At 39.9% G+C, this 144179-nt stretch overlaps 2 protein-coding genes across 3 annotated transcripts; both read right to left on the bottom strand.

The window, feature by feature from the left end:
• Positions 1–35149: 35149 nt before the first annotated feature.
• On the bottom strand, positions 35150–99266 carry MOXD1 (monooxygenase DBH like 1). Of its 2 annotated transcripts, none has more exons than XM_050972441.1 (12): positions 99143–99266; positions 71427–71573; positions 69813–69980; positions 69374–69457; positions 52334–52513; positions 49965–50067; positions 47094–47260; positions 45537–45728; positions 42848–42907; positions 40982–41124; positions 38396–38564; positions 35150–35639 (listed from the first exon to the last, which is right to left on the bottom strand). In XM_050972441.1, the coding sequence occupies exons 2-12, from the start codon at positions 71502–71504 to the stop codon at positions 35475–35477; spliced, it is 1509 nt and encodes a 502-aa protein (XP_050828398.1). In that variant the 5' UTR covers positions 71505–71573; positions 99143–99266; the 3' UTR covers positions 35150–35474. The 2 variants fall into 2 exon arrangements, with proteins under 2 accessions (XP_050828398.1, XP_009093472.3); XM_009095224.4 differs by lacking the exon at positions 99143–99266 and adding an exon at positions 84196–84599.
• Positions 99267–103061: 3795 nt separating this feature from the next.
• STX7 (syntaxin 7) lies at positions 103062–134560 on the bottom strand. The gene is made up of 10 exons (XM_030236087.2): positions 134475–134560; positions 127890–128026; positions 113606–113675; positions 111975–112065; positions 110197–110334; positions 109495–109547; positions 108742–108832; positions 108011–108083; positions 106927–107009; positions 103062–104479 (listed from the first exon to the last, which is right to left on the bottom strand). The coding sequence occupies exons 2-10, from the start codon at positions 127969–127971 to the stop codon at positions 104387–104389; spliced, it is 774 nt and encodes a 257-aa protein (XP_030091947.1). The 5' UTR covers positions 127972–128026; positions 134475–134560; the 3' UTR covers positions 103062–104386.
• Positions 134561–144179: the final 9619 nt, after the last annotated feature.

Genomic DNA, 144179 nt, shown 5'->3' with positions numbered 1-144179 from the left:
TCACAGTAATAACATCAAAATTTGAGTACATCAAATGTAATTAAAAACTGTAAAATCTGGATGTTTATCCTATGTCTGTAACAAAACCATCTGAACTTCAATAATTTGCAAAGCTGATCTAGAAATACAAAGGAACCAATATTCACATAGAAGAAACAGATTGTGTTGTATTATAAATTGTTTACTCCAAAATATCTTTCTCTTACTTTTCCCTCTTTGAACTATGAAGTAATGTTAAACTAACCAGTCTTTAATCAATGTGTTCATTACTCCTAACTAGAGTCACATAAAAATTAAAAGCAATCAATAACAACAGCAGAACAAGTGGATTCCCTGAGCTATTACTCTTCTATTCAACATTCTTTTTCTGTATAAAATTATGGTATTTAAAATTAGTTCCTGTTTCCATGATCTTGGAAATATCCATGTATAAAGTTTTGTTCATATGTTTGTTTTGTAAGTTGCTTCTGAGCTCCTTTTTTTTCAGTTTGAAAGAACAGCTAACTTTATCTATACAAGAAGAAACATCACCATGTGATTTACAGGTGTACTGCAATTTTTTACATTGAGAACTGTCAGATCACATAATAACAGTAAATGTGATATTGTAAACATTACTGAATAACTTCATTCCCGCTACCAGATCACAACATTAATCAAAGAATCAATGTATTTTCTTTTTAAAAATTCTGAGGAAGTTTAATTATTTCAATGGAAGAGTTTTAGTATTTTGCCCAAATTTTGAGCCCTCTCTAAGTCCCCAGCTAACAAGGCAGCCTCTCCCCAGCATACTCCTTGCCCAGCCACACACCTCACCCACTCCCCAAGGACATTGATCAGCTTCCACTTTGCCAATCAGAACTGTCAGTTATTTGTTGCTGATCAAATACACATTTTCTTATGACAGCAGCTGTTCCAATGGATCTCAAAAAAGCTCAGGTTGTTCTCAGGCCACAGTTTGGATAGCCACTGATAGAAAATTCCCTGAGGGCTTTAATTTGCCAGGCAAACTGTTCATGTAGAGGTGGAATCAAGGGGCAATTGACAGAATGCATGTGCCTTGTATCTGCAAGTACCCCACAGCATGACCCAGACCCAGTCATGCTGCACCCAAACTACATGACCCAGACATCAGTTTCATTTAAAACCATGGCTCTTTCAGAGTGCTGCCTGTCTCTCAGTGTCATTATTTATCTGTTGGGAACTTGACTCTCTCCCTGCACAAACAGAGCAGCTGACAGTGATAGGGAGGATCACAGTCAAATTTACAGGTACCTGTTATTCTTAGTCAACCTCAACAACACTAGACCTTTTATAATAAAGCTGGGCACCAAGTTCAGATTGTGCCCTATAAAAGTTCCTGCAAGTGAAACAATCATGGTCTGGGGGAATCAGCCTTGTCAGTAAATTACTGTATGACAGATCTTTCTTGCAGAAACAATTTTCACAATAAAAATGGGGCCAAATTCTGGCCAGGTTTGGGCTGAAAGGTCTGCTGGTCATCATTTGGTCAGTAGGTCAGGAATGCTTTGAGACAGTCTGTTCTGCTTCTCCTTTGCAAAGCAGATTGTCTGCAGTAGGACACAAATGTTTATGGGTTTTCATACCATGAACTGAGTCTCCTATCAAATTACAGCCCTTAGTCCACAGAGTGAGTGTGCCACTCTCAGCGTGTTTTCCATGAAAAGTGTGGTATTTCAATTTGGGTCCACCCTGAGGATCCTAATGGGACATAATTAAAAGGGTTGTGTCTTGCCTGGGGTCCCACCACCATGGGCAGGATGCAGCCTTTCAGAGTAGTGTTTCCAGGAATCTCTTTGATGTGATTTGCATTCACAGAGGCACATAGTGTGAGTGCAGAGGTTCAGACCATCTGCAGTGTTTGTGCAAGTGGGCACAAGGATAAAAAGTCTCTTTGTTTCCTGCCCTCATCTGCTCCCACACTTGGCTTTCAAATGTGGGTGCTGGATTCTGATGGCACTTTTCAGCACCTACAATGACGTGACTGAGGCACTTTCAGATTAAACTGTGTAGCCTGTTTGCCAGACTGAGATATTTTGTGTAGAGCCTCATGTTAAAAAATTCATCAGATGTTAAAAGATCAAAGTGGTTTCAAATTATCTACATCTCGAGAAGGAGTCTGTAAGTGAGCACGTTAGAGTTTCATTTCTTCGTATGCCACCACCAATGGAAGCTTCTTGAAGTTTCCTTAGCCAGAAAAAGGCAACAACAATTAATCATTCTCTGTATCAAATGTGCTGCGCACTGCATCATGGTGTTGAGTAGTCTGAAGCCATTATTTTGTTATGATGCTATATTTCATTCCAGCATTTCTCTCTGCTGCCTCATGAACCAGGTTTCACCTGAAGAACAGAACTTTTTTTAATCTGAGTGTTAGTAGCCTGGAGTGAATGGTACGTTGTTGTCCTTTCACAGTAAGGTCAGGGAATGCATATCTGCCCCATCAGTTTAAGAATTAACTCCTAAGGCATCTGATGCTCACAGGAAACAATATATTAGTGGAAAAATCACAAAGATCATTGTCTTCACTCTCCAGCTTCCAAATATTTACTCTTAATAATCTCTTTGTCATCAAAATTTCAGAATTTATAACTTTCCCTGTGTCTAAAGGACACAACTTTAGAAAAGGCAAAAAGGCAACCTAAATTGTAGTAAAGCTCTTACTCAATGGGTCTTTCTCTAATTATCAAGTGTTAATTGATTTTAAATTAACTAAATAAGCTATAATTGTTGTCTCACCAGGAAGAAGGGAGGGAGAAGCTACATCTCTTTAGCTGTAGCTTTTTGTTTCATCACAAAACACACATCCTCCCAGTCTCTCAGTGCCAATAACTTTAGGTTCTGCTCTGCACTCAGAACCTCCCACAAAGGGAGTGCTGCACCATACCCAGCAATAAGAACGGGGACAAGGACAGATAGGAAAATTATGGTTCAAACTCTCCTGGGTATGAACAGCCTGGAGAAAAGGATGCAGGGGTGTGTCTGTTCCTGGGGAGTTCATGGATACTTGCCTTGAATGTATTTGGCTTGAAAATTGATTTTATGGGCCACAGCTGCCTAACCTTCACAAGGTTTGGGCTGTCATTCCTTAGGCAGACAAATTTTAAGACTTTAAATCAGTAACTTTGTCTTTCCATATGTTTCTCATTCAACCTAATATGCAATTTCCAATTAAAATAAACTTGGCTTTGGGATAACAGAGATAGATAATCAAGGCAGCTCACTATCCCACATCAAACTCCTCCCTTCCTCTGTGTTAACATTCTCTGGCTTGGGTCTGATGCCATTCTAAGTGTTCCTGAGTTCCTGCTGTTAAATACTGTTTTCTTTCACTGTCTCACACTCCTCTTTCCTTAATAATAAGGTTGTTCTACTTGTTCTCATGTAACCATAGTATTGTTCTGTCACTTCCACCCATCCAAAAAAAAAAAAAAAAAATCCCTTTACAATGGAAAGAGATGCTGTAGGGAGAAGGTAGAAAGGAGAAGACAGCAGAAGGGTCCTGAGAGCAAATTCATTAGCTGGCCCAAACACATAAATCCAGAGGAAGGGCAGACCACCCTTCATGAGTCCCTCACACGTAAAGGAGCGTATAGCACATTTCTTTTGGAGGAGGCTGACATGGAGGACTGAAGTGCAGAAGCTCTACACAGATTTGGGTCGTAGTAGCAAGCTCTAGAGCACAGACAGAGCCTTTGTATTGCCCAACCCTATGTTGCTGAGGCTACTGGTTTGCATGGTGGGGATGTCCTTCTCCCAGAAGTGAGTTTTGAAATTTTTTAAAAAAAACATTTAGCAGAAATCCTTTCACTGCAAAAAAAACTGATGTTGACCACAGCAAAACACTAATGAGTACTGAAGTACTGTCTGGCTGTAAAATAGTAATATTATTAATAATTATAATAATGATAATGGTTGTGGTGATTATGATGATGATGATAATAATAATAATAATATTGATGATTAATAATTTGCTAATTAAACACATTTGCAAGGTAAGAAAGGGTCATGAAATACTCATGAAAAGGCCAACTTGTAAGGTGGCCGAGAATGAGGAATTCTGACCTTTAAGACTGAATGTAGCCCTCTAAATAAGTCTTCTTTTTCTAACCCTGAATACAACATAGACTCCTGATAAATGGGCACTGGCTAAGGAAACAAAGAGATCCTGAGAATGAGACTGCTGCCTCTCTCCCAAAAAACCTCCTGTTATCAAGAGAAGTGAGTGGTCTGGAAGAAAATTTGTTGATGTCTGTCTTCCCCAAAGGTACTTCAAACACTAAACGAACACACAAGATCCCATGTTTATTTTCTTTTAAATATATTTTTGAAAATATTGTGTGATCCAAAATATGTGTTTTTCAATTTTTCATGGCCTGGCCGTGAGTGATGTATTTTATCCATATTCATAAGAGTGTACAAACTTTCTATTCATAGCTCTCTCCACAGCATAAATTTGAGTGGGTATGCTGGAATTTCCTTCTGTGGCATATGGTAATCCTTTACCTGAGGGCTTGCTCCAAATAAATGTTTACATTCCTCTGACAGCTCACTTGAAATGTAAAGGAACAAGGTATGTGAGTCTTCCATAAAATAACTGACTGCATTTACATGTTTGGGGGAGGAAGGCACATAGCGTTCCTACACTGGACTGGCTGCAGGAATGTCCAACCTTGTTTCCTCTCATAAATATTTCATAATAGAAAGGACCTTAAAAATATGCCAATCCAAACTGCGGATTGACCCTTCCAGCTCCAGGCACCATAGCTAGGAGGGACTGAAATAAACACCACAAGTAAGCAGTGCCTGCAGTGGGCAGTCATCCGTGGAAACCACAGCCTCCTCTTTGGTCCTGGGGACCATCGTTTCATTCGGAGGCTATTCCAGGGAGGGCTGGCTGAAAGGGAGGGTGGTGGCTAGCAAGGGTCACACATCAAAGGTGTAAAGAAAGGTGGAAATGATCTGGAGAAAAACTTCCTAGTCTGGGATAGGTTTTCATTTTATTTTACACAGTTCAAGCAAGTGATGTTTTTACTGATGTAGATGAAAGAATGGCCCAGCAGCTAGGGATAAGCACACTGAAGAAGTAAATAGGAAAAACCTCCACACATGGTGATTATATCCCATTACAGAAGTAAATGTGCCACTGTTTGCTTATTAGAGTACCAGGCCTGCTCGAGATCCTGTGATTCCAGCTAGTCATATGGGGTTTCTTTAACCTTTTAATCATTTTTCATACCACCAGGGCTATTCACTTGGCTGCCCTCCTTTAAGCTACAACCAGGCTGGGGCTGGAAGGCTACCAACACATCCCCAAGAGAAAGTGCAGCACAGGAAGTCAGGAGTTTGTTATTCCACAGGAATCCAAACCCACAGCTTTCTCTGGTCACTCCTGCCCACCTTCCTTGGCAATTGAGTTCTAATAAGATATCCTTCAGCTGCCTTTGATATCCTTTACTGAGGGGACATAATGTTTAGCCCTGGCAGGAAGGTAAAATACAGAGGCTCTTTCTCCTCTGTTACTCGCATTCCTGCCCAGTGAAAAATGTCACTTTTCCCAGTTGCAAGTCTTCTGTTTCCCTAAGTGCTCATTGAGAGGCCCACATATTTGCTATTTCTCTCAATTGCTATCAAGATCACTCTTATGCCTCTCTAAAAGGGCACAAGGAACTTGTGCAAACTGAGTAGAAATAAAATTAATATTGGTCTAGGCGGACAACACCCCTCAAAACCTGAGAAGTTCCTGAGTGGCATCTTGTCCAGGACACTTAGACAAGATTTTCTTCTTTAAATGAAGAAAGGCTTCATGGATGTTACATGATTGACACTGGCATAAAACTAGGGGAAGCAAATGGACCCTAGTAGCTGCAGTAAATTATAATTACCAGAATAATAAACCCCAGATTCTTCTCTGAGGAACGAAATTTTCTCTGTAACCTTTAATTAAGTTGGGATCTGAGCCTTTTGTGAGCTAATTTCCTGCACAGAGGCCAATTTACAGTGTGGATACCAACTCTAACATATGTAAAATAACTTGTCTGAATGTGACAGAAGAAGTCAAAGATACAGCCAGGGGTGGAAACAAACCAGACCATAATATGAACGTGCACAATTCCTGCTAGAATCTGATAGCACATTTATCCAATCCTGGATTTTACTCTTACTTCACAGTCCTACACTGATACACTCCCATAGTAGCTCAAGCATATCAGTCCAGCCTTTAGATCAAAGCCTCCCAGACTACCCTTACAGCATGTCCCTAAGGTTGGCAGTCTGAGATTAACTTTTTTTCCTAATGCTGGAGATACAAATACTGACATCTTAAGATTTCAGCTGAGTTTTTCAGTGGGATTTCCTTGTATTTGGAGAAGTTCCACTGTGTTCAGTTGGTGAGCTCTAAAACCCATCCACAGTCCTTTGCCAAACAGGTTCAGAAAATCATTGCAAAGGGAAAGAACAACCCTTAAAACTGGGCTGAAGTGTATCTCCATATTTGGTTTTGTAATCTTAATGAAGATGTTGAGACACGCCTCCTAAATAATCAGGGCATTTCAAGGCATGCTCCTGTAGGTCTCAGCACACTTCTCACCACATGGTCAGTTTCATGCAGTTGTCTCCACAAAAGTGGAATTTAGAGCCCTGCGGTTCTAAACCACTCCTCTAGTACATGGATAATCTTGTATATCTACAGCCTGCCTGCATCACCATTAAGTCCCATCAGAACTGCACACTGGCCTTCCATGTAACTCTTGTGTGGCAGAAGCTAAGGGGAGGGGCTGCTGGTTTCTGCTCTCAGGAAAAAAAATCCACTCTGGGGACTCTATGTTTCAGTGAAAAATTGTCACTGCACAGAAACGCAAACACCTTGTCACACAACCCCCATCCTTAAAAAAGAGCTGGGCCCACCCCCCAGACACACAAGGTAATGGCAAAACTGAATTACAGACTAAAAATTCAGAAGCAGCAATCAGATAATCTCAGAGAGATTAAAGATGGGAAAACAAGGATTTTAAACAATCCATGTAGGCTTTGAAATTATGTTTCTATTGTCACATTATGAAGGCAACAAAATCTGTTTGTAAAGTGCTTTGTTCCTCCCAAGCAGCAGTGGCAGCTGTTTGCATCCAAGTATTTAGTATGGGCTGGGAATAGACTGTTTAAAGTCTTTAAAAAAAAGGAATTTTATTTTCATTCTTCTTTACCAGAGTGGAAAGTTACTTCGCAACTTTTAAATATTTGCAAATTCATCCAGGTTTGAAAAAAAGAGCCCACCCAAAAGACTGTGTGAGATGTATAAAACCACAAATTCCTTGAGGCTTGTTTATTTTCAAGTTAAGAAAACAAAGCATTTTGATGGCTACCAGAAGGAGGGCAATGTGTTTTTGTGCTGATTACATCAAATACAGTTTCCCATTGTCTGGAGAACAATTTTCTGTCAAGAAATTGTTTTGACTGAGCTTTGGGTAGTAATGAGCTTTTACTATTCAATAAAGTTCTGCTTATCACTATCAACTCAGGTTCAGACTGTGAACCACTTCCTTTCAGTAATCTGTTGAGATTTATAGCTTTCTGTCAAGGTAGCAAAATACCTCACATACCTCTGTAGATATCTCACAAAAAAACCCACAACAACATCTGCAAATCAAAAAGCAATTATTAGAGTAAACATTCTAGAAACATAGCTGGTTAGGTATATTTCAGATTTTATTATATACATATACATACATACCAAATTTTGCCTGCATTCACGTACTTTGGAAATTATTGGAAGGAGCACATGACCACTTCGGTGTATAATTCCAAGTGTCTGTACTGGGAAAAGAAAGCAGTCCACAAAGGACTGAGTGCCTGCATGTCAGATTATTAGTTGTTTATAGGCTGACATCTGCGCAGCATCAGGTTTTCTGTATTAGTGGTGCTTGTCCTCATCAGGATCACTCTATTATCATTTGTGCTTTTTTCTAGACTCCCCAATCAGATGCTATTGGTAAATATAAGAGGAAAAAAAAAAGAACAAGCAAGATGTATTTTTATGCACTTTGATGTTTTAAAATCTGCCCTAGATACAGCTCATAAGCATAATTTTAAAACCATCCAGTTAAAAAAACTCTAACCCACATTTTTCATTATAAATGAGATTTTGAGTCGTGTTTTGGACCCTGAATGGGGGACACACCCACAGAGGTAAAGCTGTACATTATACAATCTCATAACATCTGAGATTTCAGTCAATGTGACCTCAAAACACTCAGTGCTTCAGAAGTGTGGAAGTTATGTGATATGTTCCTTTAAAGAAATCACATTAATATCAGAAGTCAGTGCATTGCAGAAACAACAAAAGAATAAGGTTAGTAATAATATCCAATTAACTATTGCTGCTGTACACTGTATTTTATAGAAAGAGTGTAAGGGAAATAAAATTTCAAACAACCCATGTGTTTGTGTAGTAAGTTACATCTTGAACTACATCTGTTGAAGCACTTGGTTTCTGGATAGATTACAGCTAGCCTTCACCAACCTCTTAAGTGTGGGTGGATGTAGAAGGGGGAAGGCCAAGTTCAGAAAACACCTTTTTTCTATGTCTTTCCAGGGCATTGTTCCAAAATACAGGGCACTGTATCAGTAACGCTGGTATCAGCTCCCAGAGCATCCCTCTATCTCCTCGGGGATGTCACAGCCTGTGTGCCAGCTGACCATGAAATAAAGAAGCACCTTAACAAAAACAGGAAGAGAAACTAATCCCTATTGCAGTCTGCTTCTAACAACTCCTTCAAACCTCTCCTTGTCTGTTGGATATGCACAGGATCAGGAAGGATCACTGCCAGGCAGCTTCCTTGCAGACATACTCAGCAGCAAAAGTCTTGTCAGTTATTCCTAAATGCATTCATCCTTCTTTGAGCTGAAGGTCTGAGGTCAGGGATAATTAAAATATCATAGTATGCCCTATAATGCACTCTTCTTTGTAGAGACCTGTTGTCTGTGACACTCTACTCTCTGACCTCAGCAAGTGAAAGAATAATTCATCCTAATGTCCTGCATTATTTTTTGCCTCACAAGGATGCAGAAGCTTTTTTCAAGGTTGTCTGGAGAGTCATGCCCACAGCCTCCAGTAGACCATCTCTAAGGAGAACATCCTCTTGAGATTCAGGCAGTTCTCTTGTTCCACAGTCTGAATTGCCCCTTTCAGATGCTCATGAGGAAAAGAGCTAAATATCAGCCCTGAATGCTTCTTTTCAAAAACAGCCTCGTCATTACTCCTTTTAAAGTAAACAACTCTTGCAATGCACAATAGAATGAGCTAGGTGTTTCTTGTGCTATCTATAAATTGGTGGTTTCTTCTGTGTTCTCTGGTTTATTTATTTTCATAAAGGTCAGTAAAATATGAAAAAATCCATTCATTGATGTACAGCTTTGTTGCAAAACCATTTTTCAACATTAAATCACATTAAATTATGTGTGTAAACCTTATCCCTCTCTTTTATTTGAACAATATTTGGACATAGTCAGGCCTCTGCTGAATACATGACGAGACGTATTCTGATCACAATTTTGTTTCACTGGATGATGCTTGAAGGTTTCCCATTTTCTTCCTCTTCCCTCAAATTTCTGTCTTATTTTCCCCACTTGTCTCAATTAAAAGTTCTGTTATTGCCTCCCTCTTGAATGATTTTTTTCAAAATTCTGCTTTCATGCATTTTTCCCCAACCAAGATAGCTCAGCAAAGTCATCTGTTCTTTCATCAGGAAGCCAAGAAATGGCAGTGACGGCAGAACTCTAATAGCCAATTTAAACAGTGAGCAGTTTCAATGGGTCGTAGATCCTTTTCATGGTTCATCCAGACCCATTCTATGGGCTGGCAAAAGAGAGGAGCTTCTGCAGGCATCATTACTGGAGGTATTAATGATCTCATCTCCTCTGATGTAGGAAACACAACAGCTAGTTGTCAAGGTGGCTGGGAGTAAAGAATGTACTGTATTTTTTATACAGAAGAAGACCAAATGACCACACAGCCACTGCTGCTAGTTTAGAAGGAAAAAAAGAAAAAACCCACACTTTTTCTTGAGTTTCCAGACTAGGAAAACTCCTATTACTATATGTGCTATATTTAGGAGAGCCAAAATATCCTTGTTCCTTGTGACACTTTTCATCATGAATTCAAAGTGGCAATGGTTCATGGCCTGAAGTATCTGCTTTATTCCCAGACAGCCATCTCTCTTTGAGGTGCTGTTATTCTGCAAAGTGTTAGAAGGACCACTAGAGCACATATCCTGTTTGCCTTCTTCATACAGGTCCATTCTTCTACCAAGACAAACCAATAGTATGTTTGATTCATGTCATGCAAAAGAGGGTGAGTGAGAACACGTTTAAACATTATATTACACTGAGTTACCATAATAATATCTCAAGTCTCTGAATTTTAAGAAGGCCCTTGTCAGATCTGTATCACGGGGAAAAAAAGAAGCTGATATAAGATGCAGGAAAAGCAATTCTTCAAGCCCTGTGTTTTCCAAGCAGAGATTCACTTCTTAGTGGCAAAGGAGCATTTGAGCCCATCAATTGACTGACTGTTGTAGTATTTGTCGTTGTGGCACTTACTTGTTTTGCTAAAGGAAATGCTTTCACAGGGAGAGCACACACAGCCTGGCACAAACCGGAGTGTGCCCACATTCCTGACAATGATGGTTTACTTAGCTGTGCAGAGGGAGGCTGTTTTCAGCTGGCTGGGTAGAGTGCCCATTTTTTCCTGAAAAAGGGGAAACAGAGTAACACCATGAAGAATTGTGGACTTGAGCTGCCTGATTTCACCACCAGATCTAAATTCTTCCAAAACAAAATACCTCAAATCTTCCAGTGGGCAACAAGGTGTGTGTTTGTACACTGCTGTGGCAGGCTGTGGAGTGTTTTTTTATGGTGACGTTCAGCTAGCTCAGTGTTGCAAACCAGACACAGTGGCCTTAGGTAACAATTGGTCTCCTGGATGTTAACGTAGCATAACATTTTTGCTCCAAAACCTCTGCTTTACACTACATAAGGGCTTTGTACTTCATGCATTTAACCCCTAAAGGATTGGAGGAGAATATTTGTAGGTCATTTTAAGGGGTGAGATGGCTATGAGGTGCAGCAGGCTGAGATGGCTCGCCTGGAGGGAGCAGTATGGGTAAGGTTTGTACAACAAGCTAGGAAGTGGAGAAGGTGAGGGCGAAGGTTTTCACCCAAATTCTCCATTACTAGAACAGGACTCAGTTTTAAATAGATAAAAGTCACTTTGCAGATAAAAGTCACTTTTTCAGCACCTCTGAATCATGCTGCCACTGGAGCCACACTGAAAAACCAGAGCAAACCTCTCATTCAAACAGGATTAGACAAAATTTAAAGCAAATTAGGTCCATAGACACCATAAGGAATGGGAAAAGAGGGATGTTTCCCTAAGGCACCACCAATCTTATAGATATGTTTGTGCATTTGTTAATCTAGGAAAGTTAATCTCCCCAAAATTGGTTCTGCAGAGCAATTCATGGGGAATTCTGTCTCTTCCTGGTCGCTCCTAGTGAGATCAAAGAGGCTTATCATTTAGTCTAAATTATCTTCAGTTTAAACCTCTCCCCAAATAAAGTAAATTTAACTTAATAAGTCCATGACAAAACTAAAAATGTCATATGGTAGAGAAAAAGAAACCAGCACTGTGAGCTATTTTTAGAGTGAAATAAATGTTCAAAACCCAAACCCTCAGTGTCAGATTTTTCTCCCACTATGTCAACCATCCACTGATATAAAAGCAGAATTCAGACACAGTGGCTAAGCTACATCTTTGTCCTGTTTTGGCAATGGGATTTGAGAAAATTGCACAATTTAGGCAAAAATTGTCAGTATCTTGAGCCAGGTGCTGTGTATTTTTGGCTGCTGGGAAACAGCACTGGTAGCCCTGCTTTAGCTGGTGAATGGGAACTAAGTGGATAATATTTTTTACATCAGTTTCAGGAATGAGATTATAGCTTTGGACCCAAAAATTACATCCAATATTCATTTTGTTACATTTCTTTAAATTTATCAAGACAGACTCCCTCAGCAGTCAGTCATTGTTTTCCCTGCTAAGCCCACACCATAAATTATTTCGGTATATTGCCTTTTGGTTTATCTTTGCTTACAGTAACCCCACATTCCTTGATGAATGGCAATCCATGCGTAAGCTGTCTGAAAGATAACTTCTTACTGGAAACTGTACCATACATAGTTATGACTCAGTCGGAACAACAACAAAGACTGCCTTGGTGTTTTGATTTGTCAGCTCCCCTCCATGTAACCCATTTGATAATCCAGGACAATAACCCAGACTGCCTGATTTCAAGTTCTCTTTGCACCATATTTTGCACCAGAACAAACCAAGTTGCCCCATTGAAGATTAAATTGGGTAGAAAAGAATGATAGAAAACAGCTGTACTCCTGGGACACCCTTCTGTCAGCTGAACCTATGAGAGATCAAATCTTCACCCTCTCCTTCTGTAGAACCCGGTGCTTTGGGCCTCACCTCCTTCTGGGAAAGATATTTCATTTGGAATGACGCCTTCTGTATTAATTTCAATTTTATTCTTCCCAAGCTGTAGTGTGCAAAGTAGCCTGTTGACTTTATGCTTCATGCCTTCCTCTGAATTCCAGATTAGCACAGCTTTCTTGCAAATGCTGGGATTTATTGGTACAATGCATTTCACCAAGTTTACATTTCCAAGAAGTCTGTCTCACATGCTAAGGGGGGGTGTAGGGAGAAACTGCACATGAAATTAAAAATGTTCTCTTGACAGCCATAGGTATGAATTGTGGTTTAATTGAAACTCACCACCAAAAAGTCATCCAGAAAGGATCCAGCAGTAAAATTAGTCATTGTTTTGGTATAACTGTCTGTACTAAGTCCTCTTTGTATTTCCCAACAATACACACAGTTCAAAAATAATAGTCACTGGAAACCAAGAGAAATATGACTGATGTTGACTTGGTTTAAGTATAAATGAAACAGCTCAAAAATTTAAAAATATACCTCAAAGATAAACACATCTGTTTGTCTGGTAGCCACCTCTCACATTACAGAAACACTTTTTATTTCTGTTCCTGTTCTGTTCAGCTTTACCATCCCAAATGGAATCCTGACTTGCTTTCATTTAATTTTATTTACTTTAATACAAACAATTTATTTAATGACTTCTCTTTATTTAATTTTTAGAAATCTAAATGAACCAGTAATAGCACATTCATCAGTCTGCATTAATATTGACTGCAGGAATTTATTGGGCCTTACGAACAACAATTTTGTTGCCAGGATATAGTGGTTCTTGACAGCAGTGGACTCAATTAGAAATTGCACAGGGTCTGTGGACATGCACCCTCATGGCTGTGGCTGCAGCAGCTGAACAGGTCACTGAAGCAACACCACCTCATGTGCTCAACATTTTCTCTCGCTGGCCCCTATCCAGCATCCATCCAAAAGAGAAGAGACAATCCTAAGAATTTAAAGGAGACCGCCAATGTTATTCTGACTGAAACAAGTTATGGGAAGTCACGTGCAGAGCCTGGCCAGCAGTTCTGAGGGGCTGGTAGCTTCCAGTAGCAGAGTGGGGAGGAGGCTGTGGCACTCATCTTTTTGTTGGCACAGCTGAAGCTGGAACAGGGCATGCATCCATAGCCTCGCGCAAACACCAGCTGCAAGGGAGGAGATGACAGAGCCAGAAGAAATGCCATATGGGCATGTCAACGTGCATGCAGCTTGAAGCAAAACATCTTGGGCTTGCAGTGAACTTATTCCACTCCAGACAGCAGGAGCTCTGCCATTTACGTCTGTGGCAGAAATAATTCTGAGTTCTGAGGATGACTTGAACTGCATTAAGTGAAAGAACTGTTTATCACACATCATAAGGTTAGTGTCAACTTACTAAACCACATAATTAGATCATGTATCTGAGCTCTGAATTCTTACTTATGCACCTAAAGAAATAGATTGAATTTCATAAGCACTGGGAATCCAGGCATCTCCTGTTGACTTAGTCATTCCAAGGGCAACTGTAAGGTTCCCAAATTTTGGGAAAATAAAACCATGTATATGGCCATAGAACCTACTTTTGAGTGTATTTATGTTAATCTTTTAGACTGCAAAACTGAATGCAAGGACATTAAGCCTTTTTGGGAAGGCAAATTTTAAATGATGCCTCACTTATTTCAAAATACAACAAAATCTTTAAGAATACTCACTTAGACTAGAGCAGCACAATTATAGTGCTTTGGATGACCATGGTAAGATCTTAGTTTAGTATCATCATGGTTAAATTTCTTGTAGGTACATAATTTCTTTTCTACAGAACAAAAACCACTTATTCCCACCAAATACAAATCAGTCTCTTATTTCCAAACCTAGAAAGTGTGTCAATCACTTCAGAAGCTGTTATCTTTCAGATGCATGTAAGTAGACCTTACAGCTTCTATGTTTATTCATAAAAGAAAATGCTTAAATAGCCAATAGCAATCTCTGAACAAAGCAATGACATTTTGCCTTTTCACTGATTTTACTGTATCTTTCACAGTGTATTTAGAGGTGAAACTGCCCTGCTGCCAGGGATGGAAAGATTTACAATGGTCTTGTGCTCTAGACTCAGAATTTTCATGAGAATGAGGCAAAGAAATTATTCTCACAACTTGGTGGTTTCTAGATTGGAATGTTCTCACTAACAGAGACCCAGCTGTATTTGGCCGTAGCAATCCCCTTACCCAAGCCCAGTGTGCAGTTGGTGAGGCAGCTGCCAAAGGCTGTGGAGCACCATGTAGTGACCATGGTGTGACCAGAGTGTGCTTCAGTGGAGAAGTGGCTCTTGACCTTGGAAGGGACAAAAAGGAAAAGAGACAGAGAATGGGGAGGATGAAGCTCTGAGTAATAGGAGATATAAAAAAGAATGCCAGGTAAAGTCTCTGTGCACACTGCATGTACTTAGTTTTCTTCATTACATCAAAACTATGTGCAATATGCCATAGCACACTCATTTTTACAAGCAAAGTTATAGATATTGCAGTATCTCACTTTCCAACCCTCCTTTCATAATCACTTTCCCATATTTTATGGGTGTCACAGTAAAGAAGCAGATCTGCTGTACACAAAATGTTAATATATCAGGCATCTGAGTATAATAGGCGGGAAAAGGCAGCTCTGAACTGCTTTTATCATTCCCCAGACCAAGACCAGCCAGTGTCTCAAAGTGTCTGGAGAGATGAGGGAGGACTTGTCTTTCCTCCCTTATGCTGCCTGCAGAAGCCTTCTAGGGGAATCTGTGTTGGCTGAAAGCTGGAAGGAATTACGATCTTGTGTGCATTGCCCAGACAGTGTCCTGACATGGACCAGGTCCTCCTGGTTCCCATGCCCAAAGCTTTTATTCTCTCTCCACTTGCCATATGATGTCATCAGGGAGTCAAGCTCCACCTTGAAATCGTGTTCAACCCAAAATACCTTTATTCAATCCATAATTTAACCTTAACACACATATAAATGTAACAATCAGTTGCTGACTTTATAGATCAAGCAAAGGGATGTCTATTACTTGGGACATGTCATCTCAGGGACTGCTTACTACGGGAAATGTACAAGAGCAGCATGAGGTTCTTTCCACCCTTCCCCCTCATCTCTTTTTCATACCTTGACTGACCACTGCTATCCCCTGTTTCAGCACATTTATGGGGTGCTGGGATACTGCTCAGGTCCATGCAGACCGTGTTTTAAAGTGGACACTTTTGGAGCAGCATTAGGCAAGCTCTTCCAAGCTGAGGAGTCTGACCATGTATTTGGTAGTGTTTTCCCATGCTAGGAAAGCTGGTGTTCTGACATGAACAGGAGCATGGTGGCCTTTCTACAAGCCGTTGTCTGTGTTTGAAAATCAAGCACCCAGTCTCCTCTGAATCCTGGAAGTTCAGATGGAGATTTGGGAATGAAAAGCCTTCCCACTTTGAAGCGTTTTCCTTTTCAGTACAAATGTTCAAATTAACCTGGCATTAGTGAATCAGAAAATTAAGGTCCTGAACAGAATGCCAGTTATGGATAAATTTAACCCAAAATGTATTATGGTTTGACTCTATGCTGAAAATATTTATATACTTGTTTGAACTGATTCAAGAACTACTGTGTTTAGCATGAAATAAGTTAAATACAGATACTAAGACTTGCTAGGCTGAAGTCTAAGTGATCTCCTCAGATGAGACACAATCATTGGGCATGATAGGTCCCAACTTAATGTGTCAAAAAGCTGCTATCTGAAGGGTCAGACAAAACATCTAATTTTGCTTCATATTTGCATGAACTAGGTATGTATATCTGGCTAGTGACTATATCTCAGCTGACTCTTGACATCAGCTTATGTTATCATTCAATTTCTCACTCTGTGAGCATTAAGCTGGGTTCACAGGTGCAGCAGGTCAGAGGTCACAGCAAATAACTCCAGCCTAATTGCTTTAAAAGTGTCTAATTTCCAAACCCCCTTGGCATTTATTCATCTGCTTTCAGCCATTTCAAGCACTTCCATTCTGTCAGATTTTAAATCTTTATGCAACACATCTCAGGCTCGTACTGGTCTGCTTTGCTCATCTGATCTGGTAGGTGTTCTTACTTCTACTAATGAAGTATCACCACAGTAAAAGTGCTTCCACCTTTTTCCTCAGATAATATTCAGCTCTATCGTCCTCTTCCCACTGAACTGCATGAAAAGCTCTGAACTACAGTGTGAGAGGTTCAGTCTCAATTCCATCCTCTTCTGAAGGCCTTTTCATGTCCCAAGCATTTAGAGATGAACACCATAAATTCCAGGCCATAGACTGCTCTGAGATCCTCCTTTATGATTTGAGTAATAAACTACAGTGAATAACCACATGTTCATTAGATCAGAGAAAGAGAATGAACAATTTTACAGATTCTTGGGTCTGATATTCCCATGGCCAGTAAAGCATCTCACCTGCCGTCATTTTTGACAGGTTGACTATTGTCCTAGGGTGACATTAGGATGCTGGTATCCCCATTCCTGAGTGCTATTTATGCTGGATATTATGTTCTGTGCCTTCAAGACTGGCTCTGAAGAGGGAAAGCTCTGTTTTGGCTTCTTATCAGCCACTCCCTCCCAGCCGGCGGGACATACAGACATACATAGGGCTGTATGTCACAGCCGGCGGGACATACAGACATACATAGGGCTGGTTTTGCTTTTTGTTCTGCTTTTTCACTCTGTTCTTGCTTCTGCTCTGCTTCTGCTTTGCTTCTGCTTGCTCTTGCTTTTTTCCTCTTCTCATTAGTTAATTTAGCTAAACAGTCTAAATTCCTTCCTGGACTGTTTCCCCTTTCCTGTTTGGACCCTATCCTGCTGCGTTCTGGGACCTGGGAAACACTGAGAGTTTGCACCCCCTGGCTGCAGCAGCTGCCCCAGCACTGGAGGGACTGATAACAGAGCGACCACCCCCAAGAGAGACTTTCTTAATTTCTCATCTTTTTCAGAATAGTGAAAGAGCGGTGTCACCTGGTATTGTTCATTTTGTGTGCTGGGGGGTGCTGTGCTTGTCAAATAAACAGGTTCTTTCCACTTCTCTCCAAGGAATTCTTCCTAAACTGGTTGCGGGGAGGGGCCATGTGGGTTTGCTTTCTGGAGGGGCCTCCTTTTTGGGGATTCTCTCCAAATTTTGCCCTAAACCAGGACAACTCTGTTGCTGAAGGCTTTACCTCTGGGAGAGGAGCCCCTCTTCCTTGGTTCACAGCTCTTCAAGGCTCTGCCCTGTAAAATGCTGCTTTTTGCCCTAGATTGTCTTGGAACATCTAATACTCACAGTGGTTTAATGGTTATCCAGGAATACTGCATTCGATTTTTAAAGGCAAGGGAAAGGAATTAAATGTCACATTCTTCTCTCCTCTGGTCCTGTTTCTGCTAGCCCTCATATTATTAAAGAAAGCTCAAAATGGCCATAATCTCTATGAATTTAGCATAGCACAGGCAGCTAGGGATTGAAGAGAGCTGAGGATAATGAATTCTGATGAAAAACCTCCTCCAGTTTCCTGCAGTTTGAAGATTGTCAAGAAGTAGAATTTCAGATAACATTAAAATATTCCCTCTGGTTTATTTATAACCACACTGGCTTTGTTTTGATCTAGGTGATGAGGGTTTAGAGCTCTCTACATATTGCGAAAGGAGGGCAGGATTCTTACCTTTCACACCGTGGAGTTAAGACATCTAAAAGACTAAAGCTGCATTACAAATTGAAAATTCCATCCTGAGCAGCAGATTCTTCATTTAATTCCCACTGATCCACATCAGTCTGGGTGCTTTTTCAAAGTTTATCTCTACAGCCTTAGGTCACAGGCTCTTCAGGGCAGGGACCAGCCATTTCATGTGTCTGCAGAGCAATAGCTATTTATAGGGTTAACACTAAAAGCAAATGCAGTGGCAACCAGCAACTTACTATCAATTTAGATATATGAAGTATACCATCTGGCCTGGAAGCATTTGTTTCTCCTGCCTTTCCCCTCTGCATGTACTGTTACACTTAGAGAGCAAAAGATTCATCACTATCTCCCTCCAATGGTAAAGTTTGGTAATTTCTTTTGCAGAATGAAAAAAAAATATTAAAAGATATTACAGTACCCATTATTTAGAGGTTTTTTTGTAGTCTGATAAATAGAAAGAAAGACTGATGACTTTAAAAGTTAAATACCCTTTACAGCATGCAGTTGCTTCTGAAGAATAATTCCCATTTATTAGGTATTTATTATTATAGAATCACAGGGTTGAGCCAGAGGCTGAGCAGGAATTTCTGTTCCAAACACCTGCCCACAGCAGGGCCAGCAGTATCCTCAGACCATTATGCTCAGAACTGTGTCCACTCAGGTGTGGCAAATGCCCCTTGTCCTCAGCATGAGAAAGCTTTTCCTTACACCCATGCTGGAACCTCTCATTTCACCTCAGGCTCCTTGTCCCTTGGCCTCTCCTCATGCAGCACAGTGGACCCCCTGGCTGCCTCTTCTCAACCACCTGCTCACGGGTGCAGATCCCTTCCCCAGGCTAAACCAGCCCTGTTTCTCCACCTATCTGCACAGGAAGAATGTTTTTTTCCCAATGCTTCAGAGGCCTCCACTGAGCTTGCTCCAGTTTGTCCATGTCATTTCCACAGAGGTCCCAGCTGAAGGCAGCACCTACACCTGAAATCCCGTGTAATCCAATGTCTGTGCTCCTGTCAATATAACAAAAATATCAAGCCTGAGAAAGCTCTCATTGTCTTCCATGCTCATGAGTGGCTGGATGTCTCTTTCTAACATTTGGATGAAGGGAATTGTCATCATTTCAGTGATGGCCACTGGGCAATTTCCTCTCCCGGGCTCTGCCCTCTGGGAGAAGAACTCATATGTCAGTCCTGGCCCCTTACAGGACCTTGCTTTTCAGGGTGTGAAGAGTGTATGGGCCAAGGCAGAAACATTCACTCAAAGCATGTGTCTTTTACTGAGAACACGGAAAATATGAATGTAGCTCAGCTGAGAACAGATCTCACAAGTCAAGGTCAGGTCTCACTGTGGTTTCACTGTTTCCCGGTAGAAGTTGCAAGAATTTCCATGCTTTTCTGATCTGAATTTCATTTGGAAAGTATGTAAATGGTTCTTTTCATTGCTTTTACTGGCTTAGTCAGAAACTCACGCTGAGGAAGACAGGCATTTTCCAGAATTTTCACAAATAATAAAGCCATCATAGCTCACTCAAGAGATGCTAAAAGAGAGGTTTGACAGCATATCTGTGGAACAGCTCAGTGTGGCAGAGCTACTGGTTGTCACAGCTCAGAATGCAGCACTGGCAGGCCTTATGAGGAAGAAAAAGCTGAGCTATTGACTACAAAACATCCTTGTTGATAGCTGTGAGTTTTCTTGCATCCTCTATTTTGATACCTTATTCTGTTCCTGGCTTGCAGTGATTTAGTCAGCAACATGGTAAAAGAAATATTAAGTGTTCAAGTGTATGCAGTTTATACAAATAAATTCAAAGACTGTGCTCACAGAATTTGCAACTAATTTCAGGGATTAATATTATGTGTTCAGCATATGAGTATATATGCATAAATAAAGACATGGAATAATATTTGAGATGTAATTTATTCACAAAATCTAATTTAGCAAGATAAATTTTCAGAAGCAGCTCTGAGAACTGCAAGCCTTGGTCATTGTCACTTTCAATGAGATGAGGTGTTACTCCAGCTAGTTAGTCCAGCAGAGACTTGTCATCCATGAGAGACTTGTCATCCATGAGATACTTGAACATTGTCCCATCTTAAAAGGTTAATGTTCAAAAGCAGAGAGAGAAAAGAAAAAAACACCACAAGCAGGGCCAAAGAAAGTAATTTTGGTGCCCATGGTTGAATATAAATTAGTTTTTCCTTCTTCCCTAACCCTCAGCAAGCAGCACACTCAAGGCAGCATCAATACAACTGAAGAATGAGGCAATCTTGGAGATGGGATCTGGGAATGAAATTTTTCAGCTTCTGTTTGCCAGAAGATGGCTGAAAATTTCATTCCCTGTTCCTTAGTACTTGTAACTCATGGAGGCTAGCATCCTGGTGAAGGCTGCCAGCGAGCCAGCCATGCCTGCTGAGAGGCATTTGAAATGGAGCAGTGTTTAGGCTTTCCCTTTTTTACTCAACACAAGGGCCACCCTACTGTAGCATGCAAGCCTGGGAGATGGTTCCTCTTCCCTTACCCTCCTAGAATATTTATTTCCTGTTGGCAAAGGAGCAGATCTGTCTTCTAGTTGATCCATACTGTGATTCTTTGTCAGATGATCCAAGGTAATGCCTCTGTGGAAACCAATCAGGCCTTCTTACAAGCCCATCACTCTGAGCTGAATTTTAAGCATGCAGTGAACTAGATGCTGGATTTCTTACTATCTGTTTTCTAATGTCTTTAATCTGATGATGCTATTGCCTGTCCCATTTCCCCTTGCTTCTTTCTATGGTAGGTCAAAGTCCTAGGATGCCATATTTAAACTTTTTATCTGAAGAATAATTCTTGTCTCAATCTGAAGATCTATCTCCTAGTCTTTCACTGTACAGTCATACCATTCAAAAGGCTCAACATACCAAACTTACATTATTTTACAGATACATAGGCTGGATTCAGGAACAAGCCAGTCTGTTAAAATGAAAAAAACAAAAGGATGAAACATTAGTTAGTCATCAAACCATCATATATTGCTCACCCCTAAGAAAGGATTAATAGTAGGAAACCCTAGATTTATGTCAACAGTCTGAACAATAGTATGATAAAATACTTATGGTACGTAAAAAAATTCTACTTGAGTAATTTCATACATTGAAGAAAGAAAAGGCAAACCTGGCTAGAGGTCAAGACAAAGCGGGCATTGATGAAGCGTCGATGAAGCAACGACGACAACGAGAGCGTAGATTAAGCGTTGATGATGAAGCATCGATGATGAAATGACGTCGAAGTGAGAAGCGACAGGCAACACGTCGATAACGAAACTACCTCGAAGCAAGAAGCAACCATGAAACGTCGATGACGAAGCGACAATGAAGAAGTGAGCGTCGAAGAAGCGTCGACATCAAAGTGACGACGTCGAAGGGAACGTTGATGACACAACAACGACGACGCGACGTCGACGATGCAAACATCAACGAAGCAACGACATCGAATTGAAAATGTCAAAGCGACGACGACAAAGCGACGACGTCGAAGCGACAATGATGAAGCAAACGTGTATGACGCGATGACGTCGAAGTGAACATCGACAAAGCGACAACATCGAAGCGGATGATGACGAAGCAACGACGACGAGGCAAACGTAGAAGAAGCGACGATGTCAAAGCAACGACATCAAAGCGAACGTTGACGACGCGACAACATCGAAGCGACGATGTTGCGATGAGGACAATGTGAACATCGATGAAACAATGACGACGACGCGACGACGACGACGCAACAACGTCGAAGCGAAGATGAGGACGAAGCGAACGTAGAAGACGCAACGACGACGACGTAGAAACGAACGTTGAAGACACGACAACGTCGAAGCGACGACGACAACACAAACATCGATGAAGCGATGACGTCGAAGTGACGACAATGACGCGCATGTCGATGAAGCAACGACGTCGAAGCGACAGTGTCGAAGCGGATGTCATCGACGCGACGACGACGACACGTCGACGTCAAAACGAACGTTGACGACCCGACGATGATGAAGCGACAAAACGATGACGACGAAGCGATGTCGACAAAGTGAACGTCAATGAAGGGATGACGACGAGGCAAACGTAGAAGACGCGACGACCTCAAAGCGACGATGATGACGCAACGAAGTCAAAGCGACGACGAGGACGACGTGAGCGTCAATAATGCGAACATTGACGATGCAATGACATAGAAGCGACGACAATGACGCAACGATGATGAAGCGACGACGTCGAAGCGAATGTCGATGACGCAATGACGTCGAAGCGACGATGACGATGCGACCATCGATGAAGCGACGACGACGACGCCGTGAATGTCGACAACGTGACAACGTCAAAGCGATGACGAAGCGACAACTTCGACATCAAAGCGACGTTGAAGCGACGATGACGACGAATCGACGACGACGCGACGACAACGACACGATGACTATGATGCAAACGTAGATGAAGCAGCGACGTCGAAGCAACGACCTCAAAGCGAACGTTGACGAAGTGATGACGATGACGCGAACGTCGACGAAGCAACGACGTTGAAGCGAAGACATCAAAGCGAACGTCGATGAAGCAACAACGACATCGAAACGTCGACGAAGCGACGACGTCGAAGTGACGACGTCGAAACAAATGTCGACGACACAACGACGATGAAGCGAACGTCGACGACACAACGACGACGACGCATTTGCCATTGTTTAATATTTGCTATGAGAATGGCCTCTCTACAGAGAAAATATTTTCCCCATCAAACTGCTTTGGTTTTTTTTCCCAAACTGTAGCCTGAAGAAAACAGGAAGAAAGAAACTGAAAATTTTTCCAGATATCATACCAGGATGCCAGCCTTTTCCTAGGTTATCATATCAACCTTGCTGATTGTTTAGCCCACTGGGATCTACGTAAGTTGCTTTAACAGCTGTGCATCAACAGCAAACATTTGCCTGTTGCCTTCCTGTGCCACTGAGCTCCTCTCTTTCACAGGAACTCCTGGCCAGCTGCCCCAGACAGTAGACTCACCATCTTGACTTGGTCATATTTGTTAACTCACTCTAGATAAACACAGCTGATCAGCAGCAGCCAGCATCCTTTACTCAGCTACTTTTCCTGACAGCTCCATACTCATGAGGTGCATTGTGTGATTGATTTGCAGGGTGGCTATCTTCACAGGGCTCTGAAGAAGGATGCAGTCAGAAAGTGTGAAGAGTTAAAACACAAGGCTCCAAAACAAGCCCTGTGAGCCTCTACAACTCCTAGGAAACAACCTTTTCCAGGTTGACTAATGAAAGCAAGAATTAATAGACACAAGCTTAATTAACTCACTGCTTCCAATGGAAAATGACATTTCTTGGCTTGCCCAAAGAAAGGAAAGAATGTGAGTTTAAAGAAGGGAAAATATTACAGCTAAAAGGGCATAGTTATCTTCAGGGATGGTGATTAATTGCCTGGGAAATACATGGTCTGAGAGCTCATTTTTAAATGTTTAGTAAGCACCCAAAACCAGTTCATAACAATTTCCCTTGAACATAACTTTTGCCACACTTGTCAGTTTTGCTATTATCTTAAAGATGCAAGGATGTCTTGCATTGAAGCCACAGCCACAGAAAGAAGGAGTGTCAGTGACTGATATGGGTACCTGGCAGAGTTGTTGCAGGGAATAGAAGGAATAGATCATTCTGGCAGCCCCTTCCTGCCCTGATGATGCTTTTCATCTGCAGTGGCTCTGGGTCACTCACATTTACAAAAAGAACATCTAGAGAATCAGAAAGCCAAAGAGTGAGCAAAGTGATTGCCTGCTGGGGTTTGGTCTGTCTGCTTTCTAATCCTCTGCCACTACACCAAATGACTCATCTTGCATATTCTGGCTTGAATTTTTCTTCTAATGCGCTGAGCAGGACTATTAAATCTCCACTAGAAAAGTCCTGCAAGAGGAGAGTTAGTTTGATAGGTGCTGATTGGTGATCAACAGATACTACCAGATGTCTGTTGTGGGAAGGAGAAAGGAGTATTTTTACCATTGAGAGCTGTAGTATAAATCTCTATTAGTTTTATTGTATTTGGTTACAAGAGTTCTCAGCTGGGCCTCTGTGAGGAAGTCAAGGCTACACATTGCCCCTGTTTTTCGCCCTGAATAGGGATTTTGTTCCTCAGATCCTCTGATGTCATGAGCTCAATTTTACTCTTGATGCAATGCCCCCTTGCTTTTTCTCTGACTGCCAGCAGCACAGAAATAGGCACACAAGGACGAGGGAGCCCACGTGTCCAGTCACCTACCCACCAGGGCACAGGGCTGAAAACAGAAAAGGAAGATGAATAGAAAACAGCCCAAAACCCAGTCCAAAAGAGCTGAATAAAGCTACAGAACTGGACAAAATGGTCCCTCTTACCTTCAGACCTGCTGTCTCAGCGCTGGAGGCAATAACAAGCTGGCTTTGTTTTTGTGATCCAGCTGCTGGTTTGTGGGAGAAGGCTGGCAGCCAGAGGCCCTTGCCCCATGCTGGCAGGGGAGGTGGGGAACGCTCACTTCAGGACAGTCAGTGGGAAGATGGATTTAGGCACATTGTGCAAATCTCAGTAAGTCTTCTTTTCTGCTTTTTTTTTTTGTTGTTGTTGTTGTTGTTATTTGGGCAAATATGAACCTTTCCAAGGAAGGGGTGATACAGTAGAAACAATATGCAATATTTTCCAAGTAACTGTTCCCTAACCTACTATTTTAGAAAAGAAATTGATAATCCATTGTTGGCATATGGCCTGGTCTACTGAAAAGTCACTTGAGAATAGAGCAGAAGAGGAAGGGAGGCAAACTAAGTGATTTTGATATGTCATTTTCCAGGTGATTTATATTTAATTACAAAAGCATAGAATTTGTTAAAATTCACAATTGAATTAAGACTGAACAGTTGTGGGAGAGTCTGGATAAACCTTTAGGAAACTCAACAAAAATACTGAATTTCAAGTTTTTTATAGCTCTCACTTCTAATAATCACAGTTCAGAAAAATCTTGCTAATTCTTCTCCAGGTAATCAAGATGTTTAAGTGATGATAACAGTGAGTGGTAATATTTTATAGTTCCTTCTGAAAAGTTCATTAATTTGTCTCAGCTACTGCTTTATATGTCCACAGAAGATGAGTTAGAAGAGAGGTAAATATCAGCATTGACGAAAAAAGGTGCAAAGAATGAAAACATTTTTGTTGAATTATTCATCATTCCAGTGGGATTGCTCTAAAACTGCTGAACAGAATCAGTTACTACTAAGGTTTCCCCACAATTTCCAATTTGCAGGTCCTATTTTCAGTAGCGTATAATGTTTCTGAATGCTTCATTTGGACAAAATTTTCCATGTCTAGTGTCTGCTTTAGGCTGCTTTGTTTGTGGAAAAAATCAGCCAAAATGATTCATTGGTTTCCAAGAGGTTAGTTAAAAATACATTGTTTTTCACACAGTAAAAATGTTCTGATCTCTTTTCCCTGAAGGCACTGAAGTATCCCTCTCATTTGAAACCTGGGATTGGGCTTGACACAAAGGCTGAAAGGAGAGGGGTACTCAGCTAGTACAGGTGGACCTAGGGCACACTCTAATGTATAGGAACTAAATCAGCAAGACCTGTAATTTCTCTTCACTGGGGTCCTTCCAGCAGATGTCTGACAAATCTGTTTTTGGCTCATTCTTCTTCTGCCTATCACTCCTGGGCAAGTGCTGTGCAGCTGTCTGCAAGAACCAGGGAACTTTGGATTGTATGCTTGGAATGCTCCCCGGCTGACCAAAAATTGCAGATCCTTCTCTATCCTTGTCCAGGAGAAACTGAATTGTGGGCATTTGGCTGCTGTATTGTCAACACCTGGGAAAAGCAGCTGGCATTTCCACTGGCAACACCTAGCAGCTTCTGATTTTCTTTTCTTGCTATTTTTAAGGATGAAATTGCAGGGAAAAAAAAAAAATAACATGTTCCGTGTTCTTTTCATCTGTGGTTTGTATTTTGCCTTATCAGTTGTAGAGAATAAATACAGGGAAATATGAATAATTCTAAGAACTGGCTGGCAGGTTTTAAGCAATGTTCTAGCTGCTTATTCAGCATAGGAAAAAGTACATTGTTATGTGTCTCATCTCTGCACAGAGGGAATACAGATGTGTGGTGCTGGTAGGGAATCCTAATAATCCATCATGGAAGTTGGGCACTTCTGGGAGACTGCTGGTCTGTGTGCTTGTATGGCCATGCCTGGCACTGCATCAGCACATCCTGTCCTGGCTTCCCACTCAGCTCCATTTCGAATTATTTCCTTCTGTCTGTGTGTAGGTAAGGGGGTACAGTGTCAGGAGCTGGAGCAGGGTCCCATGTCCAGGTACCAGCACCCAGAGTGGGAGAAGGTCTGTGTGACAGGGGGCAACTATCAGACAGTACCACACTGGTTTAACTGCAGAGCAGGACAGGGGGCTTTCCTGAGAGTTGAGGGGGGTTGTCTCTGTGTGGTTTTGAACACCAGCAAATGAAGCAGTGCGGTGGAACCTGGGAGATTGTCTGTCCAGGGGACAGCTATCAGAGGGATTCCCATTGCATATATGCAAATATTTCCCACCGATGGATCTTCATCATGAGCAGCTGGGGGAGGGAACAGGGTTAGGTTGTTTGTGCTGTCTGCGCATTTGTGTCACTGTTGGGGCTGCTTTTTGGGCTCAGTCTGTGTATTTGCATATAATGCATGCCTCATTTGTGCACGTGTACCTGTTGGGGATACATGCTCAGTCTTGACACTGGCTGGACCTGGGGACATGCAGCAGAAGCAGCTTCACCCCTCTTGGGATTCCAGATTCAGCAAACCCAAATAGTTATGGTCTTTCTAAATGCAGAGTAAGCACCCTGTGTGCCAATGGGAAGGTGAAATGGACAAATAAAATAGGCTGATAAAACCAACTAAAGCATTTTAATAGTTCCCGTTAGGTAACTGAAATATTGTATTTTAATAATGCTGTAACCCCTCCCTCTCACACAGCCTAACTTTTTTTTTTAAATAGTGATGGGTGTTTTAGGCACTGCTGGCTGCCAGAAAAGCAAGACCAGGACGGTTGCAGAAGTTGAGTAATTCTCCCTCGGTACCACAAGATGGCAGGACCTTAGTTTCCAATCTTTTCTACTTCTGCCTCATTGGTTCTGCTTTTTTTTCCCCTATCATTTTTTTTGGGTCGCCTGGCACTCTCAGATACTGCTATTTACATTGTTAAACTTAGAAAGTGAGTATAAATGATGTGTCTTTAGTGATGAGGCTTTGTCTGCATAGCAGCTTTGCTTTAGCTTTGGAGGGGATTGAACACTTACAAAATAATTCTGCTTTATAACTTGGCATAGGTAGGTGCTGCTTTCTGGTTCTGTTTTTGTACCAAGTTTTCCCTCTTCTTTCTGGGAGTAGGCCAGCCACTGCACATATCTTTATACTGATATAAATTACAGATATAACTGTTTACACATAAGATGTTTCAGCTTTTGTCCCTGGACAAAAACCCTAATAAAATTACTTATTTAAAGAAAGCAGATGCTTGGCTGTTGTTGGGGGTTTTCTACTTCTGTGAAGTGCACTGATAGTGCCTGATTCCAGCTCTTCCTCTCTGACCTCTGCACCTGCACCTGACACTACATCAGCAGGCACTCAACCAGATGGGGGCTGAGGATCGGGTTCTAATGGCTGAGTGTACTTTGGGCCTTCCCTCCTTTTCTTCACTGCCACTGAGCTCTCTCTCTTGCCTGGGAAGGCAAAGAGCAGGGTTTAGGGCCGGCACAAAAGACTGGTTAAGACCAGCTCTTTGTTTCTTCCAGGGTATGAAGTGTCCCTTTTATTGAAAAGCTTAGAGCTGATAGCATGTGCAGATCTCTCAGAGGGCAGCAGAGAGTGCTATTCAATAAGCAGTTATTTCTTCAGTCTGGTTCTCTCTTTTTCAGGTTTTAAAGCAAAATCGAAGTGGAAACCATGAAAGTGTGTGTGTTGGCGGGGGGGGGGGAAGAAATATTTTACTTCTTCTGCTTGTAGGAAAGAGCCCTCTGTCCTCTACAAATTAAGATGGATGTGGTAAGAAAAAAACATGAAGAGACTCTCAAGTTTGGCAAGCCATTTCTCCTGCCTGGGTATCTCAGCTTTCCATTGCTTCAAGGCTTGCAGGCGGGCAGGGGAGTAAGTCCATGGTATATTTTGGAGAAACTGGCAATTACCTGCTACCATACTAGAAAACAACACTTTAAAATTCCTGTTCTGCTGTTATCCCACTCTGTAGGCAGGAGCGAGCAGCAGAGAATACTTCAAGTACTCACCAGGGCCAAATAAACAAAATAACAATTTCTTTGTGCCAGACAGAGTAAAATCTGTGGCTTTAAAAAAAAATAGACAAAACAAAAATGGAAACCTAGTAGTAACACCATCATTGGCTGGGATATTGTGTTACCTGTTTTAAGGTGGCTGAGGAATAGAAAAATTCTAGCTAGGGTTAGAATAGGAAAAATGGGATGTAAGCCAGAGAAAGGAAATTATAGTGGTAAACCAGCTGGGAACTAAATCCAAAGAAATGAAGATAACCCTTGGTCCAACAACTACTAATGGAAAAAGAGCAGCAATGTTTGAAAATGGAGAGTTAAACTTTGAAGAGAATGCTATATAAATAGATCTATTTTACTCTCCCTGCTGGGGTCGAGGCTGACTAGAGAATATAATAGGTATGTTTTTCTAATACAAAATCTTTTCCTTACTTTGCAATTTCCAAAACTTTTATCCTATTGCAATATCATACAAATATTTTTTAGAGACAAATAGAGAAAAATTCTTAAAAACCCCAGTCTGGTTTAAAAAAACCCCAACCAAACAAATAAAAAACCCAGAAAAGAACAGTTTCTAAGAATCAACTTTGGCAGACAGATACTATCTAACACAGTTAGATAGTTACAGAAAAAAGAGGTCCTTGGAAAAGGGGTGTTTTATCTTTCTATTTACAAGAGAAAGATCTTGTCTGGTTACCAGGCTACCTTCTGCCAAGACAAGAATGTCCTTTAATGTGGAGAGCTTTTGCCAAATCTAAGATTACCTGTCCCAGATAAAAAAATTACTAGGACTTCAAATAGGAGAACAATAAGATGGACAGATTTCATAATCTGAAACTCTTGGCTACTTGTCTTTTCCAGCCTTCCATAATTTAGTTTTGCCTAATTCTCCTCCCAAAAAATCTCTTTAATAATTTCTTCAGTTCAGCACCAATACATTCTCTGTATATTTCTGGCAGTTCTCTGTCTTGAATGGTTTGGAGACATATTTCTGATAATGTCATGGATAGACTACTGAACCTAAGCTAAATTCAACACCTTAGCTATAAACTGAGTTGCTCTTTCCATCCATCATGCTTTTCAAAAATACCTACAAATTTCATATTCAGTGATCATCTATCTTCTCTGTAGCTCAGTTCTTCCACACCCTATCAAAAAGCACTAACCTTTGGAGGTATGTTCAGTTGGACACATCTATCTTTAATTTTTTCCCCATGGTCTGGTTCCTGAGATGCCTTTCTCAACTTTCTGACCTACTTTTCTCTGTCTTGCCAGCCTTAGAACACTAACTTCTCAACTGCTGAAGGAGGAGGTAGATCCAAATAGCTCTATAATGGATTTGTGTCACCTTACATCAGCAGCGAATCCAACCTGTCAAGTCTAAAAATGTGTCCAGGTTCAGTATTTCACTTAGACTCTTCCAGAGAGGCACAATCTGGGAATAGTTTCTCCCAGATTTATTGCATGATGCTACAAATAAGGGCCAACACTCGAGCAGCTTCTATGGTTTGCAGAATAGTGCAGATTTGTTACATAGAAGTTTATTGCATTTCCCAGAAATGCTTTGCAAGGCTTTGCACAGGTTATGAAGAAATTTTCAAACCTTATCCTCTTAAATACCTTAAGATATCTCCTAAAGGCAAACTAGTCATGCAATCTCAAGACTACCTGTGAAAAAGAAAAATATACTGTGCAACATCCTCTATTAGACCTAAGAGCACAAACTCTTCAGGAAACCAACAGGACATCCACAAAAATGCTATCTGTCTCAACAAAGTAGGCATTTTAATGTATTTTCTCATGTACTGAGAATGTGTGATCTTAGGCATTTGAGATTGTCACATTATTCTTATTTCTTCATAATGCAAAATGTTTCACAGTATTGTGTCAAACTTTAAGAACCTTTTATTCTCTAGTTCACAGGTTAGAGCAGGGGAAGGAATTAGCAGCTTGGATTTTGCCAAGTTTTCTCTCAAGAGATGAGAAATTTTTAGTGAAAAAACACAGTTTTGTTTCTTAAAAATCACTGCAAAGAGGGAAGTTAAAATCATGATTAAATAATGGCAATGTGCTCAGGAAACCCTTGCTCAAGCCTCTAAAACTAAAAGACAGGGCAATTTTTTTTTTTCCCCATAATTTTGTAACAGAGTTGTAAACTCTACGACTAGTCTGGTCTGGTGTCTCTAGTGACAGAGGCACATTCAGCTCCCAGCTGGTTTCTTGCTTGCTGGGATGCAAGAAACTCAGCATTTACAAGGTGATGTATATGCAACCCATGGGAGGCATCCACAGGAAAGGAGAAAGCAGCTTCACAAAAGGCAATTTAGCTTGCCAATAAGTCTCTGAGTCTCCAGGAGTATTTACTCAATCTGTTTGTGTTTCACAAGCAGAGCTTTCTGTCTCTCAGAGCTCACCTCCACACCACAGTGTTAGTTGCCATTGGTAGTGCAATTGCAATGTGTTGTCCTTAAGCAGATGTGAAGCCCCAGATTTCCTGTTACAGGAGTCTGTTGCATGCAGAGCAAAAAGACATTTGCTTGCAGTAAATATTTTTCTAGTATGCCCAGAAGCAGACTGTAAGTCACATTTTTAGTCATCTTAAATTTCCCAATGTTTGGCTGGTACCTTACTATTTTCCTGTAAACTGGAGACACCACAAAACTAAAATTCAATCTAGGTGAATAGCCTCCTTTACTTGATTTGATGTGCAAACATAAATTGTGTTTACATTTTTTTCCTAGGTGAGTACCCCAAGCACCAGGCCTTAGCTTTTGGTAGATGGGGCAACACCAGCACTTTGCAGGGGCTGAAATAGGGAAACTCTTTGGCACCCTGTGCCTGCCTCAGTGCACCTGCAGGACACTGGTGAGGGGATACAATTGCTTGTGAGGGCACCCATGACCTAGGGAGTCCTCTCTGGGGGTGGAGGAAGCGGGCCAGAGGAGATCTCTGTGTCACTGCTGTCATTTTCTTCTCCCAGCTTTACCCTCTGCTAAAAGGTTGAGGATGTTTGCTCTTTCACTCTCATCCTTATGGAAGACACAGATGTACCAAAAATCAGAAATAAGAGGCAAAGGGAAGAAGGAATGAAAATTCTTAAGCATTTCAGTAGTAATAATTGGTCTAAAAATAGTCATTTACTGCTTGATGGGAGGAAAGAGGAGAATAAGGCCAGTGTTTCTGCTGGATTTTGTTTATTAAATTTGTGCCCCTGTGGCATCTGGGATAATATGGCCCAACAGGCCTCTTTTAAACAAGCCAGACCTCCCCAGTGAAAGGAATTAAGCCCAATACAGTTGCACTCCCACCAGCTGGGATTCAGCCTCTCACCCTTGCACTGGTCCACACTTGCACCCAGCCTAGATGTCACATTATGCAGCCAAGGATGGGCTGGCATGGGGTTGTATAAATGGGCCTCCAGGATGGAAAATGAGATCAGAGAATGACATTCTCCTCTACAGGGACAAATATTATAGCTATGTAAACTCCAGTGTTCCTGTCTCAGATGTCCTGCATCCTGTTTTTACTACACACAGGCAAAACCCCAAATGGTTGTCAATTTAGATGAGAGGGATATTTGAGGAGAGCCACATGTTTAAATGGAAGATCTGTAATAGATAAATAATAGACCCAAAAGGGGTTAAATACTATACATAGTACATCTATAGTCTGCAGGTGACAGGTGACTGGACCATTTTGTGAGGAAAATTATTAAAACAGAATGAGATTTTCAGCAACTCTTGGAGAATGCAATCCACCAAATATTTCATCCCACTAAAATATTTATGTATCTGGCTTCTCACTAGAAACTTTAATACATTTTTCACACAAAGAAAAGCATGAATGACATAATTGCTAAAATCATGTAATATGCATAGTCATTTTTGGGCTCATCATCTACAAGTCATAGATTTTGCAATGTATACACATCTTCTCCACCACCATGGTTTGCTTGATAATAGTATTTACTGTATTTGCTTTTAACTATAACTACTATGAATGCTTTGGGTAGAAACACAAAGAACTTATGCTTTACTAGAGCTCAATAATGAGAGAAAACCACAGAGAGCTGTGTCTGAGAGCTTTTTCTTGTGCACTGTGACTAGGTGTGTGCTTGCTACATGTTTTTCTTCAGTGACATAGAGTTAGCTTGTGGCATTTCTCACTTTTATCATTGTTTGAATTTTTCAACAATTTCAGACTGGTTTTTATTTGTTTTCTGGTTTTAAGTTTCTGTAATAATATGCTCACATCTGTCTTGGATTCTTTTACTTGGAAATATCCCAGAACTCTATCACCGATTTCTCTTTTTATTTACCTGGGAAGTGAAATTTTCCTTTCCATTCCTCCAGAAATCATAAAACACTTGTGGGTTAAACAAAAAAAGAGTGTTTAGTGTATATGACAGGTCTGCCTGATATGCTGGCAGCTATCTCTCACAGACATCCTTTCTGAGCTGGCTTTGCTTTACATCATCTTGTGCCATACTGGATAGCAAAAACAAACACCCATCCGTTCACGTGTTCTTAGGATGGGTGCCCATGGAAAAGAAATCCCTGTAGATAAGAAACTGCATCGAATCAGAGAACAGACAGAATGGAAATTAACCCTAGATCTGATTTATATTTTTGCAAATCAAGTCAGCCTAGGATGGATGCCAGTTGTAGCAAATGAGACACAACACTGCATGTGAACGGGCTCCCCTGACCAACACAAAAGCTCTTTTCTCATTTCATTGCCTGTTATTTTTCCCCTTGCTCCCTGAAGAAAAGCTGTTAAAACATGCCCAAATTACGGATGGGTTTGAGCATAAGAAAGGCCAAGGTCTCTGCTGACTCCTGTTGGAATAGGATGCATCCTAGACTTCATGATATCTTAGATGAAGGATGCCCTCACTTTTTTTTACATTCAGAACAGACCTGTAAAAATGATCACTCAGAAGACTTTTCTGCCTATAATTCACCATGACTACTCTTTCCAACCAGTTCTATTTGGGAATAGAAAACAGAAGAACATAGTTCTTCTGGCAGGAAGAAGACACCTACATAGTTACATTTCTATATTGAAACTTCAGGAGCTTAATCCCAAAAAACCAATATGTTATTTGGAATACACTATTTCCTTACCTCGTCCAGGACCAAAGGGAAGAATGACAGAATATATCACAGTCCAGGTATATTTAGAGCAAAGAGCTGCCCAACAATGATAAAGAATTTTCCCATATAGGAGTTTTTCCTAGCCAAATACGGATACAGCATCAGGAGGATAAAGCTTGGCCCTGTGAACTTTTACCTTCATGGCTCATTTTAAATTCCCTTGTGCATAAGTTCTCTAATGAGAGTGTTATGGCTCCTAGAAAATTAATCTATCCTTGATTAAATCTTTCATCCCTACTTGAGACATCGACCTGCTTCAGTGCCTCTCTCCTGTCAGCTATCACATGCACTGTAATTTTGGCTACATGCAGAGGAGCTCTACCAGCTCTGTGATGCTCTCTATTTTACTTCTCAAATTCAGAGAAGACAGCTGCCAGATCCTCTCCTCATCCTCCTTCTTATGTGATATTTGCATAAAACAGCCTGCCCTGCTTAAGAAGAGGAGCTGCACAGGGAGCTGATATCTGTCGTTAACAGTTAATGAACAAAAATGGGCAGAAAACCATTTTATCTCAGCTCAGGTTCTTGATCTGCTCTGGACTCACCACTCTGCAGAGAAGTGCTCAATGCCATAAAATTTACATAACAAAGCCTGTGTGTAACTAAGCCTACAGAGGTTAGTTGTAGAGCAGGTGTTGCAGCGATCAGGGAAGCACGCTCAGCATCCAGACTTATTTTCACAACCACACTCCAAAAATGTTTATACAATACTGAAAAAATTATAGCTTACTGTAACTGCAGTGGGGCTACAAAAATGAATGGGTTTTTTTAAATGTTCAGTCCATTTCTACTGTGTGGCATAGTTTCACTGGGGAGCAATAAATTTTGTCTCTTTCAGGAATTTTCCCTACCCAACATCATCTGAGTTGAAAAGTTGCCAATTTCCGAATATAAATAAAACTTTGTACATATGAGACAGAAAAACAACCTCTTAATCAGCAGTTTGGCCTATTGCAATGCTCAGCATGTGCTAACAATAGGTCCTGGCAAGCTCAGTTCCCTGTGCATGGCAGAGCCTAAATGTGAGATAAATCTTTATTGCTCCTGCTGTCCAGATCAAATCTAAAAAAGGAGTGCCTATTTCTTGCCAAAGATTTATTCACTCTGCAAATATCTTAAGACACAAGGAACATCCTGATCTGCCTGGGATCGGGAAAAAGAAATGCCAACCAAGCCAAAGGATTTGTACAGGATTCACCATGAGGAGATTTGGAGTCCTGCCTGTGTCTTTCACGCCTTTAGCACCGTTAGTTCTCATATCTCAGGGACTGAGATGGTTTTGCAGTGTGCTGCTCCCAGAAATGCCCAGACTGAATGAATCTTTCCCATAGCTTTATGGCACGTCAGCCAGACATGCCAAAATTTATGTTAGCAAGGCCGGTCCATATAACAGTAATTTCATTACCTGCAGATATCAACAACCAAGGCAAAATAATACAACACAGACCAGGCTGATTGTGGTTAACTAAGTTGCTTTTAGTTTATTAATTTTACCCATATACATAGATGACTTTGAAAGCACCATGTGAAAGAGGCAGGACAAGAATAAGAAAATGGTACAGGAAAATATTTCAATATGCGATGTGTCAGTGTACCTACTGTATTTCATACATATTTTACATTGAAAACCAAAAACCCCACAGTTTCCAGAGGATGTACACATTTTGTTTTGATCCAGAAAATTTAGTTCATTAATAAGTAAAAAAATAAATCTACAATAGCAACAGTGCAAACACATCAGAACTTGCATGGCATACAGAACACAGATGAATAAAAATTATTATACAAAGGGCCCAGTGTTTCCTATGGTACTGGCTGTGATGTATAGAATACACAAGAGGGTAAGGAACAAACTGCAACTTAAACAAGAAGATGAATTGCATATTACTGGCTCTGTCTTGTATGGTCGCTCTATTTCAGGAGGTAAAGCTGTCATGCCTTGGATCTGAAATTCAAACAGAAAAAAATTATCAGAGTTTTGTCACTTAAGATTAGAAAACTCTTTTTGCTCTCAAGATAATTGGCAGCTTGCCTGATAGTCTATTGATAGTTTTGTACTTGGGCTGTGATTCTCACTGTGGAAACATCAAGCTCAGTAAAAATATGAATATGCTGCATGCCAAATGATCAGCCAGTGTGCATATCCAACATTCTCAGCTCGAGAGCAGCAGTACACACTGGCATCCTCTCCAGTAAAGCAAGGTTAGACTTTGGTTGGTTCGATTTGAGTAAACTTATTTTGCCTTGTGGGGTTGTTTGGCAGGTTTAGTTGTTGTTTTCATTTTCTGTCAAAAAAAAAAAAAAAAAAAAAAAAAAAAAAAAAAAAAAAGAAAGCTGGCAGTGTCAGTCTCCTGTGGGGATATAGGATGATATTTGAAGGTGTTCATTTCTGAATGCAAGGCGCACACTTGCACGTACAAAACAGCTAAAACTGTGTACACAGTTTTTGTTCCATGGAACCACAGAATGGTTGTGGTTGGAAGGGATCCCTGGAGGTCATTGGGTCCCACGTCCCTGCTCAAGCAGGGTCACATACAGCAGTATCATGTTGCTATATACTGAGCATTTTTCACTCTTCCCAAAGAACTCAGTGCAATTTTATGGGATTTGATGTAACTACGTGTTTGCTATAGTTTCGACATGAAATTGGAGACATTTGTGTACACTGCTCAGCTTGCTTTTCCTAAATTTACTCCCTACATTTTAAAGAAAATAAGCTCTGCAGAAAGTAAGCTCCTGGGCACATTTTTGAAAGTTTGAATGCCCACCTGTACAGCATATGCTTGCTTTGGGGATTTCATCTATGTTGCTATTATTCTATACTGTAGAAAGAAACCCCAACTGAATATTGACTTAATCTTAGCAAACACAACAGAAAACTAAAACTGAAATAGGGACCAACTCTATAGAAGGATGAAGGAATTTTCAACTCAGTTCCTCTGCTTCAATTTTTTCAGTCTTGTAACAACTCAGGGATTGTTTGGCCAGTCAGGTTAAATCTGTCCCTGATTTTGATGAGGATGGTCACTTAAGTTTAATATCACTAATAAGGGAAGGGAAAGGAAAGACTCCTAATCTTAGCTTTGAAGAATATGCCCATGTCATTTGAAAAAGGAAACTATGATTAAGGAAGAGCTAAGAACTCCCAGTCCCAGTGAGCTCATTCTTTGACTACATCCTTTAAGTTGTAAGTATTGTTCCTTCATCCTGTATGATAAAGAGCAACAGCATTTTCCAGAAAGCATACCATTAAAAAAACCTCAGCCCATCCCCTCTTGATAAAATTTCTGAGCTTTTCATCATCTTAATTCGTCCTCTGACAAATGATCAGTGGAAGGGTGGCTATGCAATTGCTACCAGCCAGCAGCTGTAAAGGTCAAGAAGTTTAACCAAAACTGGTGAAAAGTCACAGTAATGTCTACAACTGGTTTTTTTTTTCTGTCTACAACTACTTTTCACAGGAGGTCTACAATGGGACAAATAATACTAGAAAAAAACAGAACCTCTTTGGTTACTTATAGCACACAGTATTCCTTTGATATCCAATGGGCAGAACAGTCTGACCTATGTTGGAAAAACCCAAGAATGCTGATATAGAAGGGGCAATTTCTTCACCACCTGAAAGGACTGTGTGACACATGTGAAGAAGCATGGACCATCTTCTAGGGTGAGGAGGACGAGGCAGAAATCCTTCCCTAGGAATTACTTCATCAGTAGTATCTCAAAGCAGCTCTGCTACACTGGACTGAAATTGCAATAGGAAATAAGCTGGTACAATGAGACTGCCTCCCATTCTGAACAGAAAATCTTAAAAAAGTAAAAGCCTTGAATTTGGAGTCTGTAAAGGAGTTCAAAGAGGAATACATATTTTAAAGCACTCCTTTTAGGGATGACATGACATGCACTAGCCATTCTTTTTTAACACACATCAACATTAAAGATGACAACTTTTCTCAGCAGTGTTCTGGTAAAATACCAATAGATATTTAGAATAAATAATAATTTATTGGGGAATTTTTTTTTTCTTACAGGTTTTTTTCATCAAGACAATAGGGAAAGTAAAAACATGGAAGATAAAATCTTACTAAGTTGCACAAAGGGAACAGACTATCCAATTTTATTTTTCTGGCCCAATACTTTAGACAATCCTAGGACCATTAAAAAAGCAAGACTTTTTGCAAGAGTATTCATACAATTTTAGGTTGTCTATATGCCCAAGTTAAGAAGGTAGATTCTTGAGGCTTTGTTATGCGGTCAATAAGCTTCCCCCAGAAGGTGTCTCAGAGAGGAAACCTGATTTAGGGATTTTGAATCATCTGTTGCAAGACCCTAACATAAGTAAGTCCCTGACCAGGAAAGCAGCCAAGGTAGGACAGCTTCCTGGCATGGTCACTTCACCTGGACATACATGGTTGCTCTCTGATCAGGCCCAGCCTCACTGAAAAACTCCATCTTCCTATTACTGATCCCAAGTGCTGATAAAAACTCCCACTTTTCTGTTCTTTTTAAATGCTTCTGGAACTCAAGTTAGATGAAAGCACTGGTAAAACATTCTCATCATTTGTTACTGTATGTAAATAAAATATAGCTGTGTAAACATCCTGAACATGTATAATCAGATATTTAGTCACATGCATTGAAACACAGTAAATCAAATTAGTTTTCTGGCATTGTTGCCTCCCTTTCAGCACACAGACTTACCGACCATTCTGCATTATCTGTTTTTGAACATCTCACATTCACAGGTAGTTTAAGCACAAGTTGATTATAAGAGAGACCCTCTGATCTGGACCATTTGAATTTGTTCATTGCATCCATAAAAGACAGGTTTTTATATTGCTTAGGACTCTTGATAATGAAAGGCCAAGTCCTAAAGAAAAACAAACAATTAATTTTAAAAAATAGATAAAAACTATCAAGCTGAAATAAGAAAAACTTTTGTGAACCTATTCAGAAAAATAAAAGCACTACAACTATGTATATTATGCCAACTCACAAGTTCTCTTTTCAACTAAGTTCTCCTCTACTACAAACTGACGTAGTTTCATTGATTTTGACAGACTTATGAAAGGTTGTAAGCAGGTTAGTACTTGCTGCCAGATGCTTTTAGAAATTAAGGACTTCAAGAGTTACACTGCTCTTCTCTGATCCACAAACTCAATGCACAAGCAATACAAAGCAGATCTTCTGCTTTGTAACTTCTGAAGAAAACAAAAACAAAGGAGAGCCACACCCTCTCCTAGGTTTGGCAGGCCAGGTTGCCATTAGAAAGCTGCTTCCAGAGCGTTCTGCCAAGCTCAGGTCAGAGCTGAGCCTAGCACAGGAGTTGCTCTGTTATGCACTGGTTGGCAGCAGATAATAACCAGTGTTGTGGACATTCCCTTTTCCATAGTCCTATAAGCTGGCTGCAAGGGCACTTTTGGCCAGGGGTGGTTTAGAGACCTGATGCACTGCTCTGAAAGATCTATCTGGCCAAGTGTGGGAATCCTTTCCATGAAGAAATGGGGACAATCTCATTTCCCACCAGCCACGTGGAAAGGGAAGGAAAGAGATTTCATTTAGTAAAGAAAGCTAAAAAGTAACATAGGAAAATTAAAAAAAAAAACAAAAAAAACCAAACCCCACAACCATTTCAATGGCTTCTGCTTTCTCCTTGTTTGACTTTACTGAGATGAACTGAAAAAAAATCAAACTTTAACAAACACAAAATCAATGCAGCTAGAGGATGAACAGAGGTATCTAAACCTTTATCACGTAACCTAATTAATACTGTGATGGGTTATCTTTTCAGAATACTTTAAACAGATCTGTGTTATCTTGTAGTAGACTGTCTCCCACTTGCTTTGGAGAAATTTCCTATGCCAGAGTTCTGCTGTACAACATTTAGGCATAGAGACTGTGATTTTAACCAAGTATTTTGGTACTCGGGCCACTATTATGGCCCAATCACTTTTATCTCTGCTCCTCATGATTTAAGCTATTGTCTGTGCCACCAGACAGAGGAAAAACATTTTAAAGTGCGCCACAATGCCTTGATCCTACTCCCAGTTTGCATTTGTAAGTCGAGAGAGTCTTTGGAAGAGTCAGTAAAGCAATTCTAGCGTTAGGCTGACACAAGAGAGATGAGGATCAGGTCACATATCCTTAGGCTAACAGAGTTTAATGAAACAAGAATTGTGGATTAGGTCATAAATACTAGAGGCATTAATAATCTCCTCTTCTAATTACTATTCCATTTGTGGCAGACAGTCTGCATACTTACTCTATTCAGAACATCTTTATTTCCCCAGGCCAAATGTGCATTTTTTCCTTAAGTACAGTTATCATGAATGAACACTCAAGAGAGCATACATTTGTTAGAATATTTTCTTCCTAAGCTGAGAAAGACTCTTTTAGACAGGACTCATTTAGAAACTCTGTTCTCCCTGTATTAAAAGAGGTTGTAAATGGAAATTGTGTGGAAAATTATGTAGACATTGATTGCAATGTGACTTCCATCAAACCCTTCTTGAATATAAATGTCAGAACTAAGACCACTAAGTCTGTATGTCAAGTTATTTTGCAATAATAGCTTTATATGGTTTGTTAAGATAAACTGTATAAGCAAAGACAACTTTTAGAATTTGTGATGACGCACTCTTAGTCTATCCATTTGATTTTAAAATCTTCCTATTACCTTAGTTTAGTGCAACTAACAATACAAATGTAGTTCACCTTTCACCACAAAATGTACATTCAACATTTTATCGTTTGATTATTTTTCTGCATTTCATTCATTTGGAAACATTCCACTTTTGACTGTTCTCACTGTTTACAATCTCCTGTTGAGATGCTTTAATTTTAAGCACTATAAGGAACACATTTTTGTCCTCAGAATTCCTGTCAACGAAACTACCCAGGGAAATTCAATAACCATGCTCACAATCTCTTTTTCAAAATTACTTCTCTATATATGAAACACTGACATGTTTTAATAAATTAATAGATTTAAAATATTGATATATAGCCTCTTTACAGATATATGTAGTGGAAAAAAAAAAAAACAAACCCAAAACAATGTGAATAGTATTACTTCCTTAAAAGAAGAAACTGCTTTTCTATCAGAAGAAAAAAAGATGTAAAATAATTCGGCAGGAAAATTGGCAGCACAGCATATTGACCAAAAGAAGTGTCCCAAGCGACCATGTTTCTTTTCTTTCTACCAGAAAGAAAGTTGTATAAAAATGATCCAAGAATCCCACAGACAGAAACAGAGGTGCTGCATATATTGACAAAGATTTTACACACCTGACTGGTCGGTAGATTTCCTTAACACCGATGAACTGGAGCTGTTCCATGATGTCAGGAATACTCGCACAGCGGGTGAGGTTGATTCTCGGGTAATAGAGCAGGTATGACAGGCACATTTCACTCCTGGTGCTCAGACCACCCTGAAAATGGGATTTTTCTCTAATCAGGGTAGCACTGGAATCCCACAGATTAAAGCACTGATTAGCATTCATATGCTAATGGAAGGTGTATTAGGAGGCCCAAGTTTATCTTGTACATGAGGTTATCAAGTAGCAAGAGGTTATTACATAATTAATTACAAAATGCTTTGGAAGCTCAAGCAATAACTTCTAAGTTAAAAGACATCAGAAAGAACACCTGTGAATAAAATAAGGTTCATATTATATTGAACTGTACTATCTGAGAAGTTCAGGTTTGCTTTCTGCTGCCCCCGAGTTACTTCGATTTGCCACGTTTCAGAAAAGTGGAACAGATAAAGAAAAAAATCTTGTAGGACAATTAATCTGTTTAATAAGAAATTAAGTGAGCTTTGCCTACTAAAACAGAGGCTGGGATGGAATATGAATCTCTATGAACTTAGGTTGGAAGTACATATGCCAATAAAAACAAAGAAGGAAAATAATTATTTATATTAACAGATAATGTTGACTCAAGAAAAACTGAGCATGCATTATAAAATCAGTTATTAAAATAATATTTCTATCTAACAGAAGAAACAGACTCTTGAACAGTCTTCCATTGAGAACCACGTGGCAAACAACCAACTTAAAATTAATCTTGGTAAACATGAACAAGATTATAAACTGCATGTTCCTAAATCCTGGGTGGGAACAGTTCCACAAGGGTATTGGAACCACAGGAATAGGAATGGAGAAAACACATGAGCCAAGAGTTAAACAGGACAAAACAGGACACAGTAAAACAGGACAAAAACTCCAACGCCTTCATTCTTGCTCTTTTGCTTGTCATTAAATAACTACTGCATGTGCCTACATGCAATCCATTATTTAGGGAGAAGTATCCCTTTGCCCTCCTCATGCCATGAACAGTTCTTCCCTGCAAAACAGACAGCCCTCAGGTCTCACTTCCCAGAGGTCTGGATCCAGCCACTCCCCAGGAAGCAGCACCAGACCCTGGCAGGGCAGCTAGATCCCTCCCACAGACATAGTGGGTTTGGCATCATTCTGTGTGTTCCTAGACAACTGGCACAGTCCAGCCCATGTCCAAGCAACCAAATTTATGTCACCTCCAAAACCCAGTGACTGCATTGCAATGGCCAGTGCCTCTGTTAGCCTATCAAGTAGCTTCTGGGGGACTGTGCCAAACCAGAGCTGGACACCCTCAGGAGGGAGGAGTGGTTTCTCAACACCTCTTCCCAACCCAAAGGACCTTCATTCTACCTGGATTCTGTGTTAGGCACAAAACTAAATAGTTGAAAAACCTCCTGATCACAGCTTATCTAAAAATCAATACAAAAGAACTGGCAATTACAACTCCAGGGAAAAACGTGTAACAAGTTCATAAAAATAATTCATTACGCAGAATTTGCATGCTAATACACGTTGTGAAGAAAGCACTCCTTATACCTTAAAAGTTTGACTCCTAAGGATTTTTTAATGAGCTGATGAGCTTATTTCTACAAACTAGTCATATGAATGCCTTCAGCAAAAGATCAGACTAAGATCACAATAGCTCAGATGACTTTAAAACCTAAGAATCTATGAAAGGAAAGACAATATGCAGTTGTGTGCACACAGGCATTAGCAAATAAATTCACTTTTTTAAAACAGTGTTCTGTGAAAAAGCTTCTAGTCCCCAATATTATCCCCTATACTTATTTTGATCCACCAAAATATTGCTTACCCATGTCATGCGAATTCGGTCCACAGTACTGTAGTGGCATTCTGTGACTAAATTATCCCCCTGAAATACAAAATTTAGGAAGTTCACAGTTCTGAACTTTATCAACACTAGTTGCAGGTAACCACAGATGACAGCAAGCACTTAAGTAATAAATATCAGAGCAGTGGATATGACTTTTTGAAAGAGTGAAGGATTAGGTAATTGCCATATGTTAAGGCCTTGGCACTTAGCATTCATATTATCCAGACCCTCAGGGATCCCCCCATGGATTTAAACAGAGTCTTAATAAGAGTGTTGTCTGGATTTCTTTTAAAATAGCAACGAAGGTACCCAGTTGCCATCCAATTTTCTGGAAAATTATATAGTAGACAATGTAAACAAACAATTCTTGCTGCAAAACTCATCGAGTGCTACTTTACCCAGGCTAATTTACACTGCCAACTTCAATAGAAATATTTGGCAAATGAGGAAAAGAAGGCTTTCCACATCACAAAAACAACTATATCTCTGCCAAGCCTGGGAGTAGAGGAGTGGCAGGCAAAGACTTCACTGCATTGACAGATATGTATGGGAAAGGCTGAATACTTTCCTTCTCAAGCACTACAATTAACTTTTTGGTGTCTTGACAAACTGATCTACAATTCGGTAATAGTTTCACTCCCTATACCTAATCAAGTACAAATCTGAAAATCACCGTGATTATCAAGTGGATTTCTTTTGTATCATCATCTTGCCTTATCAACCATTATACTTCCCTAAAAAAAACCAGATCACCCTTCAAAGGCTGAGAATTTCTCCTTTCCTACAGGCTGTTTCTCCAGATCAAGGCTAGCACAATCTGTACTCCAGAGTGCTGGAAGAAGGTGCATCAGCCTCATGTCAGCCAAATGGAGACAGAGGTTTCTGAAGTAGCTTGAGCTGGCACAGCGTCCTGCTTCCAGTGGGAATATTCTGTTCCTGTCAATGAGGTCTCTGGCTCTCATATCTTACAGACTGGATAACATTCATTAAAGTTGTTCCTTCTGTGAGACTAGATCTGCTGCTTCCAAATGGAGAAGAGACTGCTACTATGTGAAGAAAAAAAATAACATGGGCTCCACAAGCTGAAAGAAGGCTACACTCTTGGGAGAGCTTATGACAAGAACTTACATGAAAAATCATACCATTAGTTAATTGATTAAACTGTTCTCTGAATTACACCAGATAATGTATGTAAAGCTGCACTGGTAGTTTTGCATAAGATGAAAATGAAAGGCATAGAAAATGGTTCTCTTCAGAGAAAGAATTACATCTTCTACTTGAGCTGGCTTTTTTTGTCAAGTTGTTGTTACTATCAAATACTCTTTATAGTTTTTCTGTTGCCTATTCCCTTATGTTCTTGAATTTTAAGAGTCTTTCTGCTATAATTTTCCTAAAAATAATACAGGCTCTCTCTGCAAACCTGTCATCTTCTGCCAGCCCTCTTCCTAAACCTTTCAACCTTCTTTCCTGAAGGAGGTAACTTTGTCTTTGAAGCCCCTAGACTACTAGCAATTTGACTTCAAAGAGTAAATTCTGCATTTGAACATCCAGGTTTTGCTGTAGAAATTAAACAATAAAGTTAGCATTTTAGCTTCTTGTCTTTAAAGTACAAATATCAAAGTTTCTCAGTGTGGGAGAAGAGACATAAGAGAGAAAGGGGCTTGAAGAGAAGCCCCTGAAGTTTAAATCATGGGGCTCCTGACCACACTTGAAGTTCAGTCATTTCAATGTTCTTTTCAGATTTGTTTCCCTTAGTGATTCCAATTGTAAAAAAAATTCAATTTTTTGACGTTCTGTGACTTGCAATTTAAAAACATTCTTGTTCACATGCACCAGGACAAGCTACTCTCCTGGCCAGATCTGGAGCACCCAGACTTTGTAGCACTAAAATTTCTGTCATCATGCCAAAACTTTAAAAAAGATACTGGGTGGAACAAAAGAAGAATGAATAATTTTTAAATGAAGAAATTTAAAAATACAGACTCTTTTCATGCAATACCTATGCATAGCTTCTGCTTTATAATATAATTGTAGTTGGAATATTTCTACAAGTTATCTTGCATTATTTTCAGGAATACAGTAGATAGAGTTGAATGATTTCTTCTTTCAAAGGGTTTTCTTTACTACTGAAACATCACGTGGAACATGAGCATGGAGTTTTACTCCCAACAAGAAAAAGTGTGAAACAAACAGAAGATTTGGCTGATGGTTAAACATGTTTGTAAGGCTGGATACTTGCTGTGTGCAAATATTGAAGATATGCTACTTGGTCCCACAGCTCTGTAAAGCCATACAGAGGCATTTCCATTATTCATCTTTCTGGATGCATGAAAATCGTACAGCCAGGCACACAAGGGATTTTCAGATCTCCTTTGTTCAAACATTTGTGATGGTAAAATTCAGGTTATTATGGATATCAAGTGTATACAAAGAATAGCTTGATTTGGTGAACCAAGCCAGTTCTGTGGTGACTCATGTGGACACTCCCAAGACACTGAAACTTTAATGCATTACTGACTCTGCGAAAAGTGGAAAAATTAACAGAACATCCAAGAATTCTATGATGCTAGGCTAAGAAATTCTTTGGCAAATTTAATCCTAAAGGTGAGAAAATGATAGGCACATGATCTCTTAAACACTTTCAGGAAAAGAATTAAGACTGCTGTACTGGCAAGATGGTTCTTTCTTCATTCAGGTACTGAAACTCCTGGAAGTTGAAGTCAAACTCGTCATCATAAGCAAGCAGCTTCTGCTCCTCGCCGTTGTGGAAGTGGCGCATCCTGATAGCTCTGCCAGCAAGGTGAGCGTGGAGAAGTACCGCAAACACTTGAATCCCAGCAGGTCTCTCAGCACCCAGAGCCTGGCCAAGAGAAACCAACACCATCAGTGTTCCCAAAGGCAAAGTAATGTAACGTAATGCTATCTACTAACAGAGTGAAAATATGTTCAATAATGCATTTTGAATTCACTCAGTTTACTGAAAAATGCAGTCTGGAGAAAAACCAAAACTTTAAGTGAAATTCAAGGTTTATGTACAAAAAAGGCTAGGATTTTTTCTGTGATTTTTTTTTTTATAACAAAACCATGTTTTTACTCCTAATGCACACATTTTTAAAAATTAAAATCAACTGGACAGACAATAATTCTCAATAGTTTTAAGACTTTCAAGGGAATCGTACTAAAACTTGCACATTTTTTTTGTGTTAATGGCTAACACTAATTAATGTAGATCTTTATTGTGAAAAGAAATTTCTATGCAGTTACTAATGATGCCAAGAGATGCACTTTAAATTGAGAGGCTGGAGTTGTAACATCCTCTACTTTCAAACTTTAAGTGAACTGGTAGGGAAATACCATAAGTATACATCTAAAAGTTTTTTTCCAGGTCAAAAACATTTGCAAATTAACTTTTCCAAATTGACACAAATCTGGCATCACTCCCATTCTAGCTGACATCAACTGATCTGAATTTCATGTTGAGTATGCTCAGCTTTAATTCTTGTTCAGAGCTCAAGGTAAAAATAATCTGTCACCACAATACCTTTCAAGAACAGCCCTAGGGTCAGAAGGCTCATGATAATGGATTACTCAAGAGTTTTAAGGCTGAAAATGCCAGTACAATACACAATATTTAACACCACCAAGAACAAATCTAAATTTTGTGTCTAATTTAGCTTTCATTGTAAACCATGTTATTAATTCAACTTTTCCCTATAGATGACAAAGTATATGAGAACCTCCCATTATACAGTCGCTACAGATTTTAGACAATGCTTCCATTGCCTGCAGAGATATTTAAGTTATCTTAATGAAACCAAGAACTTAATAAATGCAAAACCTGCTTAGGTTTTCAGTTTCTGTGGCTGGTGTAAGAATGCCTTTCAGGCTTTCATTTCATCATTAGAAGCCTTTTGCACATGCCCAGTTCTATTCCAAGTTATTAATAGCTTTGCCATGGAAAGCAGTGTATGCTTACATATTGAACACAAAATAAAAAATTTGCAAGCCCTGTGTCATCATTATTACTCAAATAAATAAAGCAGCCTGAGTAGTGAGCATGCCAAGTACCCAGTTCAAAAAGACAACATTTTGGAAGACAACATGTACCACCAGATGCCTTTGCTCACATCTTTTAACTGAAACTATAAATCTTTCCAAGAAGTTCAAGTATCTCTTCCAATTATTTCCATGAATGAAAACCAGTAGATTCAGGCAAGGAACATACCTCTTCCAGACATTCCAGTGTGCAGTGACCCTCTGACACAAATTCAGGCATGCCTGGTGGGATATTGTGGAAGAGGCTGACCCAAAGACCGGCTTCAATAACCCCAGCATCGTATTTCCTTAAAACTGGAGTATAAAATAGCCTCAAACCAGAGTTATCTATCAAGCCTGCAACAAAAGAACACAGTTAGCCATGGCTAAAAATCAGGTTTTTAAAGGAGAAAAAACCCCAAACCATACTGCTTCCTGTTTTTCATGCTGTGTCATAAGTTTTCTACATGAAAATCAAGGAATCAATCTCAATATTATGGAAATGTGTGAAACCATATGCAGGAAGTGTTTTTTTCTCTTTAAAATTTTCAAGCCACCTGTTCTCTTCTAGTTGACAATTTTATCTATTTCTTCAACTTGGGTCCTGCCATTAATTATATTTTCCCTTTGCTTTGGATTGCCTGTTACATTACAGATTACCTGAGATGAAAAAATATATCCCTTTTACAATCTCTCCAATTAAGAGAGCACTAATTAAACATGAAAATTGCCTTACTAAATCCCTGACTTGTGGACAATACCCCCACCTTGAGTGAAGTAGACAAGAGAATTACAGAGTACTTTAATGTTGCTCTGACTCAAGGACTTATCTTGATTTCAAAAATTGGTTTAAAGAACCAAAGCCTGCTGTTTGGAGGCTGTGTTTTTTAAGAGTCAAAATAATACAAATCTATTTTGTTCACTCACATATGTTTAGCCATATGTGTTTGTGCATCAATTAATAACTTATGTTGCCTTTGTAATCTAAATGCTTAGAATACTTGTCTTCTTTTAGTCATTTTTATTTGTAAAGATATAACAAAAGATTATTAATCTGTGTTTGCACAGGAACTACATTCTGTTAGTTCATCTATTAATCTCTTTGTATTTTTGAATAGTAACTGAAATAATTTCAACTTTGAAAATGAGCAATGCAAAAATCATATCAAATATCTCAGAGAAGGTAAGATGCTTCCTAGTGACCTATATCAGTCTTCTGAAAAACAAAGCAGACATAGCAATGCCTGAAGCCAAATTTTACATCAATATGATATCATCAGTCTATTTTAAGATAAGCAAATGGCAGAGGTAGAGAGCAGGGACTGTTACACAGTCACTAAAATACCTACAATGGACTAGTGCATATAAATATTGAGGAAAAAAGGATATGAACTGTGCATAGCCAATTAAGAATTGGTAATCAGCCATGAGACCTTCTGCAACATACAAATCACATTTAAGGAGATACATTGTGTCCCACAACACCCCAGCTTTAGCATTTGGGAACCCCTACTCACTCCTTTCCTGGAGAAATTTGTACAACCTTATCAACTTGACTTTTTTCATTTTCGGTATTTCTGCTTCAGAAATTGTTAGACATTGTTAATGTCTAAATGTCAGACACTCTTCTGCATGGCAAAACTCTGGTATGCCAGAGTTTCTGATAACCAATCTCAAAAGAGGCCACCTTCCAAATGAGAAGAGAGTGTTAAGGACTATGAAACCAGAAACAGTGAAACCCATCCACGTTAAACTAAAAAATGTTTCAACTGCTCCTAACTGGGAGCCAAAAGCCACTAGCAATCTGAGTCACGTAGGAAAACATTACTCCAAGTCACAATGTGAGGCAAACAGTGCAGCCTTTCACCAAACTGGGAAAATGCAGGTGCCAAACACACATGAAGGTGACCCAGTGGCAGGTTTGCTGTTGTGTCAGGAGAACCCATTTGTCCCCACCTGAAGCAGATGGAGCACTCAGGGCTGCCCTCTTGCACTCCTGGCACAATCTTACACTCTGTATTTTGCTAGGGAGGAGGAGAAGCATGATCTGGATTACAAATACCCTGCTCTGCCTATGCTGCCTGAATTTTCCCAGGTCTTTTGGGACTGTCCCAGAAAGGCGCAATTGTTCCTACTCCTTAAAAGGAAACAAAACATTACCAGTTTTCCAGCTTTTTGGAGGTATGCTCCACTTAGGCTAAACCAACACTATCATACAGCACAGTCAATTAAAATGATGGATTTAGGAACACACCCAAATCAAAGGGACAAAGCAAAGGGACACAGCTTTCAGCATGTGTTTTCTTGGGATTTCATGCAACATTTGATGAAAAAGCATACAATATCAAGGATGCAAATGAAGTTTATTCAATCCCACATGCTGAAAGCACAGTGTATCATTAAATTAAAAAAAAATTAAAAGATGAAGATGGGAAATGTCAGTTAGGCAGAATGCCATAGCCCACATAGCAAATTTTATTTTAACACATGGGGATGTAAATAAAGGCCAGTATACTATGCTGCATTGGATTTTACTCAGTTTATATGTAGCAACCACCACAATATTCTCAGGTACAGTAGGTTAATAAACTTCTGTTTCAGAACAAAAGAGTATCTTTCCCAGAGGCATCTTCAAAGTTCCCCTGATTTTCCTGGGATCCTTGGTTTCTTCCTTTTACTTCTTCTAAATATAAATTAAATTCAGGAAGAACAATTTTAAAACATTATTGTAAATTTAAAGCTTATCTTTTAAGATAAACTGATTTTACTCAGTGAATGGTCTAGACACCTGAGTCTATACTTCTACTTCAGAAACTGTCCACTGTTCAGCTAGATGTATATCTAAAAAAAATACAGAAAAAAAAAAAAAAAACAACCCAAAAAACCCCCAAAACATTTGAATGGCAGTGGGAAAAACAGTGGGAACCAGGAACTATTGATCAGGAGCAAAAATAACCCTCAGCTTTTTATTTGCTCTGTTTGCCATGCAGTGCAGGGATGAGCACTTGAGTGTAGTACATTTTCCAGCCTGGCAGGCTTTAAAGCCTGTGGGGCTACAAACCTTCTGTCTCTGATGGATTGTCATAATGCACCTCCATAAGGACGAACAGAGGGTCGGCTGCTGTGCCAATGGATAAGCCAACATGAGGAGGGTAGGTGAAGCCCTGGAAACCAATACACACAGAAATCAACACAGAGTTAAGGTATTTTTTGCCACAGTTAAGAGTTAATTTCTCCTTGTAAGTACATTGACTCCTTCTTCCATCATATTAATGATAAAATTTAAAAATATCACTTCTTTTCCAGCTTTCTGAACATGGCATTGTGATAAAATATACCTATTATGTACTCAATAAACTTAATAACTATGTCAATAAAAAAAAGTAGATCTAATGCTTCCCAGAGGACAAGGCGCTGGGCAAACTAGTCTAATTTCACCTCTGACCCTGCTTTGAGTAGGAGGCTGGATTAGAGATTTCCTGAGGTCCTTTCCAACCTGCATTATCCTGTGATCTTATGATTATTTATTCTGTATTTATTGTTTGAGCAGAAAAGGAATATTCCATTTTAAACTTATAAACATTGCATCATCAAGCACTTAGTCTGATAATAAAACCCTTATGAAGAAGTGAATCAACATTTTAAATATTCCCATCTTCTAAAAGCAGTAATTTCCAGGGAATACTGAGGTTGCATGTAATTAGCTTGCTTTTTGTGCACAAGCAACTGTATTCTAAGTAAAATTATTTGAACAATTAAGGTGATCTTTCTGGCTATGTTTCCACTAGCAAGCCAATAAATAAGTAGCTCTGCATGGCAAAACAGCTTGTGCTGGACCCACTAGACAAGCTCTGGTCACGTCCCATTTATTGCTAAAGGTGCTGGGCTCATCCCTGCACATTCATTTTAACTTCATCCCAGAGAGGCCTGTGCAAATTCTCAAACCACTCATGATGATAAACAAAGCTTTGTAAGTGGGGATAACTGGGAGATTTACTCCAAGAGCTCGTTCCCGATTCAAACCAAAATACCAGTATCTCCTAAGTGAACTCATTTACCAAATTCACTTTAATTGGAATCAATCTGCACCATTTTATAGTTTACAGCTAATATTTTAATTGCAATTTGACATTCTAACCTTCTGAAATGTGCAATTTGAGATTCCAGGTTTCTGATGCTTGATGGACATTAATGAATTAATTGTAGTATATAGTAAAAATTATTATCACCTTCATTCTACATAAGAGTAAGCTAAAGTTAGTGAAATGGGTACTTGGGCAAACCAGAACATAACCTAGATCTGTCAGATTCCTCTCTACAGATCTGTAACAACAGGATCATCCTTGCAAAAACCTCCATAGGGCTTGTCAAATGATAACTTATTTATATGAGTTTTTAATTTCACTTAAGATTAAGACAGTTAAAAGTACAAATACTAGGTCAGAGCATAGCTGATGGCAAAAATGCACAAAGAATACACCAGGGATAATGCTCCTTGTGGATTAAACTACTTTTGATGGGTCCATGTAACAACTCTGCAGCATTTGCAGATGGCTTTGGACTGCAGGTTGGCAAATGAAGGCTCCAGAAAGTATCATCACCTCAGTCCCTCTCAGTGCCCAAACCATCATTTGAGGGGGCACACAGTGAATCAAGGGTGTAAAGAGCTGGGATTCTTTTGTAGTCGTGCTGTGTTATGTCAGCTGAAAGCATTAACTTTAATGCAGCCTAAATTAACATGAAATAAATTGCAAACACAGCCTGGGGTGAGCGTGGCATCACAACCTGTATTTTCAGTAGATATGCCCCACTGCCATATGGAAAGTGGTTCTTATGCTGGCTCTGCAGTGACACAGGATCTTTCCAACACTGAAATGATGTTTCTTTGGACAGGTAAGAAACTTCAGAATGATATGCCTGAATGGGGCAACAGTGAAACCAGGTCCTGGTGAGGCACCAAATTGATTAAATTCATGTATAACTTCATCTGGAGAGTTGTGCTTCTGTGTCTTTTATGAAGCCACCTACAGACACTGCTTTTCTTTCTGTCATTACCCACAAGTAGCAGATATTGGTCATTGCTGGAGGCACTGTATTTCCATGTCAGATGAGACAAGCTGACACAGTAAGAGATTTCCATGCTCCAAAGCCATCTTTCTGCCCTAAGACATCAACTCCCTCTCGACTGTTTTCATTACTTTTGGGTTGTCACTCAGGATGACCACTGCACTACATACTTGAAAGGCCAAGAGGAGGTTGAGGACTCACTGCTGAGGCATTTAGGGACCCTGACCCCATACCCCTAAAAACAGACAGATTGAGTAATCACTAATATACTAGGGACAAATTTCATGATTATACACACCCTCAAAAATTTCATGATTATACACACCCCACTGATGAACCATGCTAGACAGACATTCATCCTACCTCTCCTCCAATGGCCCAAGCAAAAATGACTGTCTCACATGTAAGAAAAGAGTCTGGCATGTTGGGGTGGTAACACTCATGCCCATAGTCCAGAACACTGTCATTCAAATTGCTGCTGCACTGGTACAGGAGGATGTGGTGCACCATGTTCTCGTGGCCTTTCTGGATCAATGGCTTAACCTGTCAATGGCAAAAATAAAAGAAAAAAATAAAAGAAAACATATCTCAATGTGACTATTTCAATGCAGATATGAAGACAGGACTAAAAATTCTCTGGTACTTTCATTTTAAAAGAGGAGACTAGATTTTAGATTGTACTTAGCTTGAGATGTAACCCCAGCACTCTGCAAACTCAAGGAGTGAAGTTTCCAAAATTTTCATTTTGCCCAAGTGCATCTATGAGGGTCAGGAAAAGCATTCCGCATCTGGACAAAAACTCTGTTACAATCTTACTTGTTCTCTCTTCTCCCATCCTAGTCTTGCACTGTCACTTTTCTCTCTCCCTGCCCAATCTTGTTTAGCCACATTCCAGCAGAAGGGGGGATATAAACCAGCTGAAAATGTGTTCTGCTGAACCAGCTTGGTGTCTGAACTACTCAGAGGTTTTCATCCCTGTTTCTGCCTCTTTTGTACTATTTCAAATTACAGCTGCCCATAAATTCTGCATATCTAGGGTGAGCCTAGAGGTATACCCCACATTATTCAGCAGCTCAAAATGGACTTTGAAATTTTTTTGACATCTACAAGAAATTAGATTTTTTTTTTAATCTGCTCAGTTGTAAAGACTTTATTAACATGAAGTCATTTTTGAGAGGTTGGGTGCTCCAGCCTGTTTATGGCAGTGATGAGCTGGAGGGCTCTCAGTGGTGCTCCTGTGCCCCCAGTATAATCACACCACAGAATTTCTGTGTAGGCTAAAATCATTTAATTTCCATGTAAGTTTTCACTCCCTGTTTGGATGGGTGATGTTAAATCATCTCTGTCAGAGATGATGTCCCTGGGGCAAATATGAATACTTCTGAAAATAATTATTTTGCATTTCAGAATGATCATATTCCACAGTAGAGGACAGTATTAAAATGAAAGGAGTGTTTCCCTTGCTTTTCCTTTCAAAGATTTCATCCTATTCTATCATATCTACCTTCAAGTTCAACAAGATAAATATTAATATTTTCACAAGAAAAGTAAAGCTTTGACAATGCAACTCTTAAGAAGCAGGGTGCCATGCAGTATTGCATTTCAGTATTAGGAAAGAGAGGGTTACTTTAAATAGGAAAAGAATATATATGCATCCTAAATTTGCATCCATTTCATTCTGCAGGCACATCCATGTGCTACTAGAGGACAGGAACAGGGTAAGCAGGAGCAGTTTATCACATTATTAAAATATTGTCAACACAATTTCTCTCTCTGCATTTTGTTCAAACCACTAGATCAATTACAAAAGAGGAAGGGCAGGAGGAAGCATCCAGAGCCTATGTGCATCAAGGCCACCCTTGCTGACAAGAATCTGCAAAGTACATTGAAGTTGGGCTCTTGGAAAGATCAGATGCTGCTGAGTGCCTGCATGTCCACCCAAGAAGAGCACAACCCACTTCCCTGCACTTGGAAATCAGTGGAAGGATGCCAATTGATTCAGATGCACCAAAGTCTTATTCTGGAGGGAAGACTGAAATACTCCATAGGGGATCATCTGTACTGTTCTCAGTAATCCCTGTTTCAGTCAGCATTACCATCATGGTGAATTACTGCACTGTGGAAGTAAAAGGTATTTTTGAAGCAGATGAGTCAGTTTTTCCATGAAATAAGAATGTATTCCCCAATATATCATCTGAATGACAAAGATTCTGAAATACATTTCAGCTTGATGGTGCTTCTTCCCTCTTTCCATCACACACCTGCAAGTACTGCAGAGCCCAAACACAGTCATAACATGGCAGCTTCTACATTAAATACCAGAATGTACCTCTAGATTTTTAAAGCTCTGCATACTGTATATGTTAGTCAAGAAAATGGTTGTGGAAATATTATCCCTCTACCTACCAAGAAAAAAAGGGAACTTTTGTCCCAACATGTGATAGTTCTGCCTGCTGTTACAAGATCCCAGCACCTGCTGTGCTTACAATCACTACTTCAAAACCAGCTTCCCCTCAAAACAATGGGACATCACCAAAATTAGAAACTCACATCCTGTCATTGGTTTTTAGTGTCAGTTACCTAAACAATTACAGCACTTCAAAAGCAGTTTTGTTCAGCTTTCTTTCGTGAAGAAAAGAAAAACAAAAGCTAGAACAAATCCTTACACATCTTTCCAATGCATCTTGTAGGAAAACTCACATTTTTCAGATGCAGAAATAAATAATGAAGAACACCAGTGAAGTTATGCTTTTCACACATTTTTATTTCAACCTGGTTAAAGAGAAATTTCTTTTTCCCCTTTTAAATAGCATATAAATAAGAAAGAAAGAAAATGTTAGAGTGGTCAAAATTTTATTTCAAAAAATCTTGGGAAAATCTCATTAATCCTGCATTGTTCCAAAATGCATGGAAATCTTTTAATGGCTGGCTCCTTAAGGCTCACAGCAATACTGCTAAATGAAACAAGAGAAGAAGAGGACCAGAGCTCTTAGACACTTCTCTGATCTGAAGAATAACTAACTGTATTTACATACTAGGGTAACTTAAGCAGAAAAGAAAATTTAAACATACAATCTCATACTCCATTTTAGTGTTTAACTGGAGCAAGGGTTTCAATATGTCATTCTACATCCCAGCTGAGTGCTGCCCTATTTACTCAGCTATTGGTCATTTTAGCTGTAGAATAGATTGGTTATTTAGGCTGCCTCATAGTTCCTCTCTGACTTTCCACAACGTACCTCTGTACAGATAACTTTTTCTAAGCCAGAAAGAAATTCCCAAATCTCATTTTTTTTCCTCAAATAAACAAAATCTTGTTTTCTGGCAAGCCTTACAAATAATGATGAACAACAACTGAGTTTCTCAAATAAGGGGCCAAATACAGGAAATCTTTAATCCATTCAGAAGTGCACGTAAGCAGTCCTAGGTGTAAAATTAGTTGCTAGAGTAGGTATCTATAATTAAGTATCTAGAACAGGGTGGTCTGTTTACCAGAGTACTCAATGCCTCAATGAATAATAACATAATTTACAGAGCTTTACTTTTCCTGGTGTCCAAGAAAAGTAAAGGGGACCATCCCTGAAGTCACCAGGACCGTCTTGTTAATTTGTGCAACTTTTAGGATACTTATGGAAAGAAAATAATTCGAAGTGTCACACTAGGGCAACTTCAGGAGGGAAATGCACACCAAAAAAAGTGATAAAAACAGGCATGGTACATAATGTTCATTAAACTCTGCAGATTTAAGTCAACAGCTAATTTTTATTTGGATTCTTATTTATACACAGCCTTGCTTGCTCTCTTACTACAAGGGAACTCTAAAACAACACTTGGAGCAAAGCAATAAGATAAGCAATAATTGAGTAATTTAGATGGGATGGAGTGAAAAATGGTGAATCCACCTTTCATTTTCATTAATTATAAAGAAACATCTGACTTTGAAATGTATTTCCTTCCTCTGTCCTTGCCACTTTCTACCAGTCTCTTGTTAGCCAAAGAAGAAAGAAACTGAAAGGAGACTAAAATGTAATATTCATTTAACTACCTATCTTCCCCATTTTACCTCATTCTTTGAGGATCATCTGTGGAATTTTCACTGTTGCTGACATGCAAGGAAGACCCAGCTGTCAGGGTTCATCTCTTTGCTGTGTTGTGAATAAGCCTGCAGAGATACTGCCCCACCGGGCACCTCAGTGACTTCTTCCCCTGCAGGCAGAGTGCATTTTCTGCTTGACATTTCCTAACTGCCAGAGGCATGGAGAACAAAAGCCCTACATTCACTCTACATCAAAATGCCCAAAGTGTTTGGGATTGCAAAAACATAAGTGCATGCAGAAAGGCACAACCTCTCCTGTTTTTCATGAAACCTGCAGGAAGAAGATCTTGATTTATTATTCATGATCGTTTGCTTTCTTCTTCTTTCTCTCCACCCTTCTTGAAAGCTTGGCCAAAAAGTCTTTCAAACTGAGCAACTGACATACATGAACCACACTGCCACTAACAGAGGTAAAAAATACTAGATGTACTATAAACCCTCAGCACTTGAAATCAGGGCTCCCAAGGAAGGAGGTAATAAATATAACACATTCAAATGTAAGTGAAGGTACTGCCTTCTGCAACCAAAAGTATGGGTTACAGTCATGGGGATTGGTTTGCACTCATCAGGCATGCTGAGAGATTTTAGAGAGCACCCTTCATGAATCTCTTAGGGACTTGTGAAAATGCTGACTTCAAAAAATACAAAAGACAAAAAAATGTAGTTATTATAATGTTAAGCCAGATGATATGTGTGCTGTTCACCTCTCATTTCAACAGAAGCCCTATTTTAGTCAACAGGCTGATATCACATGAACAAAGAAAATGTTCGTATCTTCTCATCCTCAATTTTTCTTCCTCTCTTCTCTGTTTCCTATTATCACTTTATCTAATGCACAATCTGAAGATTGCCACATGTTTAGGGTTTTTTCCCTTATAAAAGAAAGCAAAATTTTAACATAACAGTGCTTTGCATCTCAAGCTGATGAGAAGCAGGGTCAAGATATTAATGTGTGATGTATTAAACAGGGGGAAAATGCAAACAGTTCAAGTGGTCCAAGAAGTTGAATTTCCTACAAGCCAAAAACATCTCCAGAAACCTGGAAGTCTTTCTTGCTTATTCCTGTTTTTCTACCTTTTTATTTGCTCTGATTTCTTTGATAGTAATAAACATGATTTGTTCTTTATGCCTGCTTGTGCAAATGATGAAAGTTATTCAAATATATCCATAGTCTCACCATAGTGTCCCTATTTAGAAAATACAGCCCACCAAATGTCAGAAAAAAAACCCAAACCTGACTTTAGTGTTTTGGTTTTTGTTTTTTTTTTTTTTGGAAAATAGCAACAGGTTTCTGATCTGCTTGCAGCAATGTTTCTACACTAAAATTTCAAAGAAAATAATGTTGTTTTTTTTTCCTGGCTCAAACAGCTAATTCCAAATTATTCTTACATCTTAAAAACATGATGGTATGATATATTGCCATGTAAATGATTGTGAATAAGGCCTTACACAACACCTCATGTAGGTAGACAGTGGTGACACAGGGAAAAAAATGCAATTCTTTAGTCTCAAAATGGAGAGTAAAAATTTGATTTTTATGCTAGCACTACTACAACTAGGAGAGTTTCTAGTCTGTGGTTGGTTAATTCATTTATATGAACTTGCCATGTCTCAGAGTAACTCAGTGCAAAAAGCGATGGCTGTGAAACTGAGTACTGGCTGAGTTCACTTGAAAATTTTCACAGAAGACCAAGTTTTAGGGTCTCTGCTTTCTGTACTCCTCATCAGGAAGAACTATTACAGGCTTACAGATTACTTTGGTCTTTGTAATTCTTTTGAAAATGTGTACCAAGCATATATATTAAAAAAATTATCTGACTTAGAAAACTTTTTCAAAGGGTGACATGATTTCTTCCCTTGAAGAAGTAGAATTCTTCAAGATTTTTTCTGAGTTTTTTAAAGTGTCATTGTGAAATGGACAAATATTTATCTAAAACATCACCCTTAGGGTTTTATATTTTTCTTGAGAAAAGCAAATTCTTAAAATATTTGGCTTTATAAAGTTAGGTCTTTTTCAGAAAAAAAAAAATCCATGTATTCTGGAAAAATACTCTCAGTTTTCTGGCTTTATTTTCCTATAAACATTCTGACAGAAAACCACCAGACATTTGTTCCCTAAGACTGCTTCTTGCACAAAACCCAGAGGTGTGCTGAGCTAAAACAAGAGCTGGAAACACGCCTCTGGGCTAGGGTAGATGTTGAAGTCCATGACTGCAGGGCGGAGCAGGATTTTAGCACCAACAGCCAAGCAGCTATCTCACTGTTACCAGGAGAGCCTGCCCACACCAGTGTCACATCTGGGACACAAATCTGCTGCCGACTTTCAGCCCAGAGTTAAGGCATTCTGGGGTCAGGAAGGGACCACCCTCCCCGTGCCTCCACCCTACTCTGTCTGTCAGAAAGCATTAAATTAATGCCACAGAATAGTTAGAGCTGAAAGAGACACTTCCAGTGCTCAGCTGGCTGCAGTCTAGTGTGGCGGACTAGCTGCTGTAATCTTTCCTGAGATCATCTGGATATACACAGCTTAGTGCTCATTCTGTTTTCCTCACTGTACAATCCAGATCCTAAATTCAGTCATCACCTCTAACAAATCCCTTTAAATCACTCTCTGTTCCGAGGGCTTCTGAGTTGATACTGTGCCACTGAGAAAGGTGTATATTTTGGTGAGTTAATTGCAGGAAATAGAGCAAAGCCACTGCTTCTGGTTCACTCATGGTCATCAGGGATAATTACTTCTGAGGTACAACAGGGAGCATTGCTGCTTAACTTGAATTGCCTTTCAAAGGTAAAGATGTTAAACCAAATTATTCTCATACACATTTTTCATACCTTCAAGCTGGAGAAAAATCTAACGTGAGCATTTAGTGACAGCTCTTGACTTTTGTATTTGAATAAAAAAAGAGATGTAGACAAGAAAAAGGCCCAGGCAACAGAAACCAGCCCTAATCTCATAATGTGATTAGGTAAGGTTTCCTTGGAGGATGGAAGTTTTCCAGACTGAAACTTCTATGCAATCTAAGGCATTGAAATTTGTGTGAAATTTTAATTTGAAATAACAATGTTATTTGATTGATTGATTGATTGATTGATTGATTGATTGATTGATTGATTGATTGAAGCTGTATTTGGCTTACCTGGTTTTGGGTAGTCTTTTAAATGTAAAATAAAAACTCTAACATAACTGAGGAGGAAAGTTCCTTACCACATGAATGGAAAATCTTATTCAGAGCACAAATATTTCCTGTTCTTGGTGTAAAAAAAGGATTTTTTTACTCTGTGACTGTGTTGTCTATGAAGGCTCTTATTTAGGTTTTATCTCTATACAGCATTAAGAAGTATTTACCATACCTCTGTTTTAAGCTCTAGAATTTTTATTGGAAAAAAATATGTACTTTCAGGTAAAATTTAAGGGTTGCTGTGCTTTTAGCTTGGAGAGAAGGCCAGATATCTAAATTTATATAAATCTTTCCATCCCCATATAGTCCTACTAATAATTACACCAGAATTTCTGCAGAAAAACTTAAATATTTTAATTAAGAAAGAGAAATCAAAAAACATAATAAACAAGAAGCCCAAACATTTAAAAATGAGTGTCAGAGATGGTTTCTTGTTCTCTCTGTTATCATGCCCATTCTTAAATTTTATTCCTAATTAATTACCGGGAACTCTGCCACTCATAAATAGTTTCAGCCTTTAAAGACTTGCAGTAATTTAGACTAAATCCAAAAGAAGTTTAGCTCAAAGAAATACCAATAAAACATTTTTTCTGCCTGATGCCCGAAGATTTATTACCAATAGTTAAGAAGTATAACCCTGAGGAGAAATCTCATAAAAATCTCAGGTCAAGCAAAAACATGTTTCTTTTGGTTAAGCATCCTGGCAGCACACTCATTGTACTCCTAAGCAGCAGAGCCACTGGCAGTGGTTGTGGTCTTCAGGATGACCATATTCTCTCAGCACAGTTGACACACTCCAAGCAGAATTAACTGGCAATTAATCATGAGCATCATTACTTCCTTATGAAAACAGTATCATAATAAAGTAATATGTAACCAAACGTGGTTCAGGTCAAAGGCCAAAGTGGGCAGCCAATAGTTTATAGTTATTTAAGAGGAAGGTACAATTTGAACAGTATAAATAATAAAGTCAGCGAAGGCACTCCCATTCGTTCATGGCATCACCATTCTTGCACAGCAATGTCTATTTCTTTGAGGGCAAAATGGCAGAGGTTTGATTCTATTGTAGAACTGCAAAACAATCCCCTCGATCATGCAGCTAAAATAACAGTACACTTTTCCTCCTCCTGCTTGTGAGTGAGCACGCAGCTTTGCCTGAAGACAAATGAGGTTCACATGAGAATTGACAGTGTGTCCCTTTCTTGCTTTGCACATGCAGAAGTACTCTACCAGGAAACACCTTCTCTGAAAATGACACACTGACTTCTGTGAGGGGCTACCAAAAAGGACCCTGGTATACCCTTTTGCAGGACTTAATCACCCATCAACACATGCAGGAAGTCACACAAGGGCTATTTTCAGATTACATGGTTCTTTTAAAGTCTGGATTAAAATTAAACCATAGTAATTCTCTAGAAACCAAAACTGTGATTGGCACTTCATAAAACAGACACAGTTTCAGACCCAGCAGTTTCAGTCACAGTAATGGAAAGGTCACAGCAGTGCAGGGAGAAGGGGAAAGGGTTACGGTCAGTTCATCACACCTTGTTTCTCCCACTTCTCAGGGAGAGGAGTCTTCCTCCTGCTCCAGTGGGGGGTTCCTGTCATGGGTGACCTCCATGAGCTTCTCCAATGCGAGTTCATCCCATGGGCAACAGTTCTCCACAAAGTGATCCAAGTGCATCACTCTTCCACAGGATGCAGTCCTCCAGGCACAGCCTGCTCCAGTATAGATCCTCCACAGAGCGACAAGTCCTACCAGGAAACCTGTTCCAGCATGGGCTCCTTTCTCCATGGGCCTGCAGCCCTCTGCCTGGAGCCTGCTCCTGCACATTTCCCACAGGGTCACAGTCTCCTCTCAGGCATCCACCTGCTCCAGCATGGGCTCCTCCACAGGCTGCAGGTGGATCTCTGCATCCCTGTGATCCTCCATGGGCTGCAGGGGCACAGCTGCATCACCGTGGTCTGCACCAGGGGCTGCAGCAGAATCTCAGCTCCAGTACCTGGAGCAGCTCCTGCCCCTCTTTCTTCAGTGACCTTGGGGTCTGGAGAGTTGTTCCTCTTCACACTCTGCTATTCACTAGCCACAATTACATCTGCACAAAAATTCTTCTTTTGCTTCTTCTTAGATCTGTTATAACAGAGGCATTCCCACCATTTCTGATGGGCTCAGCCTTGGCCAGAGGAAGATCCATCCTGGAGCCACCAGGGATTGGCTTTGCTGCACATGGGGCAAGCTTCTGGCAGCTTCTCACAGAAGCCACCCCTGTAGCCCCCCTGCCACCAAAACATAGTCATGCAAACCCACTACAGTCTGCTATGTGTGGACATGGTGGAGAGGCCTTTTCTGACCATTGTCTATTTTTCCACTGTCACTAATGTGGAGTTTATGCATCTATGCTTTGTTCATAGCTGTGACTACTGTGCACTGCAAGTGAAAGCAAAGAGGGAGAGAGTCATAATATCATTTTCTGAAACTACCACCAGTAGCTGGGGTTGCAGATTAAAAGATTGGTACTGAAGAGAAATTCTTCAATTAGATGGGAACAGATAGTTCTGTTCCATTGAAATACCCCTGGAACAATTTAATTTGCCTTATTTAAAATTTGTTTAAGATGCCGCTATGAAGTGATTTGTCTGAATTAGAAGGCTGATCTTCAGAAACAATGCCAAGATGCTAGCAGAACCAAGCTAGGTTTGTTTTGTGATCCATCCACACAAGCCCCATCAAGAGATTTTACTACTGTCGAGCCTGCTGTTCTGGTATTCCCACAAAAGATGCTTTGTAACTGGTCATCTAAGGACAAATGGTGCTCTGAAGTTTTTTGTTGCCTACTATGATAAGAAGTGCTGGATGTTTGGCTGCAGACAATTTTCTTATCTTTTCAGTGCATCACCTAGTCATAGGTTTACTTTAAAAGCAAAGGATAAGGCAAAAATGAAGACATGGCACAAGACAAAATGGGGTTAACCAATCACAATGAAGATCACCCCACAAATTCTCTCAGAACTGGGAGGTAAAAGTCAGAGATCTTCACAAAAATTGCACTTCCCCCTTTTCCATGCTTACTTTTGATCACCTTTTAAAATAAGGCTGCAGTCATCTGACTTTCATTTAACCAAAAAAATCACACAGCACACATATTTTCCTACCACCTGCTGGCACAGTCAATACGGTGCCATTATGGATGATGTTGTTTTTATTTAGAAAGCAAAAATCGAAGAAAATGGATAAAATTAACTAGACATTCAACTTTGCTGATGACAGAAGTAGGTTATTTTTGCATGTCAAGTATGGAATAAATAATGCAGCAATACCTGCATAATTTAGTAATTCTTTTAGTTAAGATACACAAGTGAAATGAAAGAAGACTACCACAAAATAAAAATATGTAAGAAATAGAAAGTTTGGTAGGACAGCAAAATCTGTGGTCATACATAATTTAATCTGTGGTCATAGAATGGAATAATACCTTAAACAATTTTGCATATGAACTAATTTAACAGAATATGAGAGAATAATGCATTTCTGTTATTTCCTCAGACAGTGCTTGGGAAACATTTAATTTTCAGCCTGTTCACTTGCATGAATCTTAGCACTGGAAAGCCTAATGGGCCAATTCAGGCTTGCACCAAAGAGCCAGCCCTGCAGATCAAAGGGCAGATAGCTTACAAGCTCTGCAGCGTAAGATGATTGTTTGGTTGCCAATCTAATTTACTTGAGCTGAAATTGCTTTGTAGGGGAATGCATGGGAAAATATGGAACATTTGTTTTTATCAGGCTGCATGATGCAATTTGCTAGAGTTATCACATTTAGCAAAATGTAAAAGTTCAGGCCAGAGAGTAACAAGCAGTTACTGTCTGCTATCACTCAAGTTAAAAATCAGTGCCCTCATTTAGGTACTGCAGGCTACAAGCTGCCCTTCTGGCTTCCAATCAATCAGTCTCTTAAACTGGAGTCCCTTTGTATTTTCACACTGGGGTCTTTGGTATTACTAAAGCATTCCACTGTCAAAAAGCACAGTTACCCATGGCAACAAGTTTTTTGGAGTTTTTACTTCCTTATCAGTTTGCCCCAAAGCAGAACATGAAGATTAACTGGCAGCTGCTGGCATGTTCTAATACAGGCCCTTCTTTAATTGAAAAGAGGCTCCTTCTTCTAAGGACATCGCAATGGAAAACTTTAGTGCTGATATAAAAATGTGCCTAATGTAACACTTCTCAGCTAATGCTAAATAATTACGGGTTTTCTCTGCTTTTATGATTAGCCTGTTTCACTAGTCACATCATAGGCGTAGTGCCAAAAATTTACACAGGGCTGTGGCTGAGAGAAGATAATTTTTCCCACAGGCAATTTTTTAAAAAGTATTATTTTGCAATTTTTGCTTTTATCAGAGTCTCTTCTCTCCCCTGACCTTTTTGGTTGAAATATATCTCCCCTGATTCATTCATCTGGGCATTACTTATCTAACACAGGCTGGTGGTCTGGGTTCTCTCATCCTTCAGTGGAGAGAGAGACTGAATCATACACAGGATGCTTGAGCTCATACATTTCTCACAACTCCTCTAGGATGATACCAACAGCGAGTTCTGCCACTGTAAGGTCAATTAAGCAGCTGGCTCAGGCCCATGGATGAGTCAGGTTAGATGAGAGGAAGCCCCTCTCTGTGGCTGAAAATTTACTGTCTTTAATATGTTGCCTGAGTATTCACAAGTTGTACTGAAGAGATACTGGACTTTGACCACACAGCTTAATCCCCAGTGTGGGGCTTCTTCCCCATTTCAGCAGAGCTAAACCTGCTCACATCATTCTCATAAGCAGGTTCAAATAATGCACGTGGAAGGACTGCTTTATACAAGAACCAAAACTCCTAAGAGCTTACAAAATGCAACTACTATCCTCCTTCCCAATGCCAAATGCCCTCTAATACTAGATCTCCCATTTAAAAAGTTCTCTTCCAGAATCAGAAATATTTTATGCTCTTGGGCACAGCCACATCACAGAATTTCTGCTGGCATTTCTCTGACTATGCTAGTTTTGAAACAACCTATAAAATTTAGAACTATGGAAAAATGAGTTATTCTTAGAGAAAAGACATGCAGATACAACTAAGTGACCGTAATACCCAATTTTGGGGGCTTATTTTACATAAAATGTTTTTCCTACTCTTGGAGTAAAATTCAATATTTGACATGTTTTTGACTAGGGGATTATTACTAATGAAGCCTGAGGAACTACATTTCCAGAGGAAAACACAGTGTTTTTAAAAGAAATTAAGAAAACATAGTGGGGAAATTTACAGTGTTGGAACTAGCACAGGCATGCTATGCTGAAAAGTTTCACACAAATAGATTATGGCACGTCTGGCATGTAGGATATCCATACCAGTCTTTCACCAGTAAATACCCTAAATTTGAAGTTTACACACAGCATTAAACACTTTGTCAGGTGGAGAGGGAGACCACAGGTCTAGAGGATTCACAGAACATCTAGGCAGTAGAAGAAACATTGCATCCTAAGGTCTTTTAATTGCAGCAGAAAAAACAATCAAGCACATGGAAGACCTGATGCAAATGTGAGGACAGAGTCATGAATCCTTAGCAGATGCAGTTATTTGAATAAGCAACACAGTTAAATTGAAGTGACAGAAGACATGGAGTATTGAAATCTAAACTAAAGATAGTAATAAAAAAGAGCTCCATCTGTAGAACAACAGGTAGAAAAAAAAGTTAAGAACAAGCTTTGAATATAAAGCAGGAGCTGTGTTTATTGAAACACTGCGAAGTATTTCTCATGAATGTGAAACAAATTTTCACTTTCTTGCTGCTGGTAAATACCTTCATGATGCCTGCTCATAGCAAGGAAAAAATAAAATCAGGAAATAGGCCAAAAAATCTATCAGCAAATAGTCATAAAACATGTTAAAACAGATGTGTGTCAGCAAAACATATATCCACACACAGTGACAATCATGAAAACAGGACATCTCAACAGTACAAAAATGACAAGACTTCAAAAGATCCTGCTGACTGTCACTGAATAACTTTTTTTTTTTTTTTTCAACTGAATAAGCAAAAAGAAAGAGACAAACCAGGTAATTTACAAGGGGGAGGATACTGCAGAGACCCGTTTTCAGGATGATCACCTCTGTCTCTGTCAGCCCTCTCCAGACTGGTGCAGTGGTGTCTCTGCCTGTGTGGGCTCTTCACACCCAGGAACCTGCCCTCAGCATGGCTTTAGCAGTGAGACAGAAAGACATTTTCCTGCAAAGGTAGGTGTGTGGACCTGCCTGGATGTCTGCTCTACCAGTGGATCCCGCTCTCCCTCCTTCTAAGAGGTCCTGCTGGAGTGGAGTTTCTTCCTGAGGTGCAGTTGGCGAAACCAGAGAATTTTCTTTAGGAATGTGATTAAAGGACACATTCAAGACCAGTCAGAATAATGACAGAGAACTGCAAATAATCCCAGCAAGACAGAGTCCTAAACCCACCGCCAGAAAGTCTAGGCTAGTAAGTGGAATGCATTTTTCTAAGAAACCTACTTCTGAGAAAGCTCCTAGCTAACTTCTGCATGTGAGAAAAGTGAAAATCCCTTGGGTAGTGAGCCTGAGGCACACACCACTGCCTGAAGCTCAGAGCAGCAGAACAGGTCAATGCACACGGAGCTGCAGGAGGAGTTTGCAGACAGGCAGCCATGTGCTCTCCATGTGAAGAGCAGCCAAAGTCCACCACATTGGAGCCACTGCAGGGCCATCCTGCAAATATCTGATTTGAATGCCTGCTATTACCTCTGAGCAAGCCCTTTCATCTGTTCTGCCTATATTATTTTCAAAATTTACCTATTACCCTTATAACTGGTTCTGTTAATAGAAAATGCTCTGGGGGGAAATCCTATAGAAGTTTGATGAATTTTTAAGGAGCCACAATTCAGCCAGGTAGGCAGTTTAAAGCTGAGGAGTGATGTAAACCATTAGAGCCACAAAACCAGCTCAGTGCCAGGTTTTGGTTGTTTCCTGTATCACCATTGTCATTGTTATGCCCAGCTATTGAGAAGCTGTGTTATTCTGTTCCATTTCTTAGCAGGCATGTTATTATGAGCTGTCTCTTCAGAAGTTCCTGGAGGCATTAGAAACAGAAGGCATTGTAAGGACATGTAGGAAGACACCATCTCTTCCCTGAGGAGAATGTTGCAAGAAATGTGAAACAAAAGAAGATTTAACAGAGTTCTAAACCTGGCTGGGTGTCCCCTTACTGCAGGGAAGATCTGTTCTCCATTGGTAAGTGCAGCGTAAGGAGAAATTACTTGTCCATGTCCTTATTCTACCTCTGAGATGAAGAGAAGATTACAATCTTATCTGTTGCACAGTCTACATATCATGTAGAGCAGCTTGATCAATGAAAATGCTGTTTCCCATTACCTGTTATTCCTGGAAAGTAACATGAATATTATCTAAAGAGAAAGAAAAGACCTAAGATCTTACATAATTTATCTTTGATTAATAATGAAATCTCTTGCACTAGTTATTTCTTCATCTTGTGCAAACAGAAGAAACTAAAACACTACTGCAGGTGAACCCTAAGACCCATGTGTTATCAGGTACCCAGCCTTGGCACCACTAGATTGTATTTACAAAACATGTTTGTAAATACCTTAAATTTATTCTGGTTTAAAAATAATATTTTTAAAAATAATGCATCTTTAATAGACATTAAAAAATCCTTTTAAATTCAGAATCTGGTATTTGTTAACTAGAGACAATTAAAAATCTAGACCTCTACCTTCAATGACAGGTCTAATTTTTTTCAGTTTCCTCCATTAAAACATCATGCTTTCAGGATGAAACTGATCTTTAAGTAGTACTTTGCTATAAAGTGCAATTTTCAAGAAGGAAGAAATGACAGAGAACGGTGGAGCATAGGAAAAAAATTCCAATTGTGGCTGATGCACCTAGCTGAGACCCCAGCCCACCATCAGATTTACACATCAGTGCAGCTAAGTGCACTCTGCTGATGGCACACGTTGCCCAGCAAGTGCCAGGCTGAGCACTTCAGTGCTCCACGGAACCATACAGGAGCAAGAAACGGCCACAGCCAGCTCACATGTACACTACTGAAGTGGACCAAATTATGCCACAGACAAATTTGCACCATGTCTACACCTCTTTTTTTCTGTCTGTAAAAATGAGAGGAGCAGGTTTGTGTGAAAACTGTGCTACAGAGGGAATCCAGAATCAACTTCTATGTAAGTATTTAACTAACCCGGACAGTTTGATCAGGGCAGAGAGTTCATCCACCCTCCCCTTTGTGAAACTCAAGCTCTGTTTGCACAGCTAATATCTTCCCCAGTAGCCATAAGCCCCATCCTTTGTGTATCAGTAGGCTTTAGGAAATGTTTAATCAGTTTGCAAGAGCACATACACACAATTCCACAACAACACTCTGTGTGGCATCTAGAAGTGTCACTTATAGGAAAATATAGGTTGTGCCCTTGAAAAGAAAGGCTAAGTATTCCTACTTTCTGTTTCTGTATTCATTTTTCTCTCTCTAAAAATTTTTAAGCAACAAAATGAAATTTTCTTGCTTTTGTGAAGATGGAAAATCACTGGGGGCTCTACTCTAATTTTTAACTTTATAAAAAATATGCTGATTTGAAAACATGATTTCTAAAAATTTAATATTCTTTATCCATTATTGTAAAAATAAAGAATATAAAATTATCCTGAAAAATCAACCAGTGTATTTCTGAGCTAAAATCTTATTTTAGCTTAAACCAAATCCTATTTTTTAAAGACTGAACCAGTGTATGCACAGTCATGTAAAGCATATAGAAAATAAAATCAGAAATTATAAATAATGAATACTTCTGGGGAACTTTTTTAGCAGAGCAGCAAATACCTACAACTTCCACCAAATTTAACATGGGAAGCTTGATTCTGACACTACCATTTTGAAGGTCTCTCACTTTAAAGCAGAAAACTAGGGATCTTGACATACATATGATAACACAAGCAAATTCTCCATTTCATACAGTGAAAGTAGCTGTCACAAATTTCAAACGTGACTGAAGAACCTGAAGGCAGAAATTTGGGCCTTGCAATTGTTCATTCTGATAAAGTGTAGAAACATGCAATATTTCAGAGAAATTATAGGTATTTATCATACAGACATTGAGATCACATGTTAGAGTTCTCTGAATTAATTAAAAATTTCAGATTTACTGAATGCACTGAAGAAATACGACTGAGAAATGTAACAAAACAGAAGAAACAGCATTCTACACAATGCACTTGTGGGTTCAGAGAAAGATAAAATGAGGGCCAGAACTATCTCACTGTGCTATCTTCAGCATATTAGAAAAATTTGTTGTTTCATAAGGTCTTCAGTATATTGCTTTTAGGGAGAAATGAGAGAATAATCTTTCCTTCAGCACTCTTGAGCAATCAATTTAAAACAGAAAGTGTTTTAAAATGTGTTATAGGAAAACATGTTTATGCATGTCGGTTTTCAAGTCACCTAGGATCCTGCTGAGCCTTGTGTGAATGTTTATTCACACTTTTTCATTATTTTTTAAATAAACAACAATGTTCATCTCTTTTTGAAATTATATTTAGGTTTCAAACTAAAAATACTGGTGTGTGTTCTTATGTGATGTACCCTGGCTCCACATCAGCCATCACAAGAAAGGTGACTGGAATCAAGTAAGAACCTGAAACATTACCATTTAATTATTTTCTAATTTAAAGTTACTATCTATTAAAAGAAATTCATTAAATTCCTATATAAAAGTATAATCTTGATGTAACATGCTGTTAGACAATTTTACTTAGTCCTTGCCAGAAATATTTACAGACAGAAATAATTTTCAACCTCATTTTCTTAGGGGAGAGAGGATGAAGGAGAAAAGTACTGCAAGAAAGAGGGTCTGTCACTGTTCAGGGCGGTTGGCAGGGCACACCTGAGCCAGGTTCTGGGCTCACATACACAAACACTTGATCCATATTTGTGAACACAGAAAGAGGTCTTGTTTTCCCTCCAGTAAGCAGTGAAAAACACTTCATAAGTGCAAGAATTTATTTGAAGTGTAATTATAACCTAAATTCCTCTAAATTTTCTGAGTCTGAATCACTTACCTTTATCACGTGATGCTTTTCATGCTGTACAGGAATCTTAAACATTTGGCACCAATATGTTGTGTCCTTGTCTGGTACAGGCACCTGTCTTAATAAAAAGGGCACGAACACAGTATTATCATAGAATCACAGAATGGTTTGGGTTGGAAGGGACCTTAGAGGTCCAGAGGCAGTTCCAATCCCCTTGCTTTGGGCCGGGACACCTTCCACTAGACCAGGGTGCTCAAAGCCCCATTCCTTGAAAACTTCCAGGGATCCACAGCTTCTCTGGGCAGCATGTTCTAATGCCTCATCAACCTCACAGTGAAGAATTTCTTCCTTATGTTTAATCTATCCATAAAGTCACACTACTCGTTGTGTGACTCAAGGCTTTGGCTACCACCTCATTCCCATCTCCACAGAAACCTGTAGGTTTCTACAGCATGCAGGAGTAACTTACGTCTTTGTTTGTCAAGTCAAAGAATGGCAAAGAGGCAGATGAGACTTCCTCTCTCTCCGGGTTCAGCAGACGCAGACTCTTGGTACCACGATTTGATCCATGGTAATTTTGCCCTGCTTCTCCCATGTCTTTGTGGTGGTAGGCCCATATCACCCGCACTGTGCTCTCCTGAAAAAACAAAGCAGAAGGGATAGGAGGTCCAAAAAACATTGCAGAAGGTCCACAAGGGATAGGAGCAACGTCTTCCTCACACAGTTCCTATCATTCCTACAATAGCTGTGACACTGGTGTATTTAAGCAATGACAATGTATTCCAGAGGAGCAGTCATCTGCCTACACAATTTGGCCTTTGAGATAAATAATGTTTTATACTTAGTGGGTTAATTGGAAATACACAGAAATTAAATTGTTCTCTGAAAGACTTCTTCCCTAATGTTGTGAACTGAAATCATATCTTCAAATGGCAGAAAAGACTCATAAAGAAGTAACCAGCTAAATGTATTACAAACATTTCTCTAGAGATGTTACTTATTTGATCAGCAACCAGAATGTATTTCCACCAGACATTTTCCAGGCTCAAGTCTGTGAAGATGTGAATACCTTCAGTGAATTGTTGTCCTTAGATAGTATGGAAAATTAACATTCAATTACAGAACAGATTTACGTCTTAAAAATCAATCTACAGCCACTGCACTGATCAGTTCTCTATAAACCATTCTCAGATTACAATAATGACCCTTGAGACAAAGTGCTAAAATAAATCCTGAAGTGTCTCAAAATGCTAAATTATACTGAGAATTCAGAGCAGGTGTGCAAACCAGAGATCCACTGACTGCCTGGGAAACTGGTGGTTTATACAGGTGGGGTTTGCTTCCTGCATTTTTAGCCTCTCACGTTGCTATAGTTGCATATATTTTAAAAACACAGATAATGAATATAGTGTTTTATTCCTACAGGAATGCTTCCAAGAAGTAGTAAACAAGCCAAAGCATAGAAAGCCCTGCAAATCTCTCTAACCTTTCTGCCATTTCCTATACCGAAGTCATCAGCTTCATGTAATTTAAGATTATGTTTAGGAAATAGCACAGCAATCCCTAGGGCAACAGAAGAATTTACCATGAAAATTATTTTACCATGGGAAGTTTTACCATAAATTTTTTTCACTTTTAATTTTGAATAAAGAAATAAAGCAAACAGACCCTTTAAATATATACTCTTCAAATTTTTTAAAAAATCTGTTTCTAAGATTAATTACAAGTTAATGAAGAATGTTAAAAGTATTTCTCAATTAGGCCTCTCTTGGTTGGTTATAACAATGGCATATAGGACTTGATGGCTCAGAAGTATCTATTTCAATCCTGTGTACACTCATTAGAAATTACAGAATATAATGTAGTAAAGTACAAAAAACAAAGAAAGCTGAAATTTAAACCTAATCGTTTAAAAAAAACTAGCACAAGTATTTCACCTGAGCACACAGATATTTTGGAAAGGGAATTTCTCTAATTCTGTCCTTTTACTAAAAAGATATTTTAACTATTGGCTTAATAACCACACACACATTTATCCTGTGTTAATTACTGCATCTCTCCACATACAGTCAGAGACTCTTACCGTTATGCTCTTGTCATTTGTGTCACAAGTGTGCAGCTCTCTGCTAAAAGCCAGTATTGTATGTGTACTGTTTTCCATGGCATATTCCAGATGGTAATCCTGTTGAGGGTCCTTTTTTAGTACTCTATTTTCATCTGTAAAATAATCCTATTATAAAAGAAAGGTGGCCCATTATTAAAATCTAATATTAAACATGAAACTGGATGTCCAGTACTGAAACCTTTTTCAAAATATGTAAAATTCTGCAGTGTCAGTTTTGAATTAAACAATAAATTTGAGGTGGCACTGAACTGTTTTTTATACAAAATCTCCAAGAAAGCAACCCTCCTTGATAAACAGTTTAAAGAATGCTTTAAGTAATTTTAGCAACATGCTGCCTCTATGCAAGTGCAGAAATAAAGGTTGGACCCAGCAACCAAGAAGCTTTATTTACCATAACTGGGATGTCATGAACTCAGGGAGAAATTACAAAGAGAATGAAATTCACTTAATATTTGCATCAACAATAGTGTCACTCCTTTTTTCCACAACTTTTCCTATGTTTTTTTCTTTCCCACAATAAACAAACCTCTTGAATGAACACTGACTGGAACCAGAAACCCTATGGCTTAACTAGCACGAAAAGTGCTCATTTCATACAAAAGCTGCTGGGATTAGGTTGAGGTTTTGGAAGAGGCAAGGGAGCTGCTTGTAAGAAAGATGCTTCCCATCCAGGGCTCTGCAGAGGCCCAGCACAAAGGAGTAGCATGGCAGCGATGTCAGGTCATTAACCTCCTCACCCCGGATTCCTGCAGCCCCGTGCAGCTGGGACCCATCCCTCCCTCTCCTCCCACCCTGGCCACCTAGGAAGGGCTGGCCACTGCCTCAGATGCATCTCCTCTGGTCACCCAGCTTTGAGTTTTAGGCTGTTTCTGCCTCCTTTGGGGTAGGGAATGGTCTTTTAACTAAGCAATGTATTTCTCATGCCAAACAGTCTACTGGCAGACACGATTAATTGTGTGGTGTCTTTGCAAAATTATGCAGCACTGTCTGGTCCCAACAGGCATTTATTTCTGTATCTGCTTGGATCTCTGCTCACTTTTTGAGATTTCTAACTTCCCCCCTTCATTAAGGCTGAGGTAACTGATTTGAAAAACAGTAAAAGGTTATGTCCAAGTATATTGATAGCAGTAAAAAAATAACTGAAATTTCATAAATTCACTAAAGGGTCGTATAGGAGCTGTAATCTTAAACTTAATTCCGCCCTAGAAAACTGTGTGTGGGCAAGACACCAGAGAGTTCTTTTTTCCTGTCACCACTTCTTACAAATACAAATGATTAAGTACATACATGAGAGAATAGGCAAATGGAAAAATAATCACTAAAAAGAGCAAAACACAGGCCTGGGACCTGAAAGAAAGAGAATTGATGAGTTGTATTTGTTTAGAGAAATAACTTGGATTTGCTGTTTTCCAGACAGAAATAATAAGACTTGTTTTGTGATGGTGCTTTGAAGATAGATACTTTATGAGATCAAAACCCTCCACTTTTACCATGCATCAGAACTTGGAAACAGGCAGTGTATTGCCTATACATAATGCAATTTCTGCTCTGAAAACACTCTTCTGTGGAATCTCTGTTCCCATCTTTTAGTACGTGTTTGCCCAGACAAGAATTGTAACCCTGTGAACATCTGTTTTTATTGTCCTGTGATATCTTTGCTTAAATGTTACCTTAAATTGGAGAGAGACATTCTTAGTGAACGCCCCCACACTTTGAAATATTGAGGAATACAAATTCAAGAGCAGCTTTTGCTCATGTGAACAAAGTCTCTGCCTGAAACCAGTGGGAAGGGAAGGGGAGAAATGTGAAGAAAAGGTGTGCACACTCAAATGTTTTGTGGTGAACTTTACAATTTCATCATAAGTCTAGAGGACACAGCTCTAATCAGAAAAAATCCCCTCCTTGTGATATAGTCCTGATTTCCATGAGCCTGAGGCAAGAATGCAACAATAATGCCAAGAAGTTCTGTAATTAAGGTATAAGCTCAGATATGCCTTGATAACGTGGTCGTCAATGTAATTATCTCACCCAGCTGGATGACAGTCATAGGTCACAGTTCTGCCTCACCATTTTGTGGCTGCTGGGAAATGCTTTGGGGAAGGTGGCCCCAAATCCCAGTCTCCCAGAGAGGACCAGGCTGCTCCCCATGGGATGAGAACTGTACTGGGCACTCACACCTCTGCTTGCTCAGGCACTGGCTGCCTACCCCTGCTGTCAAAAATGAACAGAACCTTGCTGATTTCAGTGATTTCACCTGAAATTATTTAGTGACTCAATGTAGCTAATGCTATTTTTACTTCCTTTATTGAAAATTATCCAGATGTTCATGATAAAAATAAAATCAAATTATGTCACACAAAAAAAGCTACCAACAAAATCTGCCAAAACAAAACAAAGAACAATAACAAAAACCAGCAAAAACAAAAAGCCCTGAACAACTCAAAATTTGATTGCTCAACCTCTCACATGAAAATGGTTTGTTTTCCAGTTTTAAAACAAAAAAATGCCACATTGTCCAGGAACCATATGAATCTCTCTCTGTTGACACAGAAGATTTTAAGTCAAACTATGTAGGCTTTGCGCAATTTACTCATCAGAGCTTCAAAGCCTTTAAAATGTGTTTGTGTACTAAACAGAATGACCAAAGGTTTTCAAAAATGACAACACAGTGACAATCTGAGATGCCACATCTTTTTCAGCCACAATTTGGAAAAATATGCAATCTGGAAAAGCAAAAAAATGTTACATATATCTATGTAGATATATGTCTGTACCGTTATATATATTCTATGGTTCATTTCAGAGCAGAAAAATAAAGTCCTGCTGCCAAAAGTCCTGGTGCAAATGCAAGCAAAACCATCACATTTGGACTGCCTACACTCCACTCTTTTGTCTAGTCAAAGGAGAAAGCTGTATAGCTCTGAAGGCCTTTGAAATGTGGCAGTACAGAGGATGGATCTACCAGAGCCCAGAGAGGGTAAGCTGGGCATTTGGGCTTGAGCTAAACTAAGGGACTATAAATTTAATTTGAAACTTTCTCAGGTCCAGACTGCTATAACACAGAGCTCATCCAGATTCACAAGTTTCACTTATTTAATTCTGTCAAGAAAGGAGTGGGATGTTTTAATCCACAGCATTACAGTGCTTTGACATCTATCACAGACAGATCTAAAATGGGCTTCGTACTGGAACAGTTTATCCTTCCCAACAGGCTGGAAAAGGCTCTAACGTGGTACAATCTTTTCCAACACAGAGCTGGTTTTGCTACCCCAGACATCTAGAAAACCTGTGTCTTTTGCAGGGTAGATTATCCTGATGCAAGTCCCCTGAATTTCATGAAGTCCCAACGGATCTACAATAATTGTCAAGTTCTGAAAACTGAATTTCTAAAACAGTCACATGTGTGTGGAAAAATGTACAATATGGTTTTATGTACTGATTCTGTACTTGCATCCAGATTCACCAGTTTCTTATACACACAAAAAATATATATCATATGTTTAATGAAGATAATGTTTTCAAACTACACATCAGCTTATACAGAAATATAATAACTAGTGAAAGAGAAGGATAAAGTGACTATATTTTTCTAGCATGAATATCTTTGATTCTTAAAAGACTAAGTGTTTAAAAAAGCTTCAGAAGTGTTATCGGTCATGCTACATATTAACAAAGATGTCTGTTTCAGGATTTAGGTATGTAAATTGTTTACATGTGAAACATTTAAATTTTTTGTACTACCTTTGATAATATTGCATAAAATGGCATATTGAATTCTGGATTAAGTTGTGCAATCCATCAAATAATTAAGTATCTCCTTCCTCACATTACCTAAAAGTTGAAACAACATATGGAAAATGAAAAATCTTTGTGTCATTACAAGATATTTTATGCTCTTTTCCAGATGCGAGGCAGATCATGTTATACTGTTTTTCATATACCATTAGCCACTCTCCTTCTTAAAAAAAATATTTTGTGATATATATGGTTTCTGATTTCTGTTCCACAAACAGTCAGGGAGAGTAATTTCTTAAGGATGTGAAAAGGCGCTGGTTTCTCCTTCGAGAATACAAGCACAGCTGCAGAGGGAAGCCCGACCCCAAAAGCCCCACCAGCTGTCATCACACACTGAAACAGGTGTTTATGGCACTCTCCCCCCAGATCTTTACAATGTACAAGATTGTTTTGTTTATGATATCAATTTCCCGTCCTAAATTACATATATCACCTTTCAGCCTCAAGGAACATAAAATAATTCTCAGATTGTGGTCCCATCCAGCAATGGCCTCATGAGCTCAGCTTGTGAGAAACTCAGCCACCCCATTCATGTCTGCTGCCTTTCTCTAACTGGGCCATCACTGCTGTTCCAGCACCAGTCTAACACTCAAAAGTGGAAAAAGGGACAAGTCAGGAACAGAAAATGACAGGAAAACAAGCTGTGTTTCCACTTGTCCTTGCTGATGTTCTATAGCAAATCCATGGAATTTGAAACATCCCTGTCCTGGTTTAGGGCAAATTTGGGAGGGAACTTCCGAAGGGGCTCCTCTAGAAAGCAGATTCAAGCTGCCCTTCCCCCATCTGGTTCAGGAAAAGATTTCCAGGGAGAAAAGTGGAAAAAACCTATTTATTAACAAGCAAAGTAATTCACAAGCATTAAAAAACTGAATAATATCAAACAAGAAAACCTCTCGCTCTTCTGAAGAGATGGCAAATTCAGAAAGTCATTTTTGTGGGGCATAGCTCAGCTTGCTCAGTCTCTTATCCATCCCTCCTGTGCTGGAAAATGCCATGTCCTGGGCTCCAGCGGGCCACAGGTATGAGCTCCCGGTGTTTTTCTGGATTTTTTGGTCCAAAGCAAGCTGATCAGTTCCAAGAAAACAGTCCAGGGAACTTCTCTGCCTCACTCAGCTAACCAAAAACTAGCCAAAAAGCAAACGAGAGCTCTCTCCTGCTCTCTCCACACTGCAGAGCCACAGTGAGCAGGAATGCTGAAGCTCTTATCTCTGTGCTTTCGAATACAGTGCCTCAAACATTCTACCCCTTCACCTTCTCCCCACTTCACTCTCAGATCAAGTTTTGAAGGTGTAAAACTTAATATCCAGCATAAACAGAACAGATGATTGGGGATACAAGCATCATAAAGTCACCCTAGGCCAATCCCCAAATTACCAAGCTGATGCCAATGACCAGGACCAAAGAGAAGCTTGGCAAAAAGGATCATGAAGCTGCAACAAAGATGAAAGTTGGTGTAGGAGAGGATTTATCTTAGTATAAATACGCTGGATAAACTGCTACGGTAAGGAAAAGAATGGAACCACAAACATTTGTTTGAAATAAGCACCAAGTTATGCCTTTCTGAGTTTCCAAAAAAATAACTGTGGTTAACATTTCTCTTTTTTTATTGTTGCATTCAATTTAAATGGAATCCTGCTGCTCAAGGTTCCAGTACACGCTAGATGTTACCACCTAAAAGAAGCTGGTTTTACACTGTAGTTGGCAAGAACCAAACAGAGCATGAGTTTACAAATAAGCAAACCAAACTGTTTTGCAACCTCAAAAAAATTTCAGCTTGAGTTTCAGGGAAAGATCTTACTATGCTCTTAGGCTGGGGAAAAGCAGAGCCCACTCACAGCAGCCAAACATGAGGCAGGAGCCTGAAAGCATCACTGTTCTGTATAAGAACACCTTAAGAGCATTCCAGTTGACTGAACCAATCTTGAGATTGGCTGCAAATGAAAAAATAACCATACAAAAAGGTACAGCAACAGCAATCAAGTAGTTGCAGTAAGTTCCTAAAGTAACTGGGATCAATAAGTTCACAGCCACTGTCCCATGGGCAGCCTGTTTATAATTGATTTATTAGTTTGAGGGGGGGGGGGATTTGGGGGATGTTGCATTGGGTTTTTGTTCAGGAGTTTTTTTGTTTGCTTCTGGTTGTTTGGCTGGGTGGGTTTTTGGGGGGGTTGGGTTTGGGGGTTTTGGTTTTGCTTTTTTACCTACACAGCAGATTAGAAGTGATTCAGTCCTTGCTAGTAATCCTGGATCTTGTTCACACGGGCAGTTTCGAGAAGCTGTACACAATTCCTGGTACAACTCCAATTAAACTGGCTGACATACACTAGAGTGGATTATTTACTTCAGGTGCACTACTAACTCTGACAAGGACAGAAAATTTTTATCTCTAACAAATAATTGTGTGTGTTTGTCTGTACTTTAAATGCAGACATAAACATATACACAAAGACACACATTTCCATTTGTGTATTTACAGAAACAGATAATGTCTGTATATGTGTGCACATGTTCATATATTTTCTTCACAAAAGAGGGCTTGTGTTTTTTCATACATGAAACACAACTATTTATTTGAAAATATACCTTTTCTCATTCAGACTTGAATACACTTCTGTAAATTTCTTATACAAGAGAATAGAAGAATATCTTCTTACATTTCGTATACTTCTTATAGAAGTGTATATTCACTTGAATACACTTCTGTAAATTTCTTATATCCAGTTAAATGGTGCCCAGGGTGGCCTACAGCTGGCAGGGGCATTCCTTTGTTTTTGTGAAGTTTCTGAGAAGTAATACATACCACTTTCTCTGCACACAAACATTCAAGTGTGGAGACCTGTGTAACTTAGCTCAAGAAGGTATAAGAGGCACTAATGGCTAGAGGCTGAAATATGACTGTCCTGGTTTAGGGCAAATTTGGGAGGGAACTTCCGAAGGGGCTCCTCTAGAAAGCAGATTCAAGCTGCCCTTCCCCCATCTGGTTCAGGAAAAGATTTCCAGGGAGAAAAGTGGAAAAAACCTATTTATTTAACAAGCAAAGTATTCACAAGCATTAAAAAAATATTATTATCAAACAATAAAACCTCTTGCTCTTCTGAAGAGATGGCAAATTCAGAAAGTCCTTTTTGTGAAGCATAGCTCACCTCACTCAGTCTCTTATCCATCCATCCCTCCCATGCTGGAAAATTCCATGTCCCGGGCCCCAGTGGGCCACAGGCGTGAGCTCCCAGTATTCTTCTGGATTTTCAGTCCAGAGCAGGGCAAATCAGTTCCAAGCAAAAGAAAACTGACAGTCCAGGGAACTTGTCTGCCTCAGCTAGCTCAAAAAAAACCAACCAAAAGCAAAGGGGAACTCTGTCCTGCTGTTCATGCTGCAGGCAACACAGCCTTTCAGCAGGAATGCTGAAGCTCTCATCTCTGTTTTTGAATACAGTCACCTCAGACAATCCACCACTTCTCCTTCTCCCTCCCTTCACTCTCAGATCTACTTTGAAAGGTGCAAAACTTTTTTCTGGGCTGAACAGACAAATGGAGATACAATTCAACATCATAAAGTCACCCCATGACAATGACATTGCATATTGACATGGATAATTTGACATTGTGGTGGAGTCCCAAATCCCTATACAAGTTTTTACATCAAGAATAAATGTTAATTTAAGAGTTTATATTCCAGTTATATCAGAAAATACAAAGCTAGATTAAAGGGTGTCCTAACAGAAAGAGACTAGACAAAACATGTAGCAAAGTGTTTTAAGGGAAAGAAAATCAGTAATGAGGAGATACTGCACGATACAATCTTAGAACTGCACTTTATCACAAGGAACATTCCTTACATAGGAGCCACATTTATCCAGTACAAGTTTTCTGGGTTTAATTATTTTAATTACTTCAATTATGAGGAAGATTAAAAACACTTAGGGGATTTTCAAGCACAACAATTAGGGATACTTGTTCCCAAAATTTCTGGATCTGCCTTAGAAAATCTCCCTTCTTCCCTTTCCTACTTCTGTGGTACTTGTTTATATTGGGAATTAAATCATACCCCCATTATTTTAAGTGTTTGCATCACTCACAGTGGCTAAAATTCCATATTTTTGCGGAGATGTGAAAAAATTTCCTTTTCTTGGTGTTTCCAAAATCCAAAGGAGAACAAAAAATATGACAAAGGAAAGAAAAAAGAAAAAAAAAGAAAAAAGAAAAAAGAAAAACAATCCCAACCAAACACTTGAAAACAGTCCCCTGAAGGCCTGCAAATTACAAGCTTCAGAATTCTTCTCATCTTTTGTTCACCAACTGTTGCTTCCTTGTCCTAACTATTGTACCTCTGAAAGGGAACTACAAAGCACCCAGCCAGTGGAGATGTACACTGGAGTGTCTCTTTATGCCCCACACTGAAGCCAAGAGGGAGACATTAGTCATCTGGAGATTCTGCCCCAATGCCCAAAGGCATGAAATCCCCCCAACAAAACACCGACTGAGATATGTCAGTGTGGCACTCGCTTCGCATCTCTCTTGGTGCCTTTCAAGTTGTTTTCTAAACACTTCTTTTGTTGCTGTTGGCATGAGTGCACTTAAAAGCGGCATATCGTTAAGTACTGAAAATGCTCACTGTTTTCTGTCCTTTAAAATCTCTTCCAAGTACTTCCCTGTGAGCAATTAAGCTAACTCTATGGGATACATTTGATAACAGATATTCTTTAGTTTGGGTGACAGTTAACAAGCAAGGCTCTAATGAATAATAAAGTACTTTTTAGTGACATACAGTCCCTATTCACCCTGAGTAGGGACTATTTTTGTGCAAGTTCAACAGAAGATTCAAACAATGCAACCCTCTTGTATAACTTGCACAAAATAGGCATTCATCAAGGAGGATTACTCTCCCCAAAATGGGGCTCTCAGAAGCTACGTGCTGTGGGTGGGGATGCACAATTCCAGACAGGGGTGGAGACCAAGGAAAAGGCATGGGTCTAGCAAGAAAATGCATGCTGTGTCAATTCATAAGCACAAAAGAGATGCATTAGGGGAAAAAAAAAAAAAAGAAAAAAAAAAAAAAAAAAAACCAAAAAAAAAAGAAAAGAATGAAAAAAACTAAATGCAAAATCTAAGGCTGTCCCAAGATCTTGCATGAAGAGATGAAGAGTAACACATGCTGCAAATGACCATGGAAATATTTCAAGGTAACATTTTGTTAAGAATGAACTCTCCTAAGTCCAACTCCTCCCTATAGAGACAAAGACAGCTCCCAGCTTTCCAATACCGACCCCCATTGGCATCTTCTTGTTCTCAAACATGCTCAGCCAAACACCACACAATCTGCTGCTCTGACACCACAGGCTCTCAGTAATGTGTGAGAACAGTCTGTTCACTGATCTTTTTCTCCTTCTGCTTGGTGGAGGTGCCTCCCTCATGACAAATCACAAAGTCATGCATGTATGTATACACATATCCATTCCATGTCCTCCCAAAATATGTCAAGGTTCCCATTTCAAGTATCAAACTTCTGAAATGTTAGGACTGTAAATGCATAATTCCCTGATCATTCCAATGCTCTTCAAAACACTTTTTCTTCTTCTTTCGTGACATCGTAACACTTTCCATCTTGATATATTTAGACAAAACTAAGCCACAGGCTTCCAAATTGTTTTAGCCTTTCCTTATGTCAGACACCCTTTCAGATTAAATACAGCTCCAACACGGAAAAGCAAACCAAAACAAATAGCTCACTGCACCCAAGTTCAGGATACACTGAAAACTGAGAAAGTAAAATCCGACCCAGGATATCCAGGACTCTGAGTTTTTTCAAGGCAAACACTGCCTGATGATGGTGGGAAGAGCATTTACTTGCTCTGAGAGGATGAGGAGTAAATGCCAGAGGAAACATTTTTTTCTCTTTTCTCTGAAAACTAACTGGCAGTTTTCCTCTACCCCAATGCATGGATCTTCCACAGACAGGATTATGTGCTTTTACCCTCACTGGCAGCTGCAGTCTCACTATATTTACATGTTTTTTCCCAGAAGAGAACTCTTACCTCTGAGAACACTTTCTATCTTTCTATTTTTAAAGAAGGTGAGAGAATTTGGGGGGGGGAAGGCAAAACTGACCCAAGGGACTAGCAATTTCAATGCCCACTTGAAAGGCTATAAAGGTGTTTCAGAACATCTGAATGCCAGGCCACTAACAAGCATCTCAAAACTTTCAAAGAAACCAAAAAATGACCCCTCTAAGAGTTTGGACCACGATGCACATTTTCCAACGGATAGTCATGGAATAAAAACATATTTCTAAAACCAAAAAGAAAAGTAAGTTCATTCATTATGGGGTGTACATATTTCATGGAGTTCAGCTAGGCATAAAACCACATACTTTGAAGGGTGCTATCTATGAAAAAAATCTTTCTCAGTAGTAATAATCTAAATTATGATGGTATACATTTAACACAGAATGTATTTTTAAAATATTAACTGTATTTGTTTGTCCAGTAAAGTGAAGAATTGGATATTATTGAAACAACATCCTAGAACAATTTGTTCATTTCCTAGCAATCCATGCTGCCTGACCAGAAAAAGCCTCTGGACAAATTTTGTTTATCATCTTTGTTTCTGGCCGTTCCTTGTTGCTGCAAGTATGGAAAAATTTTAACCGAGCAACTTTTAAAAAAACCTCAGTTCAACTTTAGAAAGAAACCATGCTCCCTAGAACTGAAGAAGGAATGGGGATGGAGCAAGCCTCAAGTGGCAAGCAAGCATTACAAAAGTATTTCTGCTTACCTGCTCAAAAGTGCAACAAAATAACTCACAGCTCTTAGCACAACAATTTATGTGCTAAATTAGTGTTTCAAGAAAAATATCAGTAGGTTTCTATCGGTGAGCATTTGCTACAGTCCTTTTCTATTTGTAAGAGAATGCTGGTGGATAAAACCTGTGGAAGAATGGAGTTAGCATGGGGCCATTTTTAAAGATATTGAAAACCTGTGAAGGGTGCTGAAAAGAGCCACAGCTGTGCGTGCTGGAGGAAATGTCCTGTGATGCTAAAGAGCTCAATCTATTTATTTAACAAAAAAGAAAATAGAGCAGTGACTTGATTGTCTCAATTGCAGCATATAAATAACTTCATGAAGGCGGTATGCAGGGGGAGTAGAGTTTTTAATATAGTAGAGAAAATACATAGCTGAAAGCTAAACCAAGACAAACTAATCTTGTTCCAATCAGGAAGAGCAGAGATTCATTACTGCCACAACTAGCAAGAGAAGTGATGGATCCTCCACCACTGGATGTCTTTACACTAGGTTTGGATTCCTCTCTAAAATACTTGCTTTACCCTAACAGGATCTATGAACTAACCAGGAAAAAAGCTGGGGTTTCTTTTAATGGTTAATAGGTGTGTCTTCTGAATTGCAAAGCCTTTCAGAAAGCCTTTCTTTCTCTGAGTGAAGAGCTCACTGCTCAATGAGCAGCCTAGAGTGGGTTTTTTTACTATTATTAGTCTTTATTTATGCTTCAAGAAAAATTATCTTCAGTTTGAAATATGAAGAAAGCAATATTCTGAAAATCACTGGTCTGCACTTAAGGAAGACAAATATTTGCCTAAACTTCATACAGCAAACAAATGGAGGAAAGAAAAAGTAAAAGAAATTTTTAAAGGAAAGTATTTGTACTAAAAGCTCAATTCTTCTGGAAAAGCTTTGATTTTATAAAACCTTGACTAACAGCAGGGAGATCATATTATGCATTTTGTTTTCTTGTGGTGAATTGTTAATAGAAAATCCATATGCTTATGGGAAAAACTCTTAAAATCTAAGCAGGAGCTTCAAAGATCAACTAGCTCTAACATAATAAAGGAAAGACAGATGACTTCTCCTAGACCATACTCTAACAACTGCTCTGCTCTTAAAGTGCAGCTCTGACTTATTCAAGCATCTGGGGGTGACAACCTGTCGTTCCAGGCCTGATTGCCCTTTCAGTCATCCCTGGGACAAGCTGTCTCTGCTCCCCTGACCCCAGAGCAACTCCTGCTAGCTGGATCTCAGGTTGATGAGAGGGGACCAAAGGTGTGGGTCGCCTCCCCTCTCATGGCTCCTACTTCACCAGCCACCAGCGCCTCCTGGAGGGTATGACTTGCTGTAAGCACCAGCAAGGCCTCTGTTCCACACTCCTGTTCCCAGACGTAGCCCTGACAATATCCAGACTGCTACAGAAACATCCCAAGGAAATTATGCCAATAGAGTTGGGCACCTCTGAGGTTGCTTTGCCAGACCAAGGACATGTACCAGGAGCCCTCCCAGTGGTTACTCTGCAAGTCCTGTCCAACATCTGGGTCAAAACACTTCCAGGCGAGGAGAGGAGGAACACCAAGAACAGGAGCAGCACTGGCGGTGTGCTAGCAGAAGGGGATGTCAGCAGGCTTGGAAGCTGGTGGGATGTTGTCCTCATGCCGGTGGGATTAGAAAGAGCAAGTTCAGGCTGCACCAGGAGGGCCAAGCTCCACCAGCTGTTAGCAAGGTGAAGGGAAAGGTGCCACACCTCCCTGGGAGAGACTCTGCCCTCCCATCCCTCTCCTCCCCGGGTCTAGGCTCAGCGGGCAGGCAGGAGAGAATGCCCAAAGGAGAGGGAGTATGGCTGTTGCATCTTCTGGATAAAGAGCAAAGAAACCTGACACCTCTAACGAAATCTCTGTAGAAGTTTAGACGGAAGGTTGGCAAGGAGAGGATCGAAAAGAACAATGTCCTCCAGGGGAAAGGAAGGCAGAAGAATAGGGATTACCCGAAGGGTGGAAGAAAGAAATAAAGAGGTACAAGGATGCAGGACAAGAAGGCTGCAGAAGAAACGTGGGACAGGGAAAGAAGGGCGTCCCGAGAGAGGGACAGCGCGGGGAAAGTGGGCGGACAAGGAGGACCCGCTGGGCGGTCGAGGGGAAGGAGCAGGGCCTTACCTGCAGGTAGGGCTGGCCCCTCTCCACGCCCCCCACCACGATGTCGGCCGAGGCCATGCCGCCGCTGGCCGAGAGCCCGAAGCCCACGTAGCCGCGGGTGCGCACCTCCAGACGCAGGGCGAGGGCGCTGCCGCGGCGGCCCCAGCTCAGGCGGTAGGCGCCCGCGCCGTCCAGCACCGCGCTGTGCGGGTAGCTCCGCGGCGCTGGACCGGCACCAGCACCGGCCCCGGCACCGGCCCAGGCACACAGGAGCCCTCCCAGCACCAGCGCCCAGGGGCGCAGCCGCCGCATCCTCTCGCCGCGCTCCAGCGGCCGCCTGTGCGTCTCGGCGTGTGTCCGGGCGCGGTGTGCGTGTGCGGGGGCTGTGTGTCTGTGTCTGTGTGTCTGTGCGTGTGTGTGTGTGGGGAAGGGGGGCCGGGTGCCCCGGTCACCCCGCCCCCGCTGCGGGCGGCACCGCGCCGGCCCCGTCGGGGCAGCACGCCCTCGGCAGCGCTTTGTTCGCTCCCGCCCCGGCCCGGCGCTGCCGGCCGCCCCCGGTCCCCCGCGCCGCCCGTCGGGGCCGGGCCGGACCCCGCCGCGCCGGGAGCACCTGCCGTGCGCTCGCCGCGGGGGCTGCTCGCCGAGATGCTCGGAGTTCGCGTTAGCGACCCAAAACCCTCCTCCTGACTGGGAAAGCGGAGGGAGGGCGGTGGACGGGAGACCTCCCCGGCCTCCCGGCAACTCTAACTTCCGCTGGAAGAATTCCACGGGAGGAAGCCCGGAGGCAAAGGAGCGCTTCCCCACTCTCCGTCGCCTCTTCACTCAGTGCGAGCGCAAGGTGCGGCGGACGGAGGGTGCTAAGCAGGGCATCCCCCGTCGGGAGAGTTCTTTTTGCTTTTTAAGTGGAAAACGAGGAGCCCCCGGGTGGCTTGCACGGAGACGGCTACAAAAGCACATCTCAAAACCGCACTCGCGTCCCTTGACACCCCCGCAGCCGTCCCCGCCACTCGGTCAGCCCGGCCATGCGGTCCCCGACACTCCCGCAGCAGAAGCTGCCTTGCCTTCCCCTGCTCACAGCACCACCGCCGCGGCGGGGGCGAGAGCAACGAGCAGAAAGATGCTCTTGGATGAATGTTCCCCAGCCCTCTGCACATCTGGACGGAAACAAAAAATAGCGCGGCACACAAAACGGGAAAGTCAGGACCACAAGAAGTCATATTGACCCTTGAAAGCTCTGAGCTGTATAAAATCGGTTTTAAAAGGAAGGTATGCTGTTTGAAATGTGTTTTCTTCACATTTAAATGAAAGAGAAAGAGCCTGGTATTCAACCAAAAATACATACTAATTCAGTAAAACCCAATCAAATTAGTACATAAAGGAAATTAGTAATGCTTCCTTTTTTATGGCTTTTGCATGACTATTTCACAAGTGTCACTAGGGTTTCTAGAATACAAAAACCTATCGTGATTTGACGGATATATCAAACTACAAAACAACTTTTAGAAAAGAAAGTGCTTATAAAAAAATAAGCACCAAAAATTACTTTAACCTAAGAAATTAGAGAAAAAAAATAATTAAATGCTGGTGAAATGAAAGCAATCTTTAGACAGAATAGGTTAGTGTGACCATTCTTGCAATTAAAGCAGTAACTTCAAAGGTACAGACTCAGATTGTCGCTCTGATTTTGTAAAACTTTGTAAGCTTTTTAATGTTTATATTCTCTCAACAAACTTTCTCACACACAATTCTGTAAATAACTTATGTTTTGTATTCTTTCATGGAGGTGGAGAGAATTGATAGACCCTTAGTCTGTCCAGTGGCATTGGAGAGGTGGCACTGTCACCCTCCAATCCACTGTCACCTTTAGAAAACTATAAATGTTGGAGTCAGAAAATAAAGGTGCTCTCTTTTGTTCCCTTCGAGAGCAGCAGTGTCTGTGTCATCATTTCGTGCCTTATCTCAACATCAGATTACTGACAAAACAGAAAATTGTGAGATGCTGAGTGTTTAGATTCTCTTCTACAAAATTGTTAACACCTGCAGGTGGTTATGGATTAATTTAAGGAGAAATTGCAGGTGTGTGATAGGCCCTGTCAAGGCCAAAAGTGTGACCTTGGCACCTAACTGGGGACACTCAGCCTTCGTAAAATTGTGTGCTAAAGGAGGCATCCTTAGGAGAGTTCCAAAAGTGCACATTCATCTTTTTTGAGGGCAAGATGATGAAGGAATGAAGACTGTTTCTTAAATGCAGGTTTTTTCCTAATTTTCTAATAAGACTGTGCATTATGTTCTTAGATGACAGAAACCCTTAGATAAAGTTTCAGTCACATGGAGATGACAAACTCGCTCTTCAAAAGAATGATTGAATTACACATCTAGTACTGCCTTTAAAATTGCTGCCTTTAAAGCACAACGGTGGTACTGAAGCCCAACTAGTGCTACCCAGAGCATGCACTGTATAAGCATTTGTACAAAAGAGTGCAAAAGGCTCACTTTGAAGTACTCCAGCACTTCTGAGTTTGGTGGTGCTGATGACTTTTTAGGAGCTGTACACAACATGGGATGTTGCAGTACAGGGAGGGATGATGGACTATTCTGCACAGCATGCTGTGCTACACAGCACAGCAGGCAGAAACAGGGCTTCCCAGCTAGCCTGGATGCAGATTCCATGAGGGAAGCAGAGCTCAAGATAAGTGTGCACTGCAGATGCTGTCAGAGAAACAGCTGCAGACCTGTTCCTTCAACCCTGCCCCCTGCATGTCCAACCCCCTGCTCCTCTCACAGCAAACAGGCACAGAAAGAAAACTCCAATGCACTCAGACTTGTGGTTGGCTGGGATCTTCCCAATCATTCTGCCAAAAGCCAAAGCAGCAGGACCATCAAGTGCCTTGGTCACACTGCTGTATGTCAGGCAAGACAAGCCAGAGCTTTGCTGTAGTGGGTCTGGTGGAAGTGGTAACACTCACAGGAAACAGCTGTGCTATTTCTGGCGTGCTGCAGTGGCCATGGAGGGTGGGCAGTTCCACCCAACCCAGCATGGGTCCCGTGATGGCAGAACCAGTGGTCAGGGCATCCCTATTCCATGGCTCTGGAGCTAGCACCAGATTGTTCCAGAGCTTTACTTTGCCTATGCAGAGAAAATTGGGATTTTGGAGGCTGAGAGTTGGAATGGAAACAATGCTTGAATTCTTGAAATCTCCTATGAGACTATACGATTTTGTCTGTGCAGATCTCAAGGGTCAGTCTGCTGCTTCTCTGCAGCTCTGAAGTCTGTACATCCCAAATCCATGTGACTTTCTACCCAAACCTGGTGGGGATGCTCTCCTGTCTTCCAGCTTTACACCACACTCAGCAGCACTGCTCACCCCATCGTGATGGCAACGTGTAGAAGTGCAGGAATAGCAGTTCTATTCCTTTCCAATTTCCAGCAAATATTTTTCCATTAAAATAAATCATCCAAACAGCTTTACAGAGATGCACAGTTGATCTACAAATACTGTGACAAAACCAACCTTTGTTCAACTTGCTGCTATTTATATTCCCAAGAACAATGCTCATGTAATAAAACTTTCCTAGTAGAAGAGGCACTTTGTGGGTAGGGATGCATGATTCCCAAAACTCACATTAAGAGACTTTGGCAACTTCACTAGAAATTTTCTCCATCATTAGGAGACCAAACATATGAAGAAAACACAGTCTAAATCATTCTAAATCTGATCTTGGCCTGTAAGTAGTACTGCTGGCAGGAGCACAGGGAGACATCAGGTTACCACCTTCTCTGAACTGAACCTCCTCTTCTGGTGGAAGGCAGTCACCTAACCAAGCCCAGAGAGATTCAGCAAGTGTTTTTCTTTTTTAAAAATTTTTACTACCTTTACTAAATATCAGCTTGTCCATTGCTCCCTCAAACCATTGCATGACATGGTTCATATACTAAAGTACTGATTAAAAAGTTGCAGAATCATAGAATGGTCTGTCTTAAAGATTGGCTAGTTCCAACTGCCCCACCATGTGCAGGGGCACCTTCCACTAGACCAGGTTGCTTAAAGCCCCATCCAACCTGGCCTTGAACACATCCAAGGATGGTGCATCCATAGCTTCTCTGGGCAAGCTCTTCCAGTGCCTCACCACCCTCAAGAGGGAAGATTTTTTTTCCTAATACTTAATCTAAACCTATTCTTTCAGATTGAAGCCATTCTCCCTTGTCCTGTCACTTCAGATCCTTGTAAGAGGTCTCTCTTCTTCTTCCTTGTGGGCTCTCTTAAGGTACTGGAAGGCCAAAATTAGGTTATCCCTAAGATGTCTCTTCTTTAGGCTGAATAATCCAAATTCTCTCAGCTTTTTGCTCATAGGAGAGGTTCTCCCTCCCTTGAATCAGCTTGGTGGACTTACTCAAACAGATTGATGTCCTTTTTGTGCCGAGGACCCCAGAGCTGGATGCAGCTCTCCAGGTGGGGTCTCACCAGAGCAGATAGAAGGAAAGAATCCCCTCCCTCACCCTGCTGGCCACACTGCTTTTGAGACAGCCCAGGATACAACTGGATTTCTGGGCTATTAGTGCACATTGCTGGGTCATATCCAGCCTCTCACCACCAGCATCCCCAAGTCCTTCTCAGCAGGGCAGCCCTCTGTCTGTTCATCCCCCAAACTGTGTTGATACCTGGCGCTGCCTCGAGCCAGATAGAGCATCCTGTACCTGGAATTGTTAAGCCACATGAGATTCCCTTGAGCTCACTTAAACGTGCCCAGATCCCTCTGGATGGCATCCTGTTTTTCAAGTGGGTGCTTCTCTACTGTTCCTTAATGAGTCAATTAATTATGAAGATTTGGCCTGATCATGGATAGTGACCTATCACCTGGTTTATCCCTGCTGGTGCATCCTGGCATTGAGGTGTTCTTGCTAGAGAGCAGTCCAGCACGAGCTGTGTGTCCTGTCCATTTGCAGGCAGCAGGATTTCTCAAAGGCATAAAAAGGTTAGGTTTTAGCCTGTTTCTAGTGTACCTTGTACTATGTGGCATGCTTTTAGTTAGTTGCCTGCTGGCTTTTCTCTTACACAATTTAGCTTCCATGCAGGAAATTAATGAATATTGAACATGGATTTTATACTAATAATTAATGCAAAATCTTATAAAAAATTTTCGAGAAGTAGATAGCCAATAGCTACATCATCTTTCTAATAGAGGGCAACAAGAATTCTGCTCTCACCTGTGAAATGTAAATTAATCATCTTTTATTTACCTTTTTAATGTAATGATTTTTATCATTGGTGACATCAATTTGCATCATGCATGCAAAGGGTTAGAGAAGAATCTTGCAGATCCAGCTGGAAGTTTTTTACATTGGGTAATGCCTATGCAGAGCAAAACCAGCTTCACTGACATTCCAGTTTGTGCTCAATGTGGACAGGGAACTTAGAGCAGGAAAGGTTTTGGGTTGAACTGGATGTTGTCTTTGGAATGCTGAGCCAGCAGGATGAGTTCCTAGGGAACATTACTGCCAGCACAGGTAGAAGGAGTTAGAAAACTTTTCTGTCTTGATCCAAGTCCAATGCTTCAAGAGCAAGGTGGACACATTCCATCCATGCCTCTGTCAGCATCATACATTTCCTCAGGCACACATGATAACCTGTCTGCTCTAAAACATGTTTTAAAGTATATATCTTAAAGAAAAAAACCTTCAAATTTTGTTTGTTGTCTTAACCTCCTAAACTAAGGGGAAAGGACAAAGCACCATGCTTATTTTTATTAATGCTGATTAAAGATGCACTGGGGAGAATAGCAATTTAGCCATGTAAATGTACCAGAAGTTGTGTATTCGTTTTTTAAGCTTTATTCCCATCTTGGCCTTCCCCTGCTCCATTTCCCAAATACTTGATTTTTTTTATTTTTTTTTTTTTACATTTTAAAGTGGAAAATGCCTATGATTTAAGTGATCACTGTGAACAGTAATTGTATGAATTAGAAATTTTTAGTTCTCATTCTATGCATTTTATGTCCTTGTTTTGAATTTTTCTTTTCTTTTGCAGGGAGTACTAGTGAAGAAGACACAGATGGTTTTTCTTTCAGATAGGCATACTGAGGAGATGCAAATTCTTCTTATGAAGTGATATACATTAATCACCAGAGCTGGAAGCAAAGTTTGAGACCAGTGAGTACAGAGGTGAACCATTTCTACCTTTCTTTCTTGATTCAGCCTGACTTTGGCTCAGGTTAGGATAGTTTTGGATCTTTGCAGTGCTACCTACAATCTGCATTTTAAAAGTTCTGTTAATCTCAAACTAGTATAAATAATGACTAGTTTGCTTTCAGCTATTCTTATGATGCGTTTGGACTCATGTCTGTTGATGTTTTAAATTATTTGCCTGAGGAGACAAAAATAAAATAATTGTTGGAAAAAGAATATTTATCCAGCTCTGTGCTCAGGGCAAAAGCAGACTGATTTAGCTTTCTTTTCCTCATCAGCAGGTTGGTTTCTGCAGGCGTTGCCAAATTTCCAAATACCTTGACTCAAGTTCATAAAAACTTCTTACTTCTCCTGGGAGAGAAAACTGGAGGACAAGAGTTTTATTACACCAGTTGGAAAAGCCAGAAGGCTTTAGAGCAAAGAGTTTCTGGTTTCCCTTGCTTGTGGTTGTTGTCTTTTCCCCTCTTTTACGAGCACCTCTGCAAAAAGAGGATTACACACACTTAGGTGCAGTGTAATCCTGGGCACTGATTCATAGGAAGTCCCACAAGTGGATACCAGCAATGGCATTTCTACGCAGGTCTGCTCGGGTGTGGGGAAGAATTAATTCCCTTTCATTTGAATTAAACCTAATTTCACATTTTTTACTTTTCACTGAGTGTATCTGCTCTGGTGCTGATGTTCTGTGAGGAGGAATAGCTTTTAACATATGTTCTTTTAAGGGTAAAGTACCATTTTAAAATGGTTGCTTATGCTTCATATATATGTTTGTTAAGTTAATTACATTTCTAGCTGTCTGTCCACCTGCCACACAGGACACAGACAGTTTAAATGCTTTGTAGCATTAGATATTAGATATAGAGATCTAGATATAGAATACTTAGATACTAGGAATGTGAGAATGCCAAAGTGCTGAAACAGGTTGTTCAGAGAAGTGGTGGATACTCCATCCCTGGAAGTGTTCAAGGCCAGGTTGGATGGGGCTTTGAGCAACCTGGTCTAGTGGCAGGTGTCCCTGCCCATGATAGAGGGGTTAAAAGTAGATGATCTTTAAGGTCCCCTCCAACCCAAACCATTCTATGGATCTATGATCTTTGCTGTTTGCTCCTCAGCTCCTGTCAATATCTGGGAGCACCCTCACTAAGGTAAGACCAGGAAGCTAAGTGCATTTCACATTTCCAGAACTCATTAAAAGTCTTTATCTGAGTAATGCACTTCACAGGTAACAATTAACTTTCTGAGACCACCTAAGCCAAACCCTGACTCATGGGCAGGATCACCTTTTTCCTGTGTCAGACCTGAGAGATGTCTGTCTAGCCTTCCAATTATGATGTCTATCAGTGCAATTTTTTTTTTTTCTTTTCTCCTTTCTCCTTCTCCCTTCTTTGGGTAGAATTAACTCTGATCCATCATCATTCCTCCTGTTAGAAAGCTGTGTTAAGTGGCTGATCTTGGAAGCAGCAGTTCAAGCCTGTGACTGCTGTACTGCACCTTATGTGTGGAAGCCAACATGGCTGCTTTTGGAGGGGAGGAAGGCACTTCCTGGCCCCTACTTCTCACTGCCTTGTTTTCTGTCTTAATCTCCTTCAGAAAGCAGCTGGTGGATATAAGTTTTCAGCCTGTGTGATTTTTGCAAGAAAATGAAGAGCATCCCTCCTGTGCAGCCTTCACAAAGCTCAATAGGCATCCAGTATTCTAAATCTAGATGAACAATCTCTACTTTTTTTTCCTAATTGGACAGATGGATTCAGAGAGCATAACTGACCTTTGGGTTTAGTTTCCCCCTCTTGTTTATAATGTTAAAATTAGCAGAACAAACACAAAACAGAAGGCGAGCAGGAGGAACTTGGTGCCTTTGGGGGCATGTGTTCCCCTGCAGAAAGGCAGAGCATCCCCATGTTCTACCCCCTTTGCAAACAGCCTGCATAGCCAGTCAAGCCTATAAATGCACACAAAACGCAAAAATGTAGCAGTAAGAGGCTGCCAAATCTCTGCATCTTCTGGACAACCACAGAAACATCTGTCTTTCCCACAAATTAAGATTAGCTCGCCCAGTTACTCCATGTAAGGAAAATGTCTCCAGAATTTTTCGACACAGCAAAATATTGAACCCAAACCTGTTTTCACTGAAGTCAGTGGTAAATTCCTAATGCAAACAAGGGAAGTAACCTCTCTTTTGAAAAGGATGATGTTTTTTGGTGGGAAAAAAAATACCCATGTCTAAAACTTTTAAGCATTTTGATGAGCTTTTTTTACTTTGAACTGATGCAATACATTTTGTTCCTGCATATAAAACACTCCCATCCCCGCCCCCAGGCACTTACACACACACAAGATGACTTCTATTAAAGCAAAGAAAATTCTGTTGAAATGTGGAGTTTAAAAATAAATGTGTGCATATAAAGTGTACACAGGTTGAGGGAAGAGATTCTTGCCTGCTGATTCAATGGTGAGTCTAAAGTAATATTTCCAAGAGATGATGTTCAACATGGCCATCATGAAAGTGTCTGGATATTTCTCCTGAATTTGTTGAGTTGCTTGTCATGGCCATGGATGTCTTTGTCAAGTTTAAAACATAGAATGACAAGCACTCTTATTATGAAAGTGAAAGGAATATGACAAAAAGCAATGAAATTAAAATCCCTAAAATTAACAAATGATATCACCTGCTGACATTGGATCAATAACATCCAGATGCAGAACCAGAAGATCAAGTGCAAAAAAAAAAATGAAGCCACAGGTATATGATAGAAAAAAGTAGCCTAAAAGCTGTGATGCTGAAAGAGACTGACCCTTGGTATTAACCTTTGGTAAAAAAAATCTACTGAGCAGGAACTTCCAGTGTGAAACAATGAGACAAAGGAGAACTGGCTCTGCCACCAGGGAAGAAGACAAGCGTTCTGTGCTGTGTCCCCTCTGCCAGGATCCACACACTGAAAAGGCAGTTTGATGCTCAGTCTGGTTATTACTTTAATAGAAGGAGCTCCTTTAATAGAATTATTTATACATTTGTGTTCTTATTTTTTTATAAAAATCTATGTTTAGGATACAGTGTTACCAATACATATTCTTTTACAAATCACTGACATTTTTTCAAAGACACTATGCAAGTCCTGCAGAAAAACAGTAGGTATGATGGACAGATTTCTAGAGTTTTTGAGAAAGTTGAACTCAAGACTACTGCAGATTGTTCTTCTAAACATCAGGAGAAAAGCAGTTGTCTGATGCTCCCATATGAGCACCACAGTACAGATTTGCAGCTGCCTGACCTTCTTAGGCACAAACTTTCTCAAATTAGGCCTCACTTGACCAAAGTTAGAGTATTCCAAACATAACTAAACAAATCTTTGCTTGGAACACACAATACAAATCCAGTGCATGAATACATGTTATTTCAATTTTTTGGTGATGACAGGTTTGTTACTATACCCATGAGAGTGTAGCCTGAAACTCAGACTTATATAAGAAACCTTTGGACATGTGGCTGTACCTGCTGAACTCAATAACCACGGACTATTTGTGGGGACTTCTGGGAGAAGCTGTAGTCAACACTTTCTGCAGGTGATACCAGTTTGGGGTCCTTGCTTGATTTATAAGCACCTTGTAAATAGAAAGTTCTTCCCCAGATTTCTTTATGATACAGCATTTTGAAGACAAGTGATGTTTCTATACACTACTCTATCAGGAAAAGAAGGGGTTTTTTTGTCTTCTTTTTCCCCTTTGTCTTCAATCAGCAGGAGAAAAATATCACCATAGTGAGATCAACATTTTCCCTCGCAACATAACACTCTGGATATCACATATCTGGACTCATAATGGTTCTGCTTTAGAAACTCCTCAAGGATTTTTAGTGCTTTAGAGCTTCTCAAGGAAAAAGTGAATTCAGCATCTTTCCCAGACCCTCTGGAAGCTGGAGAAGGCAGTCACAGTACACATCCATCTGTGGTCACAACCTCACAAGGCTAATTTGATACCAATGCTGTTGTTGACCAACCTTCTTTCCAACCTAGATACACAATGTGTCATTTTCAGTAAGTAGTGGCATTTCACAGACTGTAAATCATACTGACGTAGTTTTTTGTTTAGTTTCATTCATCTCTCTCTATTCTTACAAGCCTGATGTTGCAATAGCCAAAATCTCAGTTTTCAATTAAATAGAAGTTCTACATGTGATGGATTTTAGTTTGTGGGTGCTGTACTGCAATTTCACAGTGCTAAGTATAGACCAGAGTCTGACTCCTCAGCATTTTCAGGAGCATCTGTGTTATTTTAGCACCATACTCTTGTTATCCCTGGTAGGATGTGAGGTTGCAGTCCAAACCCAGACTTCCCTGCAAATTACTAGTTTATTGCTCACAGCCTCTTGTCAGGGTTTTCTCTGTGAAATACATCGCTGCCAGCTCAAGGGATATCCACAGTCACCTGTTTATTCTTCCAGAAAACCGGCATCTGGACTAAAAATCTAAAACAAAAGTTCTTTAGGGTTTTCCAGATAACATCTGCAGATCTTGGGCAGATCTGGTGCTGTGTGTCACAAAACCTTGTTCTTACATCTGGTGGGAAAAACAGCCATCAATAGAGTGATTGGTGTGGAGCTTGTCCAGGTTGTTCTGATCCTCTTTGAGGGAGAAGACAGTCTAGGAATGCCACAGCATCTCAGCCTTCAGACTCTACCGCTAGGCTGTTGCCTGAGTTTCAAGCTGACACTCTGGGTTTGTTGATGTAACTTGTTGGTTTGTTGGATTTTTAAAATAAATTTTTCCCCATCACTACCTCAGATGCAGCACAGTTCAGAGGTGCAGTTGTCACATACTTGTTCTCATCCAAGTGACTCCCATGCAGCAGTCCAGACTAGCCCCAGTCCTGTGCCATCCTGTTAAGTCTTCTTCATCCCCTTGCCCACAGCATCTTTCATGGAATAAACACTCAAGTTACCTTGGCACCCATTAAAGCAAATCAGTACCATAATGACTAACAGTCATTAGGCACTACTCAGCACAGTGGGAAGTATTCTGTAATGAGTATCCGTGGAAAATTTTGCAACCCTGCATAAGTAGAAAAAACAAAACAAGCAACTCCTAAAAAGAGCTTGTGTTAGAACTGGGTTAAATGATTTTTTAAATAATTTGCATTCTCCTTTCTCATTTTGATTTACAAGCCCCATAGGTCTTTTTTTCTTCATCAGTCAGATAAAGAAAATTTTATCAGAAAAATGGTTTCCTGGTAAAGCATTTGATAGTGTTGTACTTTTTGCCTTCCTTAAATGCTTTTGGTCTGATTTTGTTAAGAACCTCATCAAAAGATCCTCTGTGTATCTACATGGCAAAACCTAATGAGGAAAGACACAGCACTTAGCTGAGGAACCTCCTCCCTTCTCCTTCTTGAAACAATTTCTGAAGGCCAGCTTAAATTTGTGTCTCAAAAAAAAAAAAAAAAGAAAAAGAAAAAGAAAATAAAAAGTTCAGTTGCCTGATGAAAATATTCAAAGTATCCTTAGCATCAAAGAGCAGCAAGCCAGATTAGCATAAGATTTTACTACCTCTTCCATACCAGCCATAGTATTTTGTACACACCTTTCAAATTATATCAGTCTTGAAGAGTCATGTCCTTGCATTCCTTTGGGGATTGGAATTGTTGCATACAAGCAGAGAATACAGCTTGGGGCAGAGTTCTTTTTAGAAACATCCCAACAGAATGGAACAGGAGTATTGGAGATATGATTTTGGTGCAAAGGAATCATGTTGAAAAGCACAAATGAACAAACTTGCATAGGGAACACCTCATATTTCAACAGCACCTTCCTGTTGAAAGAAGAGATGAGGCATAAAAGTAATGACAAACAAAAAGTAATTAAAATACAACACCCTCTGACTTTGCAACCTCAAGGATGTTATCAAGGCAAAAATATTTATGCCTTCTTGAAATTTTGAATATGATTTAATAAAATATCTGACTTGTTAAGCGTTTAAGTTTTTGAGACTGACATACATTTGTCTCATAACTCATGCATAGCCAAACTGAATTATGGCCATATATCTCAATTTCTTTATATTAATATAATGCCACTACTTTGGTCTTAATCCTTTTGCAAATCTTCCTAACATGTCCTGGAGGTCTCCAGCCCTCCTTGCCTTTTTACTCCAAATGCAGCCCTCCCAGAAAACAAGAAAATAACTGGCAAGTCAATAAAAGTTCAGGGAATTGACCACTTCTCTAGAGTCATAGCCAAAATGACTCCACCAAACTACTGAAATCTCAGGAATCAAATGAAACACAACATGCAGAACAGCTCCTGTTTTTCCCCTCCCAAAGCCATAAAACAACAACAGCAAGGATGGCTTTTCTGGCTGTAGAGAAAGCCAGCTTCAGAAGACTATTCATAGAAGAGTAATTTCCAAAATTTGAGACATCTGTACAGTCAGCCACCATTTACTGCCCAGAACAATGTTGCATAGTGTTATTCAGTACAGCCCTCCAGTCACCTCCAGTTTCTCAGACCTACAGTGTTACATTTGTTTCTGCCCTTCTCTGTAGCACAAGCTATAGAAAGATCCTTTTCTGTCTCCCCTCCCTCCTCCTGTCCTCTCCTCTCAAATATTTTTCTTACTTTCGTTTAGTCTTGTGGTCTTTTTTTTAATATTTCTGAGTTTTCAGAACTCTTCTAGTCTATGTGCATGGCTTACAAAATATCCCTTAGCCTTTTCTCTTTTTTTGTAGAGCTGTGTTTGCAAATGGATGAATCATAAACCTCACAATTTTCTTTTTTATTTTTTTGAGAAATAATTTCTACCTAAAATGCAGAGGAGTTGAAGTTTACCTAGAGTGTTTATGGATATCTTATGTCCAAGGGGAAAGAAACTTGAGGTCAAATTTCTATGGTCCTGGCAAACTTCAGAAGTAAATTTGGGACTGGGGGTGGGGAGAGGAGATGACAGGATAGTTGTCTTGCAAGGAAATTCTTGGCTCACTGGACATTTGCCTTTTTTCAAGTGCAGCTCCATCATAAAATTAGAACTAGAGGGATTAAATAAAAAAAAATCTCACTCCAGTATCTGCTAGAATAAAAAGTCTGAATTTTTCTCTTTACTGGGAAGAGCGTGCTAAGATCAAGGCTATAGCTGGTTGAGAAGTTCATGGGAGTTACTGAATTGATGATGTCAAATTGCTTCATCACTGAATGCCTTTGACAGTGAGTAAATAAAATGTTTGTTCCCAGTGTAGAACTACTGACTTGTACAGCAATCATGTAGCCAACCTAACTGACCTTATTTGCAGAAAGTCCTCACAGTGGGGTGGGCACAGCCTTAAAGCAGAGTTGGTTCTGCCTGTACAGGCTGCCAGGCAAAGGCTGGAGCAGAGGAAAAGTTGCCAGTACAAAAGGCAAGATTAGGTTAAATTATGCAGTGTTGCCATTTAAAAAAAAAAAATTACTTCCTGTTTGGGTGACTTGACACAATGCTAAGATCTGATTATGCTTATTAGAGAGATTCCTCTGCCTGAGCCAAAGTGCAGGTGAGACCATGTGCCAAAGTCAATAGTATGGATTTTATTTAACAGTAAATATCAGGTGGAGAGAGAGAAATAGAAGAGAAGAGAGAGTGAGAAACAGATTAAGTAGGAAGACAGGCACCACCCCCATGGATCCAGTGGGATTCTGCTGCTCCTCTTCACCCTGCTCCCAGTGGGGGCCCCAGGAAACATGGAGTTCAATGGATGTTCAGGTGTATGCAGGAATGCCCAAGCACCTCCTCCCCAGCAGGGAGCAGACCTCTGGTTGAAGGCCTCAGGAATGAGTCCAAGTGTCTTTGATGGTTTATGACCCCTTCTAAGACATGAGAGCTGCCTCCTCTACAACTAAGCCAAAACTCTCCAAACACCCCAAAACTCTCCTCCTCCCCCTCTGGCAGGAGAGTGTGTACACTGGCCTTAGCAAATGAGTCCGTGGGCTATGGCCTCCGCCTGCCACAAACAGACAGAGCTGATTTTCAGGACAGCTGCTGAAATTACTTTCCTTGTGGATATATTCTTCTCCCCCAGCTTTGTTTACTTCTCCTTGGACCTGAGATAATTGAAAATTAGTGATGCCCTGTTCTTTTGTGTGGCCCCTCAGGTGCCCGATTGCCCTTTTCCAGGGATGCCACTGTGGGGCAGATAAACGATAGTGGCTCACTGCTGCAGACATCTCCCCTCCCCTTGGGCTTCAAGCCTTACAGTCCCTGCTTGGGAATTTACAGACTACTTTGTAAACTACCAGAGACACTACAAATCAGGGACAAATGCTCTAATTCTCTATTTAAAGTTCTCTGATTATTTTAAATAATTATTTGCTGAAGACATCAAAACTATGGCTGATACAAGATAAGAAAGCCTCAACTTGTTTTTGTCATCTTACAAAGACAGTATAAATCTACTTTTTAATAAGTATTTCTGGTCCCCCAAACTTCCCCCTGGTAACACAGTGGCCAATCTCCAAGATAATAGTTATTCTTTATCTAATTGAAGAAAAGCTGTTCGAGAACAGAATATTAGACAATGAAGCATCTCCCTATTTCCATGGCAGAGAAGTTCTTGAAGACAAGATACAAAGGACCCAATTTTGGCATTTCAGTTTCCTCTGCATTGAGAACATCTGTGTCTATGAGAGATGAGAGGGGAGAGGGGGTGGGAGGGAAGGGAGCAAACATGGTGCAGATGGCAAGGAGTACATTTATCTACCCTCTCCCCATGTTGCTGGCTGATGTTCTCCTTTAGAGGAGAAAAGATCCTCTCCTTGTCCCTGCTTACCTCCTTTAGATAAAGGTCCCTCCAGCCTGCAGGACTTGGGAGCAGCTGAAGCTGTTGCTGAGGAATTCCCTGTGGGTCTTGGAGTCCTTCCTTCTAAGATCAAACTTGGCAGCTACAGTGAGCTCCAGCAGCTTTTATGAGTAAAGGTGGGAAAGCAGATTATCATTTATACTGCCTGGATTATGCAGTGTGCCTACTCCTTCCCACCCTTATTCTCTCTTCAGACTTCAAACTGTACTGCCAAAGACCAAACATTTTCTGCATAAACATTAAATAAAGCACACAATTAAAACTCAGTCCAGAATGAATCTTGAAGGAGGAGTGAAATGTGCTGCTAGAGACTTCCAATTTTCTTTGTGCTTATTTTTACTTTTCTCCTTTTACAATTTTTAAAATATGCAAGACAAATTTTGAAATGTGACAGTAATAAAAAGCTTCAAAATTATTATTTTTCTTGTGCTAACAAGCATTTTAATCTAGGTTATTTTTGTCTTAAATCAGAAAAATATATTTTATCAGCAGTAGCAAAGAAGTGTTGTTTTCATATACAGAGATATGACTATAAAAGAGCAGCCATTTATACTGAATATTTATTTTTAGGATATTGCAAATGCAGAATCATAGAATAGTTTGGATTGTTTAAAAGTGAAGTAGTCCAGTCTCCTGAAATATGCAGTGACATCTTCAACTAGATTAGGTTACTCAGAGCCCAGTTCAGCTTGGTCTTGAATGCTTCCAGGGCTGGGTCATCCACCACCATTCTGGGCAACCTATGCCAGCATTTCACCACCCTTATTGTAAGCAATTTCTTCCTTATCTAATCTAAATCTATCCACTTTTCAGTTTAAAACCATTCCCCCATGTCCTATCAATACACACCCTTGTAAAAAGTCCCTCTCCAGTTCTCTTGGAGGACTTCTTCAAGTACAGGAAAGCCACAATTAAGTTTCCCTGGACTCTTCTCCAGGCTGAACAAACTCAACTCTCTCAGACCTCAGAAAAGAGGTGCTCCAGCCATTCTGTGGCCCTCCTCTGTATGTGCACCACACCCACAAGTGTGATGCATTCCCCTTCCTGACTACCTTTCTGAGTGATACCTGGGATAGCAGCAAACCAAATCACTACAGCTGTGCTCCACACTAGACATTCAATACAGCCAACAGGAAAAGTTGAGAATGAGTTGAGAAGCAAGTTATAGCATCATTTGCTGCTCTCTGCCGCTAAAGTTGAAGATTTTGCTAACTTTTCTAGTTATTCCTGGATTTGTGGAGTTCTTTAGTAAAATGCAAACACAACTCCCTTTATCATAGAAGGATATCATGTATCAGGATACACAAAGCTAAGTAAATGCTTTGTCATCTGCATTCTTGAGCTACAGAAAGCTCTGTAGCATCAGGGACCCCCTCAGAGACCCCTACACGGACAAAGATGCCTGGAAGCTGATTGCTTTCCGATATTTATTCTTGCAGCCCTTCTATTTCAATAGCATCTAGAATGGCTCTGCAGGTGGGCACCTCATCAGAGATAATTAGTCCTCACTCCACAACAGCTTTGGGTGAGAGCTCTGGACTTAATTGCAAACTGAAAGGGAAAGCTGTGTGGTACCCACTTAAGCACCACTTTGCACCACAGGTACCCTAAGAAACAGAAAGTCATCAACTGCTGATACCCAGCAGCAAGAAGATCTCTGCACTTTCCTCTCTCACTGGTGCTCTTGAAATCATCAACAAGGTTCAATGAGAATTAAACAAAAGCCAAGCAAGTAATTTCTTTCACATGCGACACTCAACAACACAGTGCTTGAAACATCCTAAGCCAGTGATAAACTGAGGGTATTGGTTCAACTTCACTAACAGATCATGTCATTCTCTCCCTCCCTCCCCCCACCTTTAGACCCCTTACTCCTTTTTTTCATGGCTTCAAACTACTGATATCCAAAATCTAGCCCACCCCTCTGACACCAAACATATTTGCTGACAATACACACACAATGTGCGGGTGGGTGACTTAAGAAAGCTCCTAGGTACGAAGTGAGCTTGGCATTAGTATTGCATATCCTGCTGATTACCAGAAAAATTTAAAAGGGTGCAGGGAAAAAGAAAAGAAAAACCTTTAAATAGCTGTGTGCCCCTGTGATTTTCATCCCTTTGAAAAACCAAGAAAGAACAGAAAAACACCCCTGGTGTGTGGTTAAGATAACTACAAAAGAACTATTCTTAGCAGGTTCCTTCAGTAAAATGAAGGGTGCTTTGATTGCATTTTTTGGCCTTCCTAATCTGACAGATATTGATGGATAATTCAGAACAGCCAAAATCTTTGTTCTAAAAACATTGACTCATACATGTTACACCTAGATGTTTTATTGGGTTCTTAAGAGATATCAAAGCTTCCTTTAAAAACTCCGAAGTTGCATTTCATACATTTAAGAGTGTATGCATGTATGGGAGGGAAACGATAGAGACAAGCTCCATTAAGAGCAGCTTAGAAAGGAGTATTTATGCCCCCCAACATGGACACTCTAAATACAACCCCTCCCAACACTTTGTTTCTGCCTAATCAAGTTTGAAAATGAACAGCACCAAGATCTTAATGTGCAATTAGGGCCTTGCAGGCTGGTCTCTACAACAGATACAGGCGTTTGTATGTAAACATTCGAGCACTGACCTCCCCACCAGCCCTTGGGGTGGCAGCAGCAGCCACCATACCTGCCAGAACATCCCTGTGACTTCTGAGAACTGGCCCATTGTCTCATCCAGAGATAAACAGCTCCAGTATCCCACCTCCATAGGATTCAAGGAAGAATTCTTTCATCTGAGAGCATGTGGGGCAGGCACCCCCACACCACAAGCAGGGATTTATTTCAATAAATCATGAATGAAAGAAAGCAAGGCACCCATGGGCACTCTCAGCAGTACTCTTCTCCTTCAGAGTGCCCCAACCGCTAACACCAGAGAGCAGCTGAACAGGCACATGACTCTGAAAATAGAGACAATTCCATGTGGACAATAAAGACATGCATACAAATCAGTCACAGAAGAGCAGAGATCACTGGCTGAAGCCGGGGTTTGGGAAGTGCAATGCTGTGAAACTTGCAGAATTCCCAAGTTATTTGGTGCTGTTGCCCCAGCTTGATTCTCACCAGCTCCTCATAGTGGAAACGTTTACGTACTGGCTATCCCACCTTGCAGTCACTACTGGGCAAACTCAGTAAAGAGGGTATTCACCCCTTTATAAGGTAAACAATCAAACAAGATGGTAAATATAACACCTCTTCCTAAGAACAATATTCTTCAAGGTGGTATGCATTTTAATAGAGAATCCTACTAATAGAAAACCAAACAAGAAGAACAAATTACTGCAATGTAATGAGTATCAAGCATAGACAGAATTTCTGATCTGTCATGAGTCAGAGGTGAAGTTCTGCTACCAAAGAGCTATTTTCATCCCTCGGCATGTCAATGGAATCAGTCACTGACAGAGACACATATGAGTTATCGCAACAGGGAAAATATTCTCCTGGGCAAATATGATTAGGTCATCCTTCTGTGCCTGTTTGCAGTAGCGCAAAGAGTTTGTTAAATAGTAAAGCCAGGAAATTTCCAAAGTCACTTTTAGACAGTTCATTGGTAAGAAAGCTACCTGGCTAAATGTTGACTGCTGTTCTAGTTTAGACTAGTGTAGTCTGAAATAAAAAATCCCAGGGCATTAGCATCACTAGCTGGGAATGCAAGATCCAGGAGTATTTCCGTTAACAATGGGAAGTACAGTATAGGAAGAGAGATTCCCTGGGGCCACCTCACCAACTGAGCTGGAATTCTCTGGAGTTGTTCAGAGACGTTTCCATGATTCATATAAAGGCAAAGACAACAGCTGTGCTTTTAAAGATGGATTCTGAAAAAAAAAGTAACTACTAGAAAAGTGCACTCTTTAAAAGACCTTTATTTTGGTTGCATGGTTACAATTCATTTATGCTTACAGTTAGATTCTTCCCAAATAATATTTCATAGCTCACCATGAACAGAGTGTATTCTCTATCATTCTGTTATGGAAGAACTTTATAAAATACAGATTAAGTGGCTTTTCTATCTGTACACTTTTCAGATTAGTTCATCAAGATTAAGTAAAAAGGCAATTAGATTAATTGGCAAAAAAGTGGTTTTACATTTTTAATATATTAGTACAAAATGGCACAAAAGGAAAAAAGGTCATTTTAAAGGCTATTAGCATCAAACTTTTTAAACGCCTTCAGTCAGTTCAACCGATTTTTAACTTAATTTTAAATACCAGTGTTGAACTTGAAATTGAACTTGTAATCTTCTTTTCTTAAGCTGTGTGAAAGACATCACATACAACTTTGCACCTGTTCATGGAAACTAAAATCACAGCGGTTTCAGAACAGTGAAATTCAAGTGCAGCTAGGAAGTTGGGAATTTCTATTCTTCCCAGTAAGTCTATGAAGTCACAGACTAGAGCATATTTTTATCTAACCAAATTCACTCATGCACACTTCAGATGCAAAGATACCAGATGTGTGCAATAAAATACAGTATTTCTTAATGCAAGGACTGGAACAAAAAATTCACATAACTACATCACTCAACCTCCCTACCTTTCCAGGAGGCTTCCAGACATAACCATACTTGATGCCAGATACAGAGATAAATGGAACATTTAAAAGATTTCAAGCAAACTGAAGGCTTAATTCACAGGCTTCAGGTATAAAAGAGAGATCACATCAACTTCAGCAACCTATGTTTTATGTTTGAACCACCCATATCAAATGGGTAGGTGAATATGATGGAAGGAAAAGAGAGAAGAAATATATTTCTAACTTAAAAATAAATTCTGAGATGTGAATTCGTTGCCTCAAGCAACAATTCAGGAGTTGGTTTTGGCAGCAACATTTAGCAATACCCCAATAGATAATTACCGACCCTGTCAAAACAAGTTATCATTATTTGATTAGCCCCCTAAACCTTAAGATGTTTCATGTTTAAGTTAACGGAACAGTTTATGATCTTGACTGTTATTTTCCTGGTAAGACAGCACCCACATCTGAGAGGCCAGGCAGCTACACTGATGGCAGTACAGAGAACATTATTTCTCAGGTTAAAACGAAAAGTCTTTTAAAAAAAGCAAGTGTGATGAAGTACAGAACCATTACTTTACTCAGCTTCACAATGAGAAAACCATGACTATGAATTTCCTAATTTGAATATAAATTACAAAGCTTTCTCCAGAGACTTATCTTGCCATTAACCATATGACGACTCCAAGAAGCAATGCTCCAACAGCAAGTATAATAATGAGTATGCACATCTTCTTTCGAGATCTTTGCTGGTAAAAGAGAAAGAAACAAAGTTGATTGAAAACTGTACCACATCAGAATATCAGAAAACTATTCAGATGCTTTTAGGGTCCTATTGCTTGTGCATTCTAGCTAAATTGTGTCCTTACACATAAAGATGGTAAGACATCTAAAGATGTTTAAGGAAGAAAAAAACCTATCTACATTACTTTATGGCTATATTATTCAACAGAATTATTTCAGTGGTATTTTCTGGTACACATAATAAATTAATTAAAGAAAACACAGTAATGTAATGAATGGATGTAATTTGAACTCTGGGGAAAGTAACATGAGCACAGGTGACAGCATAGAGAGGAAAATGGACAATCAGTTGCACAACAGAGAAAGAAGAAATGGTCTGCTAGGAAAAAAAAAAAAGACAGTGTATATACAGAAGGAAACAATGGACTACAATTTTGGGCTTTTCACAGTTATTTTAAAGGTGTTTTTGCCAAGTTTCTTAGGTAGAAATTGCTCTTAAAGTAAACAAACAAAAAAAACCCCAAAGAGACATGACTAGAGAACCGCTTAAATAGATGTCATTACAATCAAGTCCAAATTATGAGAATGTTGAGAACTTTCACACTTCCCATACAGGGAAATGTGTCTATATGTCTATAACTTGAGATACCAAAGCACTCAAGAGCAGCAGCAGCAGTCTTTCATCCTTTACCTGAAGGATATAGAATCTTATGGTTTCCTTCAGAGGATGGAACAAAATTAACAAATGGGTTTCTCAGGCTCTTGCTAAAAGCCAAGGAATAACAACTCAGATCTTGGGATTCTAGGCCATAGTCCCAGAAGTAAAGCCAGTCTGTGCTGCACTTGGCAAAAGTTCTTCTGCCTGGGTGGTTTTGATGTTTTGGGGTTTTTTAAATTTTTCTCTCTGAAGAACAACATCTGTGTCAGTTCTTCATAGAAGCTGTCAGTTCTCTGACCAGTAATAGCCAGACCACCACATTTCATAACAATTCTCTTCTTCTAGTTTTATTGTCTCATTGCCATTTCTCCTACCATCAGGCTAAGAGATTGCTTCATTTCATTATTTTATTTGCTAGAACTCTATCAGCTTGCTGGAGTACCTTCCTCCTCTGTCCATTATCTCCTTACACTTACAGTCTCTTCCTTCTGCATCCTGCTGACCCCCGTCTTACCAGAAATGCATTGAAGTCAAACATTTCCCCTGTAACTAAACTTAAGCAAGGCACGGGAAACTTATTTCAATATACAATTGATCATCCTTTCTGCAGATGAGTGACACAGAGCTCATCCAACCACAAACAGGAGCTGTAGGAGGATCAACAGCCTTGTCCCTCCTAGCACACCTGGGCCTCTAACACTTCCTTGAGAGGGTTAGGCCAGATACAATAGTTGCTGAAATTTTTCAGCACCTTGGAACAAGGATAAGTTTTCAAGCAAAGGAAAGCAAATCCAAAGAAACTACACAGTTCTTTCATCCAAACACAAGGCAACTCTGCAGTGTTTGATGCCTCCTGGAAGACCCACTGAACAGAAGCTTGTCAAGTCTTGATAACCTTTCTTTGAGATTGGAAGACCCTTTCCTCCTCAAAATAAATCATGAAGCTTTTCATTTTAAATTTCAACTAGAAAACTTATACCTTACCCGGAAATTTTTGGCTGCTATTATTTTTTTTCCTGAATTTTTTTAAGTATCAAAATAGTAGTCATCAAACATACTTAATGTGACAATTAGTCCCACTGAGAATACAGTTCAAGGATGAACCCTCTCCTACTTCTGAAATCAGCAGGCAGTCTTTCAGACATTCTGTCACCCATTTACTGCCCTAGCTACTACTAAAACACATAAGAGGATTTTTAAAAAAAAAGTCTAAGGACTAACTCTAACTTAAAGGGGAAGATTAATTACTAATACGATTATTTCTAATAAGTTCCAAAAATGTTATAAAGAAATGGCATTTAAGGGTTTTAAAGGTCTTTTCAAAAAAGCTTGACAGTTTGAAATATGTTTTTAGCAAGTTTTTAGATGGCAAAAATTGGTACTAACTAGCCACATCTTCAGAAGGTTTTCCGGCCTATCTTCCCTACTCCTCCAGTGATCTCCAAAGGCTTGCTCTCCCATACACAGGAACCTTTAATTTTTTAATTATAAAAGTAGGAGTCTCTTTGTGTATGTTTTTTGTTGGTTTTGGGATTTTTGTTTGTTTTAAGTAAAGATGTAACTCCAGGTGCTCTCAGAATCTCCAAAGATACTGAAACAGTCTGGCTGGAAACAGCCTCACAGGAAACACAAATCTTTCAGAAGTCACTGACTTATTTTATATTGACCTAGAAATACCATTGTAGTCTCACATAAACCTTTAAGTCTTTAAGCCTTGAGGAACTTGCTAGGCAAAATCTAAAGTGCATAGGAAAGTGTAAGTACTGCAGGACAGTTTCACACAACTGGCATTACCTGGTAGTTCGCTGCTCTTGACAGCTGCTGGTTTGCTTGCTGCACGTGTACATCTGCATTTTCCACATTGGCTTCTATGCTGTCTTTGTTTTGAAAAGAAAGATTTCAAATTTTATTAAGTCATAACCCAGACAAAGGTTTGGAATACTGAAATATACTTGAGAGCATATGAACAGCTACCCCAAAATGCTGGTGTCTTCATAAACATTCATCAGTATTGTATTATGAAAGCTTGATCCATCTTACACTTATGCCTAAGCTCATTCCAGAACTGCCCAGGCAATAATTGGCTGAATTCATGTCAGGTAACAGCTCTCCTATTTGGCATGCAGGGCTAAAACTTCGATACCAACCAAGGCAGAAGTTTTCAGTAGTTCTATGGGGTTTTTTTCTCATTTTTGAATTACCTTTTACTTGCTACTCTCTGCTTTTACCTTTTTACTTATACTCTACTGACTACTCTCTGCTCAGATTAAAAATAGTCCTAAGGTTTATGAAACAGAGGCAATGAACCAAGCAATACCCAAGAGGTATGATTCTAGTTTGGTGTTCTATCATATTGACACAGATTGTATTTTTTCAGTAGAAAAACACAAAGCAATTATGGGTCAAGGTGATTAAAAAAAAGCCCTGAAAATATATTCTGGACCTAGACAAGAGCATGGCTTAGCAGTTGACACGGAAAATGGATTCTCCAATCACATTTTGTTAAAACAATAAACATGTTTGCATGAAAGGCAAAGCATGACTCTCTGCTGAATCTGCACACTCAGATCCAGCTTTTTAACAAATACAGTAAAATGTCCCACATAACTCCAATTTTATGTACAAACAGTTCTAAAAACTACTTTAAAGACATTTTATGCACATGAAAAATTACATCTTTTAAACTAGATTTTAAGCACTCTTTCTTACTGTGTTCCCAGTCATCTCAGCCAGTCTATCCATTATTAGGTTGTATCCAATTTGCTTTAGCATTGATAGTGACATTAGAGGAATTTTTCAAGCAAAAGGATGTTCTACACTGCAGCTCTCCAGAGAAAGTGAATAAAAAAAATTCAGGTAGTATTTAAATTGAACTTACCTATCACATCACCTTGTTCATGAATCATCATTCCTAGATCTTTGAAAATTTCATTGATGTCCATAATATCAGCCTGCAAAATGAAATCATTAATGTCCATCACATATTTTAGCATCTATGTGAATTATTTAGATAGAAATACTGTTCTTTCTCTTCCAGGATGTGCATCCATGACTCCTTATACTACAGGATGAAAAAAAAATCCTTAATGTGCTTATTTTGAAAGTTTTTCTTGTACTTTGAGACCAAGCTTATGAAGGCCTTACTTACAAGAGTTTCAATGCAATAGAAAATCTCTGTATTTCAAGAAATGTTTAAAAAATCCAATCCACTTAAAAATGAACATCATGAACAATACATTGGGAAGACGTGTGACAAAAGGTACAATTTTGCTACATTTATATTCACTGTTTAAAATAGTTCTATAATATGACCATATTGGGAAAAAATTGTATGCATCTTTTCTTGCGATCACATGAGCACTCTTATTCCACAGCAGAACCACTGAAGTTAAACAGAGTAGATCAACACATGGCCTTCATACAGTAGATTTCAAATGTACATTTCACATCTAAAGGTAATATTTGCAGATTTGAAGGGAAAAACCACACCCAGAGACAAATCCAAACTGCTCAAGGTTAATGCCACCAACTAATGTTCATGCTCCTTTAAAAATGCTATTTCTTTGGAACATCAAAAACATGTTCTGCTATAAAACCACTTGTACTTACTTCAAGCTGCCTAATGGAAGATTCCCTCTCCTCGATAAGACGGAGGTCATCTTCTGTAATTTCTTCATCTTGCACTTGTGCTTGTGGTTGACTATCGCACAAAAAAAAACCCCAAAAACCATTCAGAATTGAACAAACACAATGAGAAATTATTCAGAAAGATATAACTACAGTTAGGTATATAGCACATTTTACATTATCAGTCAATAAAATGTGTGGTTTTACCCTTGTCTGTGCCTGGCTAACAGAAATGTATAACCATCACAGCTGTGGTGTAGCTGAGCTGCTTGAGCAGGGCTGCACAGAGCAGGGGACTGACTGGAAATTCTAAGTATGAATACAAGATCAAAGTTCCTTCTGAATCATCAATTGCAGAGTTTACATCTATCTGAGCAAGAAAAAAGAATCTGAGACTAAGAAACAGCTCTTAAAGAATATGGAAGTAATGGGAGTTCCCAGTAAACACTGTGCCCTTATCACAAAAGCTTTACTTTATCAAGTTGAAGTCTTCTTCCCTAAGTCTGGGTCCCAGAAAACCCAAATGCAGCTTAGGGGAGCTTAAGGACATGTCTGCAGCTGAAGCATCAGGAAAAAAGGAGGGACATTATGTGAACTGCTTATTTTTCTCCCCATGTATGCCATCAAAGTATTTTCTTTATGCTAAACACCAAAAACAATTATGGTCAGCTTGCTTCCCTGCAGGCTGTTCATTATTCTGAGCTAGAATAAGGCATATTAAGTGATTCAACTTACCTGTCCCAAGAGACAAGTGTTCCTTCTTTGTAGTTATCTTCTGGAGCCCCACCCTACATGATCAGTGTTTAAAAATATAAATAAAACATTATAGCCCTGAAAAGAACACTGGCAGCATTTCTGTAAGGAGTCAATACTGGGAGGTTTCTGGTAAGTCAAACTGAAACATGATTCAACATGTTCTCTCTGATTTTGCTTTATGCATGCATAAGGCTGAAATACAAGCAAAAACATTCAAGCTCAGTAACTATCTGCTACAACTTACAAGTATAGCATGTGTATTGTCACAGAGTGAAAAGGCAAAATTGATATACTGACAAGGAAAATCTGAAGCTACTCAGCACTTCTCCACCTTAATACCCCACGGAAACCTGGCAAGTTATTCTTCCCCAAAGGAAAAAATCTGTTGATATGTAAAGGTAGAGAAAAAGCATGTCAAAATCTACTAGAAGTTGCTTTTGCAAGATCACAGCATGAACACAGGGGCAGTTCATTCTTTTTGTGACAAAGGAAAGGAAAAAGTAACAGTTGTCCAGGCAAGTTACTACAACTTAATGCAGCCTTTACTATAAAAATATATAGCACATGTTCTGCAGCATTTAGACTTAGCTATAAGCTAAGTAGCACTGTGGAGGCAAATCTGACACAGAACACCTCTAACACCAATGTAAAGAATATAGTGGCACATTTTCTGATACTTACAGACACCCGTGAGCTGGCTCTTACTCTGGCTACAAAGTCTTTTTCCTTCTCAGCAGCTTGCCTTTGGAGTCTTTGGAAATTTGTTAGTGCTGTGGTGAACTCTCCCACAAGACGGTCTTTCTGTATTTTTCTTTGACGCTGTAGGAGAAAAAGTTTTACCAAGTCAAAAGAGCTCAGGCTTTTCAAGGCTTTACTATTTCCAGTCTGCTAAATACCAAGCATATATATTCTTTCTTCTAAATTGGTGTAAGGGAAGGCTGTCAACAACAAAACCATTTGCAATTCCATGGACAAGCCTTCTTTCCTTTTGGGATAACATAACCACACAAATTAAGGCATTTAAAGAAGAAATCAATGTATTTATTTTCATTTAACAACTGGAAATGAGTAGTAATAAGAAAGCTTCTACCTTCCTTATTATCCACTGATTGTAAAATCTTCTGCTTTGTTGTGAAATATTTTGACACCAGGAATGCTAAAATATGCAGAGGTAACTGAATATAGAGGGGAGGAAGGGTGCAGAAAAGAAAGAACAGAGCACTTAATACGTCTTTTACATAAATGCTGGAAATACATATTGAACTGAATCCAGCAGTGGGTTCACATATTCCCTTAAATGCTTTAGAACTGATGAAGAAATACTTGTTCTAACCTTTCAGCTTTGTTTTTTTTTTTTTTTTTTAAGATGTAGTGACGAGAAGGGGAATATTGGGCACTCAGGAGAGCCTCCACCGTATTTTCCTAAATATATGCATTCGTCAACCCTTAGAATTTTCTGAAAGGTTGTTATTTGCCATTCATGAATCTGTTATTTATGCATTTCATTACGAAATAGCTTTGATAAAAGGGTAAAATTAAACTGTAAAACATTCCACTGTGAACTTTTCAACTCCATGATAAGCAAACAGAAAAAACCCCAACAAACTAAAGATATTTGGCTGAACCAGAGGTTCTATACCAAGATCAAGTTCTACCACTGCTGTTAGAAGTTTACAGCTTGACAGGATGAGCACACATGGATCATGGCCTGCCATTTGAACTCTTTGTTTCAAGGCCATTCACTTTTCCAAAGGCTCCTTACTAACTACCTGCAGACCAGGCTAGTTGTTTCAGTGACAATAACCTGAATCCATGTTTTCTAGGATCTTGTTGTTCTTCCCTTATTTAAGTGTCAGATTTTGCTTGGATAAGAAACCACAGGAGGGCAGACCAGAGTGTGCTAACCACAACAGCCACTTCACATTTTTCTGACTGAAAGATTTTACACACACCTCGGAAAGAAGGCTGATTTAGTAACAGCTCCTGTCTAGTCCTCTTGAGAAAGGAAAAGCCTGTGACAAGACATAGCATATGCTGATCTGAGTGATGCAGAACAGACACACTGTGATAATCAAATTATTCAGACAGTGGGTGAACAGTGTTGTGGCACACAATTCCTTGACCCTGGAAGCAGTCAGAGTGCTGACAGAGTCAGATACAGCATAACTGCAATGGATTACAAAGTGTCCAGCTACCTGAAAAAGCAGAAAGGCACAGCACATTGCCTTGATTCCCACTACTTGAGTCATACTTCATTCCTGATACATAAAAACAAGTTTGGTACAAGTCTGGACAGCAACAAAATATTCTTACATTTTAGTGTATTCCTGCATTGTGCAAATGTGTTGACTAACTAACTAAACAGTGCTTTGAAAACAGGAATAAAGAACTGAAGTGGCTCAAATACTTTACATGAGCCAACATATTAGTCAAACAAACCATGCTTTTTGGTTTTATACCTGTTCACTTGTTGCAGGCAAAGATCCAAACTCTTTAATGTATTTGTCAGTTTCTTTGGCAAGTTGGTTGGTGTATTGCTGCTTCTGTTGCCTAAAACCAAATGCAAATTTTCATTAGAGACAATCAGGTTACTTTGCTGAATTTCACTGATTCTCAAATAAACATCAGTACTGAAAGCTTCTCTGAAGCATACAAAGCCATCTTTATTCTGTTCTTTGCTGTAAAGGCATGAAATCATAGATTCCAGGCAAGAGAGGTGTTGAAGAAGGTGTATTAGTAGTGTGACAGCATAATTAATAATGAGTCACTTTTTTTTTTTGCCCTTATGTTTCCTCTATTTTATTCATGTGCAGTAATACATTTGTAGTCATTATGAATACATAAATATACTTCAGATATTATCACACAATCCTTTACCAATATTCACTTTTATTTTTTTCTGAAGCAACTCAAATTCTTTAACTGCTTTGGCATCTTCCCCACCCGGTCTATATAAAAAGGTTTTATCTGGAAAGCTATTATCAAGCCATCAGCATCAATATTTAAAATAATCAAATAACTTGGAAAGGCCAAATATTCAGACAAGTGAAAGACCAATAAAAACTCAAGCAAGTTTACTATATATACATAAATTATCCCAATAAGCGTCTGAAGCATGTCCTTAACAATAGTTTCTGCGCTGTTTGGGTGTGAATTTATGCCTAGCTCTTGTTAGGTTATTGCATCAACTGTGTATGTATGTTGCTCTTCACCTATTCTCAGTCTCCAGTAGAATATCCCCTGTGAATTGTAACTGGCTAATGTTATGGGCCTTAAACTCAGGCTGTTATGAAGAAATTTGGCTGTTCACCAAAATGAACATCACAACTTTGGTCCAACACACACTTCCTCCTACTAGTCATAGGCCACAGCAAAGCACGAAACACACAAAAAATGCCAGGATGAGCACATGTTGTTTATGTGCATTTGTGATGCTGAGATTAATGTGGTAAAGAAATTTAATGAAAAAATCATACTGGTTTATTAGACCATGCAGAAAAGTAGAGAGCAGCTGCAGTCTCTCCTAGAGGCATATTAGAGAAAGTCCACCTTTATGTGACTAACCTCCAGCAGAGCATCTGCCTTGGAGTCTGATTTCACTTCTGTTATGTTACTATTTCTGGTAGGTATTTATTCTATAATGTCACCCCTTACTGTAGCTAAAAATCGCTAAAAATTATATTCCCCTTCCTCTCCCAGTATTTCACCTCACAAAAAACCCATCCATATATTCATTACCTTGTGACACTTCTACAAGCAGATTGGAAGCATTGACTGGAGTGCAGGGGTGTGGGGGTATGTTTCTGAGCAGTGATACTGCCTTCTATTAGTGCCACTTTGCTAACAAACAGTACAGGTTTTATAGATCCACTGATACTGCAGGCAATGTGCACAGGCAAATCAGCTAATTTGGGTTTACAGTCTACCCTACTTTATAAAGTACATATCAACACCTAAGTTTCAAGTCTTTCTCTATGCTCACCTTTCTCAGGGAAATCAAACACTCTGCCTAACAGAAATCCACCTCATCACCTAAGAGGAGATTGTTTACAATGTAATAAAGTTAAGTGTTATGATGTGAAGTACTCACAGCTGTTGCCTTAACTCAGGCGTGTCCTGCGGTGTTCCAAGCTGATGGAGTATTCTTTGTATTTCAGCAGCTGTTTGTGAAGAGAAAGAAAAATTTGAATGGGGTAGAGACAACTGCTGTTCAGTTCAGTGCATTTTGCTTGACAATTCTAAAGCCATATAAATAAATTGATAGAAATGGACATGCAGGACTTTTTCAACATACTACAAAGATTCCCTTTGTAAGTCCCAAAGCAACTATTGAATTATTTTTGCCATGTCAAAGACAAAACCTGAGGTTTCTTATGAAGGATAGCAATGTATTAAAATCTTTACGTAGAAACAGGGAATTTAAAAGATTATTCAATGATTTAATTACAGTAAATCTGAATCAGCGGTTTTATTATATTTTTTAAAATAAACATCATATTCTGGTTTATTTTATATATAACACTTTGGAAAACCACATGGAAGACTTGTATAACATTATCTTACACAAACATTTCAGAATCCATGCATCAATGAAGGGACTGCAATAAAGCATTCATGGGTTAACAATACATTAAAAAGGAAATGAAACTCATGTGTCCAGGTTTAAATTGCAATTTTAAGAATCCTATGTTTTTAAGTCTGGGATAAAAACTGCCAGTGATTTTAAAGTGTATTTCATTAAACATTTTAGTTTTGAACTGCAAGATGTGACATGTTGTCTGAGCCTTATTTTCAGCCTAATATATTTTACTGACATGTGAGAAAGCAAGGAGAAAAATGGACAGAAACTTAAAGGATAGGTAATTTTTCACACTGCAAAACTTATAGTTTCTCTGTATTTCTGTGGCTATTCCCAGGCAGACTGGTATACCACACAGATAGATATGGTACGATATTATGTGGGATCCTCACTTCTTTAGTTCACTATGTTTTTTTTCCATAAACACAGTTAAAAATGCAGTAAGTGGCAACCCTACATAAGGAAGAAAAACATATTAAAAAAAGAGAGTATTTTTCTATTCACTATAGAAGTGATCTGCAGGAAACAGAACTTCAGGTAAGATAACAAAATAAGCTATGAGTTATGTTAACCAGTTAAACTGCAATTCCTTAAAGCATTTTTATTAATAATATTAATTCTGATCTTTGCTTCTTAACAAGTCTCCAGTGAATGTTGTATAGCTGATACTGGATTATCTACACTACTTTACAAAACATCCCAATGCTGACAACTGCTATAGCCAATACTTGGTGTGCACACCCAGGTAATGAATACATCAAAACGGGAAAGTTCGATTTACATGAGGTAAAAAAATCAAATACTTCAGGCAAGTGTTTTTGAGATAACTAAATGGCATAAACTACTAAGAATTTCTGTGCGGAACACTGTAAGATGGGTTTCATGCAGCTTGTATTTTAAGCAAGCTGAAAAACAGCAAAACATGAGTGAAGATTTTTGATTTTGGCTACAGTCACCACTGGCTACTAAGGACCAGCCCTCCCCTGCCTCCTGCCTGCTGGGCAGGACAGTGCCCGTCTGCCTGCACTTCTGGGCAGCTGCAGCTGCTCACAAACACTGATTAACAGGAGCTCGGGGTAATTAAGCTTCTTTTTTATGGCCAGTGTAATGCATTGTTTTAAAATAAGCAAAAAGATAACTGGCTGGTGTTTTCTTCAAGAATATGGAGTTTTAATATCCATAAAACTGAACACTAACTATCCTGTATTTGTTTCAAGGCGCTCTGCCTTCTGACTCCAGACCGAGGAGCTAGGTTACTCCTACGTACTTTGAAAGGGAGAGTGAAAGGGAAACCCAGACAGACAGAAATCGGTGTGTCCTACAGCCACCTAGAGGTGCATTATTACACTGCAAGTGAAGATAATGCAGGTTTGTGTTTTAAATAAAAATTCCCCGAAACATGGCCTATACTTAAAATATTTGCATTCCAAGCTAACTGAATATTTATCCTACTTCTAAAGCTGAACACAGTAGATAATTGAGAAAAAATTAAAAGCCAGTACTGCAAGTTGGTCAGATATACAATTCCAAAGGCAGAGTTCTTGGCAGTTTAGGTCTTGTGATTCAAAAATTTAACACAAAATGAAAACACATTTTACCATGAAGTCTGTAAGTATGCGTAAAAATAGCAAATTTCTAATAGGACTTCAAATCACAAGAGGAAAAATTAGAACAAAAAAATCCTAAGGACTGAAATAATAGCATATTCTGTGCTTCCCATAATTCAGCATTTTCCACCTTAACCTTTCATAATGATGGGTATTATTGAAAAAAATAAATTATTGTTTATATGAAGTATAGCAAAAATATTTTCATAGGAAAATGAAAATGCTTATTAGAGTAAATAGAAAAAAAGAGCAGAAAAAGTAAATTTTGGCCAATAGCCTTCAGCAGCACTCCGCAAGATGCTTCATAAAAAAGCCAAAACCAAGTTGGTAGGGCCAAAGAAAGTGGAGAAGCTGACATTCCTGAAATCTTGATTTATAGTATTTACGTACAGATTGATGAGTTCAAGAAATCCAGTCTTTGTACTCCTTTGTATTAATATAAATAAGCTGGCATGTACACAGACTAAAAAATACGTTCTTTATAGTCTTCTAACACTTTTGGTTTGGCTTGGCTTTACTGATTTCTCACTGTAGCTACTTTTCATTCAAATATTTCATCTAATATTATAGATGTAATTACAGAGCCACCTAAAATATAGGCATTCAATTTATAGTGATAGTTGAACAAAATTTTTTAACAGGATTAAAGATATTACTATGGGGATCACAGAGGGAAAGGGTCTCACAGAATCTGATTAAAAGCAAGAACTAGCTCTGCAACTCCTTAGATCACAGGACAACATCCCTTCCTTTCCTCAAGGGTAGCCTTAGAGTCTCCTGGACCGCAGAAATACCTCTGCTTGCTCCTTCCACTGCTCCATTTGTGAAACAAGCAGGGAGAAGAACCAAGCAGGCAATTGAAAGCAAAACTGCTGAAAAACTGGGATTACTCTTTGGAAAACAGAAGGTCCTAAATTCCTGATTTCACTGCTGATGGTTGTATTCATAAGGGTACTGCCTCCTTCTTTCATTTAGCTAGCTTTTCAGCCCTGTGTAGGGAGCTCAGGCTGGCAGATCACAGCACACAGCATCTACTCTGGTCCCCTCAGTCCATCAGTAACACTCAAGTGTCCCAGAGAGCCAAAGGCTTAGGCCTAGCTCACAAAGCCCTAGCACTGAACTGCAAACATACTGGTAACAGTCAGGGACCCAAGATCACAGCCCAGCTTTGACAGGTTCCTTATGATTTTCCCTTCCCCAATTTTCCAATTCTTCAAACATCCCAAGGAGTTCCAAAAGACAGGAATAATCTAAGGTCCCTCCTATCCTGGACATTGCCAATCGTGCCACAGAGACTGACTGGATCTTGTGCATGATTTTAATTCATTTCAGTGCAAAGTCAGACAGTGGGTCACATGAGCACTCAGGCTCCTTGGCATACACAGTGGCTGCTGGACTTTGCTCAGGAGCTGCACAAGGGCACACACCACGTGTGCATGCAGGCGTTCTTTACCAAAGTCACCGGCGTATGGCAACAGCCTGCAAAGTCCTGCAGCCACTTCACACTGCACATCAGGGCAGATGTTTGCATAGAATGGAAATCAACAGCTCTGTCAGGGCTCACACTGCACTGGCAGGAACAGCATCTTGCCAGCTGTGGGCTGGCAATAGAAGAAAGCAAGTACACTTTGGAAACTGAGCAGAGCAGGAAGCAGGATACATGACAGCATGCAAGCAAAATGCATTTTTTCCCAAGAAACTGCTGTCTTGCATGCAAAGGAATCCCTTTTTTTTCACCTGAAAATTAGTCTTGTCTTAGAAAGAAGCAATACCATAACATTAAGAAGACTTTTCATTTGTCTTTGCAGCATTCCTGATCTAGATGTCACAATACACAACTATTAGCTGATAAAAGCTACTCAGCTTCTCTAAGGCTGGTCACATGCTCAGGAACAGGTCAGACATGGTTAATGATGAGCCAGAGAAACAATTAAGACCTAACCTGAATTCCTACAGAGAAAATTATTCAAGAGTCAGCTCATGTTTATTTTTACTAAGCCAAACAGTGGTTTCATTTCTAGTCAGTGGAAGGCTCTTCCACTAGTTAAGGAGAACAAAAGAAAGGAAAGTAGTCTGATATAAAAGACCTCCTTTTCTCTACAAGAGTCATAGAAGTAGATATAGTTGGAGTGGAAATATTTACAATGTTTAACAGGTAGGAGTACTTGAGAAATATGTTCCTGGATGATCTGTAATACATACAATTTTTTTCATAAATAAAACCACGTTTCACATACTGGATCACACAACTACCCTTGCTTTAGGCTGGCAAGCAAAGAAGAAGGCTTCCTCTCCTTCCTCCTCATCTTGCCTTGTTTTTCAGACAAATTTGCAAAGCTGTTTCATTACTACAGGTAAATGCATGTTGACATAACTGATGGTTCTGGTCCTTGAAATCAGAACATTTAAAAGGTGGCATAGGAAAATAAAATTAAAATACAGGCACAAATAAATTAATGCAATGAAGACCAAAATGCAAACAACTTCTTTCTTCCAATATCATGGGTGAAAATAATCTTAATCCCAAACTGTGAATTAGTAATCACTGTACAAGGTGTAACACCATAGCATTGCTGCAGTAGAAGAGGCAAAAAAAATCCCCACCCAAATCCTTCAGTAAAATCCTAAAGTTTGAAAGGCAATGCATCAACTAAGAGAATGGAAATGAACAACAAAGTGGAGGTCACTACCTTCTCTGGCAGAACTGAGAAGTGTCCAAACACTGTTATTGATGTTCAACTACAGCATTAGACAAAGGAAACTGAGGATGGTCTTACTTTGCAATGTTTACCAGCAACTCCACATACAGGAGAGAAGCTTTCTCAAGCTACCCACAATCAGCTGTCTTCCTACCTTAAACTCTGTTCTATTTCACATTTGGAAAACCAAACTTTAGAACTCCAAGTGGCCATGACCAAGCTTGTTGCAGCTTTATGAGTTGGACAATGACATGTATCAACCACATAATCCTGAGAGTTCTAAAAAAATATACCTCAATACAAAAGCATGAAACTGAGGGCAAATATGTTTAATGAGTGCTGCTTATTACCCCACTGCAGTAACTTCACTTCTTACTTGATTCACACCAAACTGCTTTATAGCCATCCAGCAGCTGTTTCCTTCAGCTTCCTTCAGCCAGATCCACCACATTGCCCAGTTTCATTAAGCTATGGTCTAACGCTTCCACAGGAAAATGTGGCACTCGCTGGGTGTGCATGGAAGAAACATCAACAGCAACATGAGCAACAAACACCAAGGCACTGCAGAGGACAAGAACCAGACAAGCAGGAAGAGCAAGAACAATGAAACCTGCCTCACAAAACAGCAAGGACTGAGATCTCACAGGAAGAAGGAGCAGAACAGCTCCTCCTGAATGTTAATTGTAATTGTCCCACGTTTGTCACCATCCTGTACTTAAAAAGTGACAGACAGGGTTTTAGTAACTGTCTGAGGTTCACAGGGCTAAAACAACAACAGGTATTTAAAGCCATTGCTTTTCAGTCATTTTCCTTATTTCTGAGCCCAAGGAGAATAAAAAGAATCAGCGAAGTGTTCCTTTGTGTACACCTAATGCAATATTTCATTTGCTCCATGTGAGCTTATGCTCCAACTAAGGCTTCATAAGGCAAATAAGCAGTGACTACAGCACCAGCACAGTCACCTTGCAGAAATGCTTTGTCAAATACCTTACATGCACTGCAACCGGCTGGGTAACTATGAAGAAATCTCCTACTTCTTTCCAGCTGAATAAGTGAGTCAACAAACAGCACATCCAGTTACAGATTAATTTGTGTGGAATCCAATAAACTTCAGAGTCCCTTCAGAGCAGGTTATTGGAACAAAAGAATTATTTGTTAAAATTACACCAGTTCAAACTCCTTTTGCCGGGGGACAACAAACTTCCTCAATTTATTCAAATCCAATTTGATGTGTTTTCCTTCTGTGCTTTAGCTGAGGGTACTTTAGAAAAGATGAAGAGATGCTGCAGAAAACATTCCTAGATCAAGGAAAATTAAGAGAGACATATCTTACAAGGGCACCTAGTGACTGGACAAGGAGGAATGGCTTCAATCTGAAGATAATAGATTTAGGAAAAAAATGCTCTACTATGAGGGTGATGAGGCACTGGAAGAGGTTGCCCAGAGAAGCTATGGACGAACCATCTCTGGAAATCTTCACAAGGCTTTGAGGGGCTTTGAGCAAAGTGGGTAGCATCCCTGCACATGGCTGGGAGTTGAAACCAGATGATCTTTAAGGTCACTTTCAACACAAGCCTTTATATGACTCAATGACTCTTAGTTGCAATATCTTCATCAGATATAAGTTTTCTGTGAAAGACCCTCTTTAAAGCTATTAATCTAATTCACTCCCTCAAATTTTACATAAATCACAATGTCACAGTTCTGTCTTGCTAGGCCTACTTTAAACAAGAGTGAGTTTCTCAAAGGAATCAAATCCAGGACACCAGTCAAAAGAGACCAGCTTACACCAAAAAGCCTCCCCAGGAACTCACCTAATTGAAATCAAATATCAAAAAACTTCAGTAATTTGGTTTTAAGTAATTTGCTTTATTCTGTCTTAACTCAGTGTGTAATACTGATTATTCTAAAACAGGAGAATGCATCAGGACAGAAAAACAGTAACTGATGCATGTGTGGGAAGGAGAAAATAAAATGAGGATGGGCCTGAAGATTGTCCCCTGAGCTCTAAAGACTCAGTATGCTTGGATTAGGGGGAAAACATCCAGTCTTGTAACCTTTTCTTTATATTTTGTCACAACTTCTGGCATTTCTAAATAGAATCATGCCCCATAGTGACCAGGAACACCAGCAACAATGCCTCAAGTTCAGGATCTGCCCTCATTTTTTTCAGTGTTGATGTAATTATTTGATTCTAGTGTACTCCCATCTATAATGGTCTTTCAAGGACAGAGTGAAGCGGGGGGATTGAAGTATTGGCTGTTCTTCTAATGTGGGCGTAGAACACACTAAATACACATTGTTAAAGTGCACAATAACTGATCATGCAATCAATTATTACAGCACAGCCAAGGTGAAGTCATTAAATCAATCCCTTTATATTCTTATCCTAAAGTGTCCCTGGTAACTTCCTGAAACCCAGAAGTTTCAGCATTGCTCTAAAGAATACCAGTAGCTTATTAAATGATGAAAATGAAGCATAGTTCCGTAGTAAACAGTAACTGCACAATCACCATAACCCAACCCATTTCCATGAAGGAAGTCTGGTTTTTAAGAGGCCAGGTCATTACTGCAGCCACCTCAGGAGCTGACATGAAAGGAGACACAACACACCAAGTAGCTGCTACTGCAGGGTCACTCACAATCAATCACTGACCTGGGTTTATTCTAAGCCCTGACAGGTGTCCAGCACCCAGCAGGGCAGTTTTAGGGCAGATTTGATAGAGGGCTTCCTGTACAATCAAGCTGCTATGCAATCTCCTGTCCACAAGGAGGAAAATCCAACAAAACTCAGCTGCAACAGGTATTTTAAATACCTTAAAGAGGATCTGAAATACAACTCTCTAGAGCCAGGAAGAAGCATGAGGACTGGACACATCCCTTCTCTGCTGCAAGTGCAGGCTGTTTTGCAAAAGTTATCTTGTCAAGGTGAGTCCATTTATACTTGGTCCATCAACAAAAGCAATAGTTGCAGTAAAATTGTGGATGTCTTCATTGGCCACCCTGCTACTTATAATAATTGTAATGCAATACAGTGTCAGTCAAGGAAAAACACCCTTTTTTGCATATATTGACACAAACTGTGCTGGGGCATACATGGAAGACTCATTTTTTTCAGTCTGTTCTGCTGATAAACAAATCCCTGCCCCTCTTGTGCAATGTCATCCAAATAAGACAAAGACAAGAGAAAACACATAAAAATATTAAAAAACTTCTCAGATTCATAGACAAATCTGTGAGGCATGCTTTCTTAAATGTATATGCTATTTTACATAGAAAAAAACCTTTAAGAACTGCATGGAAATGATTCAGGCTTGAGGTATTCTATTTCTATTTTGAGAAAAAATTTATTTCTACAAGAACTGTGAGCTTCATAACTTCACCTCATTGCAAAGACAAGCATTTAGAAAGACTCAAATTAGCTAACTTTCTCCTCAATTCCTCAGCCTTTGAAGAAGTCCACAAAATGAAATGTGGAAGGATATAATGGTTCTTAAAATCCCTAAATAACGAGCCTTTTCCAGGTTTTATACAAACTTCACTCTATATCCAAGAAACCTTCTGGACAACAGCAACAATAATAATACAAAAATTGTTTCAGCTGGTATGTTCCCACAAAGTTTAATCTGGTTAACTGCAGCTAATTGGAAATTTCTGACAATACCACTTTTAGAAGCCTCAACAAGTCCTACTGGGAGGCTGTTTTCTTTAGAACCACACCTGTACAAAACCACACTTTTTATATATAGAAAAAACAGAATCTTCTTTTCATACAGGCTGTGATTTCAACACCTCAGTGATCTCATTTACTTTTCATGTGCCCATCTGTGCTCTTCTTTAGCCAAGAGTAATCATGTGAACCTGCTGGTGTTTCAAATATAGTGACAGATACAGATTTTCGTGAATGTTTCAGCCTTTTTAGCAGAACATTTTAACTACCTACTGGGCTTAAACCACAACATAAAGGCATCCATTGAAAGTGTTAATATTTTTCAGGGTTTAATCTACATTTATTATTTTATACAGTCAGATAAAGTTACAGGCAAAGTCATATGATTGATCTAATTTAACTCCCATCTTAACTACATTCAGGGGGAATAGTAGCTTATACAAAATTTGAAATGCAAAAGAAATTGAACAAAATTATTGTCACAGGACAAGTATCACATGACAGAGGGATCTCTGCTGGCTTAAGCTGACCTTCCAGGAATGTACTCTATATGAATTGATACTTGTGCTGCATTAACAAACAGCAAAGGACATCAGCAGAAAGCAGAAGTCCCTCATGAGAAAGTATCTCTCAAAGTCAGTCAGACCCCCTCCAACCACATGTGGATTGTGGTTACTGAAATTTTTTTTTTAATTTTATTTTTATTACCTTGCAGCATGTAGAGAATGTGTTTGTTAAGCTGGGCTGATCTGCAGTGTGAATGAACAAGTCAAATACATTATCAGTGACCTACCATACCAATACTGAGCAAGGCTAGATTATGCCATTCTTAATAGCTTCTCAACCAACTCTATGCAAAATGCTGACACTACCTGGAAGAGTTGGGAAGTGAAGAAAGGGTTTGGTAGGGAAGGAATATGAATCCATTGCTACAGTTAAGGTAGGTTCTCTAGATTGATTACTGTTTGAAAAAAAAAAAAGTGCTTTAAAAGAAGTGTTTTAAAATTTAAAGACTGGGTATATTTTACCAATATCAGGCTTTGTTCTGTGTTCCCAAGCAAAAGGCAGCATTCTAAACTGCTTCTAAATGGGCGGCTCCAAAGCCCAGCTCAAGATGGGAGACTGTATAGTTAGAAATCTAGCCTGCACCATTCTTGCTTTTCTTCAGGGACTGCTCCAAGTAACATATTTGGTAGCTACAAATAAAATATTAACTACAAAGCAAAACAAAGGCATACTAGCCTGCTTCCTCAGTGCCCCACACATGGCAGAGCTGGGAGGAAAAAGCATGGCTGGCTACTTCTTGCACCATTCCTGTCAGAGACATGAGTCAAATCTTTCCAGCTGAGCAGAAGAGGCACCTACTCCACTAACTGTATCCTTCCTACATTTTTAACTGTGAAGTTATTCCTGTAGAGGAATGCAACTCCCATTTTTCTCCCTCTTGGGAACATCTTTTTTAATAAAATGCTTTCCCTCTTTTAGCCACACAAAGAGAATCAGTTCTTTAAAACACAGAAAATGGTCAGATTTCAAAGAACTGCTCCCCCTCATCTTCAGTTGTGAGAAGTCTGAAAATTACATATTTTAAAGTCTTTAAATTAGGCTTTTTTTTTTTCTTTCACTTAATCTACTTTCATCTGTCCACCTGTTGGAAGATTAGATTTATACAATTGTATGCCCTTCCAAAAGAGAGGGAGGAGGGAAAAAAATTTTAAAAAGGAAAAAAAGAATCACATCTGCTTATGCTCCCAGGCATATCCCAGTAGGGTAAATGAACATGCTTGGTAGAAATACAGTTTTGTAAGCAGGCAGAATTTGTTTTGTCACAGAGATAAAAGGTTTTGATAGATCATCTTGTATCTGTGCATCACATTCATTCCTTGTCTACCCAGTTGCTGTAGACAAGAGGAAATATTTCAAGGAAATATTGAAGGGAAGCATTTAGATTTGTCTCAAGTTAATAGCACTGCCATTAAGCTGACAAATATAGGTGAGAGTGCTACCTGTGAAATCCAGCTCTAGAACAACTGCTCCTTCAGTAAACTGATTAAACCACCTTGATAATAGGTCCTCTGTTTGCAAAGGCCAGACAGGTTGGAGCTTTACATCCTACATATATTCTTCCACATATTCTCTCTCCATATTCTTATTCTTCATATTCAGAAAGCTAGGGACAAACCTCAACCACCACCTTTAAATGCACTGGACTTTTAAAGCATGAAATGTAGGTCACCTAGATTTTATAAACAGATGTAATATAGGCCTGAAATGAGAATTACAGTTACTTTAGACTAGGATCCAGACAGACCATCAAATCTTAACTACCAGCTGTGTTCTCGTAAGATAGAAATTTAGCAGCTCTCGAAGTCTAGCTTATTATACACTTCTTTGGCTTTATTTCTTGAATCTGAAGTTCCCTTAGCTGTTTGCAGATCTGCTTCTCATCACTGTTAAAACAGACCCGAAACCAAACCAGCGAGACATGGCTTGCAGGCATTGCTGACCTCACTGAAGTTCAGCACACAACACTGCAGCTCATTTGAGCACATGTGATTCAGACTCCCCAAACTTCAGAGCACTGCTCAGAGTCACATGCATACTCTAAAACTCCAAGAGTGGGTCTGAGAGCCTAACTCTCCCTCTCCTGCCTCAGGCCCACCACTTTCTCTGGATGTCAAGAGCAGCCTTAAGTTTTGCAACTCCAGCTTCTCAGTGAAACAGTTGTGACAAAAGTCATAGAGAAATACCCCATGGACTAGTTCCCTACATCTCAGCTCAGAGATGTCACTGATAAAACGTGAATTTCAGGCTGAGCAAAGCAGACTGTTCTCTAGATGTTGTTAAGTGATGTTATACACACTTATTTCTGCAGAAATGCTGGAAAAGTGAAACAAAGCACATCTTTCTCTAAAGAACAGCTGAGGGAAGCTTCTATACACAGAATGCTGTATGGATGGGGATCTCAAACACAGGCAGGTGTAAGAGAATTCACAGTACAGAGAGCAGCATATGCTGCTTCCCATTAGCTAGCTCAATTTCCATCTTCAAGGTCCTAAAAAGGACTCACCAACACCCTCTCCTCCAAAGAAACTCCAACAGTCCAGTACAGATAGCATTTATTGCAGTAGTTGAACAAAGGTTTGTACAAGGCAAAAGCAATTTATCGCTCTCAACACACCCTCAACGAAACAATCAACTGCATGATTGCATCAACAGATAAAAAAAATCTGTTCTTTACAGTTAAAAGGCTAACCAAGATGTTACCAAACACTAGTGTAGGTCCTTCCATTAACCCAAACCAAAAAGAATCCTATCTTAAGAATCCTATCTTGCAACTGATACAATTATTGAAGCAGTGTTCTAAACCAGCATAGAGAGGAGCTTTCCTAGCCAATCAATAACAGCGGACTAGATGAACTAGGAAATATAGAGTATTAATACAACAGCAGCATCCTGCCCATGCATTATGAGTGAGGTACTTAATATATATGTATTTCATCTTGAAACAGATCAGTTTTATTACTTGGAAGGTGAGGATGTAATAATTCAACCTTGAAGAAATGTTAAAGATTGTTGTTCTCACCCATGCTACTTCCTATAAAGTCTGGTGCATTACAAAATCTTGGCTGCACAATTTATCTTATATAGGAAGTTCTGTATTTCCCCAACAAATTAAAGGGCCAGCTTGTAGCTCGAAGGGCCAGTTTCTTTTCAACTAATCTGTATCTCATCTCCATCTCTGTAGTAGTATTCCCACTTTGCTTGCATGTTAGCAGAAGTGTGAACTAGTTTTGAGGTACCTCCTGAGGTAGCCTGGTGATCTGAAATGAAATTAATTTCCTCTTTAATCTCATTCTGAAAATCAAGAGTATCAGAGTACACACCTTCAAGTGTGCAAAACCTTTTGTACTCCAAGAAGTGCAAAACCAAGTCAACTGCTTAGATGGAAACCCATGCATTTAGGGTCAAGATTCCAGTCTCTCCCCCTTCCTTCCTTCCTAACCAAGATGATAAACTGCAGTCTCAGAGACATGTTCAGCATCTCACTAGCACAACAGGTGCTAAGCTTGCCAGTTTCTTCCCATCTGACCTGGAAGTTCCTGCAACTCACACACTTCAATAGAAAGCTGCACAGGTATTAGACACAGGGGAAAAAAAGCTAGAAAAGTCCATAAGTCCTTAGAGACCTCAGTTCAGGAAACACATAGGATCCGGACCCTCATAAAAATCTATGGACTGCAAGAGTAACTGAGTGGTTACAGCTCAGTCAGACCTACACAAGAGCAAGGGATGGAATCCAGCTGTGTCCCTACTAGGACTAGAAAAGTCCTTGGCTGGAGCTTTTCAGAGCAAAGTTCCAGTTTCTGAAGCCATGGAGCAGTGGGGCTAAGAGACATTTGGACTTGGGTCTTGGCATGGCAGTACCACCTATCTATTGCTCAGACTTTAGCCATCTAAATTTCATGAAACAAAAGACAGCAGGACTGAAGATAACTCTTCTGGCACATCTCCTATCTATGCATGGGCAGCTTGCTGTTTGTGTGCTTTGGGAGGAGACACAGAAGAAGAAAGAGAAGGGACAAAATGGGAAGGGTGAGATGAAGGAATCACTGAGTCCAGCACAAGACAGTTAATTATGTTCAGCAACATTCACAATACTCCAGTTTCAATCACTGACTTTATGTTTTCATCTGACAGAAAATCCTTTTTTTCACATCTTGGAGCCTCAGTGTCTGTCACAGTTGGGCAGCTGCCTCTGGAAGACCAAGTTAGTAGCCATCAGACTGAAGGAATTCACTGAGTAGATTTTAGAAAATAAAGCATGAGGACTTTTACATAGTTGGTTTGTTAACTTTAGGTTGTGGAAATACCACCCTGAAGTACAGAAACTTTTCAGTAAGGCAAAATTGCAATTTTTGTTCCTGTCTGTTGAGATCTTAAGAAATTCTTTCTGGAAGAAAATAGAAAATGTAACTGAAAAAATAGGAAAAACCCCAATCTGTTCCACTAACCCATGCTACAAATACCAATTTCTAGAATTTGTCATCAAAACAAAGACCAAAATGTTAATAAAAACTGACATACTTTACTGTCTAAAATTTATTTGAAGTTTTAACATTAAAATACTTGTTTCTGAATGCACTCTGCATCCTGCACATCCTGCAACATAAAACACATGTACCAAAACTAGCCACATGTTGTTCATGACTACCTCCCTTCTGATGAACCATGTACTTTACACAGTTTGTGAATCAAGTTGTATTTGCTTTGTATACACACACATTAAAAAAAAAAATGGAAAACGGTGGAAAAGGGAAAAAGGATTGACAATCCCAGCAGCCTAATTAACTTCTAGCTTGAATACCCCAGTTAGGTGGCTAAAAAATACTAAGTAGCATGAAATTAAGCACTGGTATTTTAAAACTTGCAGAATCTTATTCACATACCTAAGACATACAAGGGACAAGGGGAAGCTGCAAGGCCACAGCTTCTGTCACTGTTGAAAAATTCAAGCTTCAGTGATTACTTGATTCAATCCTTGCCAGCAAACACCTCAACCTACCACCTTAAAGTGTTCTTTAACTGCCAGGACAAAACTGAATACAGAGTGATACTATCTGTACTTGCCATGGCAGATCACTGCTAAAAATGGACATGAAGGAAGGAATGGTCATGCTGTGTGGGGTGCCACAAACCTACTAAATGAGTAGGCAGAGTCAGAGTTAATTCCCATGAATGAATCTGAGACACTCACCTCGAGTGGGGCCACCACCATTACTAAAATTTTACACAAAACATGCACAAATGCAACTTACAGCATTGTGTGATCTTCTGGATGTTAGAAGTTATGCGTTGGGCTAGTTGATTAGGATCCCCAAAACCTGGTCCATACGACATGGCGGAGTAGATCTGCTGTCACGGTCATCCACAACAGGAAAATGACAGACAGTCTCTACATACAGAAAACAATAGTTATGCTTTGGTCATTGGTTTATAAAGGTCTTCATCTTCTTAAAGAATTCATGGGAGAAGATTAAAGAAATCTCCATATACTAATGTTTATCCTCTCTGAAAGCACTGTTCTTCAAAGATAGAATTTATCCTTTGTCAAACTTCTTATATATTTTCCCCACTGTAATCAAAGAGTGTAACTTTCATTGTATTTACCATTCCAGTAAAAAAAGCTGTATGTTTAATCTGAAACTGCCAAAACCTCTGAAGACTTACATGCCAAACCAATCATATTGTTATTTACATACCATATATCACCCATCTCACCAATAAAATCCAGCATATGTAACCACTGGAAAAAAAAACAAACTCAGCAGACATCACACAAGACATCAGAAAAAAGGCAGCAACCAGTTCCCTCCAAACACCAATCATTTGTATCAACTTCAGTTGTAGTTTAACTTTAACCCAGTGTCACCTAAGCTGTATGAATTTGAACTTTATCCTTTTTCAGCTGCTGTGTTTATCAATATGAATTAATTTTTCAACAACTTGGGTATTCAAACGCATTTTTAGGGGTGTTTCTCCATCCATACAGATCAAATTTAAACACAAACTCATGTGCTCATAATCCTAAATCAAAATTACCAAAACATAAATTACAATACCTGTGCAAATCAAAACTGGTGGTTTATCTGTTCTGCAGTGAGAATGCAGAATAATCAAGCACAACACATCCAACACAATACCACAATTTCATGTAGACTGTGCTCTCCTGCACATCACCTTCACAGGTTGAACATTTTAACTTCACTTTCCTGCATTTCCACTGTCCAACCCAAACCATGCACCTTCCAAACAATGTCCTCTCCTCCTGGCCCATCAGCTAGATGGGTTAAGAGACACCACTTAAACTCAGTTTCAGGTATAGAGAAAAGAAAGCAAATTTACTGTGTGAAAAGAAGGAAATGAAAAGTATGATTTGTCAACTGATTTGTCAAGTATGACAGCAGCTGTGCTACAATTTGCAAACTCAAGTCCTTAAAAACTTTTTTAAAATACAAACAATTAACAGTCCTCATTGCCAAATATTTCCTTTCACCTTTGGAAATGCCTGTATTAATACAGGCAACAATACCCCGGCTGTTTTAAACCATGACTGGTTTCATATCTCTGTCATATGAAATCATCTCAAGTGCAGCCAAGACATGTAGTGGTCCTGACATTGTACATCTCACCAAAACTTCACCAGGGATATAACTACAGAGCTTAGGCCCATCCCTGCCATCCTGCAGGTGACATCACCTGTGCCCCATGAAAAAGCTGCTGCTACCATGAAGACAAACTCTGCTTAATTTCAAAATGGCTGCTTCACTTTGATCCCAAGCCCTGCTTGGAGTCTTCAGGCCCCAGTAATGAACAACCTGACTGCAGATGAGGCCACAGGGAGTGTACTTGCACTCTTCTACTTGCTGCACCATTGCCAGAGTCATGATAACTGTCTGAAGTGTCTTTTCCTTTGTCTGTACCACATGCAGATTCAAGTTATTTTGACTAAAGTCTGGAGTCAGTCAGCCAGCCAGCCAGCCTAAATTCCACTTATCTGGGCCAAGGCTGGAATTACAACCCTTGATTTTTTTGGAAATTCCAGGCAAGAGCACACTGAATTTGTATTGCAAGACCAAACCCACACAACCTTTACAGCAAATAAATGGCTCTATACCTTGGTGCATTGACTAAGTAAGGCAATCTACCAATTCAGTGAAAAATACAATAACAGGCATAAAATCCAAAGAAACCACCTAAAAACTAAGTTTGAAAAAGATTTCTCAGAACTGCTGACAGGTTTTCTTAAAAGTTATTACTATTTCTAGATACCTTAATAGCATGCTAACTACAATGCTACTGACTAAAAAACTTTTTAGTTAAATATTATAGTTAATGTTAAAAGTTGTTTAACTTTTATGTTTAATGGTAATGTTAAAATGCCACTGCTAAGGAGAAGAGATGGCAAAAGACCAAGTTACCTTGTGTACTGAAACAATATTTCATGATTGGTTTTTCTTCTTTCATATTTGTATTCACCAATCAGCTGCCTGTAACACTGTTCTCAGGAATACCTTTACAATCAAGAGATATACACTGAATATTTCATCTAAGTCTTGACAAAAGCAGCTACTGCTTTTTTTTGTCTTGCAAATTTCTACAGCTGATTGTATCTTTAAAGAAGTTACACTCCACTACACTGACAAGCGTTCAGATTGTTCCATACATAAGACTTAAGAATTTTTCAACTTTCTATGACAGCCAAACACAATAGATTTCAAGAAGATGTTCAGATGCCAAAGTCCACAAGATATAGTTCAGCTTTTCATCTGCACATGTAGACAGATCTCTCTAATTGTTGACACAATTCTTTTTATCAACTCACATACTTAAGAATTGAGACTTATAGCAAATTTGTAGGATAGCCATGTAAATTTGCAGCTGGTTTACTCCATGCACATTCTTCTGCTAACAGAGCTGTTCCTCAGTACTTCAGAAATACAGGTAGGTGACTGTCTGGGGAACAGACAGAAAGAGAGGTAAGAGGACAGCCATCAGCTGTCATCACCTCCCAGTCTTCACCACATTTTCTCCCTCTAGTTCTCACAGTAACATGGGCATCTGAACCTGATGAACACCCTACTTCCACTCACAACTCCTTCACTTATGAGTGCTGAGTTACTCAAACTCCTCTGAAAATACAGATAAGCTCAGCCCTTGGAAAGTCAACTGCTAATGACCTAGACAAGGTCAGGGTTTCAACCATCAGGAAACAAAACAGGCATGCACCAAACACTTCTTTCCATGCAGGGCGGTAGGAGCATTCATCAAGACACTGCATTTCCATAGAAATTACCACTTTTCACTTTCACAGCATTTAACTACTCTGTCACAATGTATTTTGGTATGACTGGCTGCACAACTTACAAAACAGGGAAGTTAAAGGCCTGCTGCAGTTGCAGGAAGTACACTCTGCCTTCCGACTGGAACCGAGCTGCACTTGTGGTAGTCTTCAGTTCCTCTAAAAGTTTTAGTCAGGTGTCAGTTTCTGATTGTACATTTTATCTTCTGCTCAATATCACTGTCTCTGAATGGGAGTATACCTAGGACCAACTCAGCTTGTCAAGCTACTGTAGAAAGTCCAAGAAACCGAGTCTACAGGCACAAATGAAATGAAAAATCAGAACATTTTATTAACACTAACTGAAGCAGGACCTCACTGTATATTGAGGTTTAAAGAATTCAAAGGACTGAATATATTTATCATAATTTCTGCATTAACTAGTTCCTACATCACATGGTCACTCCACACCAAAACAAGAAATTAACCTTAGTACCAACATATCTTCTAGAAAGGTGTTGATCAGGCATAAGAAAAAATCCACTTTTCCATCAGCTATAAATGTAGAGACAAGAAAGTCTCCACATCTAAGCAGCTGCCCAGTGTCATTCCTGAAACCTCCACCAGGACAAAAGGATGTGTGTGACATGTGTGTGACAAGCACTGCACATGTCAGATTTCACAGCAGTCACATGAATATTTTGCAGACTCCAGTAAGCTACAGTTAATGAGCACCTAATCTATCTAGTATTTTCTCATTTAGATATTTGAAGAATTCTCCTTCTCCCAGAAATCTAGCCCAAATACATTAGGATAAGAACCCTTAAGCAATAGTTTTACTGTTTGAGCAATATTATAGTATTAGGACCTAGAATGTTTACATGGACCCTTAACTTTCAGAAAGCAAAAAGTACATACTGCACTCCATAGAACACTTGAAAATTTAATCTGATCTGATTTTATGCCTTTGAGTATCCAGAAACAAGTCATGGGGCTTTCCTAACAGGATATTTTTTCCTAAATAAAGTCACAGTAACAAAGCTTCTCCTAAACAATATGTGGCTTCCTTTATGAACTACCCCTCCCAAAAAAAAGACATTCAAAATTCTTCCAGCAGGGTCAAAACACAGCCAAAAGTGATGAACTGCTGAAAAACTTAGGCAAAAATTTCAGCAAGTCACAATGTTTGCGAGAGAAAAGATAAGGACCTCCTGCTACAGCACCTGAGGGATTCTCGTAGCAGACTCTTAGCAACTGACTTAATAAGATACAAGTGAGCATTAAATCTGTCATTATTTTGCTAAGGGATGAGGGAGGTTTAATTTTTTTTCCTGGACTTATGTCTCTTTTTCCTTTATACTTCAGCTAAAATATTTAGAGACTGATATTACATTTCCCACTTTCTGCTTTTACAGCTCCTAATGTGCTGAAATCCTGGTCCACAGGCAGGCTGTAGGCCCCCATAATACAAAACCTACAGTGGAGCATAACAAATAAGCAAACAAAGTAGCAGTAAAATTAAATTCTTCTTGCCTTCTTAAAAGAAAAGTTTCTAGATTATTTTTTATCCCCTACTTTCAGGTAGAAGTCAAACTTAAATCCATATATGGTAGGAAAAAGCAAAGTTTATTTAAAACTGCATCAACACCAACAGAAGAGATGTCAGAAGGTAACTGCCTACCTACTCTGCACAATTCCCTTAGCCTTGCCACGCTACTGATGGTGAAAGCTACCAAAACCAAGCTCGCATCATCTAACAGCTCTATGTTTGGGTTTTTTTGAAATAGTTATTAGATTCTGCCACTGGTCAGTGTTTTAGTCATTTTTCCTAAAAATGATTCTTTTGAACACAGATGCAATTTCAAGCAGCGACATTTAAACTGCTCAGCATGAAAAACTAAATTACAGAAGTCTGAAATTCTATTAGGCTTAAAGCATCACCAACGCTTAGCATATATGGATAAAAATTACCACCCTTACAATTGTCTGATTCATCCACACTGATATTTATGATAAACTAGGTGAAGGAAGTGCATAGCTTTCACAAGCTTAAGAGAATATATTAGTGCTTGGCAAAATGCCTTAAGTAAGAGAATTATGTTTCCTAGGAGCACACAAGGCATTTAAAAGCCTTACAACAAAGCAAGGAAAAGGAACACTGGGGACTGGAACTATGGGGAGAGGGAATGAGAAGTCTGAAAATGGACCTGATAACCATTTCAAAGTGCCCAGTTCCTTGTGCAGCTGGTTGGCAAACAATATCTCATGGGAAAAAGAGGATGGATGAGAAGCCTGATATATCTGGTGTGCTGTTTATTCTCACCCAATTCTCCGTCATGGTACCTTGTTCACTACCAAGTGAACAGATCAAGCACACCATGGGATAAGTTAGCTTTGCACAAAATCTGATTGCAATGCATGCCAAGTCTCTCTGAGGCCTGCCCGGGTGCTAATGACTACATATAGCTCATGGTCTCTTTTCTTCTTCTCTCTCAAGAGTTTCACTTCAGTGTAAGCCACCAAGAAGAGGACTACCTCATATTCTTCCAAAGACTACAAAAGGTGCCATCATGAAGCAAACACAGACACAGGTTATAACAATGTCACCATTGAGCACCACTTTTTTCTAATTTTGACATATTTTAACTCTTTTTTTGGTCCCCTTTTCCTTCTTTTCCATTAAGAGCAATTGCACAATCCCCAGGCTCCAAGCAGAAGGGCTGCACTGCCGGCAAAGCACAAGCCTGTATAATGACCCCTTAGGAGGGCTCCACACGCCCTGCTGGCACAGCCCTCTGCCTTTGAAAGGCTCGTGGAGGGGATCACAGCACAGGAGCACATTGATTCTGACCAAGTATCCTGAGATTTTAACACCGGGCGTCTTTAATTAAGATGTAGTGCCCTGCAGTGCATGCAAAGCGGAGTGAAACCTTCCGCTGACTTGCTGAGTTTGAAGAAGCCTGAGTTTCTGTTGCAGCGCCGAGTGATTCACCAGGAAAACAGCGATAACGTCGGGCCGGGGGCCGGCGCGCCAGGCCCGGGCTCACTATTTACATCGGCCACTTTTATAATGTTCCCTCCTCCTGCTGACATGCTCACCTCGGACCTGTAACAGCAAGGGGAGCATTTCCACAAGGCGGGGGTGCCCGTCCCACCCTACAGTTCCACGCCAGCTGCTATAAAACACCCACTGTAAGCCCTGACCCTCCCCCGGAGCATCGCCAAGCCCAAAGCCCTGGCACCGTGGGTGTCACAGGGAAGGGTGCGGGGAAAGGAGCTGCTGCTGACACCACCGACCGCGCTCCAACACTGCGCCCCCCGCACGGCCCGGCCCCGGCCCCGGCCCCAGCCCCGCCACCCCCGCCTCGTCCACAGCCGCCCCGCTCGCCCCAGGGCCGGGCACGGGGGCGCAGCCCCGGCTCCAGCGAGGCCCTTCACGCTGCCCTCCGACAGCTCCCCGCGCATGACAGCCCCTTCCCAGATGGCCGGACACCGCCCCAATTCCCCCTGCTTGCGGCAGGCGGCACCCCCGGCGCCCCAGCGGAGCTCCGGCGGCTCTTACCCGGCCCCGGCGAACCCGCTCCCAGGGGAGCGGCTGGGGGCGGTGGCGGTGCAGGGCGTGGAGGGGCGGGCAGGCCCCGGCCCGGCCCGCCCCGCCGTGACGGGGAAGGCGGGGGGAGGCGCGGCCCCGCCCGGGCGGCTGCGGGAGCGGGGCCGGGCTGTCCCTGAGGGGCGGCTCCGCCCGGGCCTGCGGGGGTATCCTGCTGCTGACGGGCCTCGGGGGCTGCCGAGGGGAACGGGACCACCCCGGCAGCCTCAGCCCTATGCGATTGGAAAAAGTGAGGGTGAAGGGAGGAGAGAGTGTCATTCAGGGAAAATATGCTGCTGCGTCAGGAAGCAAGGCGAAAACATGGGCGAGGATACAATATTACAGTGAAAAATACGACGTTACTTTGTTAATAGACGGCTTTGCCTTCCCCTTGGGTTATTTCTTCTCTAAAGGGGAATGGACAATTCAAAGAGAGTGCGTGGTAAATTGTAGCTCTCTTCAAAGGTGCCTTTGAATGCAGAGATACACAATATACAGCTGGGAGGGGGCCAAGCGATGCCAGAAGCACGAAAAATGAAGGATGCATTCACACGGCTGCCGGTCCCGGGCTCGGCAGGACAAGGAGGATGCGATAGGCTCAGTACCAGGGCTCCTCCTGGCCCAGCTAACTGAGAAGTGACAGGTGAGCCTCCAGGCTGCCTGCACACATTTGAGGCACTTCTGCATCCTCCCACTTCTTCAAAGGGACAATGACAGGGCCAAACGCTCCCCAGAGCCCCGGGGCTGAGCCGCTTCGTCTGCAGGAAACCCCCGTGCGCATTAAATAGCACAGAGCAATCAGCCCGCAGACCCGATTGCTGGGAATGCCACCTCCTCCACACAGCCCAGCCTCGCCTGAGGAAGAGCTGCAGAAACTGGGAAGTGCAAGCTTAATTCTGCTCCATCGTAGATCTTGGTGGTTGCTAAGATTTAGAAATAGCTGAAGCAGTGAAAAAACATACGAGGCATCCTAACCCAATAATAACAGAGAAGTCTAATAAACTGGAAACACAATGGAGTGTTAAGTTAAAGGCCTGAAATAGGCAAGACTACCCTTCACCTTACATGGGTGGATCTTGCTGGGTCTCAAAGCATGCTGAAAGGAAAAACAACATAGTCTCCGAGACTTGCATGCCTACATAGACTTCTGACGTTAATTGGTGGTTGGAAATGTCATTTTATCTCTTTCATGAATTGTAGTTACTAAGTAAAAAAGCCTTCTGATATTTCTTTTTGCTGCAGGAATGCAGTATATATAGCCAATCTATTTTCACCAGGCTATTTTATTAGTGATGACTTTGGCTTTGCTGCATGTGCGGGTGTTTCCCCAAGATTCCACTAGAGGGTGCACTAATGAGAGTTTAATGTACATTCCTTCCAAATTAAGGGCCTGCCTCGATTAATACTTCTGATTGATTGACCTAGTCACTTCTGCTTAATAAAACTTCAGCCGAGATCACTGTCAGTTTTCCTTCAGAAAACAGTACATCTTTTTCTTTATGATTTCAGAAATGTACTTCCCCTTAAAAAAGTGACCCTTCATCAGTGAGAATACTTTTCCTGCAGGTCACCACTCAGGTATCTTTTTTTTAGGCTTAGAGGTAAGACCTAGTCATTGCTGATCAATGTTCATTCTCATCCTATGGAAACAAGGTATCCAAATGCTTTCCTAGTGAAGCTGTGTGCTTTAGGAAGAAAATCCTGCTCCTCATCTGCTGTTAGCTCACATCATAAGCATCCACATTTTACTGCTAAATATCTCAAAGTCATGATTATTTAAAGTAACCAGTCAAAGAATAATATAAAAGCCTGAGAGGGAAATGGATTATAAAATAAGCTTTTCAATGAAATATCTGTACTATTATAGCCTTTGTAATAGAATCATAAAATAATTAAGAATGTACAGGTACTAGAGTATTGATCATATTTATTGATCAGAACTGCTAAGAGCCCTCAGAATATTTTTGTTAACTCCCACAGAAAAGCCATTGACTGGGAGAACATGTCCTGTTTCAGCCTTTAAAATAAAACCAGAAGATTCCCTCAGTTTCCTATTCTAGCAATCATGCAAGGACAGAGGTTGTAAAGAAGCCATTCCTAAGTGTTATCAGAGATGCTGATGCATTTGTGCCTCTAAATGCACTTCACTGGCTCATCTCTAGAGCTCTCACATCAGCATTACCTGAGCATAACCTGGGGATTGAATTAAGAATCATCATTCACCTACCTTTCCTGTTTCCTGTGGAACCTAATCAGATTTCAAATGACTGAATTAAATGGGGAAAGCTCTGGGCAAAGTAAAGGGGAAATGTTGAGCCCCTGCTATGCACAGTCACTGCATACCACGGAAGATGCTTTGGATATTTATTGACTGAAGGTCAGAGTGTTTGCCATTTATATTCTTGTCATGTGTGTAAAACGAAAATGAAAGGATGTCCTGTTTGGGGATCCATGCCCACTATGGTACATAATGTCTGAAAGAGATGAAAGTTAAGCCACACCAGCATGGTGTGATTTGGAAAAAGCACACCTTATTTCTAGCCCAGTATCCAAATCAGAACCCATCTTCCTGACTGTATTTCTGTCTCCTACCTCCTGCTCCTGCCCTGGCTCCTGATGAGCAGACACACAGGCCTGGCAGCGTGGGTGGCACAAGCTCCAGGGCCATCAGTGACGCAGAAATGAGGCACTCATTTCCATGCAGCTCCCGAGGCCGGCACAATGCATGATGAAATGAAGGGGAGCAGCCCAGCCCTGGCCTCATGTTCCTGATAAGTGTCCTCTTTCCAAGGCATGAGCAGTGCCTGAGCAGTGCCTGAGGAGTGCGTAATTTACGGTAGAGGCCAGTTTCACTCTCTGCTATCACATCTCACTTGCACACCTCTGGCTTTGCATAAAAAGAGTAATGTTTTCAGTATTTGGCAAAGAGTCTGGCACAACTTCCCAGACAGTTATCATTGATGCATTCCACCATCAGTAAGAATTCTTGTTATTACCATTGTCATCTCTGTTTGCTAATTTAATCAAAATATCCACTCCAGAACCTGAAATGAGATTAAGTTCCTATTATACAGGCCTGTACCTAATTGTGATGGATGATAATTTCCAGCTTGAGCAGGTTTATGGGCTAATTTTACTGCAGAATGACCTGTAAAACCTCTTTATTAAAAAAAAAAAAAAAAAAAAAAAAAAAGCATTGACCATTTGCATGTTATTTAGGCTGGCACTTGCTCTCCAGCAACAGTAATTAACATAGTAGCATATGTTTTGAATAAACAGAGAATTCTATTCCCAATATTGATAATGTTTCCTTTAAAAAAGAAGAAAAATCACTACCAACTTATTTTCAGATATTTCTTTGCCTAACAGTTTAATTTTCAAAGATATGTTATACTTTCATCTGCAGTTGTGACATGAGCTGCACTAATATTTCAAAGCTCAATGTTTAATTAAGTAGTACCTGAAAATACATAATTTCTCTAACTTCAGACAGACTATTTTGAAACAACATTTATAAAAGGCGTAAGATGAAACAGCATTGTTTTGTTCAGATATAGAAATACAACCCTACAGAAGAAAAAATTATTAAAAATGAAAGAATCTATGGACTGCAAGTTCAGCAACTACCTCTGATAGCATCTGATAGGTACTCATTTGGAAAATGAGGTCATTGTTAAGCAACAAATACTCATTATTTTACAGCTCATCATCATCTTTTTCCTCCTCTTCATTTTCAATTCATAATTACCTTAATTGCTTTCAGGATCCATGCAAAATAAAAGAAACTTACACAAAGGAATCCTGACAGAATTTGTCTAGGTAAATCAAACAGATGTCAAAGATAAGGGTACACAGGGCAGAGCTATAAAGGTAAGGAAAATGTTGTTTAATGATATTTCCAAAATGTAGTGTCAGAAAACTAAGAAATCTTGGCTACTCCCAGAATTTTAGCAGTATTTCCTCCTCACTTACCTGCTCTGCCATTGCTACTGTACGCATCAGTACTCTGGGTTCTGCTTTTCCCTTTCTCCATCATTCCAGCCTGCAGTTTGGCCAAAAAGTAGATCTAGCAACAGTCACAAGATATTATGGCACAATTCTCACATAGCAGCATAGATAGTGGTCACCCACCTAGGGACTAAATCTTGTCCACTTCCACCGAAGAAAATTATAAAAGCAAATTATGCAAAGCGACTCAAAAAAAAAAAAAAAAAAAAGAATGACTAATTGTCTGCATTTATGGCGTATACACTCAGTAATCTGTTGAGGACTGGTAGAAAATATCTCAAAAACTGCTTGGCAACTTTGTTAACATTCTCTTTCTCTTTAGCCTTGGCAGCAGTGAGTTCAGAGCAAAAGATGTCCCTGTAAGTTATTAAAGGTGTCAATGTTGTTAAGTTGCCCACAGGACATGACTCAGTTTGAGGCTTGCAGATTTCTGCACAGCTGAATGTCCAAACTTCTGTTATGTGCTTTGCTTAAGCCTAATACCCCACAGAGAAGCACCTTGTGCCATTTCAGATGCCCAGATGTGTCTCACCTAGCTCTCAGCTACTGTGTAGTCTTCTCAGGTTCCCTATTACACCTTAGGTGACATTTGGCAAATTCTTCATATTTTCTGAATAGCCACTGACCACTAGAACTGGAACTTAAACAGCCATTCCGACTGTAGCTATAATCAGGACTTTAGACACCAGAATTATAAACACCTGCTTATAAATTTAAGAGTCTAAGCCTCGAGACTCATCCCACAGTCTAGGTCTTCCAGTGTGTACCACAGCTTTCCTGTGTATTTCTGTAGCAATTTGGCACCAGAACTTTTATAAGAATTCTGTTGTGCCCTTCACTCTTCAGCCTGATCCTGTGGGTTTGGTAACCTTACTATAGAAAATCTGCAACTACAGGCGGCATGGGAGAGATTTTTACCTTCTGCTACAGCATGAATAGACAGAGGAACAGTAGAAGCAGCTTTGGCTTCTGTTCCAAGAAACAATGAATATTAATCTGGCAAAATGGGGGGACATCAGACACTGGGAGAATGAAGTAAGATTGAATTACACTCCATCTCCAAACACAAGGCCTCCGATAAGTTGAAGTTTAAAACCATGAAAATTTTATGATTACTCTCCATTCAGGAAATCCCAAAAACATCACATAGGCCCTCTTTCTAATCTCCTTCCTCCAGATATTTGCTCTAATTTCAGATGTTTTGAATACCAATATTTTTTATCTGGCCAGAGTCTTAACCCTATGGACAAAACCAAAAAGTATTTGAAATAAACAGATGTCAGAACAGATTACATCATCTCAAAGTTATAACTAACTTGTACTAAGAAAGGAAACTGTTCTTGACATTAAAAAATAATAATTATTAGATAAAACAGAGGGAAAATATTTTTACCATTTATTTTATTGCACATATTAAAAAATGTAGCAGCTACAACAATCACTGTATTGCACTGATGTCCTATGGAATATCTACTGTGCCATTCCTTTTTCTAGTTCTTACATATGTAGGGCCTGATTTAATTGCCTGCTGCATGTTGTGAAAACTTACTGTTGTGAAACTCACTTTTCAACAGGCTGTCAGGCATCTGCTGGTCTCTTGCTGTTAGATGCATGCTTCCTACAGCTGATTTTTTCTTCTAGTGTTTGTACTTTCCCCCCTCTCTTCTCATCTGATCATGGAAAAAGAGACCAGTTCACAATTAAGAGAAGGGTCAAATAATGACAATTCACATCTTTCTAATTTGGAACAAGTAGAGATTTTTTATCACATATTAACTTACAATGTTAAGAACGCTATCACAAAATTTAAAAATGCCCATCATACTGTTCCTTCTCTTCCTTCTTCAGACAAAATTGCTGGGTACAGTTTCAGACTGATCTTTTGCTGAATGTACTATGCAGCCCAGAAATCCACACGAAAACCCGATAAAAATGACTGAGCTATCTGATAAGGTTCAATCTGCGGTCATGCAAGCCAATGTCTTTTTTTTATTGAAACTGCTGCATGTAACCTCTAAGATCTAAATACCTCCAAGTAATCTGAATCTCAGTTCCTTAAAATAGAAGACAATTTCAGAGGATTATTGATTTTCTAAAAGGGCCATCATGGGTGCCCCTGTACTGTGAAAATTTTTCCTTACAGCTACCAAAAGAGCCAATCTGGGGTCTTTAAATAGAATGTAGCAGTTTGAGAAAGCTATGGGCTTACTAAAATGACCTACACAGAGCTAGAACACTCATATCTCAAGTCTTCCATCACGTGTATTACAGCCCACAGTGCTGGCTTTTGCTCTCCCTTAGCAGTGAGTAGTGACCACCTGTGAAGAAGTTGGTTGAGTGTTTTATCATTAATGCAGAGTGGTGGGAATGTGTGTAGAGTAAATACTCCCTCAGTTCCTTTTAAGATCCTGCTAGGTGTAGCACACCCCATCTCCCAGACAGGGGGGTCTCCATAGGATATGGTGTGTAATTTAATATTTCTTGTACAAATGTACAGGTTGGACCTTAAGCTTTGTAACCTTAAGCTTTTTGTGACCTCCAGCTTTCCTTAAGCTGGAAAATTCTAGTCTAAAGCACTTGCAATAAATTCCTCCACCTGCGGCATTCTATTTCTATGTAACTTTTGCTTTTATGTTTCCCTGCTTTTAGTTATATTGATCTGTTTTCTATCTGTTAAACTGCTCATGTAGAACACACCTATACAATCAGCTTTAGAAGCAGTACATCTGTAAGCAACTTAAACCATGTTAAAAGTAAATATGGAGAGAAAAAAAATCACTGTCTTCTCCAACTGTACCGTCTTTGTCCAAATCAGTCAGTTGTAGAGAAGAATTTTAAAAAAGGATAATTTAGTTCAGAAAGTCAATAAAAAGAAGATATTTTGTCTCTTATCTTTGATATTAACAACCCATATATTTAATTCACTCTAGGATTGTCTTAATACAAAAGAAAATGTACTTTCTTTCAATTTATTGATCTTGTTTTCCTTTGTCTCTTTTTTTTCACTTATGACAAATTTGCAGATATTAATCCCACAATAAAATGAAAAATACCAATTGTTCATCATATTCAAAACATTAAATTTTATACGGTTTTTTTTCCTGTCCAAACTTTTTTTTTCTGATTTTGATCCCAAAATACAGTTTATAGTGATTATTGATGAAGTAGAGGAATTGCAAAATATTGACAGCAAATGTCAAAATACACATAGAAAATAGCTGATTACTTGAATGTGACAGTCTTTAGGTCAATGCAGAAGACTTTCTGCAGTTCCCTGCAGAAGAATCAATTATTAACAAGTGTTAACAGTAATCCCTAAACTGCACAAGAGTTCTGCAGGTACAACCAATACAGCCCTTCTCCAGAGTTTCCAATTCCCTTTGCTGTTGTTTGCAGTGAGCAAAACACAAGTCATCGGGGACTAATCTAACCAAAACAGGCAAGGTGTTACCAGGACTTGTAAATTCACATTTCAGAAGAAAAATTAGAAACTTAGGCTATTTTAAGCTGATAGAAAAGGAAGGGAGAGGGGAAGGTAAGGTGGTGTGCTTCACAGCACAAGCAGAACAAAATAAATGAAGAATTAATATACTGAAATACAAGCCACCAATTGGTCCAGCCTGTGGACAGCACCAAATGGCCTTCAACCACTTGGATATGGCCCATCCAAAGCTGCCTTTTCACACTGAGCAATATTTTAGTGGCAGAAAAATGGCTGAGGTGGCTGAACTCGCCTGGGCAAGGGGTAGGAGAGAGAAAGGCAGGTCTAAGTAGACCCCCACAACCTCCATATTCTGCTGGTTCCAGGCACAGCACAGCCCTGACCTGCAGCCAGACTGCCGGTCCCAGGCTGTGCAGGTACCACTCACTACCTGCAATTTCCACCAAAGGAAGCAGAAATGGCCAATATAATTGCCTGCAATTCTTTCCTTGCTTGTCCAGTGATGAATCTGCAGGATTAGAGGTGATGTTCTGATCCAGGACTGCTCCATAGATTTTAAACATAATTTTCAAACTGTGTAGAAATACATTTTCTTCCTTTCTGAGTGGACTATGTTGCACTGTTGCAACTCATGTTGCTTGAATGAGATACTGATTTCTGCTAAATTGTCACAGTGAGAAATAAAAAATCACTATCACTATTATTATGGGCTGACAAAAAAAAAAATACCAGCCTATAAAACTAGAAAAGCCAGATGCACCAGGGTGTTTTGCATCACCAAATAGTGTCATCTTCCATCTGTACTCACACACTAAAACAGTTGCATAGCAGCACCCAGCCATCACTGTGATGTCCTACCTGTAGGAAAGGAGTGAAGTGCAGTAACCACTGGGGAGACATAGCTGAAGTTTTGCCCATGCAATCTTTGACAAATATTATAGAGTTTTTATTTATATTTCATTTATTCCATTGTTGAAAAATCTAACCTTTAATTTCCCTGAGGGAATGTACCCACCTTCCTAAATGATAACTTATTTTCATAAGGAATGCAGCGTAGCACATGGAAAGGCAGGCAGTTTTTCCAAAAGTATGCCATCATACTGTAAATCAACCCACATTTAAAATATTTTTCAGCTACAGAATGAAAAATTTTATAAAATCAGGCTGAGATTGGTTTACCATGTCTGCAGACCTGTGAGTAGGTAAAAATGATGGGAGTGTTTTCAGTTGGAAAAAATTTTAGCTCTGTTCTCATCCCCTAGCTGACTTAGAAAGATTGGTATAACTAGGGTGCTAATTTTCAGACAATGATATCTAAATAACTACCTCCTGTGACTTAAGCATGAGTGCTTCCACTGACTCATGGATACAATGGCTCTCTAGTGTCTCGGACATGTAACTTATGACAGTGTACACCCAGCAGAGAATCTGGATACTGTATCCTGTAATGTTTCAGTGTGCTGGGTCATTTCCCAGAATCTGGCACAACTTTTCTTAGGTTATTGTATTGTCTTGCTGGATCTAAGTTCACTCATAAGTTAGCTGTTACTATATGTGACAGTAAATGCATATACCGAAAAGATAAAGGAACCTAGACAAATATTTGCAAAGTTTTCTGAAAGGAATTCCAGGAGTTGCTAATTAATTTATAAAGAATAGGACAGGAAGGCAGTAGAGTACACTGAAAATAGTAGTTTGAGTATTGCAACTGCAGTGACTATTTTCAAAGTGTTTTTTAATCAAATGATAAACCATAAATTATAGACCTGCAGGCAGAGCTGAAATAACCCATCCAGAAGGTGTCATTGCACAAGTCCTTAGGTGCTGAGAAGCTAGCAAAAATATCAACAATTGGAGAAAAGTAGTCAAGAACAACAAAAAAAAAACAACCAATGAACCAACAACAACAGCAAAAAAAAACCAAACCAAAATTGTACAAGCCAGCTAGTATTAAATCCTGAGAAAACCAAGCTAAAGGTGAACAAGAATAAAATTGGAAAGCTGTCTAAGAAATTTGCTTCTTTCACAGGGACGGTGGTTCTGGTGATCTAAGGAAATGGGTGGAAGATGGTATAATTAGAGTCAAGAGAGAGAAATCCAAGAGGAAGGTGAGGCGCTACCCACAACTGCTTCACAAGATGTGCAGGGTTTGTAGGAGGGAGCCCCAAGGTACTGGCATGATTTCATGGAGTTGGCTGTGCTGTGGGCCCCAGCATGACGCTGGGGAA

The sequence above is a fragment of the Serinus canaria genome, chromosome 3 (assembly GCF_022539315.1).
Source record: "Serinus canaria isolate serCan28SL12 chromosome 3, serCan2020, whole genome shotgun sequence".
NCBI lineage: Eukaryota > Metazoa > Chordata > Aves > Passeriformes > Fringillidae > Serinus > Serinus canaria.
The sequence above is the reverse complement of the archived record's forward strand: the minus strand, read 5'-3'. Positions and strand labels throughout refer to the sequence as shown.

Excerpts from the sequence above, each read along its gene's own strand:
- MOXD1 (XM_009095224.4), bottom strand. The coding sequence starts at position 84,486 with ATGCGGCGGCTGCGCCCCTGGGCGCTGGTGCTGGGAGGGCTCCTGTGT. Across the intron at positions 52,514-69,373 it reads AAAAGCATCACGTGATAAAG|GTTAAGCCATTGATCCAGAA; the intron begins GTAAGTGATTCA and ends TGCCATTGACAG. Across the intron at positions 45,729-47,093 it reads CACTGGAATGTCTGGAAGAG|GCTCTGGGTGCTGAGAGACC; the intron begins GTATGTTCCTTG and ends TCTCTTGGCCAG.
- STX7 (XM_030236087.2), bottom strand. The coding sequence starts at position 127,971 with ATGTCGTATGGACCAGGTTTTGGGGATCCTAATCAACTAGCCCAACGC. Across the intron at positions 110,335-111,974 it reads TGCCTGCAACAAGTGAACAG|CGTCAAAGAAAAATACAGAA; the intron begins GTATAAAACCAA and ends TTTCTCCTACAG. Across the intron at positions 109,548-110,196 it reads GAGCCAGCTCACGGGTGTCT|GGTGGGGCTCCAGAAGATAA; the intron begins GTAAGTATCAGA and ends CTGATCATGTAG.